The 144179-nt window shown below is 39.6% G+C and overlaps 1 protein-coding gene across 8 annotated transcripts; it reads left to right on the forward strand.

The window, feature by feature from the left end:
* Positions 1-17131: 17131 nt before the first annotated feature.
* MECOM (MDS1 and EVI1 complex locus) lies at positions 17132-93532 on the forward strand. Of its 8 annotated transcripts, none has more exons than XM_063306466.1 (17): positions 17132-17525; positions 20495-20629; positions 40516-40618; positions 40751-40967; positions 44869-45016; positions 47175-47331; positions 58884-60246; positions 60470-60556; positions 63038-63125; positions 66842-66868; positions 78551-78717; positions 81685-81762; positions 85212-85381; positions 86343-86472; positions 90336-90572; positions 91098-91284; positions 91990-93532. In XM_063306466.1, the coding sequence occupies exons 3-17, from the start codon at positions 40570-40572 to the stop codon at positions 92110-92112; spliced, it is 3228 nt and encodes a 1075-aa protein (XP_063162536.1). In that variant the 5' UTR covers positions 17132-17525; positions 20495-20629; positions 40516-40569; the 3' UTR covers positions 92113-93532. The 8 variants fall into 8 exon arrangements, with proteins under 8 accessions (XP_063162536.1, XP_063162537.1, XP_063162538.1 ...); XM_063306467.1 differs by having other exon boundaries at positions 47178-47331; XM_063306468.1 differs by lacking the exon at positions 66842-66868.
* The last annotated feature ends 50647 nt before the right edge of the window (positions 93533-144179 follow it).

Consider the following 144179-nt stretch of genomic DNA (forward strand, 5'->3'; position numbering starts at 1 on the left):
AATAAAAATAAATAAACAAGAACTTTATGTAACTTCCTTGGGACTGAACTCATAAGGAAACGTATGAGTTTTAGTGAATCTTAAAACGCCCCATGGTATAACTGACCTTTTATTTATCTATTTATTTTCTGCTTTATGCATTTTAACTGTTTACTCCAACATTCCGTGCAAAGGTAGAATCACCTGCAATATTCCCACCAATTTCTTAATCAGAGAGGGTCCAGCATCACTCTCCTTCATATGGAACATAACGGCATAGTATTTTAAAGTTTCCATCTCACAAACAGACCATTCAGCAAATAGAATAAACAATGTACTGAAATGACAAATGGCATACTATTACTATTCCTTGATGTTGTGTTAGCAGTACTTCTGTCCTGACAAGCAGGAACCACACCAAGACGAGGAATGAGTCTCTAGTGTTTATTACTGCTACAGTAGAGAGAAAATCCTACCAAACTGAAGAAGCGTGAGAAAACCCAGACAGATAAACCCCAAAAGTCAAGGTGGGTCTGTTTTGGTTCTCTTTGAATGATAGCTCAAACTCTCTCTACTACGCATGCGTTTTCCCCCCTGGATAGGGGCCCCCTCCTGCTCACCATCAGTGCTCATGACAACTTCTATATTCTCTCACTATCTTGAGATGACATTTTAGCCAATATGACTGCCTCTGTAGGACCTGGGATTAGGCAGAGTGACTTGTCTTGTTTAGGTGAGAGTATAACTGAAGCAAGATTCAACCCGGTCCACAAGCAAGTCTTCTGTGAACCAATCCTGGGTTTGTTTACTCAGAAAAAAGTTGCTGTAGTCAGGAAGGATGAGGGAAAAAAAGTTCAGTTCTTCTGGGAGCAGAAGTGGATTTGAATGTTTTGTGTCCAAGAAAATCCATGGTGAGATGAATATCAGCTCAAATGAAGTATAGTAATTCCCTCAGGGGGAAAAAAATGTGGCAGGGCTAGGAGGGTTGCACTTACAGAGTGGCTGTGTAGTTTCTTCCAGGTTTGTTTAATCTTTCAAGAGCCTTGTGTACATCAGCCTCTTTGCATAAAGGCATATTTCTTTCTTCAGTACTTCCTGGAATGATCATGTCACTACATAACAGCATGTGATCACATGGTCTGTCCAGGAAGGGCTGGACAAAGAAGAAATCTCTATGCAAAGAATCCAGAGCTCCTGTAACCACGCTATTGGTTGTCTTGTTTTCTTTTTTAACTGTCAGAGCTGGAAGAGATCCAACCCCCATCTGCATTTTCCCCATCCCAAGTCTGGGATTTTTTTTCTCTGATTTTTTTTTTAAGCCTGAAAAAAAAATGGATCTGAAAACTTCATTATCAAAATGGACAACAAAACCAAGTGGATTTTTGAGCAGCCTCATAATCCTAAAGATTGAATAACGTTTACCCCCAATTCAGCATACAGAAAGCTGGAACCTTAGATGTGTTTACACTTCATTATTGGCGATGCCGAAACATCACTTGTCAATACGAAATTTTGGAGTTGTATGTTCTTAAGAATACCAAGCTGATAAAGTTTTAGCTCACATGGACTGACTTAACAAATCTGCAACAAACACTCTCATATTTCACTGCTAAATATAAATGATATTTAGCACCATTGTCACAACTTGGCTGTGAGGTCATAATTCTGCAGGCCGGGCTGATCCTTATGTTGCCTTTAGCAAGGCTTTTTATCAAGTTTTAGGCCACAGCCTCTATGGCAAAGAATTAATCATTATAATTAGAATTCTCTCTAGAAAAGAATTGGATGGCTTTTTTCCTAAAAGACTCAGTTTCCTGAGAAGATTTGGTTCATTGGGAATAGAATGCCTTTGTTGTTGTTTATGTCTTTGTTGCTGAGTTTAATCTAATTCCAATATAATTTCCAATAACTCTGAATTTAACATCTATTTATTATCAATTTCCACCAAGTCAGATTAAAAGTAACTATATTCCTTTGCCATGGAATTGTTTGAAAATGTAGAAGGCTTGCATACAGAAAATGAGCTTCCCACCAATGTTTGACTCACTGTGCAAACATGCTGTGGGTATTTTCTGAAAATATGAAACGGATTTACAAGTTTCATAAAGCACCGACCTATACTGAGGAAGCATGCCTGAAATTTTAAAAGGAGCATCTGAAAATTCTAAAAGAAGCATTTGACTTTTGTTGGGTGATAAATGGATCTTTGGACTATATAAAAAGCACAGTTGTCCAAGACAGAAAAGTGAACTACATTAAGAATTGGGTATCAGTAATCAACTATTCCTAAACAGTCTTTCTTAGCATTGGAGTGCTGGTTAGGTAGACATCTATTTCTTTATTGTGAGTTTTTTTTTTCAAAGTAGAATTCCAAAAGTTTATGAAACATCTTCTTTCATAAAAGTTAGTACTACCTGCATTTATTAGTTGACTACAACATAAAATGTAAAATCTGTTTTTATGACTTCGGTGTTTGAAAGATGAGATGAAGAACCCAAATTCAAAGCATTCTCAAGACTGGTTCACACAATCATGTTTTCAATCAGAAGTAAGCAAGCCTTCAGAGGCCACATTTCTTTTTCTTTTTTAAGTGGGATCAAAGATGTAGTAAATATAAAGTGGATGAGGCTATGTAGTTCCCTTGGACAGGGCAGGCATTGTTCATCACTTTTCCTGTTGGGGAGCCAAGAGTATCTGGGCTGCAAAAATCGAGGATGACTACTAGATGACAGGAAAGCACTAGAGTTTTGTGGATTTGTTAGCCTTAACTGGGGGAGGGGGATGACTTTAAAAATATTTTAAACTGATTTGGGAGCATAGATTGGAGTTTTCATGTACTGTATTTCCTTTGTTGAAACAGTGGGAAACAATGCTGGGTGGTCATAGAAGGCTCTGAAGGAGGTGACATTTGGGAGTTGCAGTAGGAATGAAGGTGGCCGCCTGTTTTAGATGGTGATTGTGTACTAAAGCAACAAGGAGCTGACCACATCTTCTGGATCACCTATTGATTATCTGCTGTGCCAGGTGCTTCATATGTGAGCCACTGCTCTTGACTAGGGCTATTAAATTCTCCTTTGAGGCAAGCTGGATTTGTGGGGACTTCCCAGTTATTTCTATGCGGTTTGCTTAGCTGCAATGTTGGAAGGAGCTTTCTGAGATGTTCTTCTACCTTCCAGTCTAGGTGACAGTTGTGGGATTTATTGGTAGCCACCTATCTAAGTATAAACCAGACCTGAGCCTGCTTAGTTTCTGAGCCAGACAAGGCCAAGTAGCTGCTCCACCTGTTCAGGTGACAAGGACGATACTTATACAGGTTTACACAGAAACATTGGCTTAAAGTCAATTTAAGAAGCTCACAATTTCTACTTGCGCTTCAGAAATTAAGGAAATTATCATTTAAGATATGCATCTAAATTCTGTACCGTAAAAACTGAAGTCTCGTGGTATGCTTTCATTTTTCAACTCAGATTTGGCCTGGGGAGGCAGACTGCAGTTTCCCAACCTGCTCAGACCTTAAAATCAAGAGTTATTTATTTATTTAATTTTTATCCCACCTTTATTATTTTGTATAAATAACTCAAGGTGGTGAACATACCAAATACTCCTTCCTCCTCCTATTTTCCCCACAACAACAACCCTGTGAGGTGAGTTGGGCTGAGACAGAGTGACTGGCCCAAGGTCACCCAGCTGGCTTTCATGCCTCGGGTGGGACTAGAACTCACAGACTCCTGGTTTCTAGCCCAGCACCTTAACCACTAGACTACTTTCCCTTCTGCTCACTTTTGAAGAGTGGCAGGAATGCATGGCAATGCTTTTTCTGTGCTGGCCCCCCATCCTGGAACACATTACCAATTGCTGTATGTTGGCTTGTATTATTACAAGCTTTCTGGAAAGCCTCCTTGTTCTTTCTAGCTTCTTCTTGAATTCTGGTTTATTGGACAGTAAATGGCTGGCTGCAACTGCTTATTGGATCTTTACTTTTATTATTTTAGCAAACCTTTTATGGCAAGTTTGTGTTTATTGTTAGCCTTTATTAATACCCTTATGATCATTGTATTGTCACAGGCATCTACGGGGAAAAACCGAAACCACATGCATGACATAACCAAAATGCTGTGACTTACCTATTTACATCAAGTGCTAGGAGCTAAGTATACAATGGCAGCATTTGCATGACATCATCATATGCATCATTGTTTCGGCATCATTGCCACTATGTACTATGTTTGATTGTGGATGCCATCTTAAAAGTAGCCAGACATACATTGAACAATAATCACAGCAGTAAAGTACCTGCTGTAATTTGTCCCTGATTGCCTGTATATTTCTGGGCATGGACAGATAGCATTTCTGCTAGGGCCACCAACAAAGTGAAGAAGTTCAACTCAGCCTCATGTCGGGGGGCGTTGTCTTGAAAGCAGTTGGGCAAGGCTAAAGAATTCAGCTACTTTAATATTTTCTGTGCTTACGCTAACACATTTTGTGAAACATCTCTTTCAAATGCTTTGCACAGCTCCATAAATTATTTGACCCATGTTTACTCTTAACACATGTGTTTTAAAACATATTTTGATCTATTATTTGCATTTAAAAATACAAAATAACATTGGGGAAACACAAAAAGGCAAAGGATTACTATTTGACTGCACTTTATTCAGTCACTTAACTCATACTAGAATTTGCAAGGACTGAATTCTTTAGGGACCTGAGAAAAAGTCTGTAATTTGTTTTTTCCAATATATTTTCAGCTGGGATCTATGGTTCTATTCACCTTAACATTTTGGAGTATCTCTCTCTTTTTGTTTTTCCTTTTTTGTACTGAGGCCTCTTATGTGACATCACAAATTAATTTTGAAAGTGCCCAGATGTTTAAAAGGGATGTGCTGTGTTATATGGGGTAATTGAGATATACCAACTCAATGTCATTATACATGTGTTCTGCTTCTACTCATAGGATTCTGATGAAAGTTTCTTCTGTGTGTTTAGGAAGACTCATAACTTTATGTAGAAAATAATATATTGATTGTAGTGAAATATTTTTTCAAGTGGCACTAATCTTCATAATTTGAAGAGACTTCTCTCTCTCTCTCAGTTGGGATCTTTGTTTAATAACAATTGAACCTGAACTGTTAACACATGTATTTGCAACTGCAGAGTAATTCCAATGGATATACTGTAGGTAAAGGCAAAGGTTTCCCTTGACGTAAAGTCCAGTCGAATCCGACTCTAGGGGGCGGTGCTCATCTCCGTTTCTAAGCCTTGGAGCCGGCATTGTCATAGACACTTCCGGGTCATGTGGCCAGCATGATGACTCGGAACGCCGTTACCTTCCCGCCGAAGCGGTACCTATTGATCTACTCACATTTGCATGTTTTCGAACTGCTAGGTGAGCAGGAGCTGGGATTAACAACGGGAGCTCACCCCGCCGCGCGGTTTCGAACCGCCGACCTTCCGATTGACAGCTCAGCGGTTTAACCCGCAGCGCCACCGCGTCCCTATATACTGTACACCTGAAAAAATCCTGTACTAGAAATCCTATTTGTACACATGTATTTAGTATCCCTATGAAAACAATATGCACACTATTTGGATTAAGAAATCTGACCTGTTAATATTTTATTGTACCTAGGAAAGAAGAACACTCTTTTTATAAGTATATACAAATGATACACAACTCTAAAGCTACTGTTAAAAGACTTTGGTTTCTAGGCACGTTCTTGTTTACAGGAACAATGAGTTTAACAAAACAAAGCATTTTTAAATGGTTAGGTTTCTTGGGAAAAGGCTTTTTTTTAAAGCAAAAATATAAATATATTTTCAAAAGTGCCTTTTGGGGGCTTTCGTGCCTGTGTTATTATTTTTAATTGCTTATTTATAGTTAAAAGCAAAACCGAAAGTGTTATCTGCTAAACAAATAAAACCATTTTTGCCTTTGAATATTGTGCAAAAGTATCAGTTTTTCTTTTTTTAAAAAACAAACAAAAAATGGACTAATCCGAATCTCAAATCCCATATCCCAATTCAATAATTTGTATTTAATTAAGTCCAAGGAACAAGGTAGTTGGCAACAGGGCATCAAGGGATCTGATACTTACTAGCACATCAGACGCCTGGGCAATAATGGGGTGCTAATTTTGAAAGCCTACACCACTGTCCTGGAAAAAAAAAGATATTGCAGAAAATCAAGCCTCCAGCACTCCTGGCCGAGCCCAGACTGACCCTAGCAAATGAAAATAATCAAAAGTAATTAGAAGCGTGCTGGATTACTCCTCAGAGATCTAAGCGAGAGAATAAACATGCCGTAGTCCTTCGAGCCACTGCAAAGGGCCCATGTCTGAGCTGTTAGGTGCCCTGACCTTGTCCACATAAAGATGTGATTTATGAAGTGCAGGGCACAGCAGCAGGGGCTTCTGTCTTCTTCAGAAGAACCAAATTACTGAGGTGGAGATTAACATGCTTTCAGTCGGGCCCATTTCCAGACCGGGAGCGGGAGGGGGAGATTTTTTATTATTATTATTATTATTTATACAAAAAAAAAGCATTTAAATTCCTTTGCTTCTCCCTCTCTCTTTGGGGCTGTACAGTAAAAAGAATCAACAACCCTGTTTTGCAAGTAAGACAGAATTCCTTAAAAAGAACAGTTAGGGAGTGCAAACAGGATCTTGGATAAATACGGAACAGAATATCGATCTTGTATTTTGTTAAATGGATTTGCCTTTTTGTCTTACCTGAATGGGTTCCTTATTTGCACAATAAAAAAAAGGAAAGTAAGCAAATGTTTTTAAAAATCAGATCATGAGTTTTTAAAAAGATCTATTAATAACTTGGAAAAGGAGAAAGGTCATGCAGCCATACTATTTCCTTTCTTTCTTTCTTTCTTTCTTTCTTTCTTTCTTTCTTTCTTTCTTTCTCTTTCTTTTTCTCTTTCTTTCTTTCTCTCTCTCTCTCTCTCTCTCTCTTTCTTCCTTTCTTCAAAAAAAAAAGCCTTTTAAGTCTTATAAACTTGGCTTATTAACCAGCTGGGCTGAAAAGACAGCAAATATGAGAACAACTGTCCTCCCCAGGAAGCCTATTAGCAGTGGACAGTTATTTCAACTTCCTTTCCTTTCCTTTCCTTTTTCCTTTTTCCTTTTTCCTTTTTCTTTTCACAAGGTGCCGGAATGTGCTGTATCCATAGGTTCTCCATTAGAGGAACTATTACTTTGGGGACAGCCCTAGAGTTTAAAGGCTTAAAAGAGGCATCCGTTTACACTCCGGTGGGAATAGCTACCAGACTGCTGTACTTATGCCTCACTGCCACTATTATGGAGGCTTATTTTAAATAAACAATTCTTTAAAAAAAATCTAGGCCACTGTCTTTTCTGAGAGATTGTGGAGCTCTGGACAAATCACAGATAAAGGAGAATTCAAGGGTGGATTTGCCTCTTTTTTGAAGTAAAAAGAAAACCTGAGTAATATGAGGCATTTCTTTGTAGCTCTTACTTAGGACATCAGATGCCTTCAACATCATGAGTCCCTTTTCTCTGATATATCTCCAGTTCTCTATCTTATTTGCTAAAAGACTTACCTGAAGGCAAGATCAGTGTTCTCCCAGATATCCTTTGGACCTTTCTGACAGAGGGAGGGCCCCCAAAAGTGTTTTCCCCTCCTTATATATAATCACTGTGTAATAGTTGGGGTACTCCCCAGTTCTAATTTCAATGCTATGCAATTCACTGGGAATAAGACATATTTCTCTATATGTACAGAGATCAGCAGATCTGCAGTGCAGTTCAGTGTCCATTTTTTCTGGAATTGTGTCCCATTGGGGAAAAAAGTGGGTAGCTTCTGAGCAGCAACAGGGAATGGGGAAGGTGGGGGACACAAGGAGTAAGTAGTAGCTACCCTCCTCCTAGCAAATACCCAGAAAACAGAGGCAAGAGAAATCAATAGTCGGGGTGCTATATCTCATGTTATCCATAACTGCATTGCTCTTGACCAGTGTTTTTTAACATCAGTAGCTTTAAGATGTGTGGACGTCAACTCCCAGAATTCTCCAGTCAACATGGCTGGCTGGGGAATTCTGGGAGTTGAAGTCCACACATCCTAAAGAGGCTGATGTTGAAAAACACTGCTCTTGACTGAGGATGAGGATGATGATTTGAGTGATGTATCACATTATATACCACCTGCCGTTCTCTTCCACTTTTCATGTGCTGGCATTGGCTAGAGTGATGACAGCCACCACTGCTCCTTACTGGACATAGACAAATTACATTGCAAAAAGATGTCTGCAGTCTGGCCTTTGCTTAACACAATCACTTAATTTCCATTTTAGTAAAGGTAAAGGTTTCCCTTGACATTAAGTCCAGTCGTGTCTGACTCTAGGAGGCAGTGCTCATCTCCGTTTCAAAGCCGAAGAGCCAGCGTTTGTCCATAGACACTTCCGTGGTCATGTGGCCAGCATGACTAAACGGAATGTCGTTACCTGCCCGCTGAAGCAGTACCTAATTACTGCTCAGTATTATTTTATTTAACCTGCAGCACCACCACGTCCCACTAATTTCCATTTTACCATGAAGCTAATAATAAGAGTCCCTTTTTCGGGAGAGATGGGTGGTGATAGAAATTTGAAAAATAAATAAATAAAATAAAATGATACTGAGCAGTAATTATTATGGAATTATCAGAGTGCTGAACTTTTTCTGTCCACAGACTCAAATGGCTGAGTGTCTATCAGTTTGGAAGCAAAAAACAAAACAAAGCAAAACAACACCTAAATAATACAACTTTGTAAATATGTGGGTTCACCCAACACATTTAACTTGACTATTGAAGTAACACCTTTTTTTTGTTCACACAGTACATTAAAGTCCAGCATAACCACATGGCTTAAACTCATCCAAAATGCTAAATAGAAAATCAACATTAAAGCTAACCAAGGTTAAAGTGTTTTTTAAATGCAGCTCTAAAGCAACTTGTTGGCCCACAATCAGATCAAATCACCAAGCTCTTGAAATGACCCGGTTAAAGGTACTGTATGAAAACCTTCCAGTACACATTGAGAAGTATTGAAGCTTTTGAACTACTAGAAAAAGAATATTTAACAACAAAAGCAAAATCTGTCTGAAAGAAGTTGTAAGTTTACAAAAAGCTGACAGAAAAGAAAAGAACACGGTGGACCGTAGAATCTAGACGAGCAAAAACTCATGATTCTCTGAGTTTATCAATTTATTCTATAGTTGACAGCTGTTAAAATATGGAGCATCTGAACCGTAATCTTAATTTGCTACCCACACATCTCTTTTGTTTAAGAAGTAGGAAGTCAAACCAATGGTTGAAATTCCTATTATAAAATAGGCCAGTATAATTATGATCATATTATAAAGAAAGGGGATAAGTCAGGGAAAGTTCCCAGTTTCCCTGTTTGCAATGCCTTCCACAAATATAATAATCTGGAGATCATCATAATCAAATTTGATATTAAGAACAGATTATGCATATGTATGTATGTATGTATGTGTATACACACACACAGAGAGACATATATGTATATGTGTGTGTATGTATGTGTGTGTGTTTGTATGTGTGTGTGTATGTATGTGTATGTATGTGTGTGTGTATGTATGTATATGTGTGTGTATGTATGTATATGTGTGTGTGTGTGTGTGTATGTGTATGTATGTATGTATGTATGTATATATATATATATATATATGTGAGAAAGCATGAGAGCTTCATAGATGGAGCTGGAGTAAAATATATTTCTTTATTAAGTTGCGTCATGTAAAGTTGCTTCAAATGTTTCAACTACTGCAAAATATTCTAATTCTCAGTGTTCTACCTGGATTCACAAAGCACATGAACTTGGTTAGGGAATTAGAGCTAATTTGGTATATGGGTTAAAGTGCTGGCCAAAACCCAGGGGACCGTGAGTTCTAAGCCTCCCTTTGGCATGAAAGGCAGCTGGGTGACTTTGGGCCAGGCATCCTCCCTCAGCCCAACCCACCTCACAGAATTATTGTTGTGGGGAAAATAGGAAGCAGGAGCATTAAGCATGTTTACCACCTTGAGTTATATATAAAAAGGTGGGATAAAAAACTAATAGTAATAATTAACCCATTTTCTGAGTTTGCTCATACATGAAGTCCTAAACTAACATTAACAGCTAGGTTTATATAACCTATTAAGCCACACACACATGCAAAAGTCCCTAACCCATGCTAAAGCTAGTCAAGTAGCATTGAATTCATCTGCTAGATCTTCAATTGTCTCATGCATCCCCAGCATCTGTCTCTGGCATTGTCTCTTCAGCATTAAAATATCCCTGAACATTTTGTAAGATACACAGTTGACCAAGGAGCATTCTGATGGAAGCTGGGATATGCAGTGTTCAAAAGGCTTCATCCCCTAATGAAGGATATGCGAATAACAGCCCATTTTCATGGAATTGCAGGATTATAAATCTTTCTCTCTCCCGCACCCCATCTCCAGGGCCACATGAACCCTATTCTGGGTTAATTAGGCCCACAAGTTCCTTGCTCTGCCCTAAGGCCCTAAAATAATCCACCACCCACCCATTTGCAATATGTTTCCAAGAGAGCTAATCTCAAAACCCGGAGACAGAAGTCAATCCAAGTGACCGTAATGGAGTACAAGGGCAAGATGCTGTGTTATGAAATGTGCTGTGGATGTTTGTATTTTTCATCATACTTAATACCACTGATGTTTGCAGCATATGCTAGTATATAGATTGCTGATTGGTCTATCATATAGAAGCTTTGACTACAAAGGCTATCATATAGAAGCCAAACTACAAAATCTGGATTTCAGACCTTATGAATTCAACCATGTTGGGGATACTGTCTGAGGACTATCACATTTTCTTTCTGAAGAGCTGCTTATTTTTCACAGGTTTAGGCAAGTAGCTACAACCTGGTCCCCTATATGCTGGGCACAGTTATATTGATGACATTTTCTATGATGTGTGTCCACTTTTTGAGCAGTAGATCTTGGGTATACACTAAAAACATGTAGAATAGCTTCATAGATGGAGATGGTGAGGGATGATAAAGCAGTCTGAAAGAGACCGCTAATGCTCCTCCCCAGGTAAACATCTTAGACCAGTGTTTCTCAACCTTGGCAAGTTTAAGATGTGTGTACTTCAACTTCCAGGATTCCCCAGCCAGCATGGCTGGCTGGGGAATTCTGGGAGTTGAAGTGTTCTTGTGTTGTTGTTTATTCATTTAGTCGCTTCCGACTCTTCATGACTTCATGGACCAGCCCACGCCAGAGCTTCCTGTCGGTCGTCAACACCCCCAGCTCCCCCAGGAGTCCATCACCTCTAGAATATCATCCATCCACCTTGCCCTTGGTCGGCCCCTCTTCCTTTTGCCCTCCACTCTCCCTAGCATCAGCATCTTCTCCAGGATGTCCTGTCTTCTAATTATGTGGCCAAAGTATTTCAGTTTTGCCTTTAATATCATTCCCTCAAGGGAGCAGTCTGGCTTTATTTCCTGGAGGATGGACTGGTTGGATCTTCTTGCAGTCCAAGGCACTCTCAGAATTTTCCTCCAACACCACAGTTCAAAAGCATCGATCTTCCTTCTCTCAGCCTTCCTTATGGTCCAGCTCTCGCAGCCATATGTTACTACGGGGAACACCATTGCTTTAACTATGCGGACCTTTGTTGTCAGTGTGATGTCTCTGCTCTTAACTATTTTATCGAGTTTTGTCATTGCTCTTCTCCCAAGGATTAAGCGTCTTCTGATTTCCTGGCTGCAGTCAGCACCTGCAGTAATCTTCGCACCTAGAAATACAAAGTCTTTCACTGCTTCTACATTTTCTCCCTCTATTTGCCAGTTCTCAATCAAGCGGGTTGCCATAATCTTGGTTTTTTTGAGGTTTAGCTGCAAGCCAGCTTTTGCACTTTCTTCTTTCACCTTCATCATAAGGCTCAATAGGTAGGGTGAGAGTATACAGCCCTGCCGTACTCCTTTCCCAATATTAAACCAGTCCGTTGTTCCATGGTCTGTTCTTACTGTTGCTACTTGGTCATTATACAGATTCTTCAGGAGGCAGACAAGATGACTTGGTATCCCCATACCACTAAGAACTTGCCACAATTTTTTATGGTCCACACAGTCAAAGGCTTTAGAACAGTCAATAAAACAGAAATTGTCCTAACAGTCAGGAATCACGCTGAGACGAGGAGTAGGTCTCTAGTGTTTATTACTGCTACATAAGACAGAATCCTAACAAACTGAAGAAGCGTGGGAAAACCCAGACAGATAAACCCCAAGAGTTAAGGCAGGTCTGATCTGTGTCTCTCTGAATGGCTGCTTAATTCGTCAGTACTATGCATGCGTTTTCCACCCTGGATAGAGGCCCCCTCCTGCCCCCTGGATAGAGGCCCCCATCAGTACTCATGACAGAAATAGATGTTTTTCTGAAACTCCCTGGCTTTTTCCATTATCCATGGGATATTGGCAAGTTGGTCCCTAGTTCCTCTGCCTTTTCTAAACCCAGCTTGTACATCTGGCAATTCTCGCTCCATGAATTGCTGAAGTCTACCTTGCAGGATCTTGAGCATTACCTTACTGGCATGTGAAATGAGTGCCACTGTTTGATAGTTTGAACATTCTTTAGTGTTTCCCTTTTTTGGTATGGGGATGTAAGTTGATTTTTTGGAAAACATTCTTGTGTTTTCCAAATTTGCTGGCATATAGCATGCATTACCTTGACAGCATCATCTCGCAAGATTTTGAACAGTTCAGCTGGGATGCCGTCGTCTCCTGCTGCCTTGTTATTAGCAATGCTTCTTAAGGCCCATTCAACCTCACTCTTCAGGATGTCTGGCTCTAGCTCACTGACCACACCGTCAAAGCTATCCCCAATATTGTTATCCTTCCTATACAGGTCTTCTGTATATTCTTGCCACCTTTTCTTGATCTCCTCTTCTTCTGTTAGGTCCTTGCCATCTTTGTTTTTGATCATACCCATTTTTGCCTGGAATTTACCCCCAATGTTTCTAATTTTCTGGAAGAGGTCTCTTGTCCTTCCTATTCTATTGTCTTCTTCCACTTCCATGCATTGCTTGTTTAAAAATAATTCCTTATCTCTTCTGGCTAACCTCTGGAATTTTGCATTTAATTGGGCATATCTCCCCCTATCACTGTTGCCTTTTGCTTTCCTTCTTTCTTGGGCTACTTCTAGTGTCTCAGCAGACAGCCATTTTGCCTTCTTGGTTTTCTTTTCCTTTGGGATGTATTTTGTTGCCGCCTCCTGAACAATGTTGCGAACTTCTGTCCATAGTTCTTCTGGGACCCTATCTACTAAGTCCAGTCCCTTAAATCTATTCTTCACCTCCACTGCATATTCCTTAGGAATATTAGTGAGCTCATATCTAGCTGATCTGTGGGTCTTCCCTAATCTCTTTAGTCTGATCCTAAATTGTGCAATAAGAAGTTCGTGATCGGAACTACAGTCAGCTCCAGGCCTTGTTTTTACCGACTGTATAGATGTCCGCCACCTTTGGCTGCAAAGGATGTAGTCAATCTGATTTCGGTGTTGTCCATCTGGTGAAGTCCATGTATAAAGCCCTCTCTTAGGTTGTTGGAGGGAGTTGAAGTACACACATCTTAAAGAGGTTGATGTTGAAAAACATTGTCTTTGACTATTTTATTTCACAGAACTGTTGGGTGCTGCTGAAAAAAAAGGATAAAGAAAACGTTTTTTTAAAAAAACCACTCCGTGCCCAAATTTGGCATTCTTCAGATAAATTGCACCACAGCTGCAATCATTCCCGGCTATATAGACCCTGCTTGCTGGGGATAACTGGAACTGTAGTCCAAGCACTGTGAAGGGCCCAGATACGAAAAGGCTGCGGGTCGAGTCCCTCTGACCTGCAGTCTGCGTCCCACTGCAAGCAGCGGGGGGGGGGGGGCAGGCTCCCCTTGCTCTAAATGGTTCTCGACTGCGCCCTGCTACCTTTCCCGCACCGCAGCCTCGAGCCACCGCCTGGGCTGCGAGGCTCGGAAGAAAAGCCAAAGGGCCTCTCGAAGGCCAGCCCGCAACGCCATCTACCGGCCAGGAGCAGCCATTTCTTCGCCTTGGCACCTCTCCTCCCAATCCGGGGACGGAAATTGGTGCCACGGACTCCGCGCCGTTGCTCGCCCGGGTATCGCGGGGCAAAACCCGCCGGAGCCTTCCTTCTCGCGTCTTTGCGCCGTTCCTCCTCTTCCTCTTTTTCCTCCTCCTCCTCGTCCTCGTTCCGCGGCGAAAGTGCTTCTGCGCGGGGCGAACGCGGGGGTCGGGGGAGAGGGTGCGAATTTGGGTCCGGCCGGGTTCCGCTCCGGCCTGCGTTTGGGTGCTCTGGAGCCATCAGTTTCCCAGATTACTTGTATTTAATACCCAATGCATCATAAAGCAAATCCCTCATCCTGACAGGGAGAAAATAGAACAGCTCAGAGCTCGAGCTGCTCCAATTTATGGCTAAATTAAAAAAAAGGAAGGGAGGGAGGGGGGAGAGAACGAGGCATCCGAAGTGGCAAGAAATCGAAAGAGGAAAAGCGGGGGCCGGAGGAACCTCCCAAACTTCAACTGCGTTGGAAAGGTCCCGGGGATTGTTTTTTATTGCCCCCGGTTACTCACCGAGGTACCTCTTCCCACCCCCGCGCCTTCCTTCCGCCCCTGACAAGCTCGTAACAAATGCCGGGCGCGCTGGCTGCCCACTTCTCTGGCCTCCCCTCTTGGAACAATGGGCATTTTCCAAAAGAACAGTTCAGTGTCACCGAGAACAGGCCGCGCAGACGAATTAATCAGCGTCTTTTGTCACTTGTGCCACCGGCCCTTGATGGCCTCCCCCCACACCTGCCCTCCCCCCTCCTGGCACTCCCTAGATACTTGGGACCCTATCCCCCCTCGGTTCCCCAGCTGTTGAGAGTTCCAATTCTCCACATCTGGAGGTTCGGGGAGGCTCTTGTTAAAGAATTGCGCACTTAACAACAACAACCCGTTCGGTGGCTCTCAGGGGTAAACCCCAACCCTAACCCCGCCCCAATATATGTGGGGATCCAGACGGATGGCACGTACTCAGCCAAGTACCTTTCTCACGCCCCCCTTCCAATGTGGGTCTCCTTGCAGGATTTGCGTGCATGTGCATGTGCATGCGCACGTGCATGTGTGTAAAAGTGCAAAGCAACTCCCGTTTATTGTTAATGCTTCTGAATTTGGACTGCAGCCCTCGCTAAGTTCAATTCGTTGGGAATCGTTCTACTTTTACTGTGACCCTGCTCTCCTTTTTTAAAACCCAATTTGCAGTCCCGGTAACTCGATTTCCAACAGGGGAAACGAGGCAGAATAGACAGCCGAAGGATGCCTGTGAGTGAGGGTGAAGTTATTAATCCGAAATCCAGGTCCCTCTTCTTTCTGTTTAACATATTTTTGTAACGTAAAATGCTTGCTTAATGCGTCTTCATACTACAAAGAACAAGCCGCAAAACTTGGTTATCGTCTTTGGGAAATAAGAAAGGCTCAGGAAAAGTCGAAAATACTTATTTCTGAATATTTGCTTTATATGTTTTTATATGTTTCCATGTGCTGATATGAAAAGTTTAATAATAGTTTAGCATCGAGGATTTTTAAAAATCTGTACCGCCAACCCGTTAAAATGCCGCTGCGCTTTTTCGCTCTAAACACTAATATAACATGCCTATATTTTACGAAGATAGAGTGAAAAATGCTGATGACAGACACTGGGGAGGTGGGGGTAGAGAGACACAATCAAACCCCGATTAGCAAGTGTCAAATATAAGCCTTGGAAGTGCCACTAGTGTCACTAGATGGTCCCTTTATGGAGACAGGCACGGATCACTTGCATGAAATGCGCGTAGATCGCAAGCGCTTCGATTTGCCAGTTCTGCTGTTGGTTAGTCGAAGTCGCCAAACCAACGCCAATAAAACCAGTTCCAGATATCAATGTGTGCAAGTTCACCTCGTCGCATCCTCGCTACCGAGGCTGCTTGTTCAAAAGTAAAATAAAGCGCTGCCGATCTGCGTAAAACTCGCCCCGAGTCAATATACCCGGAGAGAGCAAGGGCGCTGCACTTTCTAGACTCCGCTGGAGCAGAATGAGGGGGCGATGGGATGACTCCCCCCCACCCCGCCCGCCTTCGGCCTTCCCTGCGAAAGAAAAGGAGGGCGAGGGAGGGCTTTCCCCCCCTTAACAAAAAGCCCTCCCAGCCAAGCCAGATCTCCCGATTGGCCGCCGGTGACCTGGATGGGACCGACACGTTTCCCGGGGCCGGGCGCATCCGTAATCAGTCCGCCGGGCGAGGGCTTCTGCCTGGGCGACCTTTTTGTGACCTCTCTCGCCAGAGGAGGCGGCTGTCACTTTAAAAATTGACTGAAAGAGGAGCCTCCGTCTGGCTTCCGAGCGGCCGCGGAGGCGACGAGGTGGGGAGGGAAAAGAGATACCTCTTCTGGGGCTCGCCAGCTCCCCGCCACCCCGCCCTACCCCGCTCCCTTCCCTCCCCCAGCAGGTCTGGTTAAAGGGGCAGCTCGCGGGGCAGAGACGCCCCTTGGCCGAGGGTTGCAAGCGGGGGAGAGGGGAGGGGAGGGGAGGGGAGGGGAGGGGGTCCTGTCCCCAGAGCTCCTAGGACAGCCCGGCAGCGGGGCGCAGCGCGGGGAGGAGGCGCCGAGGAGCTCTCTCACCACCACCCCGCCTCTTTCTCCCTGGCTCACGCGCTTTTCTCCTCCCTCGCGATCAAGCGGCGGCGAAGTGAAAAGGAAGTTATTTTTCCCCCTCTCGCGCGCACCCTCCCTCCCCCTGGGTAACTTTCCCGACTCCACGCAGACGCACGCGCGCGCGCACACCCACCCAGCCACCCACCCTTCCCACTCACACGCTCGTCCACCCCCTGCCCCCCGCCCCCCCCCCGCAGCAGCCAGAGGGCACGCCAGGCGAGGGGAAGAAATTAACACGCCGGCTCGGATTCTATGGGGACAATTAAAGCGATCGCCGCGCGTCTTCTCGCCCCCGCCCCGCCCGCGCCTCGCCGCCCCCGACGCCGGCAGCCCCCTGCCTGAGAGCCGCTTTCTCAGCGGAGAGCGCGAGCTGCCGGCCCCCCCACCCAATTCTTCGTAACCCTTCCTCTCCCCCCGCCCCACGCCACCCCCTCGCCGAGCGAGGACCCTGAGAAGAAGTTTCCAAGCGAGGAGAAGAAAGTCCCCTCTCCCTCCCCCGTCCACCAGCCCGCCCCAAATGCCGGAGCAGGAATTCGAGCGCTTCAGGAAGCCGAGCCGGCGGGACTGCGCCGGGTTTCCTAGACGCCTTTCTTTGGCGAGCGAGGACTGCGAAGGCTCGTAGGGAGGGGGGGGCGCGTTAAGGCAGCGGGGGGGAATCTCCTCTGGAGCGGTTGCTGACAGCTGCTTGAAGGATTGATTGGCGTTATTATTGTTATCGCTTTATTTTGCAACCCTCCCCTTTCCCCCCTCCCGCCCCCCTTTCCGCGGAAAGGAAGGATTTTGGGGGGAAAACGTCGGACCGGTGATCTGAGCTGGGCAAGGTAAGACGATCGCACGAGGCAACTCCCCAGAACAAGAACAACCCCTGAGGGGGTTTGCTTCCAGGAGGCCCGGACACTTTCGCTCCCTTTCCCCTTGTTTTCCTGCCCAGTTCGTGGGTTTCACTTCCAAAAAATTCACCCAAAGCCTAAAATAAGAACTTTGTTTCTTCTCCGCCGCCGCTGCCCCCCAACGGTTGATCTACAGTCTGTTGTCATCTGTCTCTGGGGCAAATAAAGGCGTGGAAGGAGGGAGAAGATAGACCGCGAGGTGTGTGTCTGGGTGCGGGGCGGGGAAGTGGGGAGATGTGACGCCTGTCCATCTATCCCAAATGATTCTTGCTTAAGGAAGCCAATGCAGGAAATTTGGGAGCAGGTAAACCTACTTGTATCCACAGGGATGTGCGAGCATGCAATTGCGGGTTGGTGGGAGAGCGGCGGATTGCAGTGATTCGATTAAAAGTAAGAATTAAATGGCATGTGATTCTTGGAGCATTTTTTTCAGCCTTTGATTTTTGTTCTCAATGTGTTTGAGGAGAAAGTTTGCAGTTCTGATTTATTTAACCCACTGGACAGAAGGCTTCTCTTTCTCTTTTTAAATAAAGAACTTGAATTAAGTATAGCCTATGCCACGCATGAATGATGGAAAGAAAGAGAAAGGAAATAATCAATCATTGGCATCAGACTGAGTAGAAGAAAGGCAGGGAAAGTGAATGATCATGACTGAAGCAGTTTTACTTTTCTACCCAAAGGGCACCAGTTTGTTCAAATGCAGCAACTGGAAGGGGGGGGAAAAAAAGAAAACAAACCAACTTCAAACCCTGATCTTGAACTTTACATGTCAGTTGTTGGATTCATGCCTCAGGAATAATTTGAGTTGAAGAAAAGTCTGGATGAAAAATGAATTATTCAAGGAATTAGGTCTGGAATTGGAAGGGTTTTCTTCTTTGCACTCAGTGTGCACTCCTCTGCATTTTCTAGAATTCTCCTGATTAGCAGCACTTCTGAACCTTGAATGAAAATGTAAAAAGTTGCATCTCTTAATAAATCGGGGTGGGGGTCAGTTCAGAGGGTGGGCATAAGGGGAAGGATGAATGCTTGAAAGGCACTACATCTTCTAATAACTGATCTATCCTGTCTCAGTAACACCCCCCCCCCCATTCTTGGGCTTCAGGAAGAGGCCCAGATAAGGCAGGATTGGCCTTCTGTATCAAGTCTTTTTCTATATGTATGTAAGTATTCCTTTGCCCTGTGTCCACAAGCCATTTCTTTGAACACAAGGAAGTTGGTTCGAAGCGCACCTTCATTCTTACCCGAAGAACTAATTTTTATTTTATTTTATTATTTGTTGTTTCCCGGATGATCCAGCCAAAGTCTCAGGTGATGAGGTGAGGTTAGTGGGGTGAAGCCTGATTTCGTCTGAAGGGATGTGGAAGTAATTTTGCGCTAGAAGCTGAAAGCTCAACTTTTCTTTCTGTGTGCAATGGAGGCGCTGAGCCAGAAGGCACAAAGCTCCATGTGTAAAAGATTCCAAGGCTTAATTCTTCTCCTGAAATTGACTTTGAAGTGGCTTTTCCCCGGCAGGCCCCTCTTTTCAGGGCATGCATTAAACATTAAAAATTGGTGGCACCCTTGTTGGTTTAAGTGCCTGCTGCTTAACAAAACATACAAGAGGCACTTTCTTAGTGCTCTGTTGCCTTCTGCCCTGGGCTTTGTGCCTCTTTAAGTTTTGTGGAGAGTTAATGATCTAAAACTGCTTCTGGGTGATTACCTGAACTCTTGGTGAAAAATGCTTTCGGGCTAGGGACATGTTGCCCTCCAACTTTTGACTTTAACTTCAGGTGAGCCTGGATAACATAGCTTTATCCACTAGGTTCATTTAATTGCTAAATTGGAGCTAGTCACTGAGATGGTTTATCCTTTCAGAGGAAACTTTCTTTAGATTTTTATTAGATGAGATGATAAACAGTACCAAGATTCTTAAGGCATATAGTTCAAAAGCAAGAACTGCTATGAATCTAAACATGCATTAAAATTCAGTCTTTGCATGATCTCTTCCCTTCTACAATTTCCCATAAACTTGAATTGGTTTGGTTTTTGGTGGTGGAGTTTTGTTTTGTTATTGGTCTTAGTAGTTTTCAATTTTACAGGAGCAATTTGTCTAAAAGTCTGTATGGAAAATCTATGAGACTAAGGCATCCAAAATGTACATTTTTGACATACCTAGTTGAAATCTCAGATGAGGCCTCTAGACAGGCAAATTGTGATACTGCATTATAATATTTAGCCCTTTATCATAATATTCTTATAGCATATTATTTCGAACATAACCTATAGCAATTGCATTACGTTTGTTTTTTAATCTGAATCAGTTTAGGGATATGTGCCAAAAGCAGCTACATTTTGAACAAATGTTTACACTTTACTGCATTTATTTTCTTTGGTGTGGTATAAAAGAGGCTCTGTTATTAGGTAATTCCTGCAGTTTTATTCCTTGACTGCACATGATACAAAACTTAAATAACAATTACTTCTTCTAAACCTAATCTTTTTTTTAACCAATGAAATTTTGAATGGGAAAAGATTTATTAAATGTAAACTGCTAAGAGGCAACTTATAGATATGACGCCAGCCAGTTTTGCATCTGTTTGCCAATAACTAAACTTAACATTTTGTAAAAATGACCAAAGTCATGAGTTTTCATTAAAGGACTCTTATGATTTTTCCACCACATTTTGATTATAGACAAATATATTGCAAGAGGCATATCTGTGTGACAGAGTAATTGTTCTTTTAATTACTGGGGCCTATTTGATCTAATTGTTTCTGTGAAGTCCACTGAAGAAGCATACTTCATTATAAAACATGCTTAAGCCCTCTTCTATTTTTATTTGAAGGACTGTGATTTATTTTCAGTCTAGCTGAATGAGAGGACAGCAACAACAATGTCTTGTTTTGTATTTTCTCTCTAGATCTTGGATGAGTATTACAATGTGAAATTCTGCATTGATGCCAGCCAGCCAGATGTAGGAAACTGGCTAAAGTATGTCAAATTTGCTGGATGCTATCATCAGCCTAATCTTGTTGCATGTCAAATAAGTGATCAGGTATGTAGTGAACATTTTCTGGGCTTATTTTTAGCAGCTTTCCATGGGAGGAAAACAAAATAGCAGAGAACCCAAGTTGTTGATGTGCGCTAACTGCAATTATTGGGGGGGGGGATAAGAACCAGGTTAAAAGCAAAAAATATGTTAATAGATGAAATGTTACCCAAGTTAGTATACTTTCTGCTTCATTTATATCAAGAATGAAACATGTGATGCATATAATTTATACACATGTGAAGTTATCTGCTTTTCTGTACTTTTAATATTTACAAATTAATGTACTAGTTAACCCGAATATCTAATTCTCAGTTCAAACTTTAGAAATATATTTGGTACATATCTCTGAAATTTTTTAAAGAACTTTACCAATATAATTCAGATATCTTCTACCTATCAGGATTGAGGCATTTTTCTTTTCTGGGGACAGATAATTTTTATCTCTCTCCTTGCTTAAACAAAATCTGTTTTATTTTTTTTTCCTGACAATTTAGGAATGTCAAACAGGATAGGAATGTAAATGCAACTGTATTTACTCCTTTTAAATTTCTAAGGGATAAAAATTACTGAATTATGTTTTGCTTTGGAATGGAATGGTATTCGTCTTTGTGTTTCCTCTTCAAATATGTAATATAAACTGTGAAGACAAAGTAATTTATATTTTTGCCATTTTTAAAATTAATAGGATGAAAGATTTGAGGGTCACTGATTTTTTTAAAGTTGTATTAATATTTTTCATATTAATAAACTATCATATCTTATAGCAGAAAACAACCTGCTCCATTTTTATAAAAAAAAAATTGAGGCTACAATCCTTAATATGCACTTCTTAGTATGTACTTACATACATACTTACTTGGAAGGAAGCATCAGTGATTTCAACAGAACATGCTTCTGAGTAAATATATAGAGAATTGTTCTGTAAATCAGGTGTATTTTTAACCCTTGTTATTTTATTTAATTACCTTGTTATTTTATTTAATTACCTTGATATGACATGGTAAATAAAATCACAAGTAGGCATAAATCTTCAATGGATAACAGTTCTTGCCAATCAAATCTTTACTGTAGGCACTTTTGTTCTTATATTCTCTGCTGTTCACAGCATCCCACAGATTTACAGAGCAAAAGAACACATGCATTCTTTTAAATTTGTGGCCCTCTATCTTTTAAAGCAGTGGCCTCATAAGGTCCCCTCACTAAACATGTATAGGAAGGTTGAACAAACAGAAAAACTGGGCCCTATCAGTTTACTTGCCGACCCCATGGTTTAAGTAAAGAAGCAATAAAGCCATTAGCAAATGAAATATACATTCAGAAAGTTGCTGTCTAGTTGGCAAAGAAAAATGATCTATCCTGAGATTGTGCAGGCAATTGCAGAAAGGAAACGACAGTGTTGTGCTCAATTTATTTTTACTTATAGTAAAGTTTAGCTGTGGAAAAGAAAGAAAGAAAGAAAATATAATAAATAAATCCAAATGGATTTAATGGGGGAGGGGGAGAATGGCTGGCTTAGGGCCTGCATCTTGATCATGTACTAAAAATAACAAAACATATGGCAGACTGAAACAGAAACACATCTAGAATATGGAACAGTCGCTCCAACAATTTCATCAAGTTTGGAGTGAACATCATGGAACTCGTTATTTTTTAATGTTTACATTTTCCACATTTGGTAATGGCACCTGTACTCTTGCCAACAACTCTTTTTTTAAAAAATCATGTTTATTTTATAACTATTTTGTGCCACTTGTAGCTCATATTTAGGTAACTGATCTTTCTTCAAATCTGTAAATAAATAGCCACTTGTACTTTAGGTAATATGCAGATGCAGTGATAAAAAAAATGACAGTCATTCACATCTGTATATCCAGTTAACAGTTATATACACATTTAATATATGACACACCATATTACAAACCAAGAAATAGTCATATACTAAACAGATTGGGGGATCCCGTTTCAAGCTTTAAACTAAATGACTGTCCATAGAACTAGCTTCCCATTCTGTTAAGAGTTGTTGAGAGTCAGGCAGCAGGCAGCATACAAGTTTATTATTATTATTATTATTATTATTATTATTATTATTATTATTCCAACTGAAATGTGGATGGGAAGTTAGTAAACTATCATGAATCACACTGTGAATTTGATTTTATACAATGAAATGTCTGCTTAGATGCAGGGTAATCGTACCTAGAGTGTGTGTATGGTAATATGTCATTAACCTGAGTTCTACATAATCTTGCACACCACCAAAGGTCATTCCCTGTTCAGGAGGCATGGAAATGGAAGTAGCACATCTAGAATTTGCAAATGTCTAGAAACACAAATTTGCAGATCTCCTGATCTGTACTTCAGGAGATCCAAGGAAGTTTAATGTGCTAACACAGCTGAGGGCGACCATTCACCACATGGTTGCCCTGCTCCATTCCTCCATAAGGAAGAACAGCTGCCAACTGGTGAATTAGCCCTCCTTATCACTTAATAATACTTCTCAAGCAATGAGGGCATTCATTAACTGCTGAGACCAAGCAGGGATACTTGATTAGCAGTAACTGTGTTAACATCTAATTAGCTCCAATTAACGTATAAAATTCACAGGCAAACACTGCTTTATCAGGGATGAGAAGGAGTCTTTTATCAGTCTGGGGAGCTAAGGATGAACACTATTTCACTGGGCTGACTTGTAGACTGTTGGAGATGTGACTTTCAACTGTGTCTCAAAATCTAGGAGAGCCGGAAGGAAGGAAGGAAGGAAGGAAGGAAGGAAGGAGAATTTTTGGTGCTGTTTGTGTTTAAGCATTGCTTTCAAACTTTATTTGTCATAGTTCTTTGCTACTCTTCAAGCAATGTCACTCTGAGTTTCTTGTCTGAGGTCATATTTCATCACTTTGGATCAACTTTACAAAAGAACAGGTTTCCTTCTTATAACAGTATAAATAAGCTGTACTAAGATGAACAACTTCAACATAATGGGATGCAGTCAAAACATGTAGGCTGAAAACAACTCATATTTCATTTGATTGGAAGTAGAGCAGGACTTTTAAGACTGGATGGGGGAGATTCGTTCTCCCTTTGCAGTAAAGTTGATCTAGAATTTCCCAGGTCTGTCCTATTATCTCCTGTCATGTCTAATAACTTTTAAAAGTGTGTAATTCAAGATGCTCACAAATAATGAATTCCAAACACTGTGCAACTGGTTATTGCTGTTTTTCTCTGCATCAGGATATCAGAAATTCTTATAATGTACTTTAAAAGGGTGTTATCAGCTACATTTATCTTTTGCAATCTAAAATCAGTTTGGAATTGATAAGAGGTAGAGCAATTTGCTAAGATTTTTTTTTTCTTTTACTGGGTGCAGGAGGAAATTTGGCCCATTTGGTTTCAAACCGAGATTTAGGACATCCCTGTGCTTCTCTTTTCCATTGCATCAAGGCACTCAGCACCTGTCTTCTCAAAAGGTGCAAATAGTTTGTAACAAATTTGTATGTAATGCAGGGATATATACTTCACATGGCTGTAAATCAGTGAGATAATGCAAGTGTTTGTGTTTGCGTATATATACATGTGCATTTTAGAAACTAGTTGAAGAGCAGTTTTATTATTTGATGAATTTTAATATTTGGAAAATTATAATATGGAGAACCTGGTTTTATGTGGCACACTGAGAAAGTTCAGATATACTGCATTTAAATATAAAAATATCTGCTTTCCCAATGATAGGGAAATATGGATATTAAGGTTTACAGAATTCCCTGAGGACATGGAATAATCACCATGCCTTTTACAAGTAGACACTCCTCATTATTAAAAGAAAACTGTTGCCATCCAGCACGTGAAACGAATAAATATAAAGTTGATGTTAAAAACGCAAAAGTGCAGATTCAAAAGAACTGGTGCTGAGCAAAAAATTGATTATTAATAAAGAACCTGGTACATATTGAATGTGTGCATGTTTAGTCAGTCTTGGGTTGAAGAAGGTCCACTGAATTCTAGAACTGTGCAGTTGTAAATGTGCTTACTAGGGAGTAATTCTTACTGAATGCAGCAGGAAGAACTTCCTTCGGAGTAAATCTTTAGACCGCAATGTAGATATAACAGTGATGGCAAGCTCTTTTAAAAAGATAGCAGTATCTTCCATCAACATAGTCAATTGTTGGCTAGTTTTTGAAACCAGGTCAGAGGGTTTATTATATTTTAGATATTAAAAGCATATGGATTATGTATGTAGTTAAGGCTGCATTTCGTTGTATAACAGAGCAGGGTGAAAATATCAAATGCATCTTTAGTGCTCATGCCAGAATTAGACTACCATAGGGACTTTTGTCTGATTTGCATTACAAAAGTCATATTTTACTTGCTATACTCTGGAAATAAAACACAGTAATTATTCTACAGTCACACATGCGTATAGCACCTATTATATATATATTTTTTCAAACATACCTTTCCAAACTTTTAAAAATATATAAATATACATAAAAAATTTAAAAATATTTTTAAAGTTGATGGCTTTTTACACATATGCAGGCTCAGCAACCTGAGCTGTCTAAGTAATAATTTTCATGTTTTTGAAGATACACTGAAGCTTAAGCTTAGTGAATTTATATAGATATCAATTTCATTTAGAGCTCAGATCTATCAAACATTTCTTACATCCTGTCTTTTTCAGTGCAGTCCATTATTTAAAAAAAAAGCAAAATTTCATCCCAAACCTAACAAATATTTACCCGGGTGCTAGTGGTTTTGCTGTTATTTAAGTCTATTTATTTCAGTGGATTTAATAACTAACACTGATATAGGACTGCACAATTCTGCAGTTCTCAAACAACTGTTTTAACTGGTTTATGGATTAGACTGAGAGCCATTGATATACCTCTTAAAGACTTCAAAAACAGAACTGTGCCACCAAAGCTGAAGTTGAAGATTTGTGTATTTGAATTTACCTAAGAGCTATAAATTTAGAAAGAATTATTATAACTTATTTAAATACCTCACCCATAAATAGGAAGGTTACATTTTTTTTAATCTGGATGGACAGTCCTGATAAAGGATGAATTTAGACACAGGATGCCCATTTATTATTGCCCCTTAAATAAAATAAGATACATAGTACGGTCTTCTGGACAGTGCTATTGTTCTTAGTAAGTGGAGGATAGCTTTCAATGCTTGATTTACACATGGAAATTGATAATTTCACTGCTGCTTTTCAAAGTAACCCCATGAGATGGGATACTCTTCAGGACAGCAATCAGCAGTGGCTCCATGATTAGAAATCAATAGGAAGATACAGATGTCCACGGTCTGCTGCTCACCTTCTCAGATCTCTGGGTTTGGCTTCTCCTTGCTGTTCGTGCCTTATACCTTGTATTCTCTGGACACGCTAGCAAGGACAGGATGAGGAAACAGATCTTCCATTTCCTTTATACTTTCTGAAGAGTTGCTACAAGGACCGAGAGGGGAAGTGAGGACCACTGGGTTTGCCTTGCCAGTGGAATTCTCTAAGTCTGGGACTGAAGCAGCATATAGTCCTACACTGGAGTTTTCCTTCCCTTAAAGCATTTGGCAGGAATACTATTTTCCTCGTGTAAAGAAACAGAGTTACAAATGTTCATTGTTTAGCAAGCCAGACATTATTTGGAAGAAGAGTAGGTGACACAAAAATTCAAGGCTGGAATTGGCTACCAAGTTACCCCTTCCCTGGTTCCTTGAATTATGCACATATATAGCAGTCTTTTCTTACTTATCAACAGTGATTCTGTGCTCATGGAGAGGCCAAAGCAAGCTTTCTAGAAAGCATGCAGAGATGAGAGCTGATGGACACCAGATGTCAACCAATTCCAGAGGCATTACCCAACTACGGAAAAAGCTGCCTTTCTTGTATTGGTCAATTTGCAGCCCTCAAAAGTAGAGTATAAAAATGGCATTCATTACTGACTGTAACTTGCAGGCAGTTGATACAAGTGAAAGCAGACCTTCATACCTGAGGGAAAGGGTAGATTATCTAGTGCTTCCAAATATTTTGGACTTCAGTAATCATAATCCTTGACAACATTGCCCAGGATGTTATAGTCTAAGACATATAGAGGAAACCATGTAACTTACTCCTGCTTTATAGAGGTTGTTTAAGATCAAGTTCACAGGTCTTGCACTGGCTGTTTTTGAGGAAGAACTCTTCCTAAAACTGAAATAATTTTTTCAGAAATATTATGTAATTGCAAATCCTACTAATATACATTGAAAATATTTGGACAGCTAAGCTTTAATAAGCACAACCATACAAGCTTGCTGATATTAGCATAAAGAAATTTGCTGATGGGAGGTTATCTAAAAATCTTGTAAACACTTGAGAATTAATAGAGAAGATTAAAGATACCTAAAGTGGAAGAGCTGTAATTCACTCAGTGGTTTCTGGCAATTCCTTGCTTTTTATTTTATTTTTTAAAAAAAAACATCAGTAGATGTTAACAGAGGAAAATTCACTTTGAATTCTACTCAAGGTAGCATTCTGTCACTAAAATCTTCCAAGAACATCTAATAGTTAAACACTCCCATTTTCTTGAAGGAGAGTTTGTCGATTGAGTTTTATCATACTATATAAAGACAGATATATGTGTCACAAATGGCAAATTGTTATTCATCGTATTATTTCTCAAAATTTAATAAGTGTCTCAAATTTGGTCCCAACACATCTGGTGAGCTCCAGGTTGTGGAAACCTAGTGTAAGATCAGAGGAAGAAGATGTAGAAGAATTACAGGAGAAATCCATCTCTGATGGCTTAAAACATGTGAAGCTGTACTGTCCTACAGCATGCAAAGGCAATCAAAGCTAATAACTGAATTCACATATATAACAGCCTTCTCCAACCTGAGCATCTTCCAGATGTAGATCTTAATTTCCAGAATTTTCAGCAATGGAAATGCTGGCTGGGGGTTGCAGTCCACACTTCAAAAGAAATGGCTGTAGACATGTGAATGTAGAGGTCAGCCTTGTCTGTCTGCTATGTAACTATGCATTTGAGTGTGGCCTTAGACATTACAGTTGCAAATCAATCAGTATGTAGTAAAGTAGGAGACAAAGGAATGTATCCTAGAACCCTTTAACAAAGAAGGAATATAATTTCCAAATATTTATTTTCCCAATACAATTAACAAATCAAGCCAGTATGATACAATAAATACTATCTTTAACATAGGAGATCTTTGTTTAGATTCTCTGCAAAAATTTACTTGAGCAACTGTTTCTTAGTTTAACTACTATTCAGGATTGCTGTGAAGATTAATTGGCCACTCTGAATGTGTGGAATATAAATATGAAAAATTAAAAATAGGAAATCATTAAAACAAAGTTTATAATAAGCTCATGAATCAGATCCAGAAGAAACAGAAAATCATACATTCTACTGTTTTCATTACATTAAGTAATCTCTGGTACCCCAACTCTGCCTGTGATTGGTCAGTCCTGTATTAGTCCCAAACTCTTAGATCCCATAGACTTTAAGAAAGGTGTGGGTAAACTTCGAATGGTTTTAAATTTCAACTCCTGTCAACTATGTTGAGCAGGTTTGGTGGTAAGTCATTGTGGGAAATATTGTCTAAAACATCAGAAAGACACCAGGTTGCTTACCTCTGAAGATAAGGCCATCTTTCCCATTTCTGCCCCTTCATTGTATCTCAGTCAGACAAAAGCATTTCATTGACTAAAGCATCTTTTCACTAAATCCCAGAACAAGGGTCTGTTGAGAGATTTTTGGTGTTGTTGTTGGCTGCCTTGCGATTTTACTAATCCTTTGTCACTGGAGAATCATAAAATTCTCAGCTTTTCTTAGAAATACTTTTGTTATTGTTCTTCAGATGTTATGTGGCAATTCTAATTTGGTTTTCAATTTGTAGTATTTTATAGTTTGAGTGTTTTATCTTGCTGTTTTGATTATGCTTAGTTTTTAAAGCATAGTAACCTGTTTTTCAAAAGACTTAACAGCCAAGTTTGGAGAAGGTGTGGTTTAGAAACTGTTAATGGCTGTAGATTCGTATCTGGCCAAGTGTTTACCTGTGCACAGTGCATTCAGGCAGATTAGATGGCTGCTATTGATGCATAAATATGCCATGTCATACTGTAGCTAAGAGCAAAGATATCTCTTCCTCCTATACAATTCCTATACAATGAGCTACAGTGCAGATGTACACAAAGGTGGTTGCAGCAAACTTTTACCTCCTTAGTCTGTGGTGAGTACATGGAGGACTTCATTGACTTAGGACAGTGTTCCTCCTCAACCTGTGTGCTGCAGGTGAGTGAGGCTACAGAATCCACTCTCTTTGGCCTGTATTGTCAGTGGTTTGTGGATCAGGCCAGCTAGTTCAGCATTCAGTTTACAGTGACAACCAGCCAGACCTCTTTGGAGTTTTATAAGCAAGGAAGTGATCTTAGCACCAAGGAAAAAATAAAGACCTGATTCACATATTGCATTAAGCCCTCATTTGTTTAATTATAGTTTGTTGAACCAGCCACAATGGTTACATTAAATTATAAACCATGGCTTGAAGATCACACAACAGAACTTGTCAATCCAAAATCCAACAAACTACACTATATCATGGTTGATGAGTAATGGTATCTCCCTCTGGAGAAAATATAGAAATGGAGCTTTATAACTAGGGCATGAATTAAGATTCAGTGCAGACTTCCATCAGTTGCTTGCAATAATGTATCAATTTTGGAAATATCCTGAGTGAAACTTACATAGTCTCTTTTCTTCTTGTTTTTCTTATATTGCTTTGACTCAGTCCTAAATGCTGTTTTGAACATGGAACTTGAAAGATGTTAGTATCTAATGCTGCACATTATTGTATATGCAGCCCACTTGACTTGGCATCCAGAATTCTGTTGCTAGTGGGAAAACAAAATTTATGTATTCATTGGATTTGAAAGAATATCCTTGGAAAATCTGTATAATTCCTCCTGGGGACAGAAGAGTCCAAATTATATTCTTGCACTAACAAAGGACGAGGTATGCCCTCTCCATGTACAAAATCCAACTGGATTGATAGTTGAACCTTTCTTCTGCACTGGGTCAGTGTCCTTTCTGCATGTGAGGGCAAAAAGTAATTTAGGGATTATAAAGTAGACCAGAGTTTCTCAACCTTAACAACTTTAAGATATGTGGACTTTGAGAAATACTGAGGTAGACACAAGGTAGACACAATGGCAACAGAACTCTGTAAAGTCAATTTGCTCTCAAACACGTATGGCAAAGGGAGTTAAGAAGTGATGGCCAAGCTTTTTAAATGTTGATTTACCTCTGACAACGTACAGGGGAAGGGAGTTCAGATTTAAAGAACAAAAGATGGGCATGAGTGATATGAGTTCCTACTTGTTCTGCCCACTGCTTGTTTCCTTGTATAATTTGTCCCAATGACATTCACTTCTGAAACTGCTTCCAAGTTGATTACTTGTGGTGGTTTGGGAAGGAAGCTTAACATCCTCACCTGTTACCAAAAGATGTGAGCTTAAGGCAGGGAGAAATTATGCTCTCCCCTTATATCAGCTTTTGAACATTTGGAACTGATGCGTTCCAAATGCAGCAGAGGACCTGTTTGGGGCGAGCCCAATCAAAACAATGTATGTGTGAGTCATTGTGCCAGCTTTCTGTTTCAGGCAGGACTAGCAGTGCTGTTGAAATCCTAGCCTGTGATGACATTAAGACCACAGGAGGCCTCTGGACTGTATGTGGTGGACTGATTCTTCTTCCCTTACATTGGGAAAAGGAAGGATCAAATACAGGCCCATTCTCCACTGAGACCTGTTTCCCTGTTTCTTAATGATAGCACCAGAGAACAGCATGTACCAGAAAACAATTTAGCCCATTGCACTGAGCCAGTTTTTTTCTTTCCTGTCCAGGATTTGTAAAGTGTAAAATGGGCTGCCCTAGGGAAGCATAAGACACAATTCCCTCAGCTCAAATTAATTTTGCATTTTGAATGGACAACAAAGTGGGAGTGTTAACATGATTATCGTTTCTCCCTGTCTCTCTTCTCATACCCCGTGCCCTGAGAAGTTGATGGCTATTTTTAAGCCACATATGAATTTTGTTCACAGGATAGACAGCAGGAAACAAGATGCATTCCCCTTGTTGCTAGGTTTATGTTTGCATTATAAATGCAAGAAGCAAAAAGAAAGGAAGGGAGCTGTATACTGTAGGCTTCAGGTATGAAAATGTTTTAATACTACACCAGCTCTTTAAAATTAAATTCACTTTGAATTGTTATGTTTTTTTCCCACTAGAAGCTCTGGATATCATAGGAAGAGATTCTCAGACACCTTAGACCAACCCCCAGGCTACGGACTGATACCGGTCCATGGCCTGTTAGGAACTGGGCCGCACAGCAGGAGGTGAGCGGTGGGCGAGCGAGCGAATTTACAGCCTGCGTGATTATAGCCGCTCCCCATTGCTCACATTACCGCCTGAGCTTTGCCTCCTGTCAGAGAAAGCAAGCCCATTGGCTGCTATCTCCAAACAGCGCGAAGAAAAAAGAATAAACGGTCAGGAAAAAGAGGAATTGCTAGAATCATCCCGAAACCACCACCACCACCACCACCCGCCTGCCCCATGGAAAAATGGTCTTCCACGAAACCGGTCCCTGGTGCCCAAAAGGTTGGGAACCGCTGCCTTAGAGGTTAACCAAATCAGTTGAAAGCTCATATAAGATTGCAGTTCTGTTCTCAGTATATGTTTGCTGAAATTAAATATCCATGAGCAGATTTTTATATTCTGAACCGTAATCTCAGAAGACAGAAAAAGAAAGGAGATACTTGAAAATATAAAAAGGAGTCGAAAACTGTTATAAGCTAAGTGTCGCTATGCCCTTCAACAAAATGTTTTCAGTGGATGCCCTTTCCCACTGCCTATTCACATGCTTTTCCCAAGGATTTATTTATTTATTTATTTACTTATATCCCGCCTCATGTTATATCTGGGAAAGGAACTAAGGTGTGGAATCTGCAGCTCAACAGAGATTGAATAATGAAAAGACAGGAAACTTGCATACATCCTAATCACCTTGTGACTAATGTAATTTGCAGAACACCATGCTCCTGTCATAAGATTTTTTTTCTTCCTTCGGGGAAAAATAAATAAAAAGAACTTCCTTTTCTATCAGATCAAGCGAAGGTGGTTTTAAAATGGCAAATAAATGTTTAGCACAGCACAAGGGAAGGGAAGTTTTGAGACTGAGACCTGTTGAACTTGGTCTCAGTCAAGCTCTGCATTAAACAGTGCCCAGGCTAATACTTGAATTTCTTGAAGATGGCAGAGATGCATACCAGCATTCTAAAAACAGCTCTCTCAACAAGATTAAAAGGGTGAGTTAGATGAGAGAACATGGAAATTCTTTGCTACATTAAGCAGGATTTTCCTGAGACATGGAAATGGATTGCCACTTAGCTCAGCCAGTAGAGTGAGATAAAAGTATATAAAAGAATTCAGATAAAATATTGTAGAACGTCCCTGAAGCAGTGTAATAAAAAATTACCAGAAAACATCCAAACAAGCAAATTTCTCTAGTCTGGTGTATATGTCTCTGTGTTGTACATCCTCCCCTTTCTCTTTTTAGATAGTTCAGGAAGATAATTTCTCTGCTATTGAATTTATTATAACTTCCTGGATAGGCTGAAGGTCTTTCATAATTCACACTTCTGTCCTTCTTTACTCATGCCAAATATAGTCTCTCATGCTTAAATAAAACTCCCAGGGCCTAACTAGGGAAAATTAACTGCAAAGGTTCCTCCAGATATTTTTAGTAAAGAAAGCACATTCTCTATTTTCTTCTCCCTCTACACTTCTCCCTCTCTATAGTGTTTTACAATTTATTACTGTATTCCCCATCTTAACTCTGTAGAGTTAATACACATGAATGTTCTTAAAGAATAGTCATATTAATTGCATCCTTCAAATTCAGAATTTTGGAAATTAAGCTTCTTTTAAAAAAAGCAAGATTCTAGTCCTTAAATCAGGTTTGAAATGGAATGTTAGACACTGGATTTCTAGTAAATCTGAGAGTAAATGCCTGCCAATCTGGAAAATAATTATAGAAGACTCTCTAAAATTCTGGGGCTCCACTTACCCACAGTCAGAGACACAGTGTTGAAATAGAGAAGATTTGGGGCAATAGTGAATCCACCCAAGAATTGCTGTTCTGTCCATATCCCTACAAGAAAACAGCATAGAATTGTCCATAAAGTCACACACACACACACACACACACAAACACACAAACCCATAATAGCATCTAGGGACCTGCAGACCTATTTACCTTGGCTAGAATTATTCATGACCACCATCAGGAAAGTACTGGGTAAAAATGGAAGTTATGGGAGAATAGCAAGACAGAAACCATTGCTTGTGAAGAAGAACATTGATTCTCTTTCCAAGTTTTCCAAGAAGCACCTGGGTGCTTCTGGAGGAACGGATCAGAAATGTGGAAATGCTCAGGCCACATGAGTATTGTTCTGTCTGACAGAAACTGAGCACTGTGCTCCACAATAAGTACCTCTTACCAAGCATAGAGGTTGTAGTGTCTTGGCTTGGGGATACTTTAGTCTCAAGACCTGGGTGACTGGTCATCATTTAAGGAAGCATGACATCTGCTTTGTATCAGAAATTTCTGTAGGAAAATATCAGGCCTTCCATCCATCAGCTGAATTTGGAGCACAAGTGGGTTGTGCAGCAGGACAGTGATCCCAATCTTATAAGCAAATGCACACACACATCAACGAAGAAGGGAAAAAACCAGTAGTTTAGAACAACTAAGTCAAAGTCCAGGTCTAAATCCTATTTTAGCAGGACCTGCAGTGACCACTTCATCCTAAAAAACCTTCAAATATTATAGAGTCGAAGGCATGGAGGAATGGGTCAGGATTTCTGTACAACAATGTGGGAGATAGATTACCTATTGTAACTAAAGATGGAGCAATCAGTTTAATCTAAAAAGCTGATTACTTTTTCACTCTGGAATATCACATGTGGGATGGCTTGACTATAGTAATGAAAATAAATAAAAGAAGGACCAAACTTTAATGTTTCACTGAGATTCCCTTTATATATCATTGAGACTTGCATGAACCACTGACAAAATTAAATGATAAATCTATTCAAACATTCAGAAAATCTGAAAGGGGATAAATACTTTTTCATAGAAGTGTAAAAAAAGAGACAGAGAATGTATTATATTGTATATTCTCTACCAATTTTCTGTATTCTATATTGATTTATTTGATAGGGATTTTAGGCCCATTAGGCTATAATTGGCAAAGTCCTTTTTAATTCAGTGTTACGCTGTATAGGTTTTTGTTTTATTATGTATGCCAGAAAATGTTAAGTCTAGGGAGTTCCTTTCAGGTAATGCAGGAAATAAATTGTATTCTTCTGTGGCCAGCATGGAAATATAGTGAGCTCGTGAAGAATGGCTAGATAACTTAATGTGTGAAGATGGACAGAAGGTTAGTTTTTTGTTTTTTTTTTACCAGCCAGCTTCACAAACCTTGCTGGTTATCTCAGTTAGTTAGAGCCCTATTATGTTAGGGTTAGCTGCAGAATTACAGATGGTTATTTGTAGAATAGCAGCCCAAGGATGTATTCTGTCCTTAAAGGGGGAACAGGGAATAACTATCTGGTTCTGCCTCCTTGATAGGAAGAAACCTTTATCAGATACATTTGTGTTACCTAATACACTAACCACGCGATTTCAATGGGTCATGACATTTTGTCATGAGATCCAGAGTGGAAATGGTTCCTTCTGTCTTACTAGAGAAATGTTCTAAAGAAGTTTTAAGGTCACCATTCACCCTACCAGTTCTTCCATTCCGAGACACTGGTACTGTCAAAAGCAGATCACTTTACTGTGCAGCTCTGAATGGCTCAGAAATAAGGAGGAAGGAAAAAAATATTAAACACATTTGAACTGTCCTGATTTTACATTTTTGAAAGTTGGTTGTTCAAAATTTGCAGTTTAAAGATTTGCAGTTTGGTAGCAATTAAAATTTAATTTGGAAAAAGGCTGGGTAAAAATGCATGTATTCATGACAATGAAGTGAGATGTATTATATTAAGGAAAACTACTTGCAAAAATCGTGTACATTTGATAAAATCACAAACAAAATGAATCTGGAGAAACATGCATCAGACAACAAACTACTGTAGTGTGATTTAAAAAAAAAAAACAAAGGTTTTGGGTTTTTTATTAAAAGAAATCTTACATACAACAAAATAAACTTGACACATTCTGAGAAAGGAGAAGAATCAAACTTGACCCATTCTCCAGTTGAGAACCTGAGAGAAATTGACACATTTACCCATTGCATCCCAAAGAGGTCACAAAGATTTTTGTACAAAAAGAGCAACCAACTCAGCAGCGTGGTAGAAGGGTCCACAAGCAGTACTGTCGTGTAACAGTAGTTCAATAGTAGAACACTTGCTTTGCACACTTGTGGAAGGTCAGAGGATCAATTCTTGATGAACTAGAAAAATATCTGCCTGAAATCCTGTGGAGCTCTGCCAGCCAGAATTAAAGATACTAGCCTAGATGGTTGTGTGTTCGGGTTTGGTTTAAGAGAGTTTTCTGTGTTCCTAAGGCCTGAGGAGTAAGGCAGCAAAAGAGCAATATTGTCCATTGGCTGAAGCAACAATAAGTGACGAATTGCATGTGGAGATGGCCTGTGATAGTTGAATAATCAGTACAGACAGACATTTTTCTTTGCCCAAGGTCAGCTCCAAACACAATACCTTTCAGCACACTGTTGTTTATCCAGCACTATAAACTCTGGCTTTTAACCTTTGGGACTTGACTTGAAGCCACAGGAAGAGCTAAAGGAAGCCATCAAATCTATTGTATGCAACCTGTGCATTTTCCCCTCAATTCTTCCAACCTTTGGAAGTCAGCAGTTCAATTGTGTCCTCAGCTCATCAGCGCATAACTTACTTTTCTCTTTCAAACGCACCGAGGCCATTAGATTTCTGGAGAAAAGTCAGATTTAAATACATTTATCTTAATAAATGGAAAAGCAAGTGTTGCTTAAAGCAAATATTCAGCACATGCAATGTCGATATCAAATTTATTTTCGGGACTTAAAAGCTGGCCTTACTTAAATCTGTCTCAGCCTTGGATCAAATGAATGTGGTTGTCCCAACCTGGCCCCCAGTGACTCAAAGTCCACATCACCCGTTCACAGCCTCATTTGTCACAATTGACAGTATCTGCTCATGAGAAAATGATTAGAGAAGCCTGGCCTGTGTGGAGTTGGCTTGAGGTGTGTTAGCAGAGCTGCATGGGGAAGCATGCTCAAGATCTGCCCTTGCTGTAGCAAGACTTGCTCAATTTGAATCCCGTTTTTCATAAGCCAGATCAATTCCAGGTTAAAGCCGAGAATGAGTTTTGAGCTCATTTAACACAGCACTTATGTGTTTTGAGTTCAGTTGTCTTTGCACAGGTTTGGTGTGTGAACCTCAAAGCATTACTTGCTCTTTCTTTGGCTCATATCCATTATGGGGAAACAGATTTTGGATATTACTCTCAAAAGCAGTAAAAATAAAAGCAACAACAACCACAACAACTAAACAAGGAGTTGGGGATGAGTGCATTATTTGGAAAAAAATAATTAATTCAGACTTTCCCAACCTAGAAACTACAAATCCGATCATCCCATGATAATGAGGGTCTTATCATCCATCATGTCTGAAAACGCCAGGTGAGGAAGCCTGGATTAGCTCTTGGAGACAAAGGTTGAGAAGTGGAAGGAGGAGGAGGAGGGAGGAAGAGGTTGTTTGCATGTATGGTTTCTGCCCAGATAGAAAATGCAAGAACTGAAGAGAGATGTGAACCATGAAGGAAGATTTTCCTACTTTTCTTCCCTTAGTGAAACCTGTTTCACCTTCCCCCTTGTTTGGAGGGCATCTTTCAGTTCTGGTCTGAAAGCTGTGTTGCTGTTCCAACACACACCACATCTGATCTCAAAATTCATTCCGGAGGTGGTGGTGGTGGTGAATGGATCCTTTAGTATAAGTATTACTGTTCTTTGTTTTATCATTGCCTTATGATAATCTAATATATATCAACATAAAGGCCCATACTTGTCATAATAGCAGAGTTACTATAGCCCATTTTAATTATGTCTTTTCTGCACAATTAAATGTGATATGGGATGGTAAAAAGATAGGGTTTCCTCATTCTTTCCATGAATGCTGGCTGAATTGTGCTCATGAATCCAAAGGAAGAAAAACATGATTTTGTAATTATTCTGAATTAATTTGCTCTATTTTGATTTGAAGTATAATTACTTGTTGCTAAGACTTAAGCATAAAGGGGAATTGATTTTTAAAATGAGAATCCTAGGTCGTATTCATAAAGTTCTTGAAACATGTAGTCAGGGACTTTAAAAACCAAGGATGGGGCATAGTTGCCAACCTTTTACCTGATCCTTATAGCTATGTCTTAAATAGAAGTTTTGAATAGCAAACAGTATCAGGTGACACTGAGCTCACTGCCATGAACAACTTGATTTATACAAATCAAGCTTCTGATAAAAACAGCTAATAGAAACTAATGGTGCAGGGTTGTGATTAGTATTAGTATTATCCATTTCAAGCTGATGTGGTGAATTCTTATCCTAGAGGGGGGGAAAAATACTCTGTTTTCTCAGTGATTTATTGGATTAATGTCATGTAGCCAATCTTACGCATTTATCAGAGTAAGACTTTCTCTATTATACTAGGATCATAGACTTATTCTTGTGACTACAGATATGCAGTATGATTTTCTGATCTCAAGAGTGGGTCACTTTAGGACTTAAAGTTAAGGCTTCAAAATGTGGTCTGCAACATTGTACATTAGCTGGATGGTCAGTCAACTTTCAGCCCCCAGTCCAAACAAACAGTGGAGCAATTACTATGTTCTTCATCCCGTGGCATCTGTGGATCTGAGGTGACCTATGACTTATAGCCACACTAAACCTATTATGAGCATTCTGACTGAACGCTGCTCAGATTAGCTTTTGGTGGTTGTCAAAAACTCCAGCATTTTTTGAGTGGCTGCAATCAGATGTCAAAATCCTGCCTTTGCATGGTTGTGGATTGCACTGGGTGAGTGGTTTCTGTTGATGATCCCACAAATCTGTCATACTATAATATATTTATGCACTTACTATTTTATCTAAATACCTGATGCTTTGACTTCCTGCCTGTCCAGCTTTCGGATTCAATTACATTTAGCCAGAATTCAAGAATATGTAAAAAAAAACAAAAAACAGGAGATCCGTCTGTCAGTGGCAAATGTTACCTAAAGGCTTGTCTTCTTTCTTTTTTGATTTGTGCAGGATAGAGTTGAACAAAATCAGACCGTAAAATCTGCAATATTTTTATTTTATTTTATTTATTTTTTATCCCGCGTTTATTATTTTTATAAATAATTCAAGGTGGCAAGCATCCCTAATACTCCTTCCACCTCCTCTTTTCCCCACAACAACCACCCTGTGAGGTGGGCTGGGCTGAGAGAGAGTGACTGGTCCAAGGTCACCCAGCTGGCTTTCATGCCTAAGGCGGGACTAGAACTCACCGTCTCCTGGTTTCTAGCCCCTTGCCTTAGCCACTAGGCCAAACTGGCTCAATATCATAGTGTTTCCTTTAAAAAGAAAACAAAACAGGGGAAAAAAACCCACCCTTTTTGGTGTACGTGTTAAGGCAGCATTTTTCTTTGTGAGATCTTGCTGTGAAGTTCTAATATGTCACCATTCAAATGTCAGCAGGCTGTTGGAAAGGAAGCTAATAACTTAAACCTTTGAGAGCTGCCAACAAGAAAGGTAATTCAGATTGTAGAGAGAATGCCATTGTGTTCTTGGGGGAAATAGATTCCAGAATGAAACATGCTACTTGGAAGCATTTATCTTTTGTGTGAGTGTGTGGAAAGAGGAGGGGAGGGGGAGTGTGTGTGTGTGTATGTATACACACACATTATAAACCCAAAAGATGGTTTGGCAAAGATAGCTCTGAGGGAGGAAATGGGAGTTGACAAAAGTGGGAGTGAAAGGTCCAGAAGTTGATGGTTTCTGTTTTTATTGGGAAAACATGCATAGCTTACAGTAGTCAGCCTGCTTGTTTTATGATTAATGCTTTTTTTCCCTATATAATTTTTTGAAAAGCTGTCATTGTGTGGAAATGTGATATTAATACTCAAATTCCTCCTACTTATCCCCAATATCACTCCTATGACTTGCCATCTTCAGGTGGCTGAACTGCTGAGAAAGAAAGAAAGAAAGAAAGAAAGAAAGAAAGAGAGAAAGAGAGAGAGAGAGAGAGAGAGAGAGAAAGGAAGGAAGGAAGGAAGGAAGGAAGGAAGGAAGGAAGGAAGGAAGGAAGGAGTCAACAGTATTCCTCAATTGTAGATTTGGGGTCTCCGTCTTTGCCCTCCACCCCACCCCCAAAGCACATAGTTGTGGTCAGGTTTTTTCTCAGAAAATAAACAATTGTGTTTTAGAGCCACCTACTGGCATTTTTTAAGAATTACACGATATATAATGGGATTTTTTTGTCTTGTATTCAAATTGGATTTCTGCCATTGGTGTTGGTGACAAAAAGCCTCTGTCTTTCCCTTCGTTTTTGAAAAGTAGAACTCTTTCTCCTTATTTCTGTTTCTTCCTTTCCCTGTTCTTGCTTCCACTCAGATGTAATAACAGCAGCAAAAGATGCCTCTTAGAAAGGTATTGCCGCTTGTTCTTCTTTCTGTCCACAAGAAAGGATGGAGAATAGCCATTTAAGGCTTTCTGTTGAATGGAAGAATGTCTCTCTATTATATCAGCTCTTTTGCTGAAATGGACTTAAGGCTTTGTCCTGAGAAGGTATGAGGTCCAGTAAATTATTGCTGTAATGCCGCTGGAACTTTACATTTTTTTTCTTATGTTAGAGAACCTTGAGATGGTGTTGGACTATAACTCAACATCAGTTCCAGATAATTTGGCCTGTGGTTAGGGCATGTAAGTCCAACAACATCCTCAGATGTTTGCTTGTTTGTTTGTTAGATTTTTATCACTGCCCATCTCCCCCCTCCCCCCACAGGAGGGACTCTGGGCAGTTGTAAAGTTTCCACCCCTCTCTTATACATCCATATAGTTTGCTTGGCAACTTACAGTTTTCTGTAAGATTTATAAACCACTTTACTCCCAATGCTCTATGGAAGTCATTTGTCATTTGCCTTCTTCCACGATGTGTGTCTGTGTGTGTATGTTTAATTTCCTGGTATTTCCTGGTGGTTTCCCATACAGACCTGCTTAACTTTCTGGGATCAGCCAGGGTTGACTAGATGCTACCGTCTAGCTGGTCAGATAAGAAGAATTTGTATTTGAATGTATTAGTCTCCCTGTTTGGCTAACCAGTAAGAAAGTAGGCTTTTTCCAGTGAACTGTTTGAACATCCCCTATCATAGGAAGATTTTTGATTTGTTAATGAACATTCACAGTATTATGATTATCACACAGCTCAATTCTGAAGGAAATACATTTTGTTTTGCATTGGCTTCCGTTTTCTAGTTTAAAAATTTCTGAAGTTACCTTATACTGAACCAAATGCTCCTGCATGAATCCTACCATGGTACAATTCTAATTAGCAGTAATTTCCAACCAGAGGTTACTCCAGACTTTGCTACCTTATTCTGTGGAATAACTGAAGACTCCCAAGACAACATATGATCTTCCAAGTACAATTAATGTACTGCATCTCTGAGCTATAGCTCCTATTTTTGCTCATATCTAGGATTACAACCAAAAAGTTTGTAAAAGATGGCTTTCACCTTTTCTCTTTCTCTTTGCTTGCTCTGCTTAGTTCTTCACCTGCCATTTTGTCTTTCAGATATACTACAGAGTAGTAAGAGACATTGAAGCTGGAGAAGAGCTTCTTCTGTTCATGAAGACTGACAATTATTTGCATGAAGAGATGGCTCCTGACATTCATGGTTAGCAGTTTCTTTTAGCAGATTCTCAAATGCTTACACCAGAAACTCCCTAACCCTTAGACTGAATGGATCTTGGATTGGGAGGAAGCCATCGTAAATAACAACTCATTTGCCCACTCATTTGCTTTGCAGAGGAGCGTCAATATCGGTGTGAAGATTGTGACCAGCTGTTTGAGTCCAAAGCAGAACTGGTGGACCATCAGAAATTCCCTTGCAGCACATCCCACTCAGCATTTTCAATGGTGGATGAAGAATTTCAGCCAAAGCTGGACAAGGAGAATGATCTCCATGATATGCATGACATCCAGGAATGCAAAGAGTGTGACCAAGTATTCTCTGATGTGCAAAGGTAGGCGCCAGGGATTTTTCTTTTAAGTTGAGCTATATGTAAACAATGGCTTTCTAGCAGATCAAAAGTCACTTTTACACTATAATACTGTATGAACAGACAGCTGCTGCTATATGAGATAGTCAGTTCTCCTTTGCTGGACATCTTCAAACAGGTTGGATGGTCAGCTGTAGTGGATACTGCACTGAGGAGTGGGTTGGACTAGATGGCCCTTAAAGTATCTTCCAAGTCTCTAATTTTGTGTATAAAAATATGGAGATGCTGGGGCTGTAATAATATTGGGCATCAAATTTACCATCCTGAATATGTCAGCTTTAAAAGCAAAACCTCATATTTTTCTCTGTTAAAACTCCTTCCGTCTTGTGACTGTCCAGATACTTGCAACCTAGATATGGTAGTCTAAGCCTTAGTTATATGATTCAGTAATCACCCAAGTCAGTGGACTGATTCAATATAAGGTCACTTCATGTGTTTCTGTGATTTTTCTAGTAAGTACTGTACATCTGAAACAACAAGGTGTCAGGAGGTTAGCAAAAAGAACTTCAGTGTCTTGAAAGGGCTTTGTCCATTGCCAAAAGAAGCAGAACTAAGATCTAATGGGAACTAAGTATACCTGATTTCTTGTCTATGGGTCTCAGCTCTCTGCTTTTGTGAATGGCAAAGTTAGCTTGGTGCAGAATACCAAGTCCTACTCAAGATAAATATGTGCTTACTTCAGTCACCTAGTTAAAGATATCTCGGCCAAGGAATATTTCAATTTTAGTCATTAACTGAATAATCTATACATTGCATTAGAAGAAGTGTTCATGTGGCTAAAAATAAGATCTGAGCTTAAAGAAACAGTTTTTCCATTTTTAGATGAGACATAATAATCCTAGTCGCATGTACAGTATTTTGTAAATATTTTAAATATGGTAATTGTTCTATGCAGTATCAATAAGTACTTATACTAAATATTGCCATATTAAGAAAATAATTGGTACCTTTGGTGAATTAAAACTTGATCTATATCTATATCGATATCATCTATATAAAATGATGGTTTAAATATTGAAATACTGATTAATGCTAGTTTAATAGCAACCATATGTCATAAATATTTAGTCTTTACCGAGACCAGTGATATAAAAACATAATAAATAAAAATATGTTGTAACATTTAGCCACTTATTGTGGGATATATTTATGAGTCCTATCAAAACAATGAATCAGATCACTTACAATGAGCAAATATGAAAAATGAAATTGGTTATATTGATTAAGGAAATAATTGGTCCAAGCATTTACCATCCAAATACAGGCTTAGGCTAGAGGGAAGCAAATAACCCTTTTTCTGCTCAACATTTTGAATATCTGTCTGAGAAATGCTAAGCCCTGTCCTTTCCTGGAAGATTCATGGTAACAGTTGGGCCTAATGTTGTATTACATTGTTTACAATCATTAATAGCAATCATAACCCTGACCACAGAAGGATCAGAAAGCCACCATACCTTTGAGCAATATAAAAGCATGTTCTCACAGATCAGTCTGCAAAATATCATGGGAAAGAGCCATAATATTTTGGCCCCTTCTCTTCCTTTTAAGAGTCATTGGATCAATTGGGCATATGGCTGGGAATTCTCAAGAGGGTCAGCTGACACTTTTCCTGATAATCCACAATTTTTCACCTTTTCCTGTGGCTGCATCACAACCACAGAATGGTACTTGAGATTGTAGACATCTAATGGTGATGTATGGAGAAAAGGAAAAGATCAGTGGTTTTTTAGAAGGCTTCCTTATAGCACAGTATTAACAGTTGAGTTAATTTATAAATAACATCCCAGGTTTTAAGATTTGGGAGCACTGTTGACCTCAAAAGTAATTTAGGTTTTTGTCCATCATGAAGCCAGAGTCTGGAATGAGACTTGGAGTATAAATGAAAACTGATTTTCAGGCAAGAAGTCTCTTCTGAGTATTCAGCTGAGCACGTTGACTGCTAGAAATTGCATATCCCTAACAGAAATGCAACCTTGAGGAGAGATGTCTGGACTTTACAGAACAGATGGATGATTACTGTACATTTCTTGTGCTTAAAAGCCCCCTCTTCTTTTGGGGAAGCTGGTGAGGGTATTAAAGGCTCAGAACAAAGGCCAGCGGGAAAAAAAAATCAGAAGAAGAGAAATCATACTTTTCCCAGAAGGAGAGGGTAGAAATGAGAAACAGGGCAGCTCCTCTGAAAAACGTTTAAATTATTTAAAAGCCAATACATGACAGAAACAATTCAAGACAGAAAGGTATGAAGAAAATATTCTATTAAAAAAAAATTTGATCCACAGATGGAATTGCTGGGACAAGCACATATGCTTGGGGGCATTTGTAATTAATAAGAAAGATTCCTGAATGTACCATGAGCTAGCAGTGGAATAATAAGGAGGAGGCGACAATAAATTTCAGGTGATTTATTTTAAAAGAAAACAACAGTAATATTAAATAAGGTGAGCATCCTGACTTGTAGCTAAATATGACTCATTGGAGTCTTGAGACCTGAATGAATATAAAAGCAATAGAAAGCCCTTTGTTTATTAGCTTGTTAAGACCATATCATGTTCCACTTTTCCACAAAAAGATTTTTGAACAGTAAGTTAGAATACTAAAACAGATAAAATAAAAACAAATTGAGTGTGCAGTGATATTCTAATGTCAGGCTAGATTAAAACACAACCTAAAAAGTGAAAAAAAGATGAAAAGGCCTGGTCTTTACCTGTTGATATAAAAAAATCAATATTTTTTTCTGGATTGATTGGATAAAGGAAGTCAGGAGGGGCATGGTGAAAATGGAATTGCATCTTTTAGAGTCTGTCTTTGAGACTATCTCCTGCTAATTAAGACATTTTCACATAAAGAAAAGGAATCAAACATGCCTTTTTCCCCCTGAGTGGGATAATTGAATGGCTGAATATATAGCATTTTGGTTTGTTTTATATCCTGCTTTTCCTCCAGAAGCTCAAGGGAGCTTCCCTGGGGATCTGCTTTCATTTTAATCCCCTAACAGAAATCCTGGGAGACAGTTTGGACCAGGGTTTCTCAACCAAGGTTCCGTGGAGCCCTAGGGTTCCATGAAAGGTCACTAGGGGTTCCCCAGAAGATCACGATTTATTTAAAAAAAACATTTCAAATTCAGGCAACTTCACGTTAAAGAGGTAAGTTTAATTATTTTTAATTTAAGAAGACTGTTCATGGATATATACAGGCCCACACATGAAACAAGTATGATAATTTTGTAACTTCTGGCCTATATTTGAGCCTGAATGTGCAGGGGTTCCTCCAGGGTCAAAAAGTTGAGAAAGGCTGGTTTGGACTGAGAGACTATGGCTAGTCCAAAGTTACTCAGTGAACTGTCATGGCTGAGGGTGAACAAGAATCTGGGTCTCTCCAGTCCAAGTCCGACACTTTAACCATTATTCCAGACTGACTCCTATCACTATCAAGACAGAAAAAAGTCTTAGAGGAACTATAATCAAAGGTGTGATTTGAAACAAACAGTTTTAAAAAGGGAGTCCCCCCTTTATTCTTTAAACAGATGTTTTATTATTAAAGAATTCTGACACTCAAGGAATGTCTTCTCTCGCTTTTTTTAATATGTCTTTGTTTTTTCCCCATTAATCTGAACTGAAATCATAAATAAAAATGTGTCTTTTTAAAAATAAAGATATCAGGGACTTCCCAATAAAACTTTAAACGATTAAGGTTAATTAGACCACACACAGAAAAGAGAGTTTTAATTATTCTCTGATTGATTTTTTTCAGTTCTCTGAACTGAAATAACATTTGTTCTCTGCATCTAATTTCTTGGGTGTAATAGGAAAAAAAATACCCATATTCTGGTCCAATCTTACCGGGGCCTCTTGGTATATCTCTACAGCTTGGAAAAGCACATGCTGTCCCACACAGAAGAGCGGGAATATAAGTGTGACCAATGTCCCAAAGCCTTTAACTGGAAATCAAACTTGATACGTCACCAGATGTCCCATGATAGTGGGAAACACTACGAATGTGAAAACTGCGCCAAGGTACAGTGAATTTAAAGGATGCCCCGGATGGTTTGTGTTTCATGGTATCTAGAATAGTGGCATAGCCTTTAGCCCTGGTCAATGCATGGTCAACAACCTCATATGATGTATCTGCTGGACAAAAAAAAAGATACAGGTAGTCCTCGTTTAGTGACCATAGTTGGGACTGGCAATTCAGTTGTTAAACGAAGCGGTAGATAAGTGGAACTGTGACTGCGCTTATGATCTCACTTCAGCTTTCCTTTGCTTTACAAACCTGCAAAGGTTGTAAATGCGAGGATTGGTCATAAACTTACTTTTTCATCGCCATCTTAACTGTGAAAGGTCACTAAACAAGATAGTCACTAAATGAGGACTACCTATACTTGATTAGCTTTTTTTTTTTAAATAATCCCCCTAAACCTTAACCCATAAAGTGTCCTCCAAGTTAAGCTCAACTCGTGGTGATATCGCAGCCATATCCACAGTTTTCTTGGCAATTATGGCTTTAAGTTAAGTTAAGTTAGCTTAACATTATTCACTGATTTTATGTTCCACTTTTTCTTAGAGATCACCCCTTAATATATCTTTCTCCAATATTTTTCCCAAAATATGAATTCTGTGCAGTAGGTTGGGCTGGGAGAGAGCAAATGGCCCAAATTATCCTCTAGTCAAACAGGGACTTAAACCTGCTTCTTGCCAGTTCAGTCTAGTGCCTTAACCACTATACTTCTCTGTAGCTTTGTTCCATTTCTTCTTCCATTTACTATGCATGAAAATTCATGTGTATTTTTATGCATAGAAAAGTATGCACTTTTCTGATGTACAGATTTTAAATATTTTACAAGTTTAAAAAATAAAGAATCTCACAAGTTGGTAAAAATGGATATTAAATTATACTTCTTGTTCTGGTTCACATACAAGGTAGAGAGATGCAAATTGAACAAGTTTCTATCCCATTCCTGTTTTAGGAGGAGTGCAGAGTTGACATGCTTCCTCATGTACTAATGATCCCTGGCTATGTAATAAAAGATAAAATGCCCTTAAAAAGCCTGGAACTGAAGTTTCTCCTTGATAATGCAAATTCAGTTTGATAAAAGGATACTTTGTATGTATGAGCCCTTGTTAATTTATGAAATTTAGTGATGGTATTTAGACAAACAAATGGTTAATTCTTACTAAGACAGCACTAATTGTATCAACAGAAATGCCACAGTATGAATGTCAAAATCATTGGTGTGAATACTGAAACTCAGATGTATGGCTTGTTGACATATTCTGGTATAACATTTTGTGATAAGGACATTGAGGTGTGCTAAGTTAATGAATGTGTGGCAAGTGTTACAAAAAGAAAATTCTAGTTTCATGCATTTTAAATATACAATACATATATGGCATTGTAGACTGTGACTCATCTTTTAATGATTCATTGTTATGATTGAATCATCAAGAAAAAAGATAAATCGAGGAGGAGGAGGAGGAGGAGGAGGAGGAGATTATGGCTGTGGTCCCAAATACACAAGAGAGCAAGTCCCACCAGATCAGGAGTTCTTATTGTATATGTGACTCTGTTTGGTTAGCACTGGGACCTGTTGAAGATAACTTTGGGTAGTGCTTTCTGATTCGGAGAGAGTGGAACAAATGCTCAAGACTGTAAGGGTAATGGCATAATTTCTAGGGCCAATCTCTTTGTGCCTTAGGGAGCCATAGCCCAAAGGATAGGACAGTTCGCTGATCTCCCAGTGCTCCAATTCCTCTGCTTAACAAAACAGAGGGAGAAAAGGCAAGCTATGGGTAGGTAAGCGTCCCTGAGCATTAATTTAATTATTTGGGCATCCTGTAAAGGGCCCAGAGAGCTCTACAGTAGGTTTCTGAAGACTGACAGTTGGTTGCAGGAAGGCCCTAGTTCTATTAAGGAATTACAGTTTCCAGGATTTTCTTGGATGGGAGCCATGACATTTAAATGGTCTTGATGCTACTTTAAATGCATAACTGTAGACATGCCCTCAAGGTCACCTTTCCCATCTTCTGACTTACTGATTTAACTGAATTCACAAAACAACCCTTTCCCCCTCCCCCTCATTAAATGTCTGTTGGTTCCAGAAGGGTCTTCGATCAAATGTATTTTTTGCAACTGTTGGCCTCCATATCTCATGTTTAATCAGTACTCATTTCCTAGCAGGTTTTCACAGACCCCAGCAACCTCCAGAGGCACATTCGTTCGCAGCATGTTGGGGCTCGTGCACACGCTTGTCCAGAGTGTGGCAAAACCTTTGCCACTTCTTCGGGCCTCAAACAGCACAAACATATCCACAGCAGTGTCAAGCCTTTTATATGTAAGTGTTTGCTCAGCCTCTAACGTTCTTATGTCATTCCTCTGATGAGCAAAATATGGGCTCTATTCCCACCACATATTTAACCCACCAGCCACTAACCCAGCCAGTTCTCCTTCCCAGAAGTTCAGGCAGTGCGCAGTCACACTAATGGAGTCAAAAGGAATCATTTGGGGGACAGAGTCAGTGAACTGGGGGTGGAGGTGGGTTACAGAAACAGTAAAATAAATAAATGAAGTAGCCAATCACTACTCTCTGAGAGTAACCTCTAGCCCGTGAACCCGTTCACCAGGAAAGCATTGGCAAGTCTCTAGAACATCCCTGGGTCTTTACCCCATTGGCCATCTGGGTAGCAGTAGATGGGATTTAGCCAATCCATGTTTGGGATGTGTGTTCTGTGCTGTCAGGCCTTGGCAGTGAATTCTGTAAAAGAAAGGAGGCCTTGTTTTCAGCTACTGTTTCTCTCAGTGTCTTTCTTGGAGAACTGTGTTTGCAGAACAATTCAGTTGACTGGATTTAAGGGTTCCTATGATGTGGCCAACTGAGTTAGTTAACCCTGTGCAAATCTGGATTTGTTCTGAGTTAAATTTAACTCCCTGAGGACTAGTGGTCTGGGCCAGCTACTTCTTTCTGACATTCCCATCACTCACTAATCTCCCCTTGACCCAGTGAAGTATTTTGTGGCTGCGTGGACATACAGTTAGATAGTGGTGGGTTGAAAAATGGTTTAGTTTTGTCTGGGTTCATATATGCCAAGTCATAAATGGGTATGTTTGTTAGTGTGTTAATAGGATCAGTTAATAAGCCACAATTCATTTTAGTGCAGTAAATCAGCATAAATCCATCATTTGTAGCTGGACTGCAGCTGTAGATTAGCATGATGTGAAAGTGAAGATGCATGGTTTGTTTATGGTTTCCTTGCTTATTCCTAATTTGTTTTTCTACCTCAAGCCTCTAATCCACTGAGGTACAAAATGAGAGCAACTGAAAAGAGAGGAAAACAGATAAGGAATTGGTCCAGTGAACCATGATTACTTTGTTTCTCTGTAAAATTGTCTCCAGCTTTTTCAAACAAACCATGGTTAAAACAACAAATGACATACTGTGATGGGTAAACATGTTGCTTGTAGTTTCCTTGTGCTAGAATTGGCACTGGGCTTCATTTGTACTTGACTATCAGAAGTACTTATGACTCTTGAAGAGAGAGGATATTCCAGTTGCTGGGATATTTGCAGTCTGTGGAATCCTTGGTGCTCTCTGAGCTTGGTTGTTTGCTTGCAGACATGGTGTTGTCTGACTAGCCAGGCAACAAAACATCTGCAAGCAAACAACCAAGCTCAGAGAGCATCAAGGACTCCACAGTTCAACCCTGAACTTCTATTGTTATTTGCAGTCTAGCTACAAGATGCATTTAATGGTATTTGCAATCTATCTCACTCTTTTCTTGTGAACTTCAAGAAACTCAAAAGCTGTGAAATGTGACTGTGAAGAGTAACTTCTGTGGGATAGTAGCAGTGCTAGCAATGAAGGGTGAGACATCATAGTACCAAAGAAAGGGAAGAAGAAACCCATAAAGAAGCATAGGGTGAGCAGCCCCTTAAGTAATACTCCCATGGCAGAGTCTCTTTCCTTGTCATAAAGTTCATGCAGCAGACTCCTCACTTCATTCCTCTCCTCCCTGCTGCTATCTGGAATACATGTATCTGCTTTTTCCAACCTGGGGCTATTCAGTTGTATTGGTTGCAGAATTCCCAGCTGACATCTGGAGAACACAAGGTGAGGAAAAGCTGTCTTAAGTGATGGCTGCAATCCTCTTTTTGTATTATAGATGGTGTGTGTGTGTGTGTGTGAGAGAGAGAGAGAGAGAGAGAGAGCGTTCACCACAGGGGTGTTTTTTGGTCCTCATATATGGAAGAGGAGTTCTTGCACTTCTCTGTTGGTTTCATTTTCAGAAGCTTTCTGGTATCTGAAATTCCTTGGGCAATTTTGGAAATACTTTTATAACTTTGTTTTATATTGTGTTCTCTGGCACTCTTCCCTGGACCTAAGTCTAATTATGCTTTGAACCTTTTGTAAGTTTATTTATTTTTCTTAATGTAACCCCAGGAAGAAAAGAAAAGCTACTGGTGGATGTGACTAATCAAGTGTAAGAAGATTCCACCAAATGAGTTTCTCCTTAGCAAACCACTGAAACCCTGGACTTGTTCCAGACTATTACTAATTTCAAAATGGGCTCAAAGAGCCTCTAGCAGTTTTTTCCTAAAGGAAAAGTGAATCTTCATCAAGTGAGAGCCTTTCACAGGCTGTTCATATTGAGAATTAGGGTGATATAAAGTCCTTCCTATTTAAGAGCTTTTATTTTAATTTGTTGGTTCTAAATTTGCCTAAGCCATTAAACAATAAACCAACATGCATATGTTATTAAATGTTAATTAAATATTAAAAGTGTAATTTGTCTTGGCAGCTCCTTGTTTTTCATCTATACGAAAAACATATTGCTGCTGAGACAAATTACACTTCTCAACCCTTCCAGCCAGCATGGCCAATGGGAGGTATGCTGGGAACAGTAATTCAATACATTTGGGAGACCACAGGTTCCCAACCTCTGCTTTATCGTACTACACTTTGCAGAGGTTGGTGTTGAGGCCAGCTTATCCACTAGATGAATATGCTGAAGAAGGAGGAACCAATGGAGTAGGGCTGCCAGGTCTGGCCTGCAAAAAATCCTAGCCTCCTAGAATGCAGCAAAGGGATACAGAAAACTCTTAAGTCTTTACTGCCCAGCTGTTGTCTAGATTTTTTTCAGCAAGAGCTGGTAGCCCTGCATTAGATGAATCAGTAGTCATCTAAGTCAGTGGGTTGACTAATTATAAGATCATTTCCTGTGTTTATTCTACTAAGTCATGTAAACAAAATTACAGACCAGATCAGTTAAGCCCTAGGTTAAGAAGGTATCATGGTATAATCACCTGATACTTCTTGTTATACGTTGTTATTGTAGGGTTGGTGTTACTTTTCCCACATCAATTTCTATTAACATTTTCAGTTAAGAACATGACAATGGCTTCTTTGTCATGAGGTAGGAGTGGCCTTGTTGACCACTGTGAAGAAATGTATAATATTGATTGATAAGAGAGCAAGGCAAATTATGCTCTAATTTGAAATGACTGAATGATTGAAGGAAGAAGGTGTTTACTGCCAAGTGTGCAACTTCACAAAAATATTGTGGACCGTATGACTTCAAGTGTCAATGTCATATCCACCTGTTGGTCTTTAGTACAAATTAAACAGCCCTTCTCCTCTGATGAAGCTGGCACCCTTCAAATGTGTTGGGTAGTAATTCTAGCTGCAGCTCTAGCAGCTTCCAGCCCAAGTGGGTGTTCTGGAAGTTGGAATCCAAAGCATCTGGTGGTGCTTGGAAAAGCCTGAAAGATAGTCTAGGTTCCTTCTACCATTTCTGACAATGAGAGACAAAGAATGGGAAGATGGAATTTTTCACTCCTTAATGCATAATGCTACGACATACTCATTCTGTTGAAAATGGATCATTCTAAACACCATGCCATTTCTAAATACTGATGGCAGTATTCTTTCTGGGCAGAACATAGTTGAGGAAAATCTCTGAAGTCAGTGGAGCTTTAAATAATGTAAATTGTGTATCATTTGTAGCAGTAAAGAAATAGGAATCAGAAAAGGAGTAAAGCAGCCATAATTAACCTTTTCGTTGGGGGGAGGCTGCAGGTCAGAAAATAAGTTGGGCCACATGCCATAGTTAGGTGGGACTGGGTTTAGGTTGGACTTTGGAAGATGTTCTTTTTTTGAATGTGACAGGCCTATTTTCAGGCTTGTACCTTATTTTTGAACTGTTGTGTTCAGCAATCATGATCTGAGTGGGCTTTCAAGGTCAGAGGGCACAGATTGTCCATCTTGGTTTAAAGAAAAGGACAGAGATGAAAAGAGGTTGAACGAAAGAGGATATATTCTTCGAAGTTAAGGTCTGGTTATTCATGACACCTTCTAATATTTGGTATTATGGGACTGATATTTTCACACTCTATGCTGTTAATATTTAACATTAATACTCTTTTGTAGTTGGAATCTTGTCTGTATTAATGTTTTGTATTGTTGTTTTATTATATTGTAATATAGTTGTGGAGAGAGGCCTTGTGAAGGTAGAGGTCTAAAAATACAGTAAATAAATCGAAGGCTTCTAAGGGAGAACTGCCTGCTACAGTATTGGGTGGCTGGAGAAAGCTGAACTGAAGAGAAGGAGCATTTAAAGAAAGTGGGATATAGATGGTGATAGCAAAAACATTGAGTGCTAGAAATAAGGACCTCAAGAAAGGAAGAGCCAAGTGAAGGTGGGAAGTTGAGGTTTTACCATTTCCAGTCCCTGGAAGTGAGGCACAGGGACTTGTGCTGGGGAGGAAGCCAGAGATGCTGGATAGAGAAACTTGGTAAGCTAGTTTCAATCCACAGGCTATACAGATATTACATATTGTTGAATATCAATGGAGAAAAATATTCAGACTTGAGAAGAAACAATAACAGACAGAAGTTTGACTGGCTTACAAGTTTGATTTGGGTTTTTTTTTAGTAGCAAAAAGAAAAAGAAAAATTACGAAGTGTTTTGCGGTAACAGATCAAGAGAAATTTCCCAGATCTGTCCAATGTGGAAGAAAGTGACTCAACCTTATTTCTAGAGTTTTATGTATCTCACCACGGGGAAGTTCAAGTTGGTTTTTCAATCATGTGAATCCTTTCTAAACCCTTCCTTGGCTCCTTTTGTTCCATCATCAAGTTGAACAGCATGCTGTGGTTTTTACTTAATGTCCAGGTCTTTCAACCTCCAAGCCAGGCTCAGTTAACAAAATTTGAAGCTGGCTGTACCGTGCGATGGGCCAGAAAATTCAGAAGCAGACTGCATGAAGGTGTAGGGTCAAACAGGAAGCCAGTTTAAATGAGAGAGGGGCCAACCTGCAATCTCAGATCAGCCCATGGGGACTTGAGGTTCCAACTCTTAAGAGCCAACATTCAGCTTCCTGAAGCTCATGAATTAACTTCTTCAGTATATGAGAACATATGCCATACATTCATCAAGGGAGCAGTTGAACAAATCTGTGTGAGCCTTAAGTCTCAATAATATATCAACATGATTTTTAATGGCTTAAAAGAATCCCTCTGAGGTTTTTGGTCTGCTCCTGAAATGGTTCCTTTTTTATTTATTTCTGCCGGGGTATATTTAAGCTAGCAAAAACGTAATTAATTGGAGCCAGTTATGACTGCTGTTTAAAGATTTGTGTTCCCTTGCCTGAGATCACAGGGTTGTCTTTTTAATATTAGTAAAAATAAAATAATTAGTGAACAATAGCTTCTAGCCATACAGGGGTGGCTTATACCCTGCAGCTTCAATTGCTTTCTTTAAAAGAAGATCTTTTCAAATTAAATCACTTGGAAAAGACTTCTCCCCCCACCCATCCTCCTCCTCCTCTTGCCTTTCAAGAATGCATCCTCAGCCACGGCTGATATAACTAAAAGAGTGACTGATTTTTCAAATGCAGGGAATGATGGACAGAGGAAAGAAACTGCTCAGAACAATTATGAATAATTGCCATGTAATTACAGAACAAAAGAATTTAAAGATTGCATGTCAGGATAGGATTTTCTGAACATTTGTGGCTGGGGTAAAGGGTCACCTCAAATAGAGATATCTGATTCCTAACAAAAAGGCCACACAGTATGCCCTGCCTTCCCCGTCTGTTTATGGCAACTGTCTCTCATTATAGTATGCTAGCCTGACTTGGGAGCAAACTCACTAACACCAGTTCACCAATATACACCGCCTGTGTTCAAAAACTCTGCAGCTTGCTCAAATAGAAACCACATGGTGGAATAGACTGGAACATCTTAAAAAACAACATTGAGTGGTCATTTGTTTAATAAGCGGAAAATATGCAAACTTCACCTTGGGCTGAGTTCTTACTCCTAATTGCCTAAATGTATGATGGATTAAAACACACCGAGTAGGTGGTAGGGAAAAGATAATGGTAAAAGAATTGTGGTATAGAGAGAACAATTTTTTAAAAAATCCAATGGTAAAGAAGCTGGCTTGGAAATTAAAGCTACAGACATGCAGAGTGAATAAAAAAGCTTATTCAGGTGCTAGGAGAATATTAAATTATAGATTGAATAGAAGAATTAGTCCATGGGTTTAGTTATAAAGTAATGCTTATACCAAATGGATCCAGACTTTGTCAGAATAGGAAGTGAGTAAATCAGAACATCCCATTGATATTAATGGATCTAATAATCTGAGAATGGCCATGTCAAAAAATAAAATTATGAGAGCAAAGAGGGTAGTACAGTAGGGATTTATGCACTAGAATTTATGCACTAATCTAGAAAAGGAGCTAATTGGACTCCATCTATCTATTCCAATTTCCTTTCCAAATCTTCAAGTCATTTCCATCCTATATAGTTCCCAATTGAAATGTGGCAATTTCAAAACTATGTTTAATTTGTGGGAGTTTAGATTTATATTATCTTATATTTTCTCTTTGTTCTTCTTTTAAGTGTTTGGAATTACCATTGCTTTGTAAATTTCCAGGACATCTGGTCTTAGTCATCCAAGTAATTCTTAATGCTTTTATAGAGGTTGGCAATCTGTGGCACCCAAGCTCCCTTTCCTAAAACCAGTTTCTGTGCTTTAGGACTTTCTTATCCCCTTTGCTTCCATTCATATCAATAAACTGCATATCACGCTATATCATTTCATAAGGGGCAATAAATGCAGTAAAGTGTGGGTTGGAACAATTGTTAGCGAAGAAGTGACTAAAACATAAATTGAACGAAGAAGCAACCAACTCTCTTGATGTGTGGACTTCTACTCCCAGAATTTTCTTACCTGTATAAGCATTGTGGAGAGTTTTAGGGGAACGCTCAGGTTGGGGAAGAATGAACTGATCTAGATACATCTTCATCCTACTTTTTTTCCTATCCCACCCATTCCAGTGTAGCTGCTATTTAAGACACAGAATGAATTTCACCTGAGTTTTCTCAAATACATCATATACATTTGTGAGCCATGAGGTGCTGTTGGGTGAAAGGCATTATTTTATTTTATTTTATTTATAACTTGCCCAACTCCATTATGACTCTGGGTGGTATGTGAAAGTGAAAGGTGAAAGGTCCCCTGTGCCAGCACCGAGTCATGTCTGACCCTTTGGGGTGATACCGCTTTCGCAACGTTTTCTTGGCAGACTATAGCGGGGTAGTCTGCCGTTGCCTTCCCTAGTCGTCACCTGCCCCAGCAAACTGGGCACCCATTTTACCGACCTCGGAAGGAAGGGAGGCTGTGTCGACCTGAGCCGGCTACCTGAGAGAGAATCCAGTTTCCGCTGGGATCGAATTCGGGTCATGGGGAGAATTTTGGTTGCAATACTGCTGCCTATCACTGTGGGCCACACAAGGCTGTTTTCTCTTCTGGGTGGTATACAATGTGCAAAATTTTAAATAAAATAATTGCACAATACAAAATACAACTGGAGAAAACAATCACCAACTCACAAATCAGACAACCCAGAAGGGACTTGCCACTCACTACAGTCCGAGGCTTGGAAAAAAAGCCAGGTCTTCAGGGCTTATCTAAATAATATCCAAGTGGGGGCCATATGAAACTTGGGGGAGGGGAATTCATTCCAGAGGTCAGACACTATGACAAAGAAAGCCCACTTCCTGGGTACCATCAGGGGGCATTATTTAATTGATGGACCTGGACGTGTCAACAATGTCAGACTGCATATGACTAACAGCAACTATGGAGGACAAGTAACAAGGCCCTATGCTACGAAGAGCTTTTAGGAGATAGAGCACTGCTGATAATCAGTGCAGAGGTGTTACCTGAGCATACCCAGGCCTGCCTATAACTGCCTATGCTGCTGGATTCTAGATTGCAGCTACAGCTTCTGAATAGTCTTCAAGGGCAGCCCCATGTAGAGCACATTGCAGTAGTCCAAATGCATGGGGACCAAAACTTAAATGATAGGCAACCACCCTACCTCATTTACAGATTTCATTAGCCTGTTTGTGTTTCACACCAACTCTTCCATCCTTTTTCTTTCAATAGTAGACAAACAAAATTATTAGTGCATAGAACTTTCCCATCCAGAAGCTTCCTTGACTGCTTATATGGAGCGATTGGAGATTACTCCTGGAAGCTCTAGAAGGCCCCCTTTCTTCTCTTATCACATCAGTGTGCTGTTAATTGGGCAACAGACTTAAGGCTATAAATGTAATAATACTTGTGTCACCAATCGATTTCCTCTTCCTGTGGAAGTTGTTAGGACTATTTACTGGAAAAAGTCACATTGCTATAGTTAGTTTTAGCCTTATCCCCCTATCGCTAGGCATAAAAGTAGTTACTTATTTAGAGACGGTTAATGATTTTGTATATGTAAATAAGCATTGGCTCTTTAAATTAGAAAGGTAACAAGTGAGGAACTCTGGGTATAGTAGGAATCCTGTGCTCAAATAACTCTGGTTGAGATCTATCTAGTTTCAGCAGTGTAAGTGCCTTAGACAAATGTCTTTATTTATATGCCTGAATTAGTGCCATAAAAAGCAATTGCAATCTACAATTGACAGTTCAGGTTACTGTTACTAATGGAAGGCCATTTGTGTAAAGTATACTGGGCACTAGGTTTCAAAAGCAATCAATGTTCCACTTTATTTTTGTACATGAAAAGCAATCAATGTTCCAAGCAAAACTCACTGGTCCAGCAAATTTAATTTAAGATAAATCCCAGAACTTTTCCCATGATCTGTTTTTTTTTTCAAAGTAAAAGAGGCATCTCCCCTCATCTCACAATTTTCCTGCACATAAGATTTAAGAAAGCACTCTTTAATTAGAGCGTTCCTCATGAAAGAGAGATATAATACAGGAACACAGGCTGACAAATCGCAATAGCATTTTTCCTGAATTGTACATTTTTGTTGGCAGCCAGCCAACTTGCAATTGTTGCTGTAGTTGTTGTCTGATGTGCACTGGCAAGGCAGCCCATCTGAGCCAGACAGGTGGAATCAGGAGTTTCTCAAACAATAGATATCTTTCTTGTTATGATGGGAACAGATAGCTGTACGGGTAAACATCTAAGGCAGACAACAAGCAGGCAGGTTCTCAAGGGTAAGCATTATAAGAGCAGGAAGGTTAATATCGGCAATGGTGTGAGTGGAAGTCAGGGGACGTGATTACAGTTCATGGGAACCAAGAGTGCAGGATGAGATACATTCAATTCAGTTTCCTTTGCAGGCTTAAAATAGAGCCATTGTAAATTATGTCAGTCCGACTGAAACCACAAAAATAATTGTTAAGACCGTCTTGGAATGCACAATGTGCATTGTTACGTGGCTTTGATGTGTGAAGGGCAAGAGCCTGCAATGTACCATGAACTGAGCAAAATTTTCTCTGTTCAGTTCTTCTTTGCTGGAAGAGGTTGGATTTCAGTACGGAAGGAAAATAATTCTCTCTGCTTCTCATGCTGAGGTGGTGACAGGACAACCCTGTGCGCGTCTTCTAACAAGCACCTCTCATTCAGTAGAGTGGGGCTTATTCCCATGTAACTAGGCACAAGATTGCAACCTGAATTCCCTTGCTTTGTAGCTTGATCAGCACTCCCCAGAACAGTGTTTCTCAGCCTTGGGAACTTGAAGACACATGGACTTCAACTCCCAGAATTCCCCAGCCAACTCCCTGGGGAATTCCGGGAGTTGAAGCCCACACATTTTCAAGCTGCCAAGGTTGAGAAACACAGCTCAGGAGAGTGACAGTGCAAAAGAGGACAAGGTTCCTGTCCCTTTATTGCTGAAAATTCTTTTCTGGTGTGTATTGTACTTGGTTTATATGCTAGATGAAGTGAAAGGCCCTTTTTAAATTCTGTCCTTGTTTGTGTTTGGTCACACTACTGCCATCCGTGCATAATGCCGGACTTGAGATCCACAGAAGAACATAAAATACAAATAAAGAACAGGTCCAATGGGGACTGAGCATGCTGAGTAGCAACAGAGGTTTAGCTAATTTTGCGGGAGGACAGAAGCCAAGAGAAGAGAAATGGAATGACTAGAACCCTGAGCAATATAATGCCATGTTACAATACAGGTAATCCTCAACTTACAATCACAATCGGGACCAGAACTTCCATCGCTAAGCGAAGGCAGTCGTTAAGTGAGTCATGCCCGATTTCATGACCTTTTTGCCATGGTCATTAAGCAAATCACATGGTCATTAAGCAAATCCAGCTTTCCCCATTGATTTTGATTGTCAGAAGCCAGCTGGGAAGGTTGCAAATGGCGATCACATAATCTTTGGATGCTGTAACCATCGTAAATACATGCCAGTTGCCAAGTGCTTGAATTTTGATCATGTCACTGCAGGGATGCAGCGACAGTCGTAAGTACGAGGACCAGCCATAACTCACTTTTTTTCAGCACCATTGTAACTTTGAATAGTTGCTAAACAAATGGTTGTAATTCGAGGACTACCTGCATTCTGTGCAAATTTTGCTCGTATTACATAAAACTGATTTTGAAGCCAACTCCAAGTTCCAATCTTATTAACAATTCACACTTCCTGATGTTCTAAAACTTAATTAGTTTTAGTACATGACCACAGAAAATGTTCCAGTTGTTACAATGTGCATTAAAAATATCTTTCTTGATCATGGTGCTTTTGTAAGATGGTGATTATATCAGGTAATTAAAGCTGTTGTGTAAAAATTGCGTATATTAATGGGAGGATGACAGGCCTGTGCATATTTTCATGTGTGAGAACCAGCTTCATTGCATATGCAAATTAATGGGAAAATAATATAGCCATGCACAAAGCCCACAAGGATGGATGAAAATAAAATCTTGTTCTGCAACTATGACTTGTTCAAGATCTCTCCATATAATGGGATCATACCATAAGGCACTGGTGATCATGCAAAGCTGTATTTGTGAATTTATTTTTTACATCTTGCTCAGTCATACTATAAACAGTCTATTGCAATATCAAAAAAATGTGCAATAAGCAGATAGGACAGCAGGTTGCAGGATGCAGAGATTTGGCTGGTAAATAAAATTTCTTTACTGGTGTTGATGTTTTATTCTGCTTCTCACTGTATTTACTCTAAACATATTCTTTCTTTTTGGAGTTTGGGACTGGAGTTTATAGGTACCTGCTGTTAGATTAATCCACCAGGTATTACTAATAGCACAGTCCTATATATGTTTATTCAGACCTTGCTTTAGTAGAATTTTTACTCAGACAAGTCTCTAAGATTGCAGCCAAAATATTGCAATAGTTGTCTTTGCATGTAGGAAATAAATTCCATTAAATTCATTGGGTCTTAGTTCTGAATAAGCAAGTGTAGGATTGAGCTCTAGTGACCTCTGGAAGTGTAAACTATTTCAGATGCTCAGGTAAAAGCAGAGGGATGGAATTAAAAACAGCTGGGTGAAGGGGAAGAGTAAAATTATCATACATCCTGAGATTTGTTGTTGTTGTTGTTTACACACAGGTGAGGTCTGCCATAAATCCTATACTCAGTTTTCAAACCTTTGCCGTCATAAGCGTATGCATGCTGATTGCAGAACCCAAATCAAGTGCAAAGACTGTGGACAAATGTTCAGCACTACGTCTTCCTTAAATAAGCACAGGAGATTTTGTGAGGGCAAGAACCATTTTGCTGCAGGAGGATTTTTTGGCCAAGGCATATCACTTCCTGGAACCCCAGCTATGGATAAATCTTCCATGGTTAATATGACTCATGCAAATCCAGGCCTTTCTGACTATTTTGGCGCCAATAGACATCCTGCTGGTCTTACCTTTCCAACAGCTCCTGGATTTTCTTTTAGCTTCCCTGGCCTGTTTCCTTCAGGCTTGTATCACAGGCCACCTTTGATACCTGCTAGTTCTCCTGTTAAAGGACTTCCAAGCACAGATCAAACAATCAAAAGTCAAAGTCCCCTCATGACACATCCTCAGACACTGCCAGCTACCCAGGAGATTCTGAAGGCACTAAATAAGCACCCATCTAACCTAAGTGAAAATAAGCCACTGGAGCTTCAACCAGAGAGGTCCTCTGAAGAGAGGCCACATGAAAAGATCAGTGACCAGTCAGAGAGTAGTGACCTTGATGATGTCAGTACCCCCAGTGGGAGTGACCTGGAGACCACCTCTGGCTCTGATCTCGAAAGTGACATTGAAAGCGATAAAGAGAAATGTAAAGAAAATGGTAAAGTGTTCAAAGACAAAGTAAACTCTCTGCAGAATTTGGCTTCCGTAAATAATAAGAAAGAATACAGCAATCATTCCACCTTCTCACCATCTTTAGAGGAACAAACTGCGGTGTCAGGAGCTGTGAATGATTCTATAAAGGCCATTGCCTCTATTGCTGAAAAATACTTTGGTTCGACAGGACTTGTGGGGCTGCAGGACAAAAAAGTTGGAGCCTTACCTTACCCTTCCATGTTTCCCCTCCCATTTTTTCCAGCATTCTCTCAGTCAATGTATCCATTTCCTGATAGAGACTTGAGATCGTTACCTTTGAAAATGGAACCCCAATCTCCAGGAGAAGGGAAGAAGACCTTAAAGGGGACCTCCGAGTCTCCCTTTGACCTTACCACTAAACGTAAGGAGGAGAAACCACTTACTCCTGTAACTTCAAAAACAGCAGTTCCATCAGTGACCAGCCAGGACCAACCTCTAGACTTGAGCATGGGCACCAGAAGTCGAGCCACTGGCACAAAGCAGAGTGAGCCTCGGAAGAACCACATCTTTGGGGGAAAGAAGGGAGATCATGATCTCGAATCAAGGAAATCTTCTGATATTTCTTTACAACATGCAAGACCTACACCTTTCTTTATGGATCCCATTTACAGGTAATCCACTTGTAAGAACTATTTGGCTTCTGAAGTCTCAAACTGTCAAAATGGCCTGTGGTTCTCAGTCATTTATTATCATAGAATTTTGGAAATAGTTGAAATATTAATGAACATTAGATATTTCTTACCTTAATACAAGTTAATGTTTTTTAAAATAATTTTCAGAAAAAGAATGTGTTTAAAAATTGGCAGTCAAATTCTGCTTTTGTTTGCAAACTAGAAATGTCAGCCTCCACTGCAATCAAAGGCGTTTCACCCAAGAACTCAAAACACATTGTACCATAGCAACCCAACGTGGAGCTCAAGGGTAAAATTCTGCCTTTATTTGTTTGTAGTTATTGGAAAGTGTTTATCCCTCTCTGCTACGCAGAATGTACAGCTGATGTCAGAAGAATCTGCATGATAATTCTAATGAAAGTTCTTAATAGTCAATATTGTTTATTGTGCTGAGATCAGTTTGAACACCAAGAATATACACTGCAAAGGAAATGCAGAATCTCGTAAACAGAATGGCTGTGTTTACATATGGATTTTCCCCTGATTTTCTTTTAAAACTATTTACTCTGGGATTTTACTTATAGATTGGTTCAATTTATATACTACTGACTGTATCTCAAAAATATGCATAGACCTTGCAGGTCACCACTTTTTAACTTTGATTTTGAACATTTCATTTACTCACCTGTTTAGGATTTAACCATGTAATCTGCTTCCTTCCATCCATCCATCCATCCATCCATCATCTCCCTCTCCCTCTCCCTCTCCCTCTCCCTCTCCCTCCCTCTCTCTCATCGGACATCCTTCTCCAACATTATGCTGTCTACATGATAGACAGGTATCAGAACTCCCTTTGTCCATAATGGCTAGCAGTCCTGGGAGTTGCTCTCCCAAGACAGGTGGAGGAAGTTCTCTGAGCACATGCAGAAACATTGAAGTTGATATCCCAGTTTAGAGTTTTTCTGGGTTTCCAACGGAGAATTGATATGTTTCCAATTTTTTCATGCTTTTTCTCATACAATGAAAGGAACTTTGTCCTTCCAAGTTTGCCATTTGAAACAGTGAATAGATATGCTTCCTAGCTTATAAATAAGAACCCAAGCTTGATGGGTCAAGCAGTAGGTGTGTATCCCATTTCAAAATTGAAGATCTACTTAGGATAAATCTACTTGTATTTGTCTCAGTTTTGCATATGTGTATATTGCTGAAAAAAAGAGGAAAACAGAGAACTAGAGAGAAGGGAGTAAAAATAAATCTGAAAGATATTAGCTGAACACAGGTGATTTCCAAATAATGTGCTGGCACATCCTAGCATAGAACTGCTAACATATAGTAAAAAAGTAAATCAAAGGCTATAAGCCATCCAATATTAGCTTTAAGTCTGCAAGGCCCTCTGCAAATTACCATCAGTGTTTCTCAGTTAGACTGTCTTCTCACCCCCATTATCACCTCCTGCAGCCCTTCTTCTTTTCTTCATCCTGGCTTCACTTGCTTGATGGTCCTCAATAACCAAGCAGGCAATGGTATCTACTCCTCTTCCTTCATAACCCAAAGTGAACAGCAGATGAAGAAGCTGATTTCTAATGCAAAGAATAACAGATTGAGGGGTATCCTACAGGGAGACCTTTGTGTAATGTCAGCCCTTAGCAGTACCTCCTCCTACCAACATCCTTAAAAATCAGAGAAGGTTGCCCATTGCATGATTTGTTCAAATGGTTTAATCTCTCTCCAGTCATGCTTCTCTTAAGAAGGGCAAGTGTATCTTTTCTCTGGACTGGATTATCCAGGTACCCATAGTAAGCAGAATTACCAGTCTTCTCAGTAGCTTCCAGTTGGGTCTTTGAATTGCAGCTTGTTTTCAGTCAAGAGTAAATTTCCAGTTCAGTGACTCATGTAGCAACACAAGAAGTAGGCTCCCCTGAGAGTATTACTTAGTCTTAGAAACCATCCTCTTTATTCTCACCTATCTACCTATCTCACTTTAACCTGACCTGAAATTATGATCAAGTGTGTAATGCTCTCAGCTTGTTATTTTCAAATCTTTAGACATTTACTCAGGGAATTCAGACCTAAATTCTAGATAGCATGCCAGTGAAATTATTTATATTTCTTACATCGTTTTCTTTATTTCCATAATCTAGCACTGTAGACATTGGTCACAGTGGTATTTATTGCTTAATCATTTAACTGTAATCAAAATCTTGCAACATTGATTTTTTTCTTACTCTGTAAATGATTACCCAAACTTGGAAGATCTTTGTGATGAATTAATCATTTTGTTTGGAGGAAAACAGTATGACTTGTAGTTGGGTTTATTCACTTGCGTGTGACATATTCAGAATACACTTTGAGTATCTCAGAATTGGAGATGATGATGAATAAAATAAGAATATCAACCTAGTTTTTCCTTTGGTTTTAGTTATGAAAGTTATTTCACACAAAAAGTATCCTGCTCAATTCTGTAATTTGATAGTAAAATTGCCCTCTTTAAACTATGCTCAGTGCCAGTTTCTTATACATATATAAAATCGTAGGTGTCAAAATTTCAGTTTGTTCATAGTATAAATTAAAGCAGCTTTCTCCAACCTGGTGCCCTCCAGATGTGTGGAGAGGCTGGTTTACAGGATGTTCACTATCCATATTAGCTTTATTGAGTATACTACACTTGTGCTGACAAACAAGTATCCCTCTTTATCTTTCATCAGTGGGACTGGGAAATCTGCTCTGTTGTCCAATGTGTATCCATCTTGATTGAGTCATGACAAGATCATTCTCATTTTAATGTTTACAGAGTAGAGAAAAGAAAGTTAACTGATCCACTTGAAGCTTTAAAGGAAAAGTATTTGAGACCATCTCCAGGGTTTTTATTTCATCCACAAGTAAGTTTTTTTTAAATATATATATATATATATAATCAAGATGTTAAGATTGTAAACAAACATGTTGATAGGTGCAGGTGCACAGGAACAACTGGAATTTTAGTCATGATCGGATTTCCTAAAAGACAATTTTTAGTGACTTGAGACAAAAAAAACCCCCTCCATGTAGCATTGTTTTAATCTTCATGATATTTTTGCAGGAAGGTTACAAGCATAATTAGACAACTGTCATCTGCCTCCACACACCCAGTGTGGTTATATGTCTAAATAGCAGCTCTTCTCTCTAAAATACCCTGTCGTTTAGGCTGTACCCAAATATGTTTTTTATAAGACTTGAAAAATTCTAAGGAAAAAAAAAATTCAAAGCCACATTAGGCATGAGCAAACTTGAACCCTACTACAATGTTCCTGGTTTTTTCAAATCTTTAAAGCCAGTTCATCAGACAGAACTGGGACAGGTTGTCAGCAACCATAGGCTGACTTCGGCTAGCTATACGGTTTAACATTAGAAAAAGTTGTACAGCTTGATACTCAAGTCAGATTTTGTTCCCCAGGAATCTGCTGTAAACAGAGAATGGCTTGGATCCAAATTTTAGTAATGGATTAGATCAGTGTTTCTCAACCTTGGCAACTTTAAGATGGCTGGGGAATTCTGGGAGTTGAAGTCCACACATCTTATAGTTGCCAAGGTTGAGAAACACTGGATTAGATGATTAAATTAAAATTCATACTTTCTTCTGGAATTCTGACCTAAGGTGACAGACAGGAATGACCATTGACTTGAAAGAATGAGGAATGTTCAGTAACCAAAGCTTTGAGAAAAGTAGTGTAATATATTAAATGAAGGATTCTGTATAGATTGTCCTCTTTCCTCTCATGTCTATAGTTGCCAGTCACGGTCGCACTTTGTAAATCACCTGTTTTGTACTGTTTGTAGAAAAATAATAAATAACAAACCTATTGATTTTTTAAATCATTTTTTGATAAGTGGTTAATACAATAAAATAGACGTTTAAGTGTGACAATGAAATGTAAGCCAGTGGCTGGATTCTTAGATCACACTAAGCCATGATGCATTTTATTTGTTTTTACATTAGTGTGGACCCAGCCACTGTGGTTTTTTGGCTTAATGTGCTGTGCAAACCCAGCCAGCCATGGCCAAGAAGAACATGTGAATCAGTATGTTATAATAGCTAGATTGCTGGACACAAGTGCTGACTCATGTAGCTTAGTACATGATCTTATTTCAGTCACACATTGTCTGCACAGCCTTTATACATTATTGATCTAAATATAAATGGGGATTCTCTAGAATGTATCAAATAAAGGCAGGAATTAAATGCATTTCTATTAATAAAATAGTGATACTAGTAATACAATGTGGGCATTGGTATGTGCTAGAGAGGATGGGAGAAACACCAGTTGAATTGTATTTTGCATAAGTAATCTTCGGGTTTTTTCCTGGGTTGATAAGCTGAGTAACAACCAGACAGCAATTTACCTTATCAGAGTTCATCCTCCAGCATATTATGAGATCTCCTAGAAATCAGGGTATTTTTTAAAAGCGTGTAGGAAATGGGATGATCAGCAGGTTCAGCTTGATATGGCAACAGTGCCTCAAAGAATTCTCTTTCTGGGATGCCCCAAATTTATAAAAATAAAATATAGGCATTTTCTTATGTAGATTTGATTTTTTCCCTCCTCTCTTCTTTGAGGGAGAGAATCCTGCATGTATATGGGCCTTTGCATGTGTTCATTGTACAGCTGCAGCCTTCTCCAGCCTGGGCATCCTCAAGATGTATACAGTATAACTCTCAGCTATGGCCATGTTGATGGGGAATTCTGTGAGTTGAAGTCCACACAACTGGAGGGTGCCTGGGTTGGTGAAGCCAGCACTACTTCACTAATATCTTGGGAGAAAACCAAGCTCAAGTTATTTTTGGGCTGTTGACTCAATGATCAAGCTGTCAGCATGAAAGAGAGAGACAAAGTGTGGCATCTCCTTGAATTGTCTTGTCCTCCTCTTTTCTTAGCCAAATTGTTTTGGACCTTTCCTCTTTCCTTTGGGAGTATTTTATGCAGCGCAGCTACCGTGAAAAACTCATTTTAAAGTATTCACAGTCATGTCTCTTATCACTTTATAAAATATTCATGTGATATAGATCACTGTCCTAGGGAAAAGTTACTGCAACAATGTGAGAGGCTACTCAAATGTAATAAAATAACTGCCTCTGGAAATGACTTATTATACTTTATAGAATAGGCATTAAGATCCCAGGCTTGGTGCTGGTCCTAAAGTCCTGATGGTTTGGGGTATTCATTCACCTGAATTCTTTTTCTGCATAAGCTCTTGGACCATTTGTTATACATCTGCTTTTCTGCTTTATCTCTTGCTAGCTTACATTCTATGAACTAGTCTTGCATTGTTTTGCACCCACCAAAATAAGTACAGCTAGCAAATAAAACATTTGAGAACTTAGGGAACTGCCACAAGTGATTGGTGGGCTGGATTGGGTGGTGGGAGAGTTGTCTCACATCGTAAATTATACAACTGCTCCAGATTATCATTTAATATTAGGTACTTATTAGTAAATAGAGGTGAATAATGAGCAATTTCAGAAAAAAAAAACAATGCCATGTTAAATAAGTGGATTTATACAGATCTGGGTTGGTGGGTTGGTTGATCAGGGAAGAAAAAAAAGAGAAACTGTTTCTTTTCTAATTGAATGAATATTTGGGGGGAGAAGAACAAGCAGGAAGAATAGAAGAACATATACTGTCCCATTATCCATTCTTATAACAGTTGTCAAATTGTTCGTATCTGCCTATCTTCTCATGGTAAGATTAATGAGTATTAGAGAATACTAAGAGTAATGCTGGCTGCAAAGGCAGAATTTAGCCCAGTGTTTATTTTAATCAGAGCCATCTCTACCATTTCCTCTACCATTTGGGAGAGGAAAGCATTGGCTTCAGGTAGCATTCCATTTGCTGTGGCATAAAGAATAGCAAAACTGTCAGTACACGGAGTTTGTCCTGTGTCTTCTAAGCTATTGGGCTGCAGAAATGAGTACTGCATTGTGGGAGCAGATACCATCTTATTTTTGATTTCAGGAAGCAATTGTCTTGAGGCAGACCCAGTGTTTGGATAGTATAATACTATACATAGGTATATTAAGATAAATTTAATAATGTTTAATGCACACTCACAGACATACAAGTGCAGGACACATATATAAAGGTGGACTTTCCTGAGCAGTTGCTAAACAAATTGCTCTAATCTTTATATCTTTAGGAAATTGTTAGAACTGAGATGTTAGATAGAGTTTTTAAAAAACTTTATAACAAGTAGATTTCAAATATACTTTTAAAGGCGGTCATTTTGGAGATAGCTTCCTCTATCTAAAAATAGTGTACTAGGCTCAGCTACCTCCTTTTCCTTTCATCCCATTATCCTCTCTTTCATGGACCAGGTTTCTGTCATCTGCTTAAGAGAAACCTTAATCATGGTTATTGCTGATGCATGACAGCCAATTGTCTCTGCAGATTGTAAGCATCCATTGCCAGAAGGGTAGCCATGTTAGTCCCCTGTAGCAAACACAACAAAGACTGTTAACACCTGAGAGTCATATTTATTGTGTCATGAACGATGCATTGAGTGCAATAAAGAATCCAAATGCAGGAATAATGTGTTGTTTCTGTTTCAATTTTGCTCCCAGTTCCAAATGCCTGATCAAAGAACTTGGGTAAGTTTCTTATTTATTTTTTTCAATTTCAATGCTGTAAACAAAATTGCATAAGAAGAAACACAACACAAATAATCTGGTTTACTGCAATATATCTCTTTCCTCAGTAATGATTTTAGCTCTCTTAAATAATAGCAGAGGTTTATTTCAATTTTCTTCAAATGCTGCAGTCTTTACTTAATTGTAACTTCTGATGAAAGGAAGTTTACTACAAAGGTACTGCGCGTGAAAGCTGCATAGATTTTTAAAAACAGATTTGTTGAGCTATAAAACTATCCAAAGCCCTCTGCTTACAGCAGCCTAGTTGCACGTGATATTATTTTCTTCTGTGTTAAGATTAAATAAAAAGAAAACTCCTATTGACTGATTGGTTACAATAAACCTAACATGACATCTAGTCAAATTTCTATGATAAATCATATTTGGAAGGTTCAGACTATTTACCATATGCATGCAAATCCCTCTAATCTCAAAGAGACGTTATTTGTAAGCAGATGAGCGTGCTGGTAGACCCCTCTTCCCACAGGTTCCAAACCAATAAATGGTGAGGATACATAACCACAAATGTGTCAGTGATGGGGGCACAGTTATGAAGCTGGGGCAGGGGACAAATTTATGTAGCCCAGGACCTCTCATATATTTTGATAATCTGCTATGGATTATCTGAATACTTCTTATTTGGAACTTCTAGGCCAAAATTTTGCCCCACATTTTATTTATTCATCAAATTTTGCCACTGCCCATCTCCCCCCAGAGGAGGCACTCTGGACAGTTTACAATAAAGGTAAAAGATTTAAAATACAATAAAACCATAAATAATACATAAAATATGAATACAAGATAAACACATAAAATAAAATCCAGATGGCAATGAAAGTTCTAATTCAGTTCGTGAGTATATGAGGGCCATTTTAGGGCACTAGCCACCCCCAAGAATGACTACTCCCCTTCCCGCCCCAAGCGCAATGGAAGAGCCAGGTCTTCAGTTTTTTACGGAAGGTCAGGAGAGAAGGGGCTTGCCTCACCTCCTGGGGAAGAACGTCCAAAAGGCAGGAGCTGCTGCAGAGAAGGCCCGCTTCCTGGACCCTGCCAGATGGAATTCTCTTATAGCCGGGGTCTGTAACATGCCCTCTCTGCATGACCAGGTGGGACATGTCGATGTAATGGATATGAGACAGTCCCTCAGGTAGCCTGGACCCATGCCATGTAGGGCTTTAAAGGTGATAACCAACACCTTGAATTGGACCCGGAAGCAAACTGGCACCCAATGCAGCTCTCACAGCAGAGGTGTTCCATGTGCTGATCTTGGGGCACCTAGAATTGCCGATGCGGCTGCATTCTGGACCAGTTGTAGCTTCTGGATACTCTTCAAGTGTAGCCCCATGTGGAGCGCATTGCAATAGACTATATGGGAGATGACCAGGGCATGAGTGACTGTTCAAAGGGTCTCCCAATCCAGGAAAGGGTGTAACTGGCTCACAACATGAAGTTGTGCAAAGGCCCTCCTGGCCATGACTGCCGCCTGCTCTTTGAGCAGGAGTTGTGAGTCCAGAAGGACCCCCAGATTCTGCACCAAGTCTGTCTGGACCAGCGCAGCCCCATCCAGAACTAAAGATGGTAAATTCCCGGATATAGAGGATCCATTAACCCACAGGCACTCCATCTTACCAGGGTTCAGTTGAAGCCTGTTGTTCCCCATCCATACCCCTACAGCCCCCAGGCACCCCACAGCCCCTAGAGAGGGTGGTCACAGCATCACTTACTTCACCCGGAACAGAGATGTATAATTGGGTATCATCAGCTTATTGATGATACCTCATCCCATGGTGATGGATGATCTTACCCAGTGGTTTCATGTAGATGCTGAAGAGGAGTGGAGAGAGTACCGAACCCTTTGTGGCACTCCACAAAGGAGGGGCTGTGGGTCGGATCTCTTGCTCCCTATCTCCACCAATTGGGACCAGCCCTGGAGGAAGGAGGTGAACCAGTGTAAAACCACGCCACCCATCCAACTCCCTGAGTTGCCCCAAAAGGATATCATGGTCTCAAAGGTATTAAAAGCCTCTGAGAGGTCAAGGAAAGCAAGGATGGATGCACTGCCCCATCCTGCTCCCACCAGAGATCATCCACAAGTGCGACCAATGCTGTTTCCATCTCATTTCCAGGCCTGAAACCTGACTGGAAGAGGTCTAGATAATCTGTTTCATCCAGAATCCTCTGGAGCTGCAATGCCACCACTTTCTCAAACACCTTCCCCAAAAAGGTGGACAAAAATTATCCAGTACAGTAGGGTTCAGCAACAGTTTCTTGAGGACGGGGTGCACTCTCAAGGATGTATTTACTGTCATCTGGACCCAACCACATGTCACCTCCTGAGCTGCCTTCACCAGCCAGGAGGGTCATGGATCTAGTTGAGAAGTGGTGGACAAGACATTTTAGTGACTATTTGGAGGATTAAGTTTTATTTTAATAAAATTATTCATTAATTCTTTACTAAAGTATTCTTAAAGTAACAACAGTGTCTGTTCTGAGGTAATTTTCTGGCAATCACTAGATAATTTTTAGAAGTTATAACTTAAATGGAAATACTACTGGAATGGAGTGTCTGTCTGGTGGGATAAATTCTGTATTTTATAAATGTTAGCCATTAGAATTTTTTTCTTGGATTTTTTAAGAGTAATGCACGAAAATGCACAAAAAGAATTTAACACTCCTGTGAATCACACTGTATGCCTTATCAAGCCTGTCTAGATAGCTTAATATGTGTGCTATCACATTATAACATCAGAACTACCCACCTTGGGTAGTAAATCATACAACCAAATATTCCTCTGCAGAAAAAAAAAAAGGAAGACATTGCAAACATATTTGTCAACTCATAGTTGACAAACAGAGTGAAGGCATTTTATAAGGCATAATTGTAACCCTGCTGGCTAACTCACCCCTTGACTGACAATCAGATGTTCTCTACATGTACAACTTTGAAATTTAAAATAAAAAATAAATAAAATCCCAACCGAATCTCTTCCTTCAGCTCCCATTTGCATGAGTAAACACACATTCATAGACCTCTATAATTCTTCTTGATTAGAAGAGGTTTTCCTTTCCCATGAGTTATGAAGTTCAACCTTTTTGTGATACACGCATGCCTTAGTATAAATAAAATCTTAGGATCATGTGATGTGAACCATAGGTTGCAAAACAGTATTAAATAAATTTTGTGTTTCACAGGCTATTTACCCTAGATGTCCATCAGGGGTTTTCTATGCTTTTTAAACGAATACTAATATGAATGTCCAAGGTTGATGGTATCCAACCTGATCTCTGAGAGCCGTATAAATACAAACAGTTCCCCACCCCTAATTACAGTGATGTCTGCTTTTTTGAGCTCCATGTGGTGGGAGTGAATTGAGAGTCCATATAGATTTGCGTCACCCAGCTATTTATGGTCTCTTAGGGATTAAAAGGGAGGTAGGAATGCAGACCACTTCCTTTTCTAAACATCTGGGTACAGATACAATCAAGTCTTTATTTTGCTAATCAAAATTATAATGCTGCAAAATGTATACTCTTTTTATTTTAAAAAAATCACTGAATACAGATTAGGAGCAGACATCGCTTCATAATATGGCAGGGAAAATATAAAAATCTCTCCTGCTACCTTTTCCCCGTCCTCTATCAGAAGAATGTTTCCCTAGACGTAATTCCAATATTTGCTCTGAATTTCCTCTGAATGTCATTTTGGGGATCAGTGTTGTTTCTTGATATGTTGGGTCTTCTGTTGCAATTACTCATGTTGGGGATATACAAGAGAAGTGGATGAATACAGATATTATTCCTTTAGCCTGTTTTCTTTGCTCTGTAACTCTAAATTATCTCTTACATTTTCCCCACCTCCTAAAACTATCTCAGTTTAAGGCCCACAAAAGTTTTTGTTTGTTTGTTTTAACAATAGAGTAACTTAGTAGCCTTGCAGGAGCTACTTGAGAAACGGGGTTTGTAGCTTGTCCCCATATCTTGATAATCACAGGTAGACTATTACTAAATATGGAGTTTGGTTCCAACTTCTTAAAGCTATAAATCTATTGATAGACCTACCCTTTACCATTTGTCAAAGTACCTAGGTTGTTGTCTATACCTGTGGCAATAAACACCAGAGATTTATTATTGGGTAATTTTAAAAAATGCCGCTTTACAAGTGAGGAAAAGCAGTTTTCTTTCTTTCTCGGTTTTCCCTGCATGGCCTTTGAAAAATGTTTTAAAGGTGAGACAGAGAATATCTGAAGCCTGAAATGTCATCACAGTGTCCAAAGATTTATACAGGTCTGTTAGGCACTTTTCCAAACTAAAAGGTTCCAACAGCATATTTTCTAAATATATAAATTCACACTCCAAACTTTCTAATGAATAAGAGAGCAAAAGAATTGAACAGGAAAGAATTCTTGCCAAAATTCCTAAAGAGCTGCCATTAATCAGTGGATGGACAATAGCCTTTCCAAAATATGAGGCATTTTATATACAAACACACACACACACACATGAACATATGCAGCAAATCTTGAATTGTGCCACTATTTCAAGAGGCATTTTTTTTAATCTGTTATCACATGGATGGACAGCTTTCCTCTCACTGGGCACTCAAGTTTTTTTTTTTTTTTTGCCTCAGAGATTATGGTGGTGATATGGTGCTATGACTGGAAAGGACAGAGTTGAAATTTGCAGCCTGTTATTTCTTTGATTTCTTGGGCTAGAGGGAGCTTTGGAATGTTGGTTTATAAATCTAAAAATGCCATTTTTGTGAATAAAACCTGAAAATTGCAGTTTTGCCACCAGATTTCTGTGTCATGACCTTGGATCCTCTGGGAACTGCAAAAATGGGGTTTGGGGTTCCCTATGTGGTCCACGTGTTGTTGTTTGTATTGCAGATATCAGAACTCTGATCTAGAACTGAATGTGTTGCATAATAAATATCAAAGAAACCAATGCTTATTTCTTACATGATCTCTATCTCCCACATATTAGGGCTCATTGGTAGAGGGGCACACCTCTACCTCTAAAGAGCCTCTGAGATCCCTACCTACTGCCCTGCCCAGCTGAAAATTACATCTGTAATCTGGCAACATATTTAAGTATCTGTCCCTAAGCTTCAAAGAAGCCAAACATTAGCACATTTCAATGTCCTCCGATCAGCTGTTCTTGAGGGCAAATATAAAACCATCCCTTACAAGTCAAGGCTGTGACCTTTTGGAGAAGATCTATTGAACCAAATGCTCATTTCCTGTTATTCTTTACCTGCTTTAAGGACACAAGAATTTGTTTTATTACTGCCTATCTGATGAAGTACCCAGACAATTCTGATTTGTTTTATGTATGGTTACTTTTATCAGATTAGTATGATTTGTTTTCTTGAATGTGGCTAAATTTTGTTACACCCTCTGTAAAACTAGGCCTGTTCTGATCACCCCAATAGCCAACCTACAATGTTATGTTGTCTTATTTTATTTGAAATAGAAATTGTTTTATTATTTTGATTATTTGTTTATATGTAGAATTTGTAGAATTCTGGTCAGTGACCATAACAAAGATTCTGTTTATTTTCTCTGCTCCAAGGGCTTAAGCTCTTTTGGAATGAAGAGGGTGCTGTATTATTTTTTTCACACTGAAGCAACATCTCTGATGTGACTCAAATTCAAGACTAACCATGTACACTTTAGACATAAGGAAGCCACCAGAATTGCCACCGGTTATATGGAAACATTAATAACTGACAGACTTTACTAAGCTGGTACAGGGATGAAATAATATGGATGAAGAAAGTTGAACAGTGAACAAATGCTAAATAAATGCTTAGCATAAATCCTGGTCAGAAGGAATAGATCTCTTAAGGAGTGCTCAGCTGCTTGCACTTCTGTTTTTAGAAACTAAGGATGGAGATATTCCCATTCTGAATAGTTCTGAGTTTTTGTGAGCTGTCATTGTTATAGTGATGACAATCTTGTAAGGTTTCCTTCCCCTTCAATTGCTGATATACCCTCTACACTTGAGTTCTGCCTCAGCAGCCTTCCTTTGATTTTCTTTGTCTGAGAACATCTGTTCCAATGGGGAAACTGTGACCTTTGCCCTCAAGTGAGGCAAAGAGCTACTCTAGCAAGTCCAGAGGAGATTAAAGAAAGGCTGCCCAGATAGCTTTCATGCTGCTCTAGTGATTCCCAGCAATGACACAGGAGAATACAAATTGGTACAAAGGCTCTTGGTTGTGGGGGAGGGGGAAGAAACAATCATACAGGAGGCCTCAAGTTCACTCTATAGGTGGGAAAATCCTTGCCTGGAATCCTGGAATCAATTGGTATTGATAAGATGGATCCCACTGATTAGTGATCCAGCTCCATGTTAGCATCTTTCCATATTCCTTTCCCTCCTTCCATCCATTTTAATCTTATTCCAAAGTGGATTGATTCAAAAGTAAAGGGGAGAGTAGCTTGTTCTTACTGAGCTACTTACAGAAGTTGGAAATTATGAAGAGCATGGGGATTCTACTGAAAGAAGATTAACTTTTATTCTCTTATCACAATATACTCCATATCCTGGCAACCTGATGCCAGGTGATTTCTCACCACTAGCTTTCAAAGGCAGAAGTCTAATTTGTTTAATTCATGTTGATGAAATCTTACTATACCAGTTCCCATATAAACTGTTCAACAGGCAGCCTGAGGCTGTGTGCCTCTATCTTGCCCTCCTTTTCCACTGCTATTATTGCTTTTTCTGTTGCTTGCAGACATGACATCAGATGCTTCAGAACCATATCATAAATTTTCAAAAAATTGCTATGATAATTGGTTAACTCATTATATTTAAACTTTATATGAACCTTAAAGAATGCCACTTATCATATCAAATCCCTCTGCCCTTAGATGTATAGAGAACATCTATTCCATATCCTTCTTCCAATAGATGTAAAAGATGAGAACTTGGAAGAGTAAGCTGGCCCTCTCCATTGTACCACTAACACCATGGACGGTTCTCCCTTCTGTATTGCAGCAAGACACCTTGCTTTTGCTTTTCCATCAGCAATAGAGGCCACCACACTTTCCATAACATCTTTTCTGTGCCCAGATTGCCATGCTATAAGTGGCTGGATTGTTTGTTAGATATTATATATTTTACTTTAATTGGCTATTCTATTATGAGTTGCATGTTTTTTACTTTTGACATGTATTGCTTTATGAATCTCAAATCATGCAATGTATCAGTATTTAAATTCATAAATAAACAGAAAATGGGAGAGTTAGGAATGGCTGTGTTGTATCAGAAGCTTGGGATCAGAGTAAGTCTGGGATCAGAGTAGTCACTGCAAGTTGGTGTGTTGACCCATGGGAGAAGCTAAATGTACAAATAATTAAATCTGCATTAATTTGTGTTAAAGAACCATGGCAGATATGCCATCAGATAGATAGTACCAAGTGTTATAACTTCATAAAACCACTAAAATAATTGGTTGATTAAACGATTACAGGCAGAGAATGAGTTAACCTATTGCTACTGGAAACTGTAGGAAGGAAGAATATCTGTCTAAGCCTAAACATATAAGTAATTGGTAAAGGAACTGATTCAAATATATATCATAAGCTTGTCCTGTTCAGATTATGAGATGGCCAGGCAGAATTACTAATAAAATTCTTTATTGAAATAACTATTTGCAATAGCAAAAGTCCTTGTAATAGATTAGGCAATTCAAATCAATCAAGTCCACCTAGTCTGCAAAGGACATTCAGGCAACATTTCAGGGTCAGACCATGGCAAGACAGTGAGGTAGAACTTGGCCAATCCTCTGACTGAAGCTGCAAGGCTGGAAGGAGCTAGAGTGCGTGGCAAAGAGGAGGCTTGACACACAAATCTGCAAATGGTCAAGCAGGTTGGACCAGGCTGGAACACAGAGGCTAGACAAGGCTGGACTGGAACATCTAGACAAGGCTTGGATCTAGAGGTAAGACTGGACTTGACTGGAGCGTCTCAGCAAGACTTGGATCTGGAGGCAAGACTGGACTTGGCTGGAGCATCTAGGAAGGCTCACATCTGGAGACAAGGCTGGCTGGACTAGAATGTTGAGGCAAGGCTCGGATCTGGAGACAAGGCTGGACTGGACTGGAGCGTCTCGATGAGGCTTGGAACTGGAGGCAAGACTGAATCGCGCTGGAGTGATGTGGCGAGGCTTGGAACTGCAGCCAAGGCTGCGCTCGGCAGGAACTGTAAGGAGAGGCTTGACTGGAGCGGCTGGTGCAGGAAGCAGGTCCACAACAGCAGAAGGCATTGGCTCTGGTTCCATAGTGGCTACAGGCAAGGCTTTCCGACTGGTGCAAGGACTCTTCCGCAGGTGCTGTGAGCTCAAAGGATCAGTTGTCTCTGGCCACTTGCTCTTGGCACACCTGCCATTTTAAGCAATCCTTTCTGTGCCTTTTCTCACCTGCAACCAATCGGGCTGCCTTTTGATTAGTGCACTTCTGTGCTCAACTTTCTCGAGTGCTGATTGGAGGAATTAATTCTCCCTCTGAAGTATGACTAATCAGCGTCTTTGATTTCTCCCGCTCTGCTGAGCCACTTCTGGGTTTTAATTCTCCAAGTCCCTCCTGATAAGTTTTGTTTTCCCCTTCTGACTCCAGATAAGTTTCGTTTTCAGAGTCAGAAGCAGGCTCAAACCTTACAGAGCTGTATCTCATCCTTCCAGTTGCATGTCCTCCTGCAAAAAGATGGTCTCCTATTCCAGGGGTCATCACTAATTAGCCAAAAGCATTGCCCTTCTGCAACTCCTGAAGTTAGTATCAAAGCAAAATTCTTAGCTCACTAACAGTTAGAAGGGGTTAAATGCAGTGGGAAATGTAACTTTGACTGATTCTGGAGAGAAAAATAGGAATGAGTGAAAAGTGCTAAGATAAAGCAGAACTCTGTGGACCAGTAATGAGCATGCTCTACTAGGATAAAATTACCTCCTATCCCAACCTACCATCATCATTACCTATCTTGGCCCTACGATCAGTACCCGTCAAAACCCTTCATATTGACAAATGCCCTGTCCACTTCCATCTTTGGAGAATGTTTTAGCAGCTGAGTGATTATGAATCAAACCCCAGAGCTTTGAGCCCTTACTGCTTCCCTCTGCTTTCCCATTTGTCTCCTGACAAGTAAATGTATCTTGACTTTCCTCTGAGATTTTTTTTTCCTTTTGCATGATGTTTGATGAAAGACATTTGGCAAATTGGCAGTGGTACCCTGTACATTGCAATTTGTACTCGGTGTTAGGAGTCTGAGTATGAAATGAGAAGATAGGCTATAGGCAGCAGAGGGGAAAAAAATTAGTTCTAGCAGAATATGAATAATCATTCAGCAAAGCAAGCAAATGTTTATTTTGGAGGAAAAAGAGCAGCACCATCCAAATTATCCTAATCACTTTGTATCTTAATTTGAAAATGTAAGCCAGATGACCCTTTTTCCATGTAACTTTCTATGAATGATAAGTAACGTTGGAGCTTGTGTGAATGCAGTATAAAAAAGAAGCAAATCAGGTTTGCAAGCAGCTATCTTTCTTTTCTAATTGCCACCCATGGTTTTGTGGATGTCAGTGTTATGGAGGCTAATTCAACAATCATTTGGAATAAGGAGTGTGATTTTACACATTCATTGCAGCTGAGTAATGTTCTGTTGAACAACAGTGATAAAAGAAAGCACATAAGAAAATGTATGGCTATTTAACATGAATTGTGAAGATGAACCATGATATGCATAATTCTTAACTTAATGGAATGCTACTTTATTTAGAATTGTTTCCAGCAGTGTGATTTTTTCATCACATTATGCTTTGTGGCATAATTGTGCTTTCTAACATTCCATTATGGATGATCACATCTGGTAGCACTTGATACTTCCCTCTTCTTTCTTATTGGTCAGTCTCAGTTCTCCTCTGCGGTTTTCTTTTTAGGGATATACAGTACAGGTTTACTAAGAAGTAAGTTGCACTGCATTTAAAGAAACTCCGAAATGGGTGCGCTTAAAACTGGAGCATGATCGGCATACATTGGTGAACATATAAGTAGTGTAGAATAGCCAGTAAAAGTTATTCTTCTGACAACTTTCACATGGCAGTTTACACATATTTTCACAGACAGTCAGGAAGAAGCTAGTTTCATTATACATACTTGATTTTAATTAAACAGAAAGAACTACATTTCATTGTATAGAATCCTAATAAATGGCTCAGAAATGTACTTCATTCCTTGATTCCTCTGCACATGATTACAGTGCACGCAGCAATCAATAGCTGAGTGTACTGTATAAAGTTAACTGGAAGTTACGACGAAGTGATATCCATGGTTTTAAATCTGTGATGGGAACATGACATCATAGACACTTGATAAATGTATTTAAATAGGCATATGAGAAATGCCTATTTGTGCATAAGTCAATCCTCTGTCTCTCAAACCCTGAGACAACTAAAAGGTGGCTGAACTAAAGCAGAAACAGGCATCATAAAAAGGTAGCTTTATCTTATTTCTGGACATGATCCTTGGATCAGAAGTACTATCCATTTGGATTTGCTCATGCAGAGCTATTCCATAAGGGTACTTCCCAGGTAACTGCAGAGGAGAAGGCAGTTCTATGCAAGCCTGTCTTAGATATGAGTTGAGAAATTCCAAGGAAGCTCTTGAATTAAAGCAATGGGATGATACCATGCTCCACTGGTACAAGCCATCACAGGCGTAATGAAATTGAAATGTACAGGTGTAATATGTAAGGCGGGAGCCAGTTTGGTGTAGTGGTTAAGTCATCAAGCTAGAAACCGGGAGACCATGAGTTCTAGTCCCACCTTAGGCACAAAGCCAGCTGTCTGTCACTCTCAGCCCTAGGAAGGAGGCAATGGCAAACCACTTCTGAAAAACCTTGCCAAGAAAACTGCAGGGATTAGTCCAGGCAGTTACCAGGAGTCAACACTGACTCAAAGGCACACAAACAAACACCCACAAAAAGTAAAGTCCTTTTAAATTGAGACAAAACAAATCCTTTTAAATTGAGACAAAACTTTCAAAGGAATGGGAAAAGGAATTCCATTCCCTTGCTGGTGTTTCATACAGTTTAAAATTGAAATAAGGGGCAGAGAGATGACACAAATATATCTTTCTTCCTGCATAAAGAATAGTTGTCATTGCCATGAATGAGCCCTGCATGACAGAAAAGCACTGAGGTTCATGGGAAAAGGTGGTCACTAGAATAACCTGGGATTGGGCTCAAAATATAAACATAAATAAGTGCATTAACGTTCACACAAGGTTGTTGTAGTTTTGTAAGAGACTGAGAAATCCTTAACAAAATTCTACCATTCAGTTGGCTCAAATCTAGTCCTCCTTGTATCAGAATAAAAGAACATGTATGAAAGAAATTACTTGTGTTATTAAAATAGAAAAGTTCAATGTTAGAGTCACTTTTATGGTGAGATGGGAGGTGTATAAATTTAATAGTAAATAAATTTAATAACAAAACTCTCTTCTGACAAAATACCCAACTGCTCTGTCTCAACAGGTCTAATTAATATGATATGCTGTTCTAAAAATGAAGACTTTTGAGTAATCTTTAACTTTCCTATATTATTTTGGATATCTAAGAATTTGCATTCACAGTATCTTCCCCTTTTTGCAGATGTCTGCCATAGAAAACATGGCTGAAAAGCTGGAGAGCTTTAGCAACCTGAAACCAGAAGCGGGTGACCTCATTCAGTCTGTCCCTTCCATGTTCAACTTCAGAGCCCCTCCCAACACCTTGCCGGAGAATCTTCTTCGCAAGGGGAAAGAACGCTATACCTGCAGGTAAATTCTACATCCTAATTACCCCCAACAGTTTCTTCCTACTGTCTCCTCTCTCTTGCGAGCAGCAGTTTACTTTAGAAATTACTCAAACTCGGATGATTAATAGGGATGATGGTGGGTCACTGGCATTTTAAAAGGTTCTTTCTTCAGCAAGACATGGGCACAGTGCTTGATTTTGTGTTTGTTTGCAATTATGGGAGGAATTTGTCCTACATTACCATGAGCTTGATAAATGAGGCCAAAACATTACATACACAGACTTGTTCCAAAATTTCCCCATCACCTTTATATTATTGTGTGATCTTTTCCCTCATCATTTTTTTTTCCCCTGATCATGAATTGCAAGACTGTTTTCCCCTTGGTCTTTTCTTTGATAATGCCAGAAGGGAAAATTCACAAGATCTGTGAATGATTAGGAGATGTGAGAAAAACCAAAGTTGTCACTGCAAATCTTTAGCTCAAATCAACATCTTCCTAAAGAAATCAATGGAAGTTTTGTCTCAGAGTTGGATCAAGCATACAGATATCTGTAGTCTCTTAGGCCCTAAGTGGAAAACCATTTGCTAACTTAAAAAGGAGTCTTTTTCTTGACCTCTAAATTTCATGAGTTTCACAGCTCATTATAGTGCAAATCTGATTTTCAAAATTGGTCAGAATTTAAGTAGTGAATAATCTGGTAATGCCCTTGACAGGTTACCAAGTTTCCACTCACCCTGTCTGGAACAATTTTAAGAGTTTGGGCATTTTTTAATAGATGGAAACATCTGTACCTAACCATTGAAGGTACCATTTTAAAAGGAAAAAAAAAAGAAAAAAGAATAGTACATGTGTATTTTTTTAGAGATGTACCACAGAGAGAGATTGAGATGTTATATGTCTAAAATGACTAATTTTATTATTTGGCCTTGTGAAATTGATTTATTTGTTTATCAAATTTATATGGCCGCCCATCTCACCTGAAGTGACTCACCCGACATTGAATTTGGCCTATTTGGCTCTCTTAATTTGTGTGGAATGATGAAAACAAAGTGGATAGATGCATTTCTTGATGAGAATCACACATTCATGATTGAAATATAATTAAAGAGTTGCCAAATAATTAATACTGGATTAGGGTTACTGCTATGGTAGCAGTGGAAAGGAAATTACACTTCTGATTCCACTGAAATAAGTATAACTATAAAGACAGTTCACAGCCATTAAGTTACCAGAAATATGATTGCCATTCTCATACTTGAGAGACATTGGCAAACTCATCTGCAGCTTCCATGGATTTGCTGTTGTTTCCTAATTTTGCATTTTGTTATTTATCCAGCATCTGTCAGCCTTTGCAAAATGTAACAATGGCTAGTATCATATAAATTAAGCAAGGTTGTTATCATAAGTTTACTACCATATATACCCACGCATAAGCCCATCCATGGCTAAGTCCACCCTCGAATTTTTAACCAAAATACCATGAAAAATGCACCACCCCCAGATAAGCAGACCCTCAGCATTTTCATGTTTCAATTTTCACAATCATCTTATCTGTGGGTGGCATATTTTCCATGGTATTTTGCTTAAAAGTTTGAGGGTCTGCTTATCCACGGCTGAGCTTATTTTTGAGTATGTACAGGATATACAGGTACTTTTAAAAAGCTGAGGGAACAGCCTACTGTATATACTCATGGATATGCCCATCCGAGAGTAAGTCAATTTTTTTAATTTGGGGGGGTGTATTTTGTCACCTAAAATTCTCAGTTTATCTGCAGGTATATACAGTATCTGTTTACTCTCTGGTATGACAAACATTATGGAAAAGGAAATAGGCATCACAGGTAGTTATTTTGTTTCCTCCTTTGTGATTCCAGAAAAAGTTTCAAGAAATTAGGTTGGGATTCTCAGAGGTTTTGCAGATAAATCCAGAAATACTTAACTAGTTTGCCTGGCATACACTCACACACTAACACCTTTTACTGTGGTGATTATGAGACTTATACCAAAAAGACCAAATGTATAGCTTAGAAGGGATGACACACAGCAATTTTAGCACAACATATGCATTATCTAATAAAGATTAAGGATAGCTTGTTGGCAGCAAGTGGGAGGAGGAATTTAAATAATGCCAGGAATGAATGTCTGTGAGCAATGGACGTGTGTCACAACATGACGTTATCTTGTCCATTTCACATTGTGCACAACTGACTTTTACTATACAAGTAAATCTTCTAGTTCACAATTCATGCCCACCTTATGTAGTGTCAACTGTCTTCATGCAGGGACATATTCATAAGAAAGATGTGGATTTGAAAAGATAGCATTATCTCAGATTAGCTTTGCCTGGTCAAAAAGTAAAATTCACTTTTCTTTAAAAATACCTTTAGCATTTCTTTTTCATAAATACTTTCTGGAAGATGTTCTTGTTTTCATAAAATAATCTGCTGCTGCTATTTCAAGGTTCTATTTCTATTATTTGTATTTTTTAAAATCTGCTGCTTATATCCCAGATCTTTATCAGAATGATAGCATATATGTTTAATATTTGGCATATCAGTTTATTTAATATTCCTAAATGCGTCAGCTTCTTTCATAGCACATCTTTATAGAACCTTAATGGAGTGGGTCTCAGTAATGTAGTGACTATATACATTATAATACACTGGATATAACAAACAATTTAAAATAAGTTTCCATCAACCCCAAATTCTGAGCCCCTGAAAAATATATTTCCAACACATTATCAGAATTGTATTTTAAAGTGAATATTAAACTGAAAGCTTGTTTCTCAGATATTGTCCATAGATACTTTGGTAAATCACCACTTCAATTCATAAGGATTTTTATGTATTTATCGTATCTGTTTTCAGAAATATTAAAAGATCCTAGAAATGCTTATGTTCATGATCAGTTTGAAATTAACAGCTAGGTCTGCAATTTCTTTATATAATGTAAAATAAATTATTATTAACTACTTTCTAATAATAGATACTGTGGCAAGATTTTTCCAAGGTCTGCAAATCTGACTCGTCATCTGAGGACACACACTGGAGAACAGCCATACAGGTACAAGATAAATGGATTGGTATATATCTGGCAGGGGTAGGGCCAGAAATAACTGTGAGTCTCTTATTTGAGAAAGATTATTGTCAGTATGCTATATCAGAGTTGCAGCTTCAGCCTTTCACCAGCAAAACTTTGTAACTAATATGTACAGAAACAGACTGCAGTAGGGCAGCAAAATATAGTTATTTTTTTAACTCTCATGTGTCCATGGATGGTCATCTGGGACTCTGTTTAAGGTGAGTCATTCCCTGATGGGAAGGGTCAAGCCTCAGAACTATCTGCCAGCCACTTGTGAGGAATATTTTAGCTATATGACAGATAACGTTGTTCAGATCCACTCCTGCCCTTTCTGTTTAACATGCGCATGAAGGTGCTAGGTGAGGGCACCCATCAGTTTGAGGTCAGGTACCATCAGTATGCCACATACTTGACCCTGACTGCCCAAGTGATGTTGTCTAAGTGTTGTTCCAGTGTCTGGAAGCTGTAAAGGTCTGGATGAGGAGCAATAGTCTCCAGAATGGGTGACTGTGGACATCTGTCTCCTGCTTCCAGAAAGCGTTCATCTTTAGTCCTGGAGGAGGTAGTACTTCACCATTCAGAAGGGATGCACAAACTGGGAGGGGAGGTCCTAGATTTGCAGCCTGCTCAAAGAGCAGGAGGCAGCTGTGGCCAGGAGGGCCTTTACATAGATTCATCTGTGCACTGGTTAAGCCTATTCCTGGGACTCATCCTAGTCACCTCATGTATGGACTATCACAATGCATTCTACATGGGGCTGCCCTTGAAGACTACTCAGAATCTGCAGCTGGTCCAGAATGTGGCTGCATGGGCAATGATGGGCATGCCATGATATCACCATATAATACCACTACTCCACTAGTTTCCGGTTAGCTTCCAGATGCAATTCAAGATACTGGTTACCACCTATAAAGCCCTTCCTAGCATAGGACTATCTATCTCCAATAATTTCTATCCTGTACAGAAAATGGGCACAGGCAGAGCAGATCTGTAAGACTCCATCCTGACCATCTTTAAAATGTCTCCGAAAACATTACTTTTCCCCCAGGCCTTGGGTTAACAAGGCCTTTTTAGGATTTTATATATTAGCTAAATGTTTTCTTCCAGGATGAGCATTGCCATTCTCTCTCTTTTCTCTCTTTCTTTCTCTCTCTCTGGCTTCTATTGTTTCAATATTGTGTACCACCACCTAGAGTCTTCAGGAGTTGGGTGGCCCTCTAAAATAAATAAATAAATAAGCAATGGCCCATTTCAGGGATGGTTAAATAGGTTTTCCCCCCTGAGTTTTGCTCTGACTATCCAGTTTAAATATCAATTTTTAAATGATAAAAATAAATGAGCAATATTCACATTTTATTTAAATACAATATTCTAGAAAGGCGATTTTGATTATTAAGCATTGTTTGATTTCTGTATTTATTCACTCACTCTAGAAAACTCCCTATTTTATTTGTTCTTTTCTTTCTTTTGTTTTTAATGAAGATTAATGTTTATTCTTGCATGCATTTTTATCCTACTATTTTCTTCAAAAACATGGGTAGTTAGTGGACTAATCATCATGTCTTTCTCTTTTGAACTACTTCTCTGCTGGTATGTTCCATTGATCTCCATGGGACTTAACCAGGAGACCTCATGGGAATAAGACACATGGAGACTATTCATATAGTCAAACGAGAAAATAATTTTAATCGTACTCAACTTTTATTTCATGAAATCAGTGGGAAGGAACTCATCTCCTATTCTAAGAGAACAAAATACATTGGTATTTGTTTTGCCTTACAAACAAAGGAGAAAAAGTACATTGCTTGGGACAGATTTTCCTTAGTCCTGAATTTATGTGAGAAGTGGGCTTTTATGTGACTTAATTCATGTTTTAAATGGTGTCCTAAAACCTGTTATGCGTTTCTGCTGCCTAAGAGCCAGAAACAATTAGCGATGTAATGCATAATATCTTCCCTGAATAATTGACTTAACACACAAAGTAACAGAGATTTTTTGAAGTACAGGAGAAATAGACGATTGGAGAAGGGAGGGAATGATGTTGATGTAGACTGTTGGCCAGTTGCCAGCTAGAAAATTTGGAATAGTTATAGCATGTCTTAGTAATGGCTTAAAAAGCAATACAGTAAAGGCTTTGGGGATTTCAAATCACTGCAGAATATGAAAATTGATGCCTCTAGTACCCAAGTGATAGACTAAATTACTCATTTTGGCATGATATTAAAGTTTTGGATTGTTTATTTCTGCATTTGGGGAGATAACTGAATTTCCTCCAGGATTAGCCATTGAACAAGCTAATTCTTCAAGGACAATTTTATCACACAGTATAATCTTGAATGGGGAGGAAAGTGCCATGCCTACCTTATTCAAGCCTTAGAAGCCATTTGTTTCATGTGTTCTACTCAGACTGCTTAATTTTACCATATTGACAATGGCACAAAACAAAGTCTTGTGTTTCTTTGATCATTCAAAGCTTTGGTACCATACATTTTAACATATTCATTAGGAACATATTATCTGTAAGTTATGCATGTTTAACTCTGAAACACCATGTTTCTTCATTTAAGTTGAATTGAAAAACTTTTTGTATGCGCTATATACATACATGTATGTGTTTTAAGAAAAAGGGAGTTAACAGTTGGTCTGTTAAATGCACAAAATTATTGGAAATGTTTCAAACAGAATTGTATGAGATGTAGGGTCTGCATACAATATCCTACAAGTGGATTACAGAACAGTTTGGGAAGAGGCAGAACTGAAAAAATGCTGGGATGGAGAAAATGGACTGGGAGGAGTTTTCCTCCCTCTTTCAAAACTTTAAGATCAAGTGTCATCCAATGAAGCCTTTGGAAGGACATGTAAAACAAGCAGGAAAAAAAAAACAGCTCTTCACAGCAGAAAATTAACCTGTGGAATTCATTATCATAGCCATGATGTCTACTAACCTGAATGGCTTTTTAAAACAATTGGATAAATTCATAGCGGATAGATCTTTCAAGGTCTATTAGTCCTTAAGACCCAATAATGCCTTCACTATGGGGCAGCCATCTTCTGTGTGTGAGCACTCCAGAGACATCTGGTTGGCCACTTTGAGAAAAAAAATGCTGGAGTAAGGTGCGTCTTTGCTTCAGGGTTGCTATTTGTACTGTTATGAAAGAAAAGAAGAAATACATTCCTCCAGCGTTGCCCTTCCTGATGGGAGTGGGTTCCTGCTGGTTACAGTATTCAAACTATTTGCTGTTCAGGTGCTATCACTGCATTCACAAGACCTACTGCAATGGAGGTTTATAGAATAAAGCAGAATGATGAATTACCACATTGTTGGTATCTGGAAATAACATTTTTTTTTAAAACCTCTGTTTTAGGTGAGTAGAGTATTTCTGGTTTTTGTTCTAGTGATATACCCTTCCATATTTGATATTTATTTTCAGATGCAAATACTGTGACAGGTCTTTCAGCATATCATCTAATCTGCAAAGACATGTCCGTAACATCCACAACAAGGAGAAACCCTTTAAATGCCATTTATGTGATAGGTGCTTTGGCCAACAAACCAACTTAGACAGACATCTCAAAAAACATGAAAATGGCAACATGTCTGGTAGGTGACTACCTTTCTTTTTAATACTAAAGTATTTATTGAAGTTCATGATTACAAAGAGATTGCCAGTAGCATTTTAATTGTATTGGAACCCACTCATTCCATCTCAAGACAATTGCAATGATTTTTCTGTGTTTTTTTTTAAAAGCTAGAGTTTGAAATCCACAATTTAAAAATATTAAAATTTTACCAGAAATCTAAATTCTATCCTTAGATTTTCACCATAAAGTTAAGACAACATGTACTGCACAACATCAAGCTTGAACTTGTGCATGGTATCCCAAAGCTTTGGGTACAGCCCCCAGAGCCTAGGCAAGAGTTCCTTCCTAGTAAGAACTAATAGTCTGATAATCCTTTTTTTTTTCACTTACCCAACTATGTAGAATGTTATACACAAGAGTAAGTACCACTATCTAGACGTCCCAAACACAGTCAATTAAATCATTTGTGTACTATTAAACAGGTACAGAACTTTTTTTAGAGAGAGGAATTTGAACACAGAAATGTCAGATACATGCATCAAGTGTTCACAGTCATAAGGAGACACTTAGCGATGCCTAAAAACTTCAGTGAGATTTGGATATTATGTTCTCAGCATGTGAGCTGTCCCTAAGAAGACTTGTCAATTGAACAAGGAATATTATAGGGATGTTAAAGATGTCACTTACTAGCATCCCTTTTGTGGATCCCAGAACCCTTCCAAAGTGAGTGGAAGGGTGGCTAAAGATTTTTTTTTTCTCTGTATGTTGGGTGGTTTTGTAGGATTAAGAAACAAAACTTCAATTTCAGCCCAAGAAGCTTCCAAACCTGCCCCAGAATAGGTCCTGTCCCTGCTGACTTTTGAAGTGCAATCTTTAACCTGCCACACAAGCTTACAAAAGTTGTGCATCTTCCTCCTCCTCAAAACCAAATAAGTTTTTGTCTATACATCTTTGCTTTTTTTTTTTTTTTTTTGGTAAAGGTACTGCTACATCTTCACCTCACTCTGAACTTGAAAGCACAGGGGCTATCTTAGACGATAAAGAAGACTCATACTTTACAGAAATTCGGAATTTCATTGGGAATAGCAATCACAATAATTCAGAGGAAAGGTAAGATGTCACTTTTCTACTGTTGGACTTAATGACAGTCTTTTTCTGACTGTGTTTTTCCAGCTCATTTTCTAAAGAAATTAGGCAATACTAAGTTAGATTTACTTTAAAGTAAATGTTGGAATACCAGACATAGTTTCATTGGGCTGATTACGCAGACTTTATAAATAGAATGTGCCTATTAAATACAAAATATACATTATTGTCCTTCCATTATAAACTTGAACTCTCAAAATTTACTCAAAACATTTCATCAACCTTTCTTTTACAGTTTTAAACATGTAGAACAAATTTATTTAAGCTTTTTGTTCTTTTGTTGTGTTTTCTACATAGTCAAAGCAATATATTCTGATGTGATACTCCCAATAACTTGGGTCTGGATATAAGTTTGAATCTCCTTGATGGTTATCAAAGTAAAATGTAATGATATCAGCATAACCAAAATAGTTAAATTCTAAATAAAAATCTGGTATTCTGACCAGAAGTGTCCAAATATATCAACAGCTTTCAACTGTTTAATTTTCAAACTAGATTAGTACAAAAGAAGATTACAATTTTGTCCAAATTGAGAATTGGGACTAAAATCAATAATGCTTTTGTGATAATTGGCTGTTTAATTGGCTTCTATGATATTGCTCAGCCTTTCAAAAATTTGCATCAGGTTTTCATTTTTCACTTAGTTTTGCACATTAAATCCAGAAATTCGAAATTGTTCCAGACCATATATAATATAGGGAGATATTTGTAACATGTGGAGTGGACCACATAGTTGCTCCACAATATTTCACCAACTACAGATCTTATGAAATGGCAGGCTGGAATAAATCAACTCTTATAAATCAACTGATGAGATTGGAGATTTTCCCCTCCTTGTTCCTCTTGATATGGCAGACTTTATTCACAGCCAGTATTCCTTATGATACCTACTTCAGTATCTCTAGGAACACTGCTGCAGAAGACAATACATCTTTAATAAGATGCTTGATTTCTTAGAGAAATAAAATATCAGAACAGCATCCCTAATGAAGTATGATATCAGGCTGAACTATTGGTGACTGCCTTATGTTCTGAGAACAACAGCTGGCAAGGATGCATACCTAATGAATAATTATTTAACACAAATGAGAATATATGCCCCAGTTCTCCCCAGTACTAACCTTTCTAAAGAAAGTGTCAACCATGCATGCTAAATACTCATATTAATTCCTCACCAGATTATAAAACAATATAGGGAGTTTTCCACCATTCGTACTTCAGATTTGTAGCAATATGATCACAATACAAGCAGTATATTTCAATTAAACTGTAGTCTTTCTTAAAAGTATGTATTCAGAGATGTATAATTGAGGTTATGAGGATATTGGTCTTGACTCCCCACAGTCCTGAGTATGGTCCTCGGAGTTTTTTCAGAAATTCTGCTGAATTTGTAAATTTTAAAGTGACAGAAGGGAACTTTAACTATATTTGATTAAATTAAATTCAATTTATTTCATATTTCAGTTTTCTTGGCCCCAGCCATATCTTTGCTTTGACCCTATTTATTTTTTAGAGTGACACACAGCAAATCATTTAAAGGTCAAGTGTGACCCTTGGCTCCCAAAATTTTTGATATAGTTTTTTAAATTTCTATAAAAATGCATCATCTTAAATAAGTTGGCATAACTATATCTGCATACTTTGCATCACAAAGGTAGTTATTGCACACTGTTTAGTATTTCCCTTTTTATGTTTCTTACTTACTTTAATGCTGGGATCAATAGGCCTATATTGATGAAGACAAATCTTTGTAATTACATGCATATTGAAATTTTGTTCTCACACCATGGCCATGTTTTAGTATGTTTCACATCTGGTTTCAAGATATCCTTATGTAGGAAGAGTCTGTAAGAAGAAAACACTGGATCTTTCAGTGTTTTCTTTCAAAATATATCATTTTTAGATTACATTTAATATGTATTTCATACTTGGGGAATTAGGACATATAAAAATGTAATTAGTAAATCTGGCTTTTTTAATCATATGGTTTATATTTTTTTGTATTTAAATCCAAGTACTATTCACAAGAAATATTCTCCAACTGTTGAAGTTTGCCATCTGGCAGTCCCTGATTTATGACTCATAATTCTTATGATTATCCAAAACATACTAGCAGGGCACTCTAATGAAACATGCCAAAAATATTCTCTACTAAAAGGATGAGCAGTTCTTGCTGATCTTTCCAACAGATTTCTACATGCTTTATAGCTCCTGTATACTTACTGGTTATTGGATGATTTCTGATTGGTTATTTTTCTTCTATGGGGTAAATTAAGAAATATATTGTGAGCTGTGAAGATACAAACTTTCCAAATGAGTCCAAACTTAATTGTGGGCAGCACTACATGATTTTGACAATGATGAGATAATTTCTGGTGTGATTTCATTCTCTTTAGCCAAATAGACTAGTTATAGGAAAAACTAAACATAGTCACAGGAGAAATAACATTCTTTTTACATTTCAAAAGAATAATTTGGTTCTAGGGAATGGGTTGGGTAGGCCTAAAGATTTCCTATTGGCTGTTTATTTACACATTTGAGTTAAAGTGAAGTCAGGCTAATCAGAGCTTATCTCTGAGGAAAACGACAGAGAATGATTCATACAACTAAATAATTAAATTCTTACTGTATAATATTAAACAATGTCAACAATTCACATGATTGTTTGTTCAATCCATTTTGGAATATAATGTGCTTAAGATGATGATTGATTCCATTTTACGTCAAAGTATTTGTAATGTACTTCACTGCCCCAACACAATGGACATTGCTAAATCCTATATGGCAAGGTTCTAAGTGAGAAGTCCTTCATATAAATATAAGTGAGGTTATAATTGGATGATGCATGTTACTGTTAGTGAAAATTACATTGTACTATTCCTCTGAAATAATTCTGTTTCTTGGGCCCTCTATGATTGCTGAAAACTTTCCTCCTATTTGAGGTAGAAAGCAAACAGAAGACCTATAAATAGGTGTATCACAGTTAAAAACAAAGGCATCTCCACCCAAATCCCACTTTCTCCCACAATATAACCTAATTTAATTTCAGCCCTTCACTCCACAAAAATGTTGTCTATCCTTTGAAGACATCAGAGCACCCATAATTCATGGTTATTTCATGACTCTCACAGAATAGGAGATAATTATCCTGTACTGACAGACATCATTGTGCAGTAGTCTGCAGAAGCTGCTTTGAGCATCTTTCTGTGGGAAATAGTGCAGTAGCAGACAGGAGATGAAATGAATAATTTCATCTTAAGCTAGTGTTGAATATGATGGGAATTCTGATATGAAGAATGTAGTAATCTAAAACAATAGTCTATCTCTACCTACCTACCTACCTACCTACCTACCATCAATCTAATCTGATCTGATCTGATCTGATCTGATCTGATCTGATCTAATCTAAATTTTCCTCACAATCCTTGTGTTATCTTCACAATTGTCAGTTCTGTTGGGATAGTCCCACTTTAGGCATGAAAGCCGGCTGGGTAATCTTGGGCCAGTCACTCCCTCTCAGCCCAACTCACCTCACAGGGTTGTTGTTGTGGGGAAAATAGAGGAGGAAGGAGCATTAGGTATGTTCGCTGCCTTGAATTATTTATAAAAATAATAAAGGCAGGACAAAAATTAATTAATTAAATAAATAAATATGAATTAAATTTCTAAGAAATACTGGCACCTTAGTGAACCAGGCTAAATAGTATGGATTTTAATTACAGCAGACTTATTACCCCTGAAAAACAAAATGTGGAAAACAAAAACCTTGTATCTAAAACTGTCTGCAGTTCGTTTTGTGCTGACTGATCATTTTTACTTTTTAAAAGAATGAATGGAAGCCATTTTAAGGACGAAAAGACCCCAGTAGTGAGCCAGAATTCAGACTTGTTGGAAGACGAAGAAGCAGAAGATGAAGTAATGATGGATGAGGAAGATGAAGAAAGTGAAATAACAGGGAAGCCAGTTAAAGAACTTGCAACAAGTAACATATGTGAAGAGGCCACAGAGGGTGATTTTGAAGAAGCAAATGCTTTGGAAATAAATTGCAAATCCTCTCCTGGCAGGTAGGTTCTTATCTTGATGATAGAATCAAACATCTGGGGGAAAAAAAAACTTATAGTGTACCCAGACAGTATTTGGGTATTATTGTATGTAGATGGGGAACAATTGCTTCAGCCTCTTCAATGGTATTATATATTTAACGTCATTGAAGAGGCTGAAGCAGTTTTTTCCCATCTACATACAATAATACCCAAATACTGTCTGGGTACACTATATGTTTTTATTAATTTTTCAATTTCCACAAAGGCTTGGAATAGAGAAATATCTACATAACAAAAGAACTTTCCAAGGAGTGAGTGTGTTCTAAAGAAAAGTACCTATATTTTCTTTTATTGAAATCAGTGATATGGTTAAACATATGATTAAAAATAATGTTGACTTTTCCCCAGGTCTACTATTAGTATCAGGAAGAATCAGACAAAATGTTTCAATTGCGTATTTAAAAAAAAGAAAAAGGAAAAAGAAAAATCACCAGTGATTGTTATTTAAAACAAATCCTATCTCAGTCTTGGGGCTCTTTTTTGTAGGTATAAGGAAGATGAGTTTAATAAAACTGGACTTTCTGCTTTGGACCATATAAGGCACTTCACCGATAGTCTCAAAGTGAGGAAACTAGAAGAAAACCAGTTCAATAAAACTGAATTGGCAGCATTCACCACCTCCCATTTGCCAGAAGACTTAAAACAGCCATTGCATCGCAAGTCCAAATCCCAGGTAAAAGTCCTTTAGGAAATGCAGAAGATGGCAACTAAGGAAATGCAATTAGCAGCCTAATCCAGAGGAAATCAAAACGCGGGAGGGCTGAGAATAAGGGATGAGGAAGGTAGGATAATAAACAGCCAAGTATTTTATCCAGCTTCAAATCCAACTGACCAGGGGGTCTTGTGGGTGAAATTTCTAAGTGTAAATCATGGGAACATTTGGTCCTCCTTCCTCGGACCTCTCTCCTCCAGGGGAAAAAAAAAATCCCAGGTTAGCATCAGCATTAATCCTGATGCTTGCTGTCAACCACAATCTGAAACCTTTTCCTCTCACTGGTTTTAAACTATCCTATTGTAATGCTTCATAGTTACTTCCGGAAAGTAAATAAGAGAGTCTGTTCCTGTTCACTGGTTATCGGAACTGGAGTGGCTGGGTTCTCAGTGTTCCCACTCGGTGAAGAGCTAGGTTCAGTGTTCGTTTCACCTTTTCTATGTATCTCAGGGATAGGAAGTTTAAGAATGCACTGCCCTTGTAGGTTTTTTGTCACAAAGCTTCTTAAGTCCTAGTAGGAAAATGATGTGTGATACATAAGCAAGACACTTTCCCAAATAGTCATCAAGCACCATCATAAAAGTGAATTGCTATTATTGAGAGAATCATGCGTCTGCACAATATTATTAACTTTTACAATTCGTTTCTTATTTCTCGTTGACTTAGGCCTATGCTATGATGCTTTCGCTCTCAGACAAGGACTCTCTACACTCTTCGTCCAACATGTGGCACAGTATGGCAAGAGCTGCGGCAGAATCTGGTGCCATCCAGTCCATTAGTCATGTATGACACTGTCAAATGTTAACTGGATTGGGACTAAGTCCGAACTAGCAACAAGGCTCTTTGCTAGAAGACTAATGACTAAAAAGACTGCAGAGCAGAATGCCTTAGAAATCTGACAGGTCACATTTAAAGTCAGGTGACCTTAAACTGAATGATTTAAAAGAAGAAGAAGAAAAAAACTATTTATTCTCAATATTTTGTTTTGCACAGTGAAGGCAGCTGCTGACATTTTGAGGATCAATGCGACATTCAGAATAGATGGATCAAATAGACCTTGATGGGAAATATGTGTCTTCCACTCCACTGTTTGGGGAGGGACTTAGGGGTTAAGGTTCTATTGCTACATACTCATGTGAGCACTTCACTAAACTACAAAAAAAAAAAAAATAGTTTCATTCATTTGGGGGGGAGGGATTGTTCTGTTTTCATATAGAGCAATTTGAGACAGGCTTTTCTATACAGTCTTCTTCATTTTTGCTTCATGCATTTCAAGCCACAGAGGAAGACAAAGCCTTTGTAGATCAGCCATTAACCTAGAATTTAGTGGCAATATCTTGTCCTCTCTTTAACTTTTGCCTTCTGAACTGCATTATAAAAATAAATTGAAAATAGAGAATCACATGAGACAATAATGTAAGATGTCTGTGTATATTGTAAAAAAAAAACCCAAATCTGGATGTTCAGCAATCCAAGGAAGTGAGTCTTTCAGCATCTTACTTATGATGGACCACGGTCGTCAAACATACCACTATAATTCAATGAATGCTTCCCCTATCATTGTGAAGGCATTTTTAATTTTAGACAATCACGTCATTGCTCGTTTTTGTCTTGTTCATGTTTATTACTTGCTTTTGATTATTTCTTCCTCCTCTTCCTCTTCTTTTTTGATGTTGCGTGTACCATGTATTTATTTGTTGGCAAACAATTGTTTGTGGATTAAGTAGAAAAGCACTCTTGCTAAATGTAGCACTGTTGATATGAAATGAATAGCACTGGTCCAGTTCCCCCCAAACCGCCCCCCACTATCATTTTTCTGGGCACCCATGGACTTCAAAAGGAAAAAGGGAGGCACACTGATCTGCATATATAGGAGTGCAAACTGTGTTTGAAAAAGAAAAGTCTTACATTCCTCTTTTACTCTATTTTTTTTCCATTTTACTGAAATTAAATAATGAATAGAGGCAATTTAGAGATTTTTTTTGTAATAAAGCAAAATGATTCAAATGTATAAAGCATTCTAATTTTTTTTTCCTTCATGAAAGCATGATTCTTCTGGTAAAGAAAAAGAAAATTGTACCCAATATTTTATGCTGGTTGTCTGCGAGCTTTGTGATGTTATGTTCATGTTAATCCTATTTGTAAAATGAAGTGTTCCAAACTTATGTTTAAAAAAGAAAAAAACCCAATAAATAAATGATTAACTGTATTCTGTTATTTTCGGGGCAGGGCTAGGGAGGGGGGTGTATTTTGCCTTTTGGTAAGGGGCCAGATTTTACTTTCCTTTTGTTTATTATCTCATTTTGAAATAACCAGCAAGTCAAGGTACTTTCCTTAAATGCTTTGTACAATGTAACTGTTATGCATTTCAGTACATTATTATGGGAGGGTCAAATTTAAAATAAAAATAAAGGATTATCAAAATGAGGGCATTGTTTTCATGGCCTCTTTTTTCCTCTGTAGAATGGCTTATCTATTGAGCTTGGATTTGTCAACAATATTTTGTTTTAGAAATGTGCTTAGTTAGCCATAACATAGTACAGAACTCCAATTTAAAGCCATCAGTTAGGTGAATGCATTTGCCCAACATCCTACAAATGCAGAATTGGGGGTGGGGGGAGAGTTAAAACTGCTCAAAACTCTGCTTTTTTAATACTTGTGTTGTGCTGCTGCATGCTACCTATTCTGTCATAATGACAAAATCATGGTCTACTATAGATGCTAGATGCCTTGATGTGTGCAAGACAGGGGTCTTTTGCTGCCATTCCCCATTGGTGAAGTTCAAATGCATGAACTGGACGTGTTTCACCATCATCAGCATCAGAGAATATTTGTGGAATTTATTGTTGTTGCCATAAATCATCTGACAATTTATATGCCAGCAGAGTGTTTTAGCCAAGCTGCCACTGACAAGTCACCTTTTGCTTTTAGTGCATTCTGAACATTATCCATTTATGTACATCCAAAAGAATGCCCATTTATTTGCACAATCATTTATCCCAGCATGAAGCAGAGGTGAGTGAAACATTTCTAATTATCCCTTGTTCCTTTCCTTACTTTCACATTCTCTGATTAATAATTTGCTATAACAGATCAAAATGTCTTTGGCATTCATTATCTCAGTAGAACTGATTGTGGAAAAATGGTGACGGCACCTCTGGTTTAGTTGCAGTTGCTCACTGTGGGGGGGGACTTTTTGTAGCTTCAAACCCCCACCCCCACCCTAAATATGAAGTCTTAATGGAGCACAGTAAATAGGAAGGAAGAAGTCTGTGGCCAGAAAACAATCTTGACCTCCACTTTTCCCTACCTCTGACTTTCAAAGTGCCTAATATTGACTGGTGGGAAGACATCTTTTGCTATTCAATTAATTTTACTAGGCCATTTCTGAATACCGGATATTAAAAAAAAAAAAAACAACTTACAGCCCTGGCTGGGCTTTCATCCCAGTTCCATTCATAAAGGAGAAGAGATTAAAAAGTGAGTCTGCTAACTAGACTCTCAGAAGTATCCATATAGCCCTACTACCATCCAGATCCTGGAAGATGAGACCCTTAGCCTAGTCTTGCCCAAAAGAATAGCCAAAAGGGAAAAAACCTTTGTGTATTTGTGTCACACACACACACACACACACACACACTTCAGGGCTAATCCCACAGGGCTAAGCTCATGGTTATGGCCTGCTGCTTGCTCCAGTCTTGAACTTGGTATCCTACTAATCCTTTCAGAGGTCCAGGCTAGATGGCCAAGGAAGAATCTAGGCATCACATGCAGATAAAAGAAGATAAAGTTGCTGCTGTATTAGAGTGGTAGACAGCCAAATGGCTGTAAAAACAAATAATACATTTCAATGTCTTTGCTTGCCTTGCATGCTACCACCATTGTCCTTGCCTTGGATGCTCTGGATATGAAGAGCATTATATTTAGCCCATTTCCATGGTCAGCTCCCTCCATCCCTCCCTCCCTTCCATGTCATCAATTTATAGGGCAACTCTGGGTGGCTAACATAGGATTAAAACCAAAAGCATAAACCGCTAAGATGAAAACACAACACAGAAGAGAACATAACACAACTGAGGCCAACCCTTAATATTCTACCTATTACAGACAGGCTCATCCAGCACCCTGGGCCAATGCCTGGGGGAAAAGCCAAGACTTCAAGGCTTTACAAAAGGCTAACAGATTTGGGGCCATCTGAATCTTGGGGATATGCTGTTCCAAAGGCAGGTGCCATAACACAGATGTGCTTCAGGTGAGGTTGCTTCAGGGGCGGTTGACTGCTACCAGGAACCGTACATAGCTGAAGAACCCATTAAGATTGTCCCCCTGAGGTATCTGAGATATGGATCTGGAGAACTTCTGCTAGGCAGTTCTACTGAATGGTTTCTGGTTCTCACTAAGATTCTCACTAAGATCCCCTCTCTATATGTACCAATTGTAGGGGGCTTCTTGGCTTCTGAAGAGCTGTGGTAGAAGAAGCAAGAGAACAATGCCTGGAGAAAGACATGAGGTTAATCTGGCTGCTCAAGGGTATAAACTTAGGTTTGAGGCTATTCCGTGATAATAAGAGAAGTGAAGCAAGGTTTTGGTGGCGGGGGGGGGGTTGCCTTCAAGTCAGTCTTGACTCCTGTTGACTGCATGGGCTGCATGGATTTTCCTGGCAACATTTTTGAAAGTTGTTTGCCATTGCCTTCTTACTATGGCTAAGAGAGAGAGAGAGACTGGCCTAAAGTCACACAGCTGGCTTCATGCCTAAGGCATGATTACAAATCACACTCTCCCAGTTTCTAGCCCAGTGTCTTTAACCACTACACCAATCTGGCTCTCTGAAGTATCATTACTTCTGCCTTATTGTGTACATGGGCTGTCAGCCTGTTTTAGAGATGCAAGCTCCCTTTTAGGAAAATGAGAACTGGTAGATCTCCCATTTGGTCACTGCAATAATAGCATTCCACTTCACTAAGGTCTTGGCTCTTCATGGCAGAGTCCAAAGAAGTTACTGAGACAGCATATTACCATGTTATCTGGACTTCCATCTGGCCCAAGTATGCTGATAAAATACAGTACTTTCTAGTATGACCCCTGCCATTCTGGGTTTGACCTATACTCATGTGGGTCAGGTGGGGACATGATGAGTTGGATCGAGAGATGGTCAGTGCCTTGCTTTGAGAAGGGGTTGTTCCTGCAGCCTTGAAAGAGGTTGTTGTGTGCCCTTCGATAGAAGGCACTGTCAGGATCCAGCTGTATTTTAAAGTCTGAACTTCAGCTTCCCTTTTTAGGAAATGTTGTCAAGCGTGTAGTGGGATTTAGTTGCAAAGCATCCCAGAAGATTATCTTGACCCTTTCAGTCTGGTTTCAGACCCAGGTATGAGTCCAGGATAGCATTGTTTGCTCAAGCTAATGATCTTTCTAAGGACCTGGATGGGGTTTCTTCACTCTTCCTGGTCCTTTTGGACCTCCTAGAGTCTTCAATACCATTAACAAAGGTATCTTGTGTAATGCAATTCTCTGAGCCTGAGATCAGGAATGTCCATGCCTGAGATCAGGAATGTCCATTATTGCAACCTGTTGCAGGGCTAGAACAGATGTAGATTTATTTCATATCTGGCAAGTGTGGGGTGGCAACATCCCTCTGCATCAAGAAGCAGTGAGAATGAGGATCAAAGGGATCATGGCAGCCTGCCTTAATGTACCTACTGGTAAATGGGCACTAAATATATACAGTTTTTAAGATTTTGCAATGTAACCCTCTTTTTTCATTTCAGTAAATCTCATGAGACTCTGAGACCCTAGCTTTCTGGCTTGTAAATGGCTGAGAGGCATTTGATATTGTATGCAGAGGCTGGGGACAGAGCCACTGTTTTTCAGTGGTTCTGCTCCTTCCTTTGTGGACTGTTCCAATTAATGGGGGAGAAGAGGTCAGCACAATTACCACTCCTATATGAGGTGATACAGGGGACAGTCCTTCCCCCCTTCCTGCTCTTTACTGGAAAGTTGAGAACAGAGTTGTAATTTGTCCATTACTGTTCTCTGTTAGCTCTGTTGATGTGTCTCAAGGGGTAGCACTGCCCCTGAGACAGCAGATCTATGACTTGGGAGTCCCCTTAAATTATGGCTACTGCTGGAAGGAAAAATGAAGGCCATGGCTAGGAGTCTTGCCCATCTCTGGCTGGTACATCAGTTGCAGCCCTACTGTAACAGAAGGACCATTTTATAGTGACTCATGCCCTCATTGCCATCCTTCTGGAATACTGCTGTGGCCTCTATGTGACCCACTGAAGACCACTTGGAAACTGCAACTGGTCCAGAATGTGGCAGCCCACGTGTTGTCAGGTGCTTGATGCTATGCCCATATGACATGCACTGCTTGCCAGTAGGTTTCTGGGTGCAATTATAAGATCTGGCTTTAAGCTAAAACAACCTTCTTTGGCTTGGTACCCAGATACCTTTTGGACTGCCTCCTCCAACAGGGTATGACCAACCAGAGGCAAATTTCTGGGGAGGTAGTGCCCCATTCTTAGGAAGTGAGGAAGCTGAGGCCCCACAACACTGTTCCCCTCAAATGGCCCCAGTGCTTCAGGATGGCATTCTCCCAGAAGCTGGATTATCTCCATGCATAGTAGCCTTCCAGAGGCTAGTTACCACCAAGTAATTCCTAGGGGCTTTAAAAAGTATTGTGACTTTGTCAGGATTGTCTTATGGGATTTTAACTTTAATTTAATTTTAACTTTAATTTATTAGGGATGTTCCACTATTGTTTTTTGTATCTGTGGTAAACAACCAAGAAGGGAGATGTGGGAGTGGACAAATGTAATAAATAAATAAAAACATTGGTCTGTTGCACAGTTCCCAAAGTTGTAGTAGACTAACCTTTTAAAAAAAGAAACTCCACCTGCACAATTGAGCATAGTAGCAGCTGTCCATATTTACTTATTTGGATTATACCCCACCTTTATTTTAGTACAGCTCGAGGTAATGCACATAATGCCCCCTCCTTTTATTTTCCCCACAACAACAACCTTGTGAGGTGGATTCAGCCGAGAGAGAGGGACTGGCCCAAAATCACCTAGCCAGCTTTCATGCCTAAGGGAGGACTAGAACTCACAATCTTCTTGTTTCTAGTCCAGCATCTTAACTATACCACCAAACTAACTCTCTCTGTGGTCACAGTGGCTATCTAGGCCCTGGGATGAGAATGGTGACAGGTGCAATGCTACCTCTTAAATACCACTACACCTCTGAGGTCAACATTCTCAGTTGTTAAAAACTGAGCTTTTACCTATTCTGAATTGTTCCTGTACTATAGTTGTAAGTTTCTAATGTTGATATATTTATGAATATGATATGCCTACTTGCATAATTTCATTGTCTTGCATGTTGTTATATTTGCTTTAGTTCTTTAAGTTTTACTAGAAATACTTCAGTTGAAGAGCAGGTGGAACCTATCTGAAAAGGATGAAGGTCATGGGTAAGCCACTTTAGATAAAAGAGGTTCCTGTAGCCTTCTGGTTTTGTGAATGGAAGTCCCATATTCTGGCATCAGTTTCCTAGGGTTCCCTTGCTACTTTTCATGCTAATGAATTCCTTGAAAGTGAATGTTCTTCATCCATATGCTCCTAAATCCCTGCATATTTCAGAGAATTGCTGATAATGGCCATGTTTATTAGGTTATTGCTACTTAAGAAGATGATGTCCTTACAGCTGCTGCTTTGGAGTTCTAACTCTTAGCCACACAGATTAACACAAGGTGGGAAATGTATTATTACATAGCTCCATTATTCCACCTCAATATTATCACCCCTCCCATCCCATATTTGAGGGCAGCCAAAGATGAGATAGCAGGCGACAGACCTGCTGGCTCACACATATGGAAATGTTCAATTTGTAATCTGATTACACCACCAAGGGGGGAAAAAGTGGGGGAAGGGGAGGACATCCAAAAGCAAAACAGACGCCCACTTGATACCTGTGGCAGATTTGTTTCATGGCTAAGTGAAGAAAATTCTCAACATCGTGTCGAGTTTCCTATGGCTGTCCAAGTCAACTGATGGAAGTAGTTGTTTAATTCCAGGGGAACCCTTCAAACAGGCATATGTCAGGCCTAATTTAATCCATAGAAAGATAAACTAATTGTTAGGACTTTTGTAGCAGCATAATGCTGCTATTGAGCAGAGCTGTGCCCCTCGTAAAGGCTCGCATGTGAGAGCTAAAGGGCCTATCTTTGTTCTGGAGAAAAGATGCTTTTGTCTCAGATGCTACAGTGTTCTCCCCCCTTTCCAAGTCTAGGACATGTTGGTTTTGCCTGGGTGGTGTGGCAGAAGGGAATGACAGAAGACTTGTTTTGTCAATTTAAAGAGACTTATTTCAGGAGATCTGATAGGAAGATACTCTGCCAAATACTTGGAGTGGGGCAAGGAGCAAATCTGTTGAACTGTAGTTTTACCTTGGAGACAGGAACGCAATAGCAATGTGGAAAAATCCCTAAGACTACCCTGATGGTTAAAAAAATCTGACTAGGTGGAAGGCTGGGGAGGAAACAATATAAACACTTGGAAAAGAGGAGAGAAGATCCTAGCACCTGGGACAAAATAAGATATAACATATTTTCTCCTTCAACTGCCTCCAAACCACCCACCCACCCACGCACACCTACACACACCCACACACAGCAAAAAAGAAAAAGAAACACCCACTCCAGTTGATCGTTCACTGTACAACTCTGAGAGACTAAATTGTGTAAAATTCAGACCACCAAGTGGTTGTTGGTGCTGTGGTTGTAGAATCCATGGCCTTCAAATAAAGCTGGCAATAACGGTCAGCAGTGAAGGTAGAAATGAATGGAGAGTAGCCAGAATTGTTTATTTAATGTTTGTCTTAAATCTTCACTGTTAAAAACAATCCCAAAACCAGCTGAGAGCTTACTTGCTTGATTGCTCATTCACTAATTCATTCTTATACACCACTCAAATCATAAGTGACCCTAAGTAACATACAATTCCCCATCCATCACTTGGCCTAAACCAAAGTAAATTATTTTGGTTTAACATTAAAAACCTAAAATTGCAATATAAGTCCCTTGGTATACCCTAGCTGCAGTCCACCCATCCCAGTTAACAACATTCCCATTAGTAGAGGGGCAAACATCTCATTCAGTCTCCCTGGTTTGTTCATGTACATATCACTGTCATCATTTAAGATCCTTCGCTAATAGATATGAAAGTGGTATGAGTACAAGGAATACCCCTTTTCCCACTTCGTTTTTGGAGCTAGATGCAGTAAATGCTGCTAGAATCAAAAGTATCCTAAGAATTGTATGTTAGGATTGTGTTGTTTATTTATTCAGTCACTTCTGACTCTTTGTGACTTCACGGACCAGCCCACACAAGAGCTTCCTGTTGGTCGTCACCTCTAGAATATCAATCATCCACCTTGCCCTTGGTTGGCCCCTCGTCCTTTTGTCCTCCACTCTCCCTAGCATCAGCATCTTCTCCAGGGTGTCCTGTCTTCTCATTATGTGGCCAAAGTATTTCAGTTTTGCCTTTAATACCATTCCCTCAATGGAGCAGTCTGGCTTTATTTCCTGGAGGATGGACTGGTTTGATCTTCTTGCAGTCCAAGGCACTCTCAGAATTTTCCTCCAACACCACAGTTCCAAAGCATCTATTTTCCTTCTCTCAGCCTTCCTTATGGTCCAGCTCTCGCAGCCATATGTTACTATGGGGAACACCATTGCTTTAACTATGCGGGCCTTTGTTGTCAGTGTGATGTCTCTGCTCTTAACTATTTTACTGAGATTTGTCATTGCTCTTCTCCCAAGGATTAAGTGTCTTCTGATTTCCTGAGTGCAGTCAGCATCTGCAGTAATCTTCACACCTAGAAATACAAAGTCTTTCACTGCTTCTACATTTTCTCCCTCTATTTGCCAGTTCTCAATCAAGCGAGTTGCCATAATCTTGGTTTTTTTGAGGTTTAGCTGCAAACCAGCTTTTGCACTTTCTTCTTTCACCTTCATCATAAGGCTCCTCAGTTCCTCTTCGCTTTCAGCCATCAAAGTGGTATCATCTGCATATCTGAGATTGTTAATGTTTCTTCCAGCAATTTTAACTCCAGCCTTGGATTCCTCAAGCCCAGCATGTCGCATGATGTGTTCTGCGTACAAGTTGAACAGGTAGGGTGAGAGTATACAGCCCTGCCATACTCCTTTCCCAATCTTAAATCAGTCCGTTGTTTGTAGTCTGTTCTTACTGTTGCCACTTGGTCATTATACAGATTCCTCAGGAGGCAGACAAGATGACTTGGTATCCCCATACCGCTAAGAACTTGACACAATTTGTTATGGTCCACACAGTCAAAGGCTTTAGAATAGTCAATAAAACAGAAATAAATGTTTTTCTGAAACTCCCTGGCTTTTTCCATTATCCAGCGGATATTGGCAATTTGGTCCCTAGTTCCTCTGCCTTTTCTAAACCCAGCTTGTACATCTGGTAATTCTCGCTCCATGAATTGCTGAAGTCTACCTTGCAGGAACTTGAGCGTTACCTTACTGGCATGTGAAATGAGTGCCACTGTTCGATAGTTCAAACATTCTTTAGTCTTTCCCTTTTTTGGAATGGGGATATAAGTTGATTTTTTCCAATCTGATGGCCATTCTTGTGTTTTCCAAATTTGCTGGCATGTAGCATGTATTACATTGACAGCATCATCTTGCAAGATTTTGAATAATTCAGCTGGGATACCATTGTCTCCTGCTGCCTTGTTATTAGTAATGCTTCTCAAGGCCCATTCAACCTCACTCTTCAGGATGTCTGGCTCTAGCTCCCTGACCACACTGTCAAAGTTATCCCCGATATTGTTATCCTTCCTATACAGGTCTTCCGTATATTCTTGCCACCTTTTCTTGATCTCTTCTTCTTCTGTTAGGTCCTTGCCATCTTTGTTTTTGATCATACCCATTTTTGCCTGGAATTTACTTCCAATGTTTCTAATTTTCTGGAAGAGGTCTTTTGTCCTTCCTATTCTATTGTCTTCTTCCTCTTCTGCACATTGCTTGTTTAAAAGTATTTACTTGTCTCTTCTGGCTAACCTCTGGAATTTTGCATTTAATTGGGCATATCTCCCCTTATCACTGTTGCCTTTTGCTTTCCTTCTTTCTTGGGCTACTTCTAGTGTCTCAGCAGACAGCCATTGTGCCTTCTTGGTTTTCTCTTCCTTTGGGATGTATTTTGTTGCCGCCTCCTGGACAATGTTATGAACTTCTGTCCATAGCTCTTCCGGGACCCTATCTACTAAGTCCAGTCACTTAAATCTATTCTTCACCTCCACTGCATATTCCTTAGGAATATTAGTGAGCTCATATCTAGCTGATCTGTGGGTCTTTCCTAATCTCTTTAGTCTGATCCTAAATTGTGTAAGAAGAAGTTCGTGATCAGAACTACAGTCAGCTCCAGGTCTTGTTTTTACCGACTGTATAGATGTCCGCCACCTTTGGCTGCAAAGGATGTAGTCAATCTGATTTCGGTGTTGTCCATCTGATGAAGTCCATGTATAAAGCCGTCTCTTAGGTTGTTGGAAGAGAGTGTTTGTTATGCAGAGTGAGTTGTCTTGCCAACATTCTATTAGCCTATGTCCTGCTTCGTTTTGTTCTCCCAGGCCATGCTTACCTGTAATTCCAGGTGTCATCTGACTGCCCACCTTAGCATTCCAGTCTCCTGTGATGAAAACAATGTCTCTTTTAGGCATATTGCTGCAGATCCTCATAGAACTGATCTACTTCAGCTTCTTCAGCATCTGTGGTTGGTGTATATTTGGATCACTGTGATTTTAGATGGCTTGCCCTGAATTCGAACTGAGATCATTCTATCATTTTTTGGATTGTATCCAAGCACTGCTTTAGCCACTTTACTATTAATTATGAAGGCTACTCCATTTCTTCTGTGGTCCTCTTGTCCACAGTAGTAGATCTGGTGGTCATCTGATGTGAAGTGGCCCATTCCAGTCCATTTCAGTTCACTGACGCCCAAAATGTCTATCTTTAATCTTGACATCTCACCAATAACCACATCCAATTTGCCCTGGCTCATAGATCTTACATTCCAGGTTCCAATGGTGTGTTGGTCCTTAGAATATCGGATTCGCCGTTCACCACCAGCACCATCGGCCACTAGCCATCCTTTCGGCTTTGAGCTAACTACGTCATCACATCTGGGGCTAGTTGAACTCATCCTCTGTTCCTCCTCAGTAGCATTTTGACCATCTTCCGACCTGGGAGTCTCATCTTCCGATGGTATACCAACATATCTCTGGTTGTACTGATCCATTTAGTTTTCATGGCAAGAATACTGGGGTGGGTTGCCATTACCTTCCCCAGGGATCACATTCAGTCTGACCTCTTTGTCATGACCTTCCCATCTTGGGTGGCCCTTCACGGTTTAACTCATGGCGTCATTGAGGTGCTCAAGCTCCAGCACCACGACAAGGTAACAATCCTTTGCTGAAGATGTTAGGATACTAGCCTTATTTAAAGTTCATGTCCTATGAGTCATTTGTTATAACACAGTCAGTAGGGCTTGCCCTCATGTGAAGAAACATTTTTGAACCTCATAGACTATTGGGTTGAAGAACCTGTTTAGGCAATAGAGTCTAATTCCATGCCATACAAGAATCCAAAATATAGCATCTGTAGCAGATAGCTGGTCACCCCTGCCCAAACACACTCAGTGAAAAGAAACCCCAACTTTTCCATTCTACAGATGGAACAGGTGATGAGGCTGAGAGAATAGCCTAAGGTTACTTAATGGCTATGTGGTTTAGTTGAGATTCCCAATCAATATTACCCATTTTATTTTCTTCTGTATTGGGTTGACAAGATGACAAAACAAGACTAGATTGGAAGGGTTGATCATACTTTCCAAAGACTTGGGGCTTTGGACTTCAGAGAATAATGCAATTCTCTCTATGGTTCATGCATAATTTTAGAAAAGGGATGCATTCAACAGAATCAGGAATTTGGTAGCATTGTTTCTAACACATTATTTTATATGGAATAAGCTTCTGTGAGTTGCAGCTCACTTCAGATACTACCAAGCTTCTGTTTTCTTGCCACTATAGACCAACATGGTTCTTCTCTTACAAGTTCAACAAAACGTGATCAAAACATGTATGTCTATGAATAGGATAAAGAGATAAAGGATATATATTAATCTGGACACACAATCAGGCCTAGTTATAAACAGCAGTGGGAACGAATGCATGAATAACTAATGGCAGACTGCCAAATTCCCCTCCTGTACACATGCACACACACACACAGGGACACACACACTGTAAGAGTTAGATCAAGAACAGGAAAGTTCATCCTGTCTCACGCCTCCTAGAGACAGTAGAAAGAAACACCCAACATTGGCCTTCACATCCCCCAGACTCTGGCATTTTAGATAACACAGCGTTGAGCTGAAAGCTACCTATTGTTTTCACTGCATAATCAGATCAAAATCTGGCCTCCTCAAACCACTGTTACTTTCTGGGCACAACATTTTCTTCACCTCCAGTTTATCACAGGAAAATATCTGTAGTCTTTGGAAAAATGTGAGATTCAGCTTTGATCTGGCTTTCTCAAAAGGAGCTTAGGAAACAGGTCAAAGGAGACTTGTTGGCTGATAGAATATCCTTGACTCAATTTCCCCATAAGCAAAACTGAGATAGTTCCCCCTTCTTCCTGCTGACCACCCAATTAAAACTTCATAAATAAGATCACTTAGGCATGTTTCACAGCTTTTGACAGAAAGATTTATTTCAATCTGCAGGCTCAAACTATGGCTTTCAAGCCAAAAGGCCCCCTAGCCGGTTGTCCAGTTTTCTTAGCAAGCCCTACAATGCCTACCCTCCTAAGGGTTATCAGTTATGTCATGCATTATAAATTATCCAATCAAAGCAGTGGGAAACAACATTTCTATTTAATACCATGAGAAACAGTGGAAGTCAGCGATTGATACCAACACAATGATGGGAAAAAGTGTCCAGAGGTGCTACTCACATAATCTCATTTTACAACATCTTGAAAATTCAATAGAAAAGCACTCTGCTAACAATACCCAAATGACATGCTTCTGATGATTGTTCCAAAATGTTCCTTAAGACCCTGAACAATAAGAATGTCCTCTAAATATATCTCAGAACAAACAATTTGTTTCTATATTTTGATTTTTTAAAAAATAAATGTGCATTGTTAGTCAACCATTGATATACCCTTCAAAAATCATGCAATCTGACTGTTGGCACTTATCAGGGGAAGTGAGGTCTTGGGATAGGAAAAGGTTAAAAGGAAAGTATGGCTCAAAATCATTACAGGAATCAGATATCTGCTTGCCTCCAAGAAAAGTTCATAATATACTTCTTGCTTCCCATAAAAACCCTACAATATTTTGCTTGAACAGGATTTTTCAGCATTTATAGTTTTCAGCAAGTAAAACTCCAGTTCTCTCAGCTACATTTTGGTGCTCTTTAAAACCAAGTAAATCATAAAATAATAATTAATGGCAAGCAGTTTTGAGAAAGACTGCTCACAGAAGTCACAGATACGAATAAGCATTCTGGGGGATAAATAAGTGAGCTGATCGAACTTTCTCTGAACAAGTCACCTGTAGTGACTTGCACTTTGTCTGACTCATTTGTCAGTTCTTCATCTTATAGTTAGACAGTAATCTAATCTACTTTGTATAAGCCTTTGTCCATTTCACACTACATATGTTACCCAGTTGACAGCCATCTAGAGTGGGAATGTGGGGAAGGAAGCAGATAATGCAATCTGAGAACTCTGCAAAGAGGCCCTCAGCCGAGAAAGCACACAACCCTAGGATAGGGTGGTGCTCTATTTGATCAGCAGAATTTGCTGGCAAGATAGAATGGACTATCATATCTAGCTGGATGGATGGAAGTATGGAAAGAATAGAAGTTTAATGCACCCTTGTGCAAAACGAACAAAAGAAATTTTAAAAACTCCTGTTTTTTTCCCCCCAAAAGCACTGTCAACCAAGAAAATTTTTTATCTCTCTTCTAGTCTTCCTAGAGAAATGTTCCTTCTCCTAGAAATACATATTTAAAACATGACTCTCCAATTGTGAGTTCAGGTTGTATAGACCCATGTACAAACTCAGGACTCTAAAGCCTCATTTTACTGCCTTTGGAGACCACTGTCAGCATCTGATTGCACATCTTAGTTTAGCAAAAGAGGCCATATCACTCCAATCTAACATACTTTCTTCTTCCTTCTCCCTTCCAGATGCCCTATTTTATCAAAATGTCATCTCTGGAAGACTTTCCCAACCAAGCTGAGTCAATTTGTAGCACTAGCTGAGTGGCTAATCAGCTGGAATTTCCCCCAAAATGATTTATTTGGGAAACCTTGTACATCATCAAACACATAAAAGACATAAACTGCCTAGGAGAATTCAACTATGTATTTTGTGAGCAGTTAAAAAAAAACTATTGTGTTGGCTAGTAAAGCCATCATTGCTGCATACATTGGAACCCTAGTTTTAGGACTCCTGTTTCTATTAAGTACTTAGACAAGATGTTCAACAACAACACAATGAAGAAAACCTACTGCAGGCTTGGTCATGTGTTTCCCTGAGGAGGATGAAAGGAAGTCATTGTAACTATATGATGGAAACCCCACCCCCTTTCTTACAAGTATTGTATGCACAACTCGTGTTAAAAAAGAGAGGGACTTTGATCATGAGTCCTGGCCATCATCTTGATTTTTTTGACCCCTCCCTGCAGATGCCCCTCAGCTTGGTGCACTTCATATGTGCTTAGTTCAGCTTGAGTTATTTTCAGCTCCTTCCCAAAATGTATAAAAAAGTCCTGCAGAGATTAAACTATACACTGTTTTTTTTTTCTTTTTCTTTTCTTCCTCCTTCATGGCCAAAGCTTTAAAAACTAGCAAAACCTTAACACTGTATTATCTAATACTGTAAGCATAAGATGCTGAAAAATAATTAACTGAAGCAAAGATTGAATGGTGTTACAGAATCAACTATAGTGAGTAAAATAAATGTGTCATGAGTGAAACGAAATACCCCTTTTCACTACAGGTCCTTAATCTCTGTGTTTATTGTTATAGCCATTAATATGCACTTCTTAAAGCAGATCCAGAAAGGGTCTTGAGCGCTCAGATTGTCAGCTGCCATCACTCAAATATGGCTTATGCCTGGAGCTTGCAATCCTAGCTTGGTTTTGTCTAAAGTACTAGTTGCAATGATTATTTTTGTTTAGCTGTGCTGAAGCATTAATTTGACAGATTTGCCAAAGATCTGTTTACAGCTGATATAAACATAACATACCAAATACAGAAGAGCATCAGAAAAGGCAATGTCCAACTTCTGAAAATACTTAAAGATGATCAAACACATAGAATGAACTAATAATCTGGGAAGAGGGGAATTTTTTTTTTAAATCAACTGTCAGGGGATCAACTTGGACATCAGGATATGGCCCTTGTAAGCAATCAGTAATGAAGTGACTCATTTTAAAGAAATAGAAAACCCTATTATGCAGGAATGCCAAAGTATTAAATATTTCACTTAGGAATTATCCCTTCCCCCATTGCTTGCTTCTTTAAAGACCTTCAAAGCACCTTATTTTTGGCATCTGGTGTAAATTGTAACATTTAGCTCTGCCAGCTGAGTATATTTACATTTTTTTTTCACTTTAAAAAAATACAGGGTTTTTCCTGCCCTTTGGCTTGTATAATAAAAAGTTACAGGCATAAGCACAGTTCCTGCTCATACAGTAATTTGAATTAAATGATAGAGCCAAACTGGAAGGAAATACACTGAGACCAATACAAATGATTCAAAATAATTTATGTCTACCTTCTTTTATAGCCTTGAATATGCTCCCTAGCCCCTTGAAGAAAAGGACTTTCCAATTATACCCCCATCCTAATTTTCACTTACAGACTGTTCCCTGCAATAATAGTGCTGGAAGACTTTTTCATGGCCCCAAGCATAATAATGTATATTCCCCTCATTTTAATTTTGAAATATAGGAGTCTTTGTAATCTGGATAAGATATCTGGAAACAGATATGGAGGGTGGACACTCCTAATTCAGAAGAAAAATGCTATGGAGTTACAGTTCCTGGGGAGCAACAGTAATTGAGTTTTAGTGCCTGTTGTCCTGTTTGCAAGCTACCTGGAAGGATCATAGGGATGTAATGATTTTGAAATACCTACTTTAAATATGCATTGGGTTTCAAATTCCAGGTTTGTACTCCACATCTTTGGATAACACCAGATTCCTAAATAAATGCTAGCCTAGTTCCAGAACAAGTATGAGGGTGAGACTTTAGGTTTTAAAAAATTATATATTATTTTATTTATTTATTTATTTAATTTTATTATTACTAAACAATCCACTGAGAGATCTTAAACTGGTGGAGAGTGGCTGGCTCAAGATTTCTAAATACTGTAAGTTTCATAGGAAATTGTTCATTCAGGACACTCTATACAGCAAGAGAGACAATCTATGCCTGATATGGAGCCCTTAGCAGCCTACTGGCTGTCCTTAGAGCCCCCCACCACCATCCATAATTTAGTTTTTGGGGTGATAACACACAATTTGCAAAGTTTACCTACAGTTGGGTTGGAAGCTGAAGTGAAACCTGAATAGCAGTATTCATCTTGGATACTTTGAACCAAAAGACTAGGAATAACCAGTAGTAAATTGTTACTACTTTAATGACTTTCTCCAAACTTAGCAACAGTATAAGACATTGGGCAGACATTTCACAAAAGACATAGTTAAACTGTGAAATAACTGTAGAGTTAAACTTGTGGGCTTCCTGAAGACATCTACTTGGCCATTGTGAAAACAGAACACTGGGCCAGATAAGCATCTGGTGTGATCCAGCAGACCTCTTCTTATCCTTTCTTTTTAAATGATGACATTTATGTTCTCTCTTTATTGCCAAAATCTTTTCAAAAATAAAGAAGTACCAAGGAGTATGAAAGATCACAGGCATACACCATGAAACAGATTGCTAAGACAGTTTGATTTTACACTTTCTTGGAAAGTTCTTTATGTTCAATGTAACAGAGCTATCTCAGGCCCTAGTAATGTTTCTCCTTCGGATTTCACAGTGGCTGCTATTGGAGCTTTGCACAACGCTTGTCCTCCTTTAATAAGAAAACCTGGCAGTGGATGCTCCCAGATTCAGACATGAAGAGGGTTGGACTGGAAGTTTACCCTGTGAGAATACTTGTTAGGCAGGACAATTCCACCCATAAGGCATCCAGCCATTCAATGGATTTCCCAAGCAGGAAATCCCACATATATTTATTCCTGGAATTCCCTTCCCCGGGAAGAAAAAGTTGCATAGGTGAACAATGAAGTAGATGGATTGTTATAATGGAATCAGAATGGGTGGAGTCATTTAGAATAATTTAATCTCATCCAAGAGAATATTTAGATGACCATAGACCTGTAAGCTGCTGTGCTGAGATCTCTTTCTTCAGTCTCTAAAAAACAAAACAAAACCCCTCTTCCAAGAGCAGTCCTCATGGTCTCAAACTCCATAGTGGAATCAACTCTTTATTTAGGCCAAGCAAAAGTTGGGCTTTTGTTTCATTGTGAAGTCCAATCATAGGAAACCGCTCGCATTTCTGGAGCCAGATTGTCTCAGCAGCAGGGTGCCTAAAACAAAAGCACACAGGAACCATAGGGGTGTTTATATTGTTTGTTGTTATGAACTTGCCTTTTATTGCATTGGAAAGTTTTGGGATTGAGAGGCCCAGATTCCCAATTGCTCAGGTTCCCACAATTATAAATTAAAGTGGAATGGAGGTGATTCATTGTCACCCCTTACGATGGGCAGTGGAAACAGACAATAGGTTGGTCATTCAAGGATGTCCACCACCATTCTTAGTTGTCTCCAGGCAAAGCAACCAACCTCTTATCTGATAGCTAATGACAGCATTTTGGGGATATGAGATCATTTATGGGCTGATTTTTAGAACACAATGCACAAGAAAGGGCTTAATGCGAATTGGTTCTCCATACCTTCCTTCCTTACCGGACAGATTCACTAACTAGACAAAGGGCCAGAATTCCACATGTTTAGTTAGTCTATGACCACACTATACAAACAAACAAGTTCCTGAGAAGACATTTTTGCTCTTTAGCTTTGTTTTCATTGTTACAACTGTATATAGCTATGCAATTAGAAGGGGTAGGATGTATGAATTGAGTAAGGAGAGAACATTTTGGCTGAAAATACAGTGGGACAAAAAACTATTATGAAAGGATTCATGCAAATATATTTATTTTGACTTGCCCCAGATAGATTAAAAAGTATCTTTGCAGCCCAGAGAATATTTTATTTCGCCTTTGAGTTGACTGCTATTGCTAAATAGTTTTAAAGTATATGATCACTATTAAAAGTAAAGAAAACTGCAAGAACAAAATTGATATAAGGGAAAACCTTCTTTTAAAAAGCAGTTGTAACTGGATCATTCTGTGTCTTGACAGGTGCAATTCTGTACAATCTCACTCAGAAATAAATCCCACTAAGCTCAACTAGATGCAAGTGGTGGTCTTAAGTCATTTTGCAAAGCAGCAATTTTGATGAAGCAAAGTAGACTTAGATCAGGATGATGATTGAATAGAACCACATTTGGAAATCAGTGTAGCATCCTAATTTCCTTATCTGGTAGCTTTTCAACTGATTTCTGCCTTGCATTATGGTTATGTCTCTATATGTAGTCTCTATATGTAGTTATATAGAGAGATAACTATAATGCAGTTTGTATGTAATCAGTTTGCTTTTTGCTATTGCCAGTTTTGAGTGATGTTAGTCTAGCCAAGCTGAAAAAGAACATAAGAAAAGTCTTAATGGATCAGAGGAATGGTCTATCTAAAATCAGGTCACTTTAAGCTAAGTGCCTAGGCATCTTTCTTTGGAATTCTTTCCTTTTACATGTCCTTTTCCATCAACCTCTCCACATTTGGTCTGTTTTTTTGTTTTTACATGATCAGTAAAAAGTATGAAAGCCATGGACCACATAAACAATTTTTTGCCTATGAATGTTTATTTTCAGGTATGAGACTTGTCTTTGATAACTCAGTTTCTTATTCATTCACGCTGCCTGGAAAGTGTTTTCTAAGGCAATAGGCTCAGCTACAACATAATTCATACCGAAACAGTTTTTCTTTATCTATCTCTACACAAAGCACCCTCAGTCCCTTCTGTTGGCAGAGCAAACAAAACAAAACATAACCAACAACCAAAAACAACAAAAAAACCTTTATCACAATAAATATTGATCAACAGATTGATACAATTTTAGAACCAGTATATAAACAGACTATGTGCTCCTTCAAAAACTTGTCCGCTTATTAAAATTGCTTGAAAATTGTCCAGTGAATCTATTAGGAAACAGTCATCTTAGTGGTGGGACCTCCCATTTGGAAGGCTCCTTTCAAAGGTTGCTTGCCAGGCCAATACCTTTATTAAGGCAATTCATGCTCAATAAAACTGCAACTAGATCATGTTCATTAATTCATCACTGCCATTGCTATTTTTAATAATGATTTAGTTTTTATAGGTGTTCTGAAATTAAAAGACAGGATAGACATTTTTCAGAATAATTAGCATGAGTGACCCAGCATTACTCACTTTTGAAGTTCTAGGTATTTGGATAATTCAGGAAATTATCTAGATGACCTCAACTGTACACCTATAGAACAGGTCATCAATTCGTTGATGTGTTACTGAAAACAAAAACAAAACCTGAAATACATCTCAAATCATCCTAAAAAATGTTTTAGGAATTGACCAAGATGATTTTTATCATCAAAGAGGAACATGTCATAGCCTGATGCCATCATTCATATATTGTGAAGAATTAGCCTTCTTCCCAAAACTGATGGTGGGGTTTGCAGGACTTGTCAGTTTGCATGAATACTAGCTTTCCATTCTTCACTTTTTGATTTGGATTTGTCTGTAGTACTCAATGTATTTTCAAACAGCCCAGAATCCAGTTTTTCTTTTACCCAGAATGATAATTATTCTGGCTACCTGTAAGACTGAAATACACAACAAATATTAACATTTTTTTAACATCCAAAATGGATGGAGAGCGTGCTAGATCATGACTTTTTTTGGTGACATACCAGGAAATGGGTGGGAGTGCTACATACACATTTGAAGAGGTCTGACATTTTCATGACTGTTTCAATTCACATGATGTGCAACTGTCCCCTGGGAATGGAATTGTGGTTCCGTGGCATCCCTGAGCCCTTCCTCTGCAAACCCTCATTAAGCTGCCTTGGACGTAAAGTCAAAGGTCTGAAACAAAGTTCCCCATTTTGCAATTTTTTATGACTGTTGACACAGCGAGCCACTGTTATTTGTATAGTTAATCACTTTCTCCATCTTCCTCCATCTTCAGCCCTGGAAAACAATCACTAAAAATAAACAGAGAAATAAAGATACTGGTGCAATGGGAAAATCAGAATCCCCACTGATGGTGCGATTTTATCAGTCAGGGGTTGTTTTCCTTGCTTCAGTTTGATTTAAGGCAAGTCTACTCCCCATCTGGATTGCCTCTTTTTCTCAAGAGGTTTCTGAACAATTCTCCAAGGGAATTTGAGTTACGTCCTCAGTTTTTGTTTCCTAATGCACTCTTGTGGTGATTTAGATGAACTACATGTAGTTTCACCTTCGTGAAGGTGGACATTCATACTTCAAAGAGAATAAAGGGCACCTTTAAACTTGGAACGCCCATGCCAATTCAGAAGGGCAGTGAAATGAAACTTTGGGGGAAATGCTACATTAGACATGCAAAAGCTAAACTCTTAAGGCTTTAGAAATCAAATCTGAGCATTAAAGAGGTACCATTTTAACTGCAAAATGCCATAAACGAGATGCAGATCGAAATCTTGGAAGAAATACAGCTGGAGACAATCAGTTCCCAGCTGAACAAATGAAACACAGTGCATTTCGCAAAAAGTAAAAGTAGTATTTAAAATGCATACTGAAGATAGGTTGGCTTCCGAGTGGTGGACCCAACGCCAGCAAGATGTTTAGGGCTAGGCCTCAATTACATCTCTGCTTGACTCCATAGCTTTGGAAGATGGAATTTGGAATTTTCCCCATCATGCTAAGGAGACACTTGAGTATTGTGAAAATTAAAACGGTATATGATTGCCAGATGCTGTTTCTACCATAATCATGTAGCCAAAGGACCGTGCAAATGGGAAGGACAAGCTGCAGCAATCGCTGCTGCCCCAATGCTGATATAATGTTTATGGGAAGGCAGATTTGGAGTGTTTAATCAATTCCACATTCCAGCCCTGCTGTGCTCAATCCAATGCCCGATCATCAGAACCTAGCTCCAGGCTTTTAGCTGATGCTACTGAATGCCAAGTCAGCCCATAATAAGGCCTCCCTCTTCTGGGACTCGATAGTGGGTAAGTGGGATGTCCTGGAATGTATTACCAAAATGTGGTTGGTCTCTGAGGGGGTGTTCCTCTCTCGGAGAAGTGCTCACCTGGGTTCTGAGTGTGGCACCAGCTGTAACCCCTGGACAGAAACAGTCAAGTGGCTGTAGTCATCCATGAGGCTCTGGTTCCTCACAGTTAACCAGTTTTGTGACCCTACTGATTGAACTTTAGGGAACAGGTGAGATTGCTGCTATAGCACCAGTCTCCCTGCTAGACAGGCTTGAGCTTCTTGATGTGGCAACCAGCCTGGCAACCCCAGATTTATGGTTTTGGGGACTCTAATCTTCTCTGCTTGAAATATTAGGTTGGAAGTGGCAGGGCCGCAACTAGCGTCTGAGTCACCCCGGGCAAACATGGATTCTGCCCCCATTTTGGCAGCCCCCAGTGCTCATTTTGGCACACACACCCCAGCATGGCACCCAGGGCACATGCCCCACTTGCAGCCTTGGGAAGTGGCTCAGCTGGCCCCCATGGTAACCATGTTCATGGTCCAGATTATTGAAGGTTCACCTGACAGCAGTGGTCATACATTAGACCTGTTTTTTTTTCTTATCTCAGAGCAGTAGCAATGTGATCTGGAGTTGGGGGATGTTACTACCAGTCTTTTGTCATCATCAAATCACTCTCTGTGGCCATGAAGTTCTCTGCAGCCACTCCCTGCCATTGGGAGGAAGTGCCTATTTGACCAGTCTATCCAGGGCACTTGATGGACCTAGCTGGGTTTCAGAGGGAATCTGAGTTTCAGAGGGAAACCTCTTTCTGCTTGTAGATCTTGGAACGCACCTTAGAGCACCACTGCAGAAAAACAAAGACTGAATCCAATCAAGTGCAAGTAAAAGCCTATATCAAGGATTACCTCAGGGAGATAAGAGCAGCAAAACAATTATTTTCCCACTCTTATTGTGTCTACAGATGTCCAGGCTGCAGCCCTGTTCAAGATGACCCAATCCATTCTGGGCAGGGATGGACTGGAAGAACATAGGAAGAGCCACTGGGAAGATTATTCAAGATGTCTGTCAGAAAAAAGTTGTTCAGATGAATTTTACTCCAGCTATGCAAGTCCTTTGGAGTTGACTGAGGAACAGTCTAGTGTGAGTTTTCTGGGAAAAAAATCAAGCCTGTTGGTCTTTAGGAACTGGACAGGGTCCTCAGTTCCATGTCCCTCCTGGCTCATCAAGGCCTCCCAGAAGATGACACATGGTGTCACATCCTTGAGGGAATGGGTGGTTCTGTCAACTCAAAGAGGACCCCTGGACAATTTTTGCCTATCTCCAACCTGGACAATTCTTTCCTGTCTAACCTTCCCTTTTTAGGGAAAGTTGTTGAAAAGTTAGCCAGTTTGCAACTCCAAAGGGCCCAGGAGAAAACAGATTATCTGAACACTTTTCAGTTGGGTTTCAGACCAGGATATAGTACTGAGACAGCATTGATTGCACCTGAAAATGACTGGGATTGGGCAGGACCAGGACTGGGGTGGTGCATCCATCCTGGTCTTCCTTAATCTCTTTGCTACTATTCATCATGATATCCCTTTGAACCAATTTGGGAGTTAGGGGTCAGAGGCAAAATGTTGCAGTGGTTCTCCTCCCTCTTCTGGGGCTGGTTCCAGTTGGCATCGAGGAGGGAGAGATTGAGCACTAGACCCTTGCTTTGCAGGGTTCCCAAGGGCTCAACACTTTCTCCACTCCTGTTTAACATCTATATGAAGCTGTTGGGTGAATTCATTCATTGGCATGTGGTTAAGTAACATTAGTATGCTGGCAATACTCAGCTATACATCAATAATCCAAGTCATCCTGTCTTGAGTTTTCTCAGTATCCAGAGACTTAGGGGGTTGGATGGCGAAGAACAGGCTTCAGCAAAACCCAACAAGACTGAGTAGTGGTGGATTTTAAGGTCCCCCAAATTTAGAGGTTTCTCTTCTTTAGTTATGAATGGGATTGTACTCCAGACAGAACTGGTGCATAATTTGGAGGTCCTCTTGGACTCACAGCTCCTGCTTGAAGAACATGTGACAGCTGTGGCCAACAGGTTCCTCGCACAACTCCATCTTGTGCACAATTGCATTCATTACTGTATCAGGAGGCCATGCTCATAGCCACTCATACTTCATCACCTCTCACTTGGGCTATTGCTATGGGGTCTACATAGGGCTATATCTGGAAGCTACAACTGTTTGAGAATATAGCAGCAACAGTAGTTATGGGTGCACCAGTCAAGCTGCATTTACTGTTGATAGGCTTCTGGGTGCATTGAGGGTTCTGATTATTATCTATAAAGTCCTCCATGTCACAGGGCCAGGTTTTTTGAGGGACCGGCTATCTCCAATTGTGTCTGCCCATGCTTTGGCTACTCCACTTGAGGGCTCTATGTGTCTTAGCAAAGCATTCTGGGTGGGCTCTGGAAGGACCTGCAAAAGGAGTGGCAGCTGTTATTGAATCCATTGCTTTCCCAGGGTGCATTACCCATCTTCATTTACACCAGTCAGCTATTCTCTTCTCCAGTCCAAGGTCTAAAGCAGCAACTTCTCTTTGAGAAGCTCTGCTTTCCCAATGCTGGAATGTGGGAGGGGATGGGCCCACAGCCTCCTCCAGCCTTTTCTGCCCTTTTCTCAGCACTGGCACCTTTCCTTGTAAGGGGCAGAATTGTGAGACTGCTTTGAGATATATTCTGTCTTTCCTAAAGTGCTTAACTTCCTCCCCTTTATCCTAGGGTTGAACACCTCTTCCATTTCCAGAAAATCTCACATTCAACCCTTTGTGCTTACCACTGCTGACAAGAATTGCACACAGAAATGTTGCCTAAATGGAGCCAATAATTTAACCCAGTTGCCATGGCATATTTGTTGGGCTTTGTGGGTTGGCTTTAGTTTGCTTTGAGTGCTAGTCATATTGCAGAAAAATCACCCAGTGTTTTGCACCAATGTCTTGCTTCTTGCTCTGCTGCCCAAGAACAAGCTTAAACTCTGCTCCATCTTCCCTTCTTTTTCTCTACTCCTGGTATTCCCACTGCTGCTATTCATTTTAATTCAGTGTAGATTTGTAGATGAAACTCTTTACTGGAAGTGTTTGTCCTTAAAAGTTGCTGTAGCTGATAAATAGAACAACAGAATAAGCATACAAATGCCCTTTCTGGGGAAAGAAAAGGGCTTTCATTTCTATCTTGGTAGGACTCAGGATCTTTGAAAGGATAATTGGTAAGACTTAAGACACAAAAGGCTGAGAATCACTGCTATAAAGCAACTTGGTATTATTCTTTTTATACTCTGTACTGAGACCAAGATACATTTTGCCAATAGTTATCTATTGAGTTTATGGTTCAAGTCTCATTATTTGGTTACTTAATCCCCAGAGACAGATCCTTTATACTACCTCTTGATTTTCTGCACCCTTAACCAAGCTCTCTTTATAGGTTTAATCCACTGAATTGCAATTTAAATTGCACCAATATGGCAATAGGGTTGCTTAAAAAGCCCTGATGTTATGATGAGAAGGAATAATCTGGTGCTCCATTCGTATTTATGTAATGGGAACTCCAGAATCCCAAGTAGCTGCAGAATTTTATCAAGGCAGGATTGTTTTCAGGAAAGACCTAGCCATTTCAAACAAGATGTCCTTTAATGTGAGCTTGTCAACATTTATTTTTTTCCTCCTTGGAAGACACTCAAAAGACAAGTATTTTTTCCCCCAAGATTATTTCTTCTTGCAAAAGACCATTTTGCTTTGCCTTGTTCTCTTTAATCGTTGTCAGATTTAAATGTCACACTATTCATAGATGTGGTTTAGGATTCTTTCACTCTTCTCCTTTTTTATTTTCTTCACTCTTGCAATTTCAGTGGAGTGAATCAAAGGGTTTTCCATAAGCTGCTCTATACAAGCTAAATATGATGGTTTATTTGCTTTGGCATTCTTCTACGGTATATGTATGATTCATTGTCTGCAGGTTGATTCATAGTTAGGAAATCACTCTGAATCCTGGCTAGGATTCTGGCTGTTTAAAGCTAGAAGTTCCTGTGGTTAGTCCACCAGTGTTTTTTTTTTCTTTTTTCTTTTGGATATAGATGCATACAGTATGTATATGTATATGTATATTCAAGCAATTTACTTTATAAAATATTATTGATGCAAACCCAGAACAGTGGCACAAAAACTAATCCATACCCACTAATAGACCAAATGTATTGTGTCCAAATGCTCAGTGGAAGCCACCATATGCCTTTGTGAAATTCATGGATTTATTACACAAAGGTATACTGAATCTGGATATAAATGCTTAGCTCTTCATGTCTATTATTTCAAGTATTTGTTTAAGGGATATTACCTTTTAAACTACTATGTAGCCTTAGCTAGAGGCAGGATCTGGCTGATCTTGTCTGGGTTTAGAAGCAAAGCAGGGTCAGCTTTGGTTAAGTACTTGGATGGGGAACTTCAGGGAATACTTGGGGTGTTGGCTAGACTTGGAGAATATGACTCCCAGAATATGTCAGTAAGACTGCATGGGCATGTTCATGAAGTCCACAGGGGTTGTGCTCAACTTACTGGAGACTTCACTTGTTTCATTGCCACATCTTAAGTGGGTGACAGCCCATTTTATAGACTGATTCTGCACTTCAGAATGAGAGAAAGGGAAAAAAATCCATTCTCTTTCTAAAGCCAACAACTGGATCTCCCCCTAATGTTGCTGTTGTGAAGCAGAAAAAGGAAAGTAACTGCCTGTACCTCTATCTGTTGATGTAAAAAAAAAAGTGCTTCAATATGGAAAGTTGGGGGGAGGTATTAAAGAATTAAAAAGGGAAGAGTGATTGATGAGTTGAGAAGGAAGAAAGTACCTTGAACATCAGCTTAACATACAATTTAGCAAGTTAAGTTGCTAATGCGGTTTTCAAAAGCCATGAAAGTTCTAATAGTTTACAGAGTAAAGTATTAGAGTTAATACAGCATAGCCTGATTTGCTACTAAGCATTTGTTTAAGATCCACTGGGTCATCTGAACTCCTTGATTTTCAACATAATCCTTTACAAACCTTTTCAAAACCACTAGGGGGCAGTAGAGATCACCTCTTGCTGAAAGCCTGTGTTCAGGGACCCAGCTGCTGTTTTAAAGACTTTGTGGTTTTGTTATACAGCACAATTAGTGGGTGGACAGACCAAAAGACACACTTAGGCTATTTTGTAAAATTAGGGCTAAGCAGGGGTATAAGCTTTTGCCTATTCATTAAATCACTTAAATGGCTGAAGTTTTTCTTGTAAATTAACATTCCCTCTGAGTCCACTGCACCCTTGGATTATTGGGGCGATGAGAATAAATCTCATTACTGGAATGTCCCACTTCCGTTTGACAAAAACAAAAGTTTATGGAAACATTCCTTCTCTATTTCTAGCCAAAATTAGCATGCATTTTGCATGTTAGGGTGAAATTACAAGGGATTTTTCTTGAAGCAGTGAATGCCACAAATAAATGAAACAATAATCAGTTGAAATGTTCCCCAATGAAATGACCCCCAATCTTTTTTGGGGGGGGAGGTAGACACTGAGTATTCCTCTCAGGCAATCAGTTCTAAGTCATGTGCTCCTTCTTCCCATTTTTCCCAAAAGAACAACCCTGAAGATATTCATTACACTGGGGCCTGAGTGCATTTTCCATTGGGTCAAAGGCCATATTGGGCACACCATGTTGAGAGATGCCATCTAAAATTGGACAGGGCCAGGACCTTATTTTGGCAAGTTTTGGGGAGGTGTTTATGGAGCCTCGTGTGGCGCAGAGTGGTAGGCAGCAGTATTGCAACCAAAACTCTCCCCATAACCCAATTGCGATCACAGCACAAGCTGGATTCTCGGGTAGCCAGCTCAGGTTGACTCAGCCTTACATCCTTCCAAGGTTGGTAAAATGAGTTCCCGGCTTGCTGGGGAAGGTGACGACTGGGGAAGGCAATGGAAAATCACCCTGCTGTAGTCTGCCAAGAAAACGTTGTGAAAGCGGCATCACCCCAAAGGGTCAGACATGACTCAGTGCTGGCACAGGGGACCTTTCACCTTATGGAACATGTTGGGTATCTTCAGACTTTGTGAGGTACAAGGTACCCACGTTACCCGCAAACTACCAAAATGCAGACGTAGATGGGTGGGTGGGTGCTGAATTTCTTAACTTGATCTGTTCAAAGAAGTTCTGAAAAGATGGATGTTGACAGGTCCCATATTTTCTTCTTCTCTATGGTTGTCCCTGGTTCTCTGGAACAGCGTTTCCCTGATTGTTGCTAGTCTTTCAGAAAGCCATTAAGACTTGGCTGTTTCAGAGCAACATTGGGGTTTAAAGGGGTAGTCTTATTCTCTCCTGGATGGTGTATTATGGTTATTACTTGGCACTTGGGATGTAATGGATTGCACTGTTATATTTAATTTATCGTGTTTAGTTTTAAATTTGTTACTGTTCTGAAGGTCTGTAAGTCATTCAGAGTCACACATGTTAGGAGCAACATATGTGCCTAGTGAAATAAATACAATAAATAAATAAGAGGAGCCCAGAGCAAAGGTCTACTGTCTCATCTCCAGCTGAAGAAGTTCAACAGCCATGTGAATTCTCTGAGAATTTTCAGAGAAGAGGCCAAGACAAGAAGCAACCAAAGAACTGGAGGCCAGATCCTCCAGCTGTCTCTTTAGAGTGGGGAGGGGAGGTTACAGGGGAGAGAATGATGAATGTAGAGTTGTGTCAATGCAGCACAAGCTCAGTAGGGGAGTTGCAACATTGCATGGATATACATAAGGGGCAGAGCTTGCATTGTGACAGAGCTGTGCTACTTCTGTCACTCTGAGGAAAGCCCTGGATCCTGAAGATGCCTTAGTATCTCTTCATGTGCCAAGCAAGAAAGAGTGGAAGCAATCAGCCTCATCCCAGCTTGAAACAAACAGAGCTTTCAGTCAGGGATTTGAAAACCAGTTAAATTGTCACCACAAATTCCACTACTTCAAGCTGCAGGTGGTAACTCAGACCCTAAATGGTCTTCCATAGGAAAACATTCTTGGCATCCAAAACTAGACACCACAGAGATGATGAAGCTGGGCTAGGCACCTTCTGCCTATTCAGGGGTGTTCATGGGGGGGAGGGATGATTAAAAAAAAGAAAAATCAAGATGGTCACAACTGTGTGAGCAAAGCCCTGCCCCTTTGTATATGGGTGTGAAGTTGATGCACATGCAAAATCACATTACCACCATCTTGACACCCTTCAAGATGCTCGCCTTAATACTAGATTGTTATTAGTGAATTGTTGAAGGAGAGGGAGCATGAAGAAGCAGAACAAGCCACTTTGTAGGCCAAAGGTAAAAGTTGTGCATTAGTGGAAGAAAGTAGATTGATATACTGTATGCCCTTATGCTTTCAATACTGTGGAACTCTTTCTTCCAGAAAAATAATCCAAATTTGACATTTGAAAAAGTAAAAAAAAATATTTTCATATAGAGAGCTGCTTGGTGATCTAATGTGATGCCTGCTGTTGCAGCTTTAGTACTTTGAGACCTTCCAGAGTAACGATTTATAGAGTCACCCATTGCTGTGATGATATAAATCCTCTCCCTGTTAGTGATATAGCACCCAAGCAGGGGGTGGACGAAGCTATAAATTGCTAGTGAGGAAATCCTCAAGGTCTGTTTGGTTGTTTAGAATGCTATACTTCCTGCTTCTTGTGAGCTATTACTTTTGATCTGAGAGGTGGGATGGAAACAGAATGGAATGCTCTAGATTGCATATATAAAGAGGCAGGCAATTATGAAGACTAAGAGAAATATTAGAGAGGGCTCATTAGTGTTACGAATCTTTGAGGAGCTCTGTTAATCATGACAAATGGAAAACTGTTAAGGGTGCAGCGCTGTGATCTCTGCAAATGTAGCCCAGGACTATAAGATATTTCAGACTTTCACCTCCATAAGATGTCAAGATACTGAAACTTTTGGCTGCCATGATCATTTAGGCAGCCAGGCGGTTGTGGAGTTAATGCAGACCATTAAAAAGGACAAGCTTCTGGAATGGGGAGGTGGGGAATTCCAGAACAGTTGACACTGTTATTTAGTTCCTGTGAAAGCAACAGGAAGGAAAATGAAAAGGGGAAACCACAGGCAGAAAACAAATAAAAATAATAACTGAAATTGCATCGAAATGATGACCAGCAAGTGGTGACATCATGACACAAATCTCTCCCTTGACAGGGCCTTAGAAATGACATTTGCCTCCATAGGTTTTCTGTCCATCACCATTCCTATGTGATTGCTTTGTCCATGTAGACTTTTAATCTAATTCCAGAGTTTGGTTTTAATACCATGAAATTGGAAAACATGGCACGATTAGAGAGAGCATTATGAACAGGTAAAAGAACATGTCATCCAAAGTAATTAATAAAGAAGAACTGTTAAAAAAATGAACTTGGAATGGTATATTCATGATACTGCAGTGGTCATTACCCCTAACCTGTTTAATTACAGTTGAATATTATTTGCTGTGATTTATACTTATATTTTCTGATGTTTTCTTTGGTTTCACTGATCATCATGACAAAGAGCTGAGCTGATAAGCTGCCATCCCATTGATGAAGATAACTAAAATTTTAGGTTAACCAGGAGAAAATACTTTGGAGCAGGAGACAATAATCCCTTTCTGATTCAGTTAAAATGAATTGCCAGACAATTTGAATCTGATTTCAAGGCGACAGGCAGTGTTCTTAAATGCATGCTTACCTGAAAATAAATCTCATTGGGTTCAGTGACTAATAATCACAGCAGCTGCATGCATAAGATTTAGCTAAATAAAAGCTAAAGGTTTTGACTTAAATGAGTCATATATTGAACTTCAAAAAATTATTGTACTGTGAAAATGTAGGATGAAATATGATATATATTGAAATATTTATTTTTATTTATATATATTTTTAGTTACACATAGACAATTAAGACAATTTTTAATCTTAAAGAAAAAGAAAATTTTAAAAAATACAATCTAAAGATGCAGACTAAGAAAGAAAACAAGAAAAACATCAACCTTATATTTAGACTTATCAGTCGTCACTGGTTTACTAATGAATTCACTACTATAATATGAACAGTATGAAATATTATTGTAAGATATCACAAAATCTGTCCCAGGTATTGCTGCATCCTTTGATTAGTAGAAAATACTGCCTTTTCCAAAACAGATAAATCACACATCTCCAACAATCATTCCTTGACTTTTGCAGCAATATCCATTTCCCAATTTCTAATACAATTCTTGTCGCAACCCCCCCCCCCCACACACACACACCCTGGTCAATACAACCATAATTCCTGATCAATAGTCAAATTCCAAAGCTTTGGTATATAGTTCAATGGAATATATTTATTTATTTTATTTATTTCTCTAATTTATCCCCGCCCATCTCCTCCCATCGGAGGCCTCTGGGCGGTTTACTACAAATGATTAAAACCATCAGAATAATAAAATACAATAAAAATACTATAAATAGAAATAAAAATAAAGAATAAAAATCCAAGCGATGAAACATCTAAAACAGTCCAAGTGTGGGGGGAGTGGTCTATAACAACCATCCCCATGTACCTCTATTCCCCTCTCTACCCCAAGCGAGGTGGCAGAACCAGGTCTTCAGACTCCGCCGAAAGGCCAGGAGCGATGGGCCCAATCTCACCTCCAGGGGCAGCATGTTCCACAGGGCGGGCGCCACTGCAGAGAAGGCCCGCTTCCTGGGCCCCGCCAAACGAAGTTGCCTTAGAGGCGGGGTCCGCAGCATGCCCTCTCTGCATGATTGGGTGGGAAGGGTTGATGTAATGGGGAAGAGGCGGTCCCTCAGGTAACCTGGTCCCATGCCATGTAGGGCTTTAAAGGTGATAACCAACACCTTGAATTGGACCCGGAAACAAACTGGTACCCAATGCAGCTTGCGCAGCAGTGGTGTTACATGTGCCCTTCTGGGGGCACCAAAAACAGCTTGTGCAGCTGCATTCTGGACCAGCTGGAGCTTCCGGATACTTTTCAAGGGTAGCCCCATGTAGAGCGCATTGCAATAGTCTATCTGAGAGATAACAAGGGCTTCAGTGACTGTTCAAAGGGCCTCCTGGTCCAGGAAGGGGCGTAACTGGTGCACAGCACGTAGCTGCGCAAAGGCTCTCCTGGCCACAGCTGCCACCTGTTCTTCGAGCAGGAGCCGTGAGTCCAGGAGGACCCCCAAGTTATGCACCGGGTCTGTCTGGGGCAGTGCAACCCCATCCAGAACCAGAGATGTTAATGTCCCGGATACAGAAGAACCATTAACCCACAGCCACTCGGTCTTACCAGGGTTCAGTTGAAGCCTGTTGTTCCCCATCCAGCCCCCACAGCCCCCAAACACTTGGAGAGGGTGGTCACAGCATCACTTATTTCACCCGGGATGGAGATATACAATTGAGTATCATCAGCATACTGATGATACCTCATCCTATGGTGATGGATGATCTCACCCAGCGGTTTCATGTAGATGTTAAAAAGCAGAGGGGAGAGTACTGATCCCTGTGGCACCCCACAAAGAAGGGGCCACGGGGCCGATCTCTTCTCTCCTATCAACACCGACTGGGATCAGCCCTGGAGGAAGGAGGTGAACCAGCGTAAGACTATGCCGCCCACCCCCAACCCCCTGAGCCACCCCAAAAGGATACCATCATTGATGGTATCGAAAGCCGCTGAGAGATCAAGGAGAGTGAGGATGGATGCACTGCCTCCATCCCACTCCCACCAGAGATCCATAAGTGCGACCAATGCCGTTTCCATCCCATAACTGGGCCTGAAACCTGACTGAAAGGGGTCTAGATAATGCGTTTCCTCCAGGACCCTCTGGAGCTGCAAAGCCACCACTTTCTCAACCACCTTCCCCAGAAAGAGGAGGTGGGAGACTGGACGAAAATTGTCCAGAACAGTAGGGTCCAGCGATGGCTTCTTGAGGAGGGGGTGTCCCAACGCCTCTTTAAAGGCCGCCGGAAACACCCCCTCTCCCAAGGATGTATTAACCATTGCATGGACCCAACCACATGTGACCTCCTGGCCTGCTTTTACTAGCCAGGAGGGACACGGGTCTAGATGGCATGTGGTGGCATTTACTGTCCGTAGGATCCTGTCCACTTCCTCAGGTCCAACAGGATCAAACTGCTCCCAGATATCTGGGTAAGCCTGTTCCCCTGGTATCTCTCCAGACCACGCCTCACGCCTGGAGTCCAACTTGGAGCGGATCCGAGCGATTTTGTCCTGCAGATGCTCAGCAAATTCCTCTGCATGGCCCTGTAGGTGGGTCACTGAACCTACCTTCCCCAAAAGGGATCGAGTGATCTTAAACAGGGCCGTTGGGCGGCATTCTGCAGACGCAATAAGAGTGGAGAAATATTGACGTTTTGCCGCTTTTATCGCCACAAGGTAGGCCTTAATGGCGTCTTTTACCTGTGTTCGGTCGAATTCAGTCTTTGTCTTCCTCCAGCGGTGCTCTAGGCGTCTCTTAACCCTCTTCAGCACCCTCAGCTCCTCCGTAAACCACGGGGAGTGCCAGGTTCGATGAAACAAGAGAGGCAGCACAGGCGCAATCCTGTCCATGGCCCCGGATGCCTCCCTATTCCAGGCTGCAGCTAGGGCCTCCACGGGACCTTGCAGCAGATCACCGGGTATAACCCCCAGCTCCCTCTGAAACCCTACTGGGTCCATCAGTCACTGGGGGCGGACCAATCAAATGGGTCCTACCTCCCTGCGGAGGGGGGTGGCATAAGAGAATCTCAGGGCCACCAGGGTATGGTCTGACCATGACAATGGGGACAGATCTATCTCTCCCCTCAGTTCACATTGCCACTGCTCTGACAAGAAAACCAAGTCTGGGGTGTGACCACTGTCTCGAGTCAGGTCCCAAATTGTCTGGGACAGGCTCATGGTTGCCATGGTAGCCATGAACTCCCGAGCTGCCTCTGAGGCATGCCCCAGGGATGGCAGATTGAAGTCCCCCAGAACCAAAAGCCTGGGGAACTCCACCGCCAGCTCCGAGATGGCCTCAAGCAGCTCAGGCAGGGAGGTTGCCATGCAGCAGGGAGGTTGGTACAGCAGCAACACTCCCAACTGTTCTCGGGAACCCAACTTGAAGAACAGGGTCTCACAACCAGCCACTTGTGGAGCAGGGCCCCTGAAGGCCACAAGAGACTCTCAGATGACAACAGCCACCCCTCCTCCCCTGCCCTGGGATCTCGGCTGGTGCCATACCGTAAACCCAGCTGGGCACATTTCCGAAAGGGGCAGCCCCCCTTCCGCACCCAGCCAGGTCTCAGTAATACATGCCAGGTCTGCCCCCTCAGTGATCAAGTCACATATGAGGGGGGCCTTGTTATTAACTGACCTGGCATTAAGAAGCAGCAGCCAGAAACCAGGGCCCCTATGGATCTGCTGACCAGGACCTGGGTCTGAGCACAGAGGGCCGGAACACGCCACCGGTAACAAACACCAGGGGAGTCTTCCCCAAAGATGGCCCATCCTCTGGTTCCCTCCATAACGTCCCCTACCCATCACCACCTCAATAATGAGCCCCGCCATGTTGCCCCCAGTGACTCCTGATCCATTAGCCCCCACTCCTGGACCTTGGGAGTCTCTGGCTCTAAGTAGGGCTCCCTCCTTCCATTCATACATCCTTACTCACAGTCAGTCTCCCACAGGGTGATGGTAGGCCCTCCGGCGCACTAGCTTCCACTCTCGGTGCCGTCAGAGCCCAACCCTCACCCCTCCATTCACTATGTCACTAGGCAGACTCATTCATTCTTCACCCACCCCCTGTCTCTCACTCAGGGGGTGAGTGCCCTTTCACACAAACACACTCTCAGACTCCCCCTCTCATCTCTCACCCTGGGGAAGAGTCTCTCATTCACTCTGGAGGGCCCTCACAGCTTCCAGCTGCCTCAGGGGTGGTTGGAGGGGATGGGTAACTTTTTTAAAGAAAACTCCCCACTCCTCACCCACACGGTCTATATATTCTTATCAGAATGAAATATTGGACAGAAGAATACATAACCACTTTTCTGCTTATGTGATTAGCAATACTCAGAAAACAGCTTGGTCTTGCTGTTTCCATGGGTTCAGGAAAAAAGATAGCTCATTTTTTCCTGAACCCATGCCTGTTCTTCAGTAGTGGCCTTATGATTACCAGCAAGTGGCAAAATTCAGTAGCTGGCTGGATTAGAGGCTGCCTGTTATTGTACCAGCATTTCAGAACCTCATAAGAAGATCTGTAGGTGCACATGTTCTTAAAACAAAAGCCACAAACAAACCACCATTCTCTTGATAATATGCAGTAAAAATGCCTTATGTTGGCTTACTTAGGCTTAAATCAGTAAGAATTCTACTTAAATGTCCAAGTAGTCTAACAAAAGTGGTTTGTGGACAGCAGCCAGAATCTGCTGTACCACTTAATAAGGGAGAGGAAAGAAATTCTGTAATGAAACCTCATGATTGCATGTCATCCTCAATTAGATATGAGGATAAAGTATAAAAATATACCAAACACCAGCCCTAACTGAGGCTCATCTACTCTACTGTCCGCTTATCTTATGGGGGAAAAAATCCAGCAACAGATGTATTAATGGAATTCTACCAGCAGCAGTTGATCAAAACCACCAGCATCCTTTAAAAAATGGATAAAATAAGTTGAAACCAACAGTGCATACCAAATGTTTGCATGAGGAAGCTTTCTGACAAATTGTTGGAGATGCAAACAATTCTTCAGCATCATTTACAAATGCTTTCCTTTCTCTAAACATAAGAAGCATCTTTAATATAAACAGCAAGGTCTCCCTTTAGATGTCTAAGGAGTCAGGAAAAGCCACACAGCTGAAAATGGAAAGAATTACTAAGAATTTTTTTCCCCTTTAAAGCCACATTCTGCTTATTTTGGTTTATCTTTGCCAGTGCTTCTGGATGAAAGTCCTTAACACGTGGGTTTGGATCCAGTCTTAATTATGTTTAAAATAGCCCCAGCAAAAAATGGGACAAACTAATTGTGACTAACCTAACTTTTATTGATGTTGATTTGTCTACTTTAAACATGCCAAAGTTACTCTGGAACTCTAACCCAATAGCTCATTTCACAGGAAAAAGGGTGAAATGCTAGTCTATTTGAATAAAAATTCTGTTTCTAAGTGTAAGCATTTCTTAACGTATTTTGTGGTAAACCATTAATGCATTTGGCTGCATTTTAAACTGAAAAATACATGGCAAAATGCAGAGATGTGTGAAATCCAAAAGATAATTATGTCCTAATACATGCATTAGTCCAGGAGATACGTGTTAGTTCATCCATATTAGAATTCCATTTAAACAGTTCAAGCATCTTTTGTCTGGGCTTGTGAGTCAAAGAGTAGATTCCCTGAAAAGGTAGCATCACAACATCTTCTCACCATAATTCTCTAGAACAGTGTTTTTCAAGCTTGGCAACTTTAAGATGTGCGGATTTCAACTCCCAGAAGTCCCCAGCCAGCATGCTCTAGGATCTTGCTGCCTTTAATCTGCAAATATAAACAGTCTTAAAGCTTTTCCATGGTGCACCCTTAAGTGGCTCCTGTGGTTTTACAGGTTTGACTATAACCCAATTTAAGAAAAGACACTCTGGCAACAGCTTGCAAGATGCTATAGACAGCAGGCTGCTGCATCTACCCCTTCTCCTGCTGCTGTGCCCTCCCATCTGTAATGGTATGTGGCAAGGTCCTTGAGGGACAGAGGGAAGAGCCACAGCCAAGGGAACAGACTGAGCTAGCAATGCAACTTTAATCACAATATCACAATATCAGTCAGATAAGAGGCAGGTTAGCCCTCAGAAGCAACGTGGGCATGGCAAACATCTCCCTAGTTTCTTTGGCTGTAAAGGTGAACAGGGAGAAGCGTACTTTCAGACTTGCAACATTCTGTTAACGTAACTTTACAATAAAGTAGAATTAGCACATATGGGCATGCCTCCTGTTTGAACTGCCTTGCAAGGCTGACACCATCTTTCCATTTCAGGGAAGTGACTGCCGCTTGCTTTCCTTGTGGACAGGTTTTTGTTTGTGTATATACCCATATACATAGGCACGAGTATGTTAAATTTAATTTATACATACAAAGTTAAAGCACCAAATTGTACATATATGCAGGCACAACAAGCAATTCAAAAATAAAAATTCCTTTCTTATTGCCTTGTTAGTCTTTATCATCTTCTAGAGTTAGCTTTCCTGGTAATGGTACAATAATGGGGTGATTATAGCACTTGCTTTGTAAATCAAAGCTTGCTGCTTCAAAATCCAATACCTATTTTAAAATTATTTTATTACTTGAAGTAAAAGAGTTTACTTCAAGTTCCAATGTTGTTTTATTCTTACCAATCATAGTGTATTATTGTTTCAATTGTTGTTTTATTCTTACCAATTGTAGTGCATTATTGTTTCAATTGTTTTATTCTGTGTCTGGATTGCACTTAGTTATATGTGCAAAATAAATAGAAATACTACTACTTCTACTAAAATCTAGCCAAGGTTTGCAAACACTACTGATATTCAGTGACAGTGCAATTAAACTGCATTGGAATAGAGTCTCTGAAATCAACTGAGCTTTGATTAGTGAGTACTATGACTAGGTTCCCTCAGCACACTTCCCAAATACATGAACTGAATTCATTCATTTTCTAGGTTCACACAATGCTCTGAATTGTAAACTAGGTTGTATTTACACAGCATGCTTAGCCATAAACCCAACCTTCAGTTAAAACTAAACACGCTTAGCATTTTGCATACATGTAGCCAGATCCGAATAATTTGGCTAAAAAGTTGTGTGAATTCAGCCTATATTATCTCTTCTGGATCTCAGTGAGTCTAAGTATAGCTAATACTGAAACCAATCAGTGTGTTTTACAATCCATCAATTAATTTTGGTGTGAAATTATATTAATTGCTTTGCGATGCTAAGAATAACCAGAGAATTCTATTCTTGCCTTAACCCAAACCTTTAAAATAATGTAAATCATATGTTGTTTCACTATAGTCAATGAAATTGCAAAAAGGTAAACAAACTGCATGTCTGGGATAAAAATATAGATGTGGAGATATAAATGTGGGAAGATCTTGGCTTTGATTTCAATGGCTGTTGCAAATGTACAATGAGAAGAAAGTTGGCTGCTCCTTTCAGAGGGTGGAATTGCTATTGTTGCCAAGGTACATTTGGATTGATTTCCAAAATTTGACCTTTCATATAGTCTTTTAGGGGAGTCGTGTAATGTTGAGGCTTACTCAGGCCAAAGGTACATAGCTTGGATTCTATCCTCCTGGATTATTTAATTAATTGGTTCTCTCTGCTCTTAACAAATACATGACAGGCAGAAATTCTAAAGGTGAACTACCTGCTTGCCTGCAATGGAAAAGTGTAAAACAAGGAGATGTTGAAGCCAACTGTGATGAATTCCAGGGGAACGGGAGGTTCTGAGGTGAGTTTGATCAGAAGAACCTTCACTGAGAAGGAACCATAGTTCCACCTTCTAGTTCAAAAAGAAATAACAGAGGCTGTGATTTTTTGGCCCCCTTGGATGGGTTTGAATCAGGAACATGGCTTCAAAAAGCTTAAGGTATCTATTTTGTTCCTTATTTGTGGGGAAAGGAACAGGAAAAATCAGTCTACTGAAATTCTATTGGAGTTGGAGGAGGTCTGGAGACCCCAAAGGCCTCCAGATGAAAGGACTTAGTGTTCAGCTTGCATGGCCATAGCCATTTGGCACATGTTCTTCATTAACTTTTTTATCTATTTAATCCTTAATCAAGTTTTACTAATGGTACCCAGCCATAATGTTGGTAGAGAAATACCAGTGCATATCATATAACCCTCATTTGACTCCACAAGGCAATAGAAATTTGCCTTTCCCCCATTTAGCTACTGTGCCATCTTTCTCCTACCCCATATTCTATTTGTTTACAACTGAACTACTTGTGTCTTATTTCCCTATCATTCTCTATTTCTCCCATTGTTTTCTCTTTTTTTTTTCTTCTTCCAAAAAAATTAGTAGGATGGCTTCATACTAGTAAATGCAAGGTTCTTGCTAAAGATTAGACAACAGATTCCAATTTACATTTTATTCTTCTGGTTTCTCCATCCCTAAACCTGTTTCAAGTTTTACAGATAACAAATATTCGAAATATCACCCATTGCTTCCTTGAGATTTCAATAAAAATGGAAGTGCGCTACACTATTTCTCTTTTCTGTTAGGATTCTGTCCAATTTCCCATTCCTAATTTAGATTACAAACTCAGAAAGCAACTCCAAACATTTACTGTGTTTGAAGGTCACAGAGCTATTGATTGATATCTAGTTATAATTCTTGTTGTCCTAACACAAGGAGTGGGTATGGCTCTTTTTTCCCTCCTATGTCTGGACTAAATCCAAAAATGTGAGGATCAAAGCATCTGGACTTGTTGCTTTTATGTTTGGCACATAAAGAGGCTGGCAGTCCCCAATGTGGTCTTGGCTAAGCTCAAGTTGTTTTCTTCCTCTGATGTGAAACAGTTGGGACTCACAGACCCTCCAACACTTAAAGAGGACTGAATGAAAATGGGCTTTTACACTTGCCAAGTGCAAGAAAGTGCCAATCCCCCCAGTTTTTCAAAAACTGTAACTATGGCAGCCTTCCCTCTCACTTTTTCCTATTTTTAAAGAAAGGAGTTTCTGAAATTTGGACTTTTGTTTGAGAAATAGGTAAGCTCTTTGTTTCATAAATCTCAGAGGATTCTGATTCTTGACACAACTTCAGCCTGTCTGAATATTTGGATATGATGATAGTTAGATTTCTTGGAAGCCTTCCATGTAACTCAGGAGCAGACACTTTTATAGCTGTTTTTCCTGAGGAGGACTGATCTCTGCAAAGAAACTGGGATGCAACAGCACCAGGTGGCTGGAGGAAAGTAGAAATGCCTGGTACTTCTGGCATTTTTTGCCACTTTGCATCATTAGCAGCTATTTGGGGGACAATTTGCCACCAAATTACAGTGGTGTGATGTACTACCAGAACTTGGAGATACACCATGTTGCCAAAATTTAGTGGGCCAGTAAGGGATGCAAGTCATTAATAATTGTATATAGTCCATAGGTTGTCTGTTTTTAACAAAATCTCAGATTAGCTCTGGGATGGTTCTGAATGAGGTTTCCAGAGAATTGATCCTCCCTTTCTTGTAACAGGGAATGGTGGTGATGAAAGCTTATTGAACAAAGTATGGTTCAAAAACCTGTGACTTAGTGTGATGCATGTATGTACATGTGGGTGTATACATGTATGTGTGTATATACATACACACGCACACGCACACAAGCACACATTCATTTTATACCTTGTGCTGGGGAAGCCAGAGACTGCCACACACCCAACATTTCTACATTTCAAATTGTGTGACCAGGAGAGCCAGTCTGGTCTAGCGTTTAAGGTTCTGGGCTAGAAACCAGGAGTCTGTGAGTTCTAGTCCCGCCTTAGGCATGAAAGCCGGCTGGCTGACTTTGGGCCGGTCGCTCTCTCTCAGCCCAACTTGGTGCAATGTAGACTAGCCTCCTTGTGGTGCACCCCAGGCAATGTGACTTGTCACAGCTAAATAGTCTACACATCTGGCTGCTGGACCTCACAAGGATTTCCCAGAAAGAAAAAGCAGCATGAACACCAAACTGCTATGCCATATGATTAAAAAAAAAAAAAAAACCTGTGTGACCAGGCCTTGCATTTATCTAGTGTGCATGCTAGCACAAGACAATTCTATCTGCCAGATCCTATGATCCCCCCCCTAAGGCCAAGCTTTTAGTTCCAAGTCATCTCTAAGACTGTGTTTTCAGGTTCTCAGTAGCATTATAAATTCTGTCCCTCAGGAGCTGCCTTCTGGCTGGATCTTTCACATAAGAGATAAAAAACATTTTGGTTCTGCCTATTTCCTGTTCTGAATTTTTTTGGAAGAAAATCTGTACATTCTTAATCACAATATTTTTTTAGAAGAGTTTTATATTTGGTCAGGTGGTTAGTGGCCAGGAATTAGTGTGTGGTTATATTAGCTGAATATTTATAGCTAAATGTAAAGAAATGCCACAAATCCAATGGACAGGTAGCTATACACATTTCAGGCAGTCTGGAGGCCCTTACTGGTGCTGGTCTAGTAGTGTGTCAGTTAGAGCTATCCATCTCTTTATGCATGTTGTTTTCTTTTCATATTATCAATTAAAATAGTTGAACCACTACATTCTTTCCATTTAAAATAAGTTTGTAACAAAGCTCACAAAATGTCTCAGTATCAAGGCATTCTCAAAGGAAAAGGAAGTTTTAATTATTTACAATTAAAAAAGCATATGTGCAATTACCTTTTGGATGCAGCATTTCGCAATGTTTGGCATTTCATTCTGTTAACAAAAAGTTCACATATGGTTTCCATGCTTCCTGGTTGATGTTAAAGGTGGAACAGCAGAAGGAAGCACTAATGAACCCACATAAATCCTTTTAGTTTAGAAAATTCTGTTTTGATCTGAGAGAAATTTCATTCAAATCGTATATTAAATAAATAGTGTCATTCAACCTGATTGTCAACCTCTGACATGTTATAGAGAACAGAATGCCAATTTTGTTGGCAAATTTTAATAAATCTAGGTAATGTTAAAATAATATCCCTTCCCCAGTAATATAGTTCTGGTTATAAATTTGCCTATAGGTCTGGTTGTAGTGTGGCTGAATCCCAGGCTGGTGCAAATGAAATCTCTCACATCCATGACCTGGTGTGCATTACCAAGATTATGGCAGAGGAAACATGAGAAGTTGATATTCTGAATGTTAGATGCAATAAACTCAAGAGCTTATCTTGAAAGTTTGTATTGGGTATCCAGAAGACTTTAGAGGTGCTCTTATGTGATACTCAGATTTTACTAAGATGTAACTTGAGATATCACAGAAATATAGTCAATACCCAGCTCTATCTCATCAAATCAGCATGGGGAGTATTAAGTGCCCGAGTGCAGTAATGGATGGCATATCAGCCACTGAAGTGAAACTCAATTCAAATATGTTTGTCCATCTAAGTGGTGTTCAAACTTTCCTGGAGGGGAATTCTACTACCATAAAGACTTTGGTGAATAGTTTGGGAGTCTAGTGGCATTCAAGGTCCAGCAGGTTGGGCATGCTTCAAGTCCTGTCAGCCAAGGAATGTTGGCTGGCAGGGAGCAGGAAGCGTGCCTTTTCTGCTGTGGCACCTGCCCTCTGGAACATCCTCCCTCCTGATATTAGGATGGCCCCAACCCTGTTAGCTTTCCAGAAGGCCTTGAAAACCTGGCTTTGTGCCCAGACCTGAGGCCCCAAGTGTGGGAAGGGCCCCGTTTCATGCTTATGATAACACCATGGCTTTTAGATCGCTCGGCTGTATTTATATTTATTTTTAATTTTTGTTAGTGTTTTTATTGCTTTATATCATGACTGTTTTTACTGTTGTTAGTTGCCCAGAGTCACTAGTCTGAGATGGGCGGCAATATAAATTGCATGAATAAAATAAATAAATAATAAGGTTGACATTTTGGGTTGTGCAGTGTCGCTTTGGTCACACAGAAATTCTTTATTAATTTCAGCTGATGTATCATCTACAAACTTATCTGGATAAAATTGCAACTCTGAATTAGAGAAGGCCTTATTAGTTGTCCTAGACTGGTTGTGGAATGCTCTTTTGGAAAAAAAAAGTCATTTGTTGCCAATGTTGTGACTTTTCAACCAAACCAAGTTATTCTTTTTCTCATAGTTACTTTTCTTCCTTATCTTCCCCCACGCTTCTTTCCAAATTTCCAAAACAACACAATATTTATTTTGTCTTAGCTGTTTAAAAATGCATTTTGCTATGCTTTATTACATCAATTTCTACATTATGGAGTAGTTCAGTAATTTAATAGACAAATATATATGATTTGTGGATAATACAACATAGTATTAATTTTAATAACTGCATGAAGTGCCCGTGTAGTCTTGTGTATAGAGTTTGATTTGGGACTATAAGATGTGGGTTCAAATTTGCCTTAGCTGGATAATCTACTATTTGTGGCTAATTTTTTTTTTTTTTGAATGGTACCACTTTAGGCTGTGGGTTGGTGTGTGTAGTCCCACTACATGAGCTATGGACCTTAGTCATTTATACCAGATATCTTGGGAATATGGTCAACTGAGCTGGAATCCTTGGACTTGTAGCTCCAGCACATCTGGAGAGCACTGTGTTAGCCTTTGAGTGCACAGCATGTGAGATATATCGGCTGGTATGTAGTTTTTACAGAGGCTTTTTTTTTTAAAAAAATAACCTTTAGAACAATAGGTATACTACATAACAACCAGAGAGTTTGAAGTGGATTGCTAGAAAAGAAGGACAGTAGTCCAGGAAGCTCAGAAACTGTATGCAATCTGTCAACACTTGAAAATCCATTACAGAATTCAAATAGGAAAACAGGTTATGGAAACATCAGCTTAAGACAAATGTTTCCAGTCACTGGGACTCCATTTATTATATGTCTGAGTGGTTCCAGGAACAACAAAAGCTATGCCGTTTTATAATGCCAAGTATAAGAAAGGCAATATGGATGTTCTCTTGAACCTCACTTGTTGCAATCTCGGATTGTTCAAACTTCCTCCATTTTGACCCACACCTCTGGTCTCCCCCTACAGCTTGGGACTTGTCTTTGATCAAACTTCTGTCTCTTTTTGTAGGTATGATATGGGGAAAAGGCGACTTAGCATCCTTCCAGTTAATAAACACATCTTGGCTTATTCAACCTATAGTGTTTCCTCACTTCTAAAGAAAAATCCTTTTTCTTTTTCTTTTTTTGCCTGGCATGGGGTCTATTTAAATGTTACCTAATGTAACAGCCATCTTGCAGTTGCTCTTACACCACATATGAAATGTAGGGGGTCCAGGAAAGAAAATAACAAACCAGCAAATATAGTGTGTCTACTTTACGTTTCTTTTCTGCTAGTGAATCTGGAAGAATATAACATGTTTCCAGATGCTGAAGTCTGTATCAGTGGTTTAGAGGGCAGAGTTTGGTATTTCTAAAATTTTTGGCCCAGGTTTGGTTCCCTGGTCAGTATAGAGAAGTTTGCAGAGAACAAAATGTCATGGTTGACAGTCTTGCATGCAGATTCATGATCAGCTGGAAGAGAATCAGAAGTTTAAAAGCCAAAGGAGGATTTACGTCAGAGGTGTAGCTGAAAAGGGCTTCCATTCCTGGCATTCTATGATTCTTATCAAAATTAGTCCCTCCTCACCCCATCAGCTTCTATCTGCAATTTTAAATGTGCATATTAATGGAAAGGTGTAGTTAACATCACGTCTTCTTTGGAAATACTTTTTTCTTTCTTCTCCTTTTTTAAACTCCACCTACTGATTCCACTGTTGTTTTAGCAATATTCCAAACTGTTGTTTTAGCTATCTTCCAAAGAATATTCCAAAATATTCCAAGCAACTTCATTTGTGATTCTGATTCTGAAGGTCATTTTGTTGTAAGCTGCCCAGTGTCACAGTGTTTGAATTGGGTGGCCATATGTATTCCTGATGTCCCTGGGAAGCTTCCAGAAAATTTGGAGATTTTTTTTTATGAGCCTTTGCTTCCATAACCCAATCATATGACCATTGCTGCGGAACACTCTGTTGCGTTAACGTAGCTAAGGATATGGAGAGCCCTGTCTTCTAGGAATTTATGTAATAGCTTTTCTCAAACCAACAAATCTAATGGAGTTCATCCCATTTTATAGTAATGAGTTCCTTTATATATTTCTCTGGAATCTTATACCCCCTGTTTTGTTAATAGACTCTGATTTCTAGGATTATGGGAATTTTCTCCTTTTCCATGTCAGCCATAATAAATCCCATATCTTCCTCTTAGTCATAGATTTTATTTATTTTATCTAAATCCTCAAATTTACTATACTTCACTTTGTGCAAGTGCCCAGAATTACTGATAATTTCCTACAATTACAATCATGTTATTCTAATTATTGCTGAATCACATAAGCATTATTTTTCTAATGCTGGATTTGTCTTTCATGTCAAAACCTGCAAAGTTGTCATTTTCAATGAGAATATCTGCAGTGATCCCCAGACTGTTTTCCTAGATAGTCAGTTTAAAATAAGCTGCCTATTTTAGAAATGTCTTCAACTTTCATACTTAGAAATTATCATTATTCTGTACATTGCTATAGAGGAAGAAGATTGGCATATAAATGCAAATTGAAAATTAAATAAATAATGGTGTTTTTTACACAAGAATGGCCATCAGATTGGAAAAAAATCAACTTATATCCCCATACCAAAAAAGGGGAACACTAAAGAATGTTCAAACTATCAAACAGCGGCACTTATTTCACATGCCAGTAAGGTAATGCTCAAGATCCTGCAAGGTAGACTTCAGCAATTCATGGAGCGAGAACTGCCAGATGTACAAGCCGGGTTTAGAAAAGGCTGAGGAACTAGGGACCAAATTGCCAATATCCGCTGGATAATGGAAAAAGCCAGGGAGTTTCAGAAAAACATCTATTTCTGTTTTATTGACTATTCTAAAGCCTTTGACTGTGTGGACCATAACAAATTGTGGCAAGTTCTTAGTGGTATGGGGATACCAAGTCATCTTGTCTGACTTCTGAGGAATCTGTATAATGACCAAGTAGCAATGGTAAGAACAGACCACGGAACAACGGACTGGTTTAAGATTGGGAAAGGAGTACGGCAGGGCTGTATACTCTCACCCTACCTATTCAACTTGTATGCAGAACACATCATACGATGTGCTGGGCTTGAGGAATCCAAGGCTGGAGTTAAAATCACAGGAAGAAACGTTAACAATCTCAAATATGCAGATGATACCACTTTGATGGCTGAAAGTGAAGAGGAACTGAGGAGCCTTATAATGAAGGTGAAAGAAGAAAGTGTAAATGCTGGCCTGCAGCTAAACCTCAAAAAAAACCCCAAGATTATGGCAACCAGCTTGACTGATAACTGGCAAATAGAGGGAGAAAACGTAAAGGCAGTGACAGACTTTGTATTTCTAGGCGCGAAGATTACTGCAGATGCTGACTGCAGCCAGGAAATCAGAAGACGTTTAATCCTTGGGAGAAGAGCAATGACAAATTTCAATAAAATAGTCAAGAGCAGAGACATCACACTGACAACAAAGGTCCGCATAGTTAAAGCAATGGTATTCCCAGTAGTAACATATGGCTGCGAGAGCTGGACCATAAGGAAGGCTGAGTGAAGGAGGATAGATGCTTTGGAACTGTGGTGTTGGAGGAAAATTCTGAGAGTGCCTTGGACTGCAAGAAGATCAAACCAGTCCATCCTCCAGGAAATAAAGCCAGACTGCTCACTTGAGGGAATGATATTAAAGGCAAAACTGAAATACTTTGGCCACATCATGAGAAGACAGGACATCCTGGAGAAGATGCTGATGCTAGGGAAGGTGGAAGGCAAAAGGAAGAGGGGCTGACCAAGGGCAAGATGGATAGATGATATTCTAGAGGTGATGGTCTTGTCCCTGGGGGAGCTGGTGATGTTGACGACTGACAGGAAGCTCTGGCGTGGGCTGGTCCATGAAGTCACGAAGAGTCAGAAGTGACTGAATGAATAAACAACAACAATGATGTTTTCTTTTCTGGGCACTAACTTCATACTGTATCTGTTCTTGTGGATAATGCTCCTAAAATGCATACTGAGTCTTCAGTCTTTTCTTTAAAAAATCTTGGATCCATTAGAAAAAATGAGGCATCTGTGACATTACTTAAATGACTCAGATCAGTATTAATCACAAGTACAGTTCATTGAGAATTAAAAGGCTCCCATGGGTGTGGAATGTTCCAATAAGAAGCAGTTAATGCTTTCTTCTGATTGGGCAGTTGTATCTGTGAAGGCATCTCAGCAGCCAATCACTTCCAGAAGTAGCAATATGTCTGAGCCCACCTGAGAATGATGATCCTCATAGCAAAAGCTCTGCTGGACCAGACCCAAAAACTTCAATCTGGCACCCCATTTTCTTAGACAAGAACTCTCTGTCCCACTTTCACCTGCAAATGCTATTCCTGAGGCCAGAGACAATATATTTAATTCATTTTTATGGCTGTCCTAATTGATGGTTATCAATATTGTGGAAATGAATTCTTAATCATTGCTTGCTAGCTTTCTGTTAATCTGCAACCTTGTTTCTCAGTTACTTTCAAACTGCAGGAATCCCTCACTCCTGTCCTATTAAGAATTTTAATTACAGTAGTAAAAACTAATACAGACTAAACTTAGAGAAAGAAAATAGAATGGAAAGAAAGAATAGAAAGCGCAGGAAAAAATAAAAAGGAAGAAAGAAGAACAAGAAAAGAAAGAATATAATAAAGAAAAAGAAAAGGAATATATAAAGAAGTGACTTCCAACCTTCACCACAACAAGTATAAACAAATAGCTCTTCACCCCCATAAGGTTAAACAGATATTTCTTCCTCCTGTATCCCATCCCTTATCTATAAGCAAATCCATAAAATATCAACTTTTCAATCCTGGTCTAAGCAAAAAGTCCATAAACGGTTGCCAGAACATTGCAAAAAAAAAAAAAAATCTTATTTTATCCTTGATTAAATAAACCAACTTTATATTCCTTCCTTTTACTTCTAACAGTCAATCTTTAATCAAATGTTGTAGGATTTGATTTCTCTTCAATTCTGCTTTATCCCATTGCACAAGCCTCTTTTGTAGGTCCAATAAGAAAACATTTTCCAGGTCATTCTCTTGGTTTATCATTTGTATTTCCCTTTTAATTTTTAAAACTTCAGCCAATTTCTTTTGTATATCCAGTAAAGTGTCCTCTTCCAAATCATTCTCTTGCCCTGTCATTTGTAGTTCCACATTCTGTACTTTCTCTGTCTTATCAGATAAAATTTGTTCCACATCAGTCATTTCTTCATTAGCATCTTTTAGTCATAGTCTATCCATAGAAGCAGACATAATTACTGACAGTATTGATATCGTAGTTACTAACTCCTGGTTCCATTCTTCAAAAATCTCCTTTAATATTTCCGATATTATAATGTTTTGTGTCATTTTGTAAGTCCCCATATTAACTGACATCAGGTGTGTATTTTTTTTCTTCTGCTTAAAATCTTTAGTCCCCTCTAGTGTCCAGTATCTGAAATCATCACTTATCTTTAGTTATGACTTGTAATAACCAGAATAACCAAAATAAGTCTGTTTCCCACAAGCAGGTGTTTATTTTGTATAGTTAATTTCAAAATCCTATACTAAAAGTCAATATTCCAAATTTATCTGGACCCTTAATCTGTTTATAACTTTCTTTGATCAAAATCTTAATTAGCCTTTTGCTATTTATTTCAAATTCCTTAAATTTTAAGCTCGTAATTAATTTTCCTTTTGTTCAGAGTTGAAGATAAACTCACCTGATGAAGACTTTTCAAACTTGTCATTCCAAAGGTCTCTAAGAGCTTTAAGAGAGTTAATAGGCAATTTTCTAGAGTGATTAGAAAGTGACGTTTGTGAACTTAGTGTCATTTAAAAAGTCTGCTGTGGCTGCAAACAAAATCTACTCACTGGTTCTTTGGTCTTTGCTGTGGTTCTCCATTCTGTTTCTGCAGAGCTGTCTTCAGTTCGCCATACCTTCCCCAGAAGTTCTTCAATGCCAATTTTTTTTCTGTCCTTTTTCTATGATTCCTAACTTGGAATTTGCCTTCTTTCACAGCAGCTGCATACTAAGTTGACATTTTCATTGGCATGGCAAAAGTTAGCAGTTGTCAAGTCTGATTATAAGATCAGAATGAAGTAGTCCCCTGGTTCTGTGAGGTAAATCCCAAAAGTTCTCTGAAGCATGTCCAAGGAGAGACTCCTGCAATGGTAGGAAACAAGGTATAACTTAAATGTTTTCCAATATCCCTTCTTCTCTCACTTCTCTTTTTAAAAATAAAGCCCTGCAATTCTTACATTTAACAGTGAAAATGGTACATTTAAATGAATTAAAACAGTTAAAATTATTGGCATTTAATGGTAATATAATATATCATTGTTTATATCAGTATATTAGCTTTCTAGGTTGTAAGTGATAACAAATAAGATTTCCTCCCCTTTCCATTTCTCTATGCCTGAGAAATATTTTGTGGCCTCTAGGCATTTTCAATACTTAAAGTAAAGGTAAAGGTTTCCCTTGACGTAAAGTCCAGTCGTGTCCGACTCTAGGGGGCGGTGCTGGCTGATAATAAGTTTGTGAATCTTCCAAATGCATTTTTCAGTTTTAAAACAAACAAACACATACACGTACATATAAAGAATGATTGGGATATATGGGTTTTGAATTTTATTAGCCCTTTTGTGGCTCAGTCACTCAGTTTCAAATGTTTCAAAATGTTGCTCTGGAGTTTTCGTTCAATTTTGGAATAAAGCAGATGGTAGGAGGTATTTTCCAAGAATTTAAGGCAGTGTTTCATTACCTGGTGCTCTTCGTATGTGCTGGACTTCAGTCACAGTACCCATAATCCCCAACCAGCCTGCTCCAGTCCATCATACCTGCTGGACATTCATCTGGGGAAGGCTGACAGACATTCATGAGTGAAAGTGAAGAAAAGCCTCAACCACTCACATCTGTTACTATCATTCTCAATTTCTTTTTAATATTCTGTAAATACATATTCTTAAAATGAGGGAAAGAGATCTCCTTCACCTAAATTGCATTGTCAAAATGATCAGGTAATTTGAAACCTGTTACTCTTGAACATTAGTATAGGGAGATGTAGAGCTTTGCTCCAATTACCTTCTTGTCTTATTTTCTTCAGCGCCAAGAAAACACAACCAGGCTTTCAGTAACCCCAGAACTGATCTGTGAAGCTTTTTTTCCCCCTTTGGAGAAAACAAAGATCTCTGTATTCTTTTTAAAAATCAATCTCTGACAGTCAGAATTAACAAAACAATATGTGCATAGCAAGAACAATATCATCATTACTGATCAACAATGAAAAATGTTGCCTGCAAGTCTAAACAGACCACAAGAATGTTGGAAAGAAGCAAGATTTTGCTATAGTTTGTGGTGAAGAAGGAGAATTTGCTTATGCTCTTATTTGGCTGGAAACAAAGAAAAGAAAAGAAAGAATGTTGATGTGATATTACGGCACTGTGCTTAGACTCATCTCCAATGTGAGCATGGAGGAAAACCTGAGGTGAGCAGCTGACAAATGACTCTCAGGCATAGCCAATTTTTATTAAGTACAACTTTAGACAAGAAGTTAGAAGGCATGCAAGTTTATGGCTAAATTGAGAACAAAGAACAAAGATCAGAACAAAAAAGGCAAAGTAGCCTGATAATGCTCAGGTATCTTTTATCCTGAGCTCCCAGTTAAAGAAATTCAACTCAAAATTGCCAATGCTTTATTCAGCTGGCCAGGTAGATAGACCAAGTCTGGGAATGCATTAAAAATCCATGCTCTTCAATAGGGTCCTTTTTAAGAGTTGGTGAGGCTGAGGTGGAGTGGCAGGCTGGGAACAGATGAAAACAGTGCTTTAAAACTATTTCAATGATCTTCTTCTTTAAAAATAAGGGCGGACCAAGTTTACAAGCAGGACTACACTTTTATCCATTTATTTGAAAAGAAAAAGGGTTCCAAGGACAGGGTGATGATCAGTGCCTCCAGAGAGGTAAGTTGGTCTTTTGAAGACAATTTATCCCCCCTTTGGTTTGGTATGTGTGTTGGTAGGAAATAACAGAATGAATGTTGATGGCATCAACTCGGGAAGATTCTAAGGAAGGCAAAAAAAGGGGGGGGCATGGTCTTGATTTGCTTCCTTTTCTCCCTTCAGCAATTAGAGTTATTTGATGAGACCCTGAAAGCTTTAACTGATAGAAAATGCAGTGTTTATTGCAGAGTTTCATCCATTCTGCTGTCACTGTGCTAGTTACCAGCAAACTTCTGGGCCCAGTTCAAAGTGCTCGTTATTACCTTTAAACCATACACAGCACACCACCTGGATATATAAGGGGCTGCCTGATTCAAACTGAGACCAGTTTGGTGTGGTTAAGGCATCACGCTAGAAGCCAGGAGACCAGGAGTTCTAGTCCCGCTTTAGGCACAAAGCCAGCTGAGTGACCTTGGGCCAGTCCCTCTCTCTCAGCCCTAGGAAGGAGGCAATGGCAAACCACTTCTGAAAAACCTTGCCAAGTAAGCTGCAAGGACTTGTCCAGGTAGTCTCCGAGAATCAGACATGACTGATGGATTTTTAAAAGATCCTTTGAAGACACCTAGAGAGGCCTTTCTCAAGGTCTCTTGGGATGTAGCAAGAGGAATGTGGGTTAGAAAGCAGACCTTCTTAATTGTAGACCACACATTATTGTCAGCCCTTTGAGGTAGGCAAGATCAAGAAACTGACACAGTAGGGATCCCAAGGAATGTCCTTTATTGCTGTAGGGTAGAATAACAGAATCTTCCTGTTTCTCTCTGCCCCATTGTATACAAAACAAAATCAAGGCAGGGTTTTTCTGAGTTTCTTTCTCATGCTTTCCATTTTCCGAGGACTGACTAATCTTTTTCTGAAAGTCTCCCCTTCACAGTTCACTCATTCCTTCCCCGTTTCCAAGGCCAGGTCTATGTTCTTCACAATTATCAAATGTAGTGCCCAAGAGATATGCCTCCCTCCTTTTTTCTGGCATTTAGCAATATGTTAAAAATATTTCTTTTTAGACAGGAATTTCGTACCTAAATGTACTGGGGGGTGGGGGTGGGGGATTGTGCATTTCTGTAGTTGCATTTTGACTGTTTAACTGAGACAACTGGGATATCTCTGTTATGCTGCATTATATTGTACACGATCCAGAATCTTGGGATGGGGCAGTATAGAATTTTTTAATTTTCAAAATGAATAAATAACTGAGGAGGGAAGGCTTGAAGAGTTCATTCAAAAGCAAATCAAAACCAGCAGTGGATTTAACAGACTGACATCACTATCCTGTGGATTTCACATTTGTTCAGATTTTGTGATAAAATTCTTGGCTCAGCATGAAATAAAAATGCCCCTCATGTGCATTTTTAAGATAAATGCATATATTAAAAATGTGTGCCTGAGATAAAAGGACATTTAAATACATTGTTCCAAAGTGGGCACGGGGGACATCGACACAGAAATAGACTTTTGTATTTATGATACACTGCCAGTGCAATCAGGGGTGTCTTCAGGGTGTGGTTAAAAAAAAAAAGATGGAGGTTGTGCGATCAAAGCTCTTCCTTTTTTTATGTGCATCATATGTTAAACATATAAATCCCATTTCTGAATGCAATAAAGCCTTTACATTAATAATATTGGGCTA

Source organism: Candoia aspera, chromosome 6, assembly GCF_035149785.1.
Source record: "Candoia aspera isolate rCanAsp1 chromosome 6, rCanAsp1.hap2, whole genome shotgun sequence".
NCBI classification, from domain to species: Eukaryota; Metazoa; Chordata; class Lepidosauria; order Squamata; family Boidae; genus Candoia; species Candoia aspera.

Excerpts from the sequence above, each read along its gene's own strand:
- MECOM (XM_063306466.1), top strand. The coding sequence starts at position 40,570 with ATGAAGACTGACAATTATTTGCATGAAGAGATGGCTCCTGACATTCAT. Across the intron at positions 45,017-47,174 it reads AATGTGAAAACTGCGCCAAG|CAGGTTTTCACAGACCCCAG; the intron begins GTACAGTGAATT and ends CTCATTTCCTAG. Across the intron at positions 78,718-81,684 it reads AAAGAACGCTATACCTGCAG|ATACTGTGGCAAGATTTTTC; the intron begins GTAAATTCTACA and ends TTCTAATAATAG.